Source organism: Myodes glareolus, chromosome 5 (assembly GCF_982192425.1).
Source record: "Myodes glareolus chromosome 5, mMyoGla1.1, whole genome shotgun sequence".
NCBI lineage: Eukaryota > Metazoa > Chordata > Mammalia > Rodentia > Cricetidae > Myodes > Myodes glareolus.
The window spans coordinates 20,670,804-20,814,982 of NC_142030.1; the positions used below are offsets into that span (position 1 = coordinate 20,670,804).

At 37.9% G+C, this 144,179-nt stretch overlaps 6 protein-coding genes across 6 annotated transcripts; 2 read left to right on the forward strand and 4 right to left on the reverse strand.

The window, feature by feature from the left end:
- Nucleotides 1-2,102: 2,102 nt before the first annotated feature.
- Or10z1 (olfactory receptor family 10 subfamily Z member 1) lies at nucleotides 2,103-3,050 on the forward strand. Its single transcript, XM_048436376.3, has one exon. It carries the CDS (start codon nucleotides 2,103-2,105, stop codon nucleotides 3,048-3,050), a length of 948 nt encoding a protein of 315 aa, XP_048292333.1.
- A 2,995-nt stretch (nucleotides 3,051-6,045) lies between these two features.
- On the reverse strand, nucleotides 6,046-79,367 carry Spta1 (spectrin alpha, erythrocytic 1). Its single transcript, XM_087906103.1, has 52 exons — nucleotides 79,180-79,367; nucleotides 77,788-78,024; nucleotides 76,186-76,311; nucleotides 74,317-74,457; nucleotides 73,460-73,606; nucleotides 72,931-73,064; nucleotides 72,094-72,238; nucleotides 69,832-69,986; nucleotides 68,843-68,978; nucleotides 68,629-68,730; nucleotides 67,371-67,508; nucleotides 66,245-66,355; nucleotides 64,793-64,870; nucleotides 64,054-64,209; nucleotides 57,964-58,168; nucleotides 56,420-56,601; nucleotides 55,656-55,899; nucleotides 54,760-54,882; nucleotides 51,827-52,044; nucleotides 50,947-51,039; nucleotides 49,001-49,138; nucleotides 46,908-47,059; nucleotides 45,661-45,847; nucleotides 44,734-44,835; nucleotides 44,089-44,180; nucleotides 42,951-43,095; nucleotides 42,167-42,348; nucleotides 41,715-41,814; nucleotides 41,418-41,615; nucleotides 40,128-40,271; nucleotides 37,458-37,561; nucleotides 37,004-37,166; nucleotides 36,651-36,782; nucleotides 35,675-35,812; nucleotides 35,385-35,489; nucleotides 34,157-34,365; nucleotides 32,458-32,578; nucleotides 31,613-31,734; nucleotides 30,086-30,218; nucleotides 23,160-23,258; nucleotides 21,716-21,878; nucleotides 21,130-21,206; nucleotides 17,669-17,878; nucleotides 15,231-15,527; nucleotides 14,436-14,548; nucleotides 13,351-13,368; nucleotides 12,570-12,621; nucleotides 11,018-11,205; nucleotides 9,213-9,266; nucleotides 8,591-8,737; nucleotides 7,776-7,920; nucleotides 6,046-6,713 (listed from the first exon to the last, which is right to left on the reverse strand). The coding sequence occupies exons 1-52, from the start codon at nucleotides 79,201-79,203 to the stop codon at nucleotides 6,588-6,590; spliced, it is 7,251 nt and encodes a 2,416-aa protein (XP_087762229.1). The 5' UTR covers nucleotides 79,204-79,367; the 3' UTR covers nucleotides 6,046-6,587.
- An 8,352-nt stretch (nucleotides 79,368-87,719) lies between these two features.
- Or6k2 (olfactory receptor family 6 subfamily K member 2) lies at nucleotides 87,720-88,685 on the reverse strand. The gene has a single exon (XM_087906104.1). It carries the CDS (start codon nucleotides 88,683-88,685, stop codon nucleotides 87,720-87,722), a length of 966 nt encoding a protein of 321 aa, XP_087762230.1.
- A 6,264-nt stretch (nucleotides 88,686-94,949) lies between these two features.
- Nucleotides 94,950-98,113, reverse strand: LOC125401927 (olfactory receptor 6K3-like). The gene is made up of 2 exons (XM_048436375.3): nucleotides 97,180-98,113; nucleotides 94,950-95,194 (listed from the first exon to the last, which is right to left on the reverse strand). Exons 1-2 carry the CDS (start codon nucleotides 98,111-98,113, stop codon nucleotides 94,950-94,952), a joined length of 1,179 nt encoding a protein of 392 aa, XP_048292332.3.
- A 24,543-nt stretch (nucleotides 98,114-122,656) lies between these two features.
- Nucleotides 122,657-123,717, reverse strand: LOC125401926 (olfactory receptor 6K3-like). The gene has a single exon (XM_048436374.2). The coding sequence runs from the start codon at nucleotides 123,711-123,713 to the stop codon at nucleotides 122,766-122,768; it is 948 nt and encodes a 315-aa protein (XP_048292331.2). The 5' UTR covers nucleotides 123,714-123,717; the 3' UTR covers nucleotides 122,657-122,765.
- Nucleotides 123,718-142,161: 18,444 nt separating this feature from the next.
- Or6k6 (olfactory receptor family 6 subfamily K member 6) lies at nucleotides 142,162-143,118 on the forward strand. The gene has a single exon (XM_048436373.1). The coding sequence runs from the start codon at nucleotides 142,162-142,164 to the stop codon at nucleotides 143,116-143,118; it is 957 nt and encodes a 318-aa protein (XP_048292330.1).
- Nucleotides 143,119-144,179: the final 1,061 nt, after the last annotated feature.

The window sequence follows — 144,179 nt, forward strand, 5'->3', positions numbered from 1 at the left end:
GGCCACCTGGCTGTGGCTTACCGGCTAAAGTTCCCAGCATCTATCTCTGGCAGCTCCATTGCTTCTCTCTGATTTGCCCTTCTTTCTCCCAGCATTCAGTCCATCATTCCAGTGTTGAACTCATGTTACCAGCTATTATTATGGCTTCCAATGCATCAGAGAGCAGAGCCATATTCCACAGGTGCACATACTGAAGAAATGTGTTTTGAGAATGTCAGTTGTATACACTGATTAACCTATCCTGATTTTGGAGACGTTAGGGGATTCGTGTTATTCAAAGGGTGGGAACTGAATGTAAATCTAGATATAGACCTTTCAGCTTTGTAGAAAAAGAAAGAAGATGAAAATAGGCAATGTTACTTTAAAAAAAAACGAGTAGCTATGAGCAAGGGAAAGATGAGGGTAAAAGAATATATTGACATTCAGAGATCAGGATCATCTTCCCAGTGGCCTTGAGAATGGACACATTATGACATAGTTGAAACAAACTCCTCAGTCCACAATAAGAAAATGTGTGAGTTTCTGCTTTCTTATATTTTATAAATTATACATTTTATCTAGGGATTTGAAAGCACAATTCCCAAATACTAGGATCTTTGATGAGTCATTTCAAATTTACAGGACTCATTTCCCTGTCCAGAAAATGTAACTTAACCTTATCTTTATTATTCTAAATTTTAAAAGAGATTTAGTAAGTAAAAATAATATATTTATTGTTTCCTAGATACACAAATTAGTATGACTTGAATCATGACCTTAGCTTCTCTTTGTTCACATCTCCCTTCACTGCTTTCCCCAAAAGGATCGCCCCAAATGATAATAAGCAGCACAATTAGATGTGTTTCCTGAAACAGCAACCACTGGGAGCTTAGAACCCTCCGAGAGAAGCTCTTTGGAGAGATGCAGATACAATTCACCACCTGGGGTTGAAGTTGAGAAAGGAAGCTTCCTGGTATCACTTGGAGACATCACGATGCTCAGAGTAGGAGCTTCTGAGCTGGACCACAAGTCTTACTCTTACAGAGCAGTCTTCTGAGAGCTGTCTATGGCATGGCTACCAAAAAGCAGGACTCAGTTCCACTGTGAACTTCATGTGAGTGAAGACTCCCCCCCTTCTCCCACAACACTGCCTGCTCTCATTCATGCCTAGGTTCACAGCAAATCTGGGGGTGGGAAAGGAAGTGGTGCCTGATGGCTGATCATCGGGTTGATAGATGACTGATGCACAAACCGTTGCTTTACCCCGTTCTTCCTCCAGTGGTTAGCATGTTGGTAACAGGAAAAAGAAACCTGCTCCACTCAGGGAGGAGGTTTGCACAGGAGCAGAATATCTTGGAGAGAGTAATTGTATAGATACAATCAATTTATATTGAGCAAGGTACTTAATCTACACTTTCAAAACATAATTATCCCACAGTGTCTGAAGAGATCAATCATTGTGTGAGATAGTAATGCTGAAGTTTAAAACAGCAAATCTGTTCTCTAGTTCTGCTTTCCTTTGACTTCAAAAAAGTTACCTCTGTTGACCTTTCTTGCTGAGTATACAAATCATTTACAAATCCTTTCACCTCTATTGTACATTTTAAGTAGGCAAAGTATTGGTGTTTGTCTAAAAGTTTATTCCCAGGTATAAGGTCAGGATGAATGAAGACATGGTGCATGTATTTTCAAACTTGCCTATATGTGAATACATGTGCATTCATTACAAAAAAGTACAACTTACTTGCAGTGTGGTAGTTAGTTGAAGAGGTATAACATAGTTTGAGTGTGAAGTGCATATGTGTGTGTGTGTGTGTGTGTGTGTATTCCTATGTTTGCCTAAATGTACTTAGACATATAGGAGTTTATGTTCATTTGAATGTAACGATTGGCTATCCATAACATACACAGACATGTATAGACTGTACCTATATATGCTTGTGTCTAATGCAGTACATAATTTTCTAAAGTTTAATTACTGTATAAATCAGAGATTCTTTTGTGTGTGTGTGTTCCCAATAGGCACAAAGAGGAAAGAATCCATCTCACCTGCATCTAAAGAGGTCAGACATCTTTTGGCATGGTGGAAGAAATCAGCAGAATTAGCAGGACTGTCAATCAGAATGGTACAGAACAATGCCACCTGCTGGAGGGGCTTTGTCTTCCTGGGCTTCTCTAGCTTTGGGGACCTTCAACTTCTGCTGTTTGTCTTATTTCTCTCTTTGTATCTTGTCACCATCACCAGCAACGTCTTCATCATCATAGTGATCAGGCTGGACAGCCATCTGCACACACCCATGTATCTCTTCCTTTCTTTCCTGTCCTTCTCTGAGACCTGTTACACATTGGGAATCATCCCGAGGATGCTCTCTGGTCTGGTTATGGGGGGACAGGCTATTTCCTTTATGGGATGTGCTACCCAGATGTTTTTCTCTGCTTCATGGGCTTGTACCAACTGCTTCCTCCTGTCTGTTATGGGCTTTGACAGGTATGTGGCCATCTGTGCCCCGCTACATTATGCCAGCCGTATGAACCCCACCCTCTGTGCCCAGTTAGTGGGCACCTCCTTCTTGAGTGGATACCTTTTTGGACTAGGAATGACAGTAGTCATTTTTCGCCTCTCGTTCTGTAGCTCCCATGAGATCCAGCACTTTTTCTGCGATACACCTCCGGTGCTAAGCCTCGCCTGTGGGGATACAAGACTAAGCGAGCTGGGAATCCTCATCCTCAGCCTGCTGGTTCTCCTGGTTTCCTTCTTCTTAATTACCATTTCCTACGCCTACATTCTGGTGGCAATCCTAAGAATCCCTTCCGCGGAGGGGCGGAGGAAAGCTTTCTCTACTTGTGCGTCACATCTCACAGTGGTTGTTATTCACTATGGCTGTGCCTCCTTCATGTACCTGAGGCCCAAAGCCAGCTACTCTCTTGAGAGGGACCAGCTTATTGCTGTCACCTACACTGTGGCAACTCCTCTCCTCAATCCTATTGTTTATAGCCTGAGAAACCGAGCTGTGCAATCAGCTCTGAAAAATGCTTTCCGAGGGAGTTTACTAGGTAAAGGAGGAAAATAAAAGACACTCCCCTTTGTGTTAGCAGGTCCTAGAGCAGGTTCAATCCAAGGAGCCAGCTATTTCAAAATTTTGGCAAAACTGCTGTACCCCAAAGCCTACATCTCTCTTCTGCCTTTCCTCCTAGGATACCTGAAAGAATAAGACAGGATTTCCTGCTCTGGTCACTGTGCTCAACTTGATGAGTTCGAAATCTTAATATTCACCATCTGTCTCATGAATGTCACTCCCAATTATCAAAATTCAACAAGAAGTAGGAATTTTCTTAATTCATTAAGATCATTACAAATTTCCCAGCTGAGCTAAACAGGGTGAGGGAACTTTGGTGTTTAAGATCAAGGCTGGACTGTGAGAATCCAGGTACATTGGAGAGAACTGTAACATGATTACACAATAAGAGTATTTGACCAATAATGTCCTTCTAATGTCAGCATTAGAAGCATTAGAAACTCAGCATGTAACAGTCAAGGAAACTCCAGGCAGAAGGAAGCGCTGCTGCTGCATTTGCTTCTCACACCTCAAACTAGCCATCATCTTTCTGACATTGTGGTTGAGCTGTTTGTTTTGCCTGCTCCACCTTTCACCTGAAGCAGTTTTTAATATATTCTCTGCTGGGGGTTGTTAGAGATAAAAAAAAGTGACTTCCCATGGTGCCCCAGCAGGAGTGTGAACACAAGCTCCTCAACTCACTGTGCTAAACTGGGTAAGTCACTTAACTTTTTCAGGTTCGGCCTCCTCATTTGTAAAATAGTTATCTCATACTTTTGTGTTGGTGGCGAAACTTGTTACACACAGATAAAAAATTTATCAATATACTCAAGTCATAGTCATTTTTTAATAAATGTAACCTGTCATTTTTAGTAAGGGATGTCAGGTTTTAGTCCACAGAAATTTTTCTCTAGGTAAGGACCCGTGAAGTCTCCATGCCTAAGGTAGTATATGACCTTGTGTTGCAAGAGGGCCATTTATTGGTTCCTGGCTGCTCAATCCTGAAATAATTACACAGATATTGTATTAATTAAATCACTGCTTGGCCCATTAGCTCTAGCTTCTCATTGGCTAACTCTTAAATCTTAATTTAACCAATTTCCATTAACTTGTGCATCACCACGAGGTCGTGGCCAACCAGCAAACTTTCAGTGCATCTGTCTCAGGTGGCAGCTCCATGGCTTCTCCTGACTTCACTGCCTCCTTTCTCCCAGCATTCGGTTTAGTTTTTCTCACCGAGTTCTGTTATACCCTATCAGCACAAGTCAGTTTCTTTATTAACCAATGGTATTCACAGCAAACAGAGGGGAATCCCACATCAACCTTGTTCCTAAAGAATGGGTGGAACATTTCCTAAATGGACTAGGTTGTCAGGATCCATTCAGAGAAGATAACAGAAGAGTAACAGAAGCTGATTGATAAGACATTGTGGGTATGTCACAGAGCTGACTGAGCTGTTCACAAAGGATGAAACTTTCCCAGATGGAAAATGTGTTAGCAGGGGGCTTTTTATTGTTGAGAATGGTCTTCAGTTGAACACCTCACTTGAGATATGATCTTTTTGCCAAGTGGGGGACAGGGCACAGGAAATGAAGCAGAGAGGCATCTGTGTACTGAGTTAGAAAGATTAGCCCATGAGCAGGGGGATAGATGTTTCATCAGAGAGAAACAAGAAGCAAGGGAATGAGGGAGGAATCACAGCTGTCACCCTGGAAGGGGAGGCTGGAAGCTGAAGGAAGCTGTGGGCTGTGAGAAGCTAAGCTCCAGGTCCACCAGACTTATCGAAGAGACGGAAGTATGAGTGAACTGAGGAATTAATGGAGGCAGATGTGACAATTTTAAGACAGGAGTTCATACTCATTTTCGACAATTATGTCATATGCCCCAATTGTAAAGATTTTTATTATTTATAATTAATTCAGACATTTGCAAACAAATATTTTCAGCGTTTGTTTTGATTGTGCTATTCCATGTGGCTTAGGGAAAATATTATAAAAATACTTATATGTCATTTTCAAATATCTTTACTTGTAATCAAAATTATTTTTTATTTTTTTAATTAAAAATTTTCATTTATTGTAAACAGCAGCCACAGTTTCTCCTCCCTCCTCTCTTTCTGTTCCCTCCCCCACCTTTCATCTACCTCCACATCTACTCCTCTGTTTAGAAAGGGCAGGCCTCCCATGGGAGTTAACAAAGCTTGGCTTATCAAGTTGAGGCAGGACCAAGCTCCTCCCCCTGTATCAAGGCTGAGCCAGGCATCCCAGCATGGGGAATAGGTTCCAAAAAGACAACTCATGCACGAGGATCAGGTCCTGATCCCAGTGCTAGGCTAAGGGCCCTACAAATAGACCAAGCTACACAACTGTCACCCACATGTGGAGGGCCTAGGTCAGTCCCACGCAGACACCTCAGCTGTCAGTCTGGAGTCCGTGCACTCCCACAAGCTCAGGTCAGCTGCGTCTGTGGGTTCCTCTGCTAGGATCTTGACACCCCCTTGCTCATACATTCTTTCCTCCCTCTTTTCAACTCCCAGAGCTTGGCCTAGTTCCTGTGGTAGGATGTTTTTCTAAAGATTGAGGAGGGGTTAATTTCTACCCAGGTAAAAGAATTGCGACTTACTATGGTAATTAAGGGTCAATATTCACGGGTGAGGGACTCTTTGAGTGAAATGCTAACAGTTTTACATAAAAGTTTCCTAAAAAACTTATCTGTCCTGAAAATATGCTAGATATAGTATCATATGCTCTTGGATTTTCCTTCTCCTTAATTCATAAATTCTGAAAATATCCCTTACTCTTAGGAGAAGATAGAAATGAATAAATACAAGCATTATTTGTATCATGTGAAAATGTAAGGTGTATTTGGGGATTTAGAAAACAAGAGGGTACCCTGATATATCAAAATTCTGTCTTTCTCAGAACAGAAACATCCACTCTAAGGGTAAAATATGAAAACGGGAAGGAAAGTTTTATGTTATCTTTATGTGGTTCTGCTTCACAGAAAAAGATAAAATGACACACATTTTTATTTTCAAACTGTAAGAATTTACACATACTCCAAAGCTCCAAGCTGTAAATAACCTTGAATTTTATTTGCTACTTTATTATTGTTTTTCTTCATAGTATAATTAACTATTTGTATTTAGTAATAATATGGTTCCCCAAATGCAGAAGCACAATTTTAGTTAAATTTTCTTTTAAAAAAGAAATACTTCTGTAATCAGAATGCAGAAAAATCCTAAAGGTCTGCAGAACACACACACACACACACACACACACACACACACACACACTAAAACCTTAGGACCCTAGTTAGAGACTAGGTTCATTCAAATAATCATATAGGTGTCTGTCCTCTCTATGCAACATCCTCTTCAACTTGACAAAATTTTAGATTTTGCAATAAATGTAAAACACACATACACACACATACACACAAAACACACATGCACACAGAGCATCATCTTCTCTCCTTCCACACTCATCTGTGCTTCTTCTCCCTCAACATTTCCTGCCCCACTATGATTAATGATCCATAAGAATCTTTTTATCAGTTGCCAAAGAATGAATTGGTGAAGCCAACATAGTCGTAGCCAGCAGGTTGACTTCGACCCCGTGGGTCCATATATTGCTGCATATGTATGGTGCAGAACGACACTTGCTCTGGGGTGAGAGCCTGAAAAGAGAAAGACAGTTACAGAAATCCAGCACTAGTTCTTTGTGTGGGTTCCCTACCATTCCAAAACACAGGAGAGTCTTCAAAGAAAACAGCCTTGTTCCTATTACTCCCCTCTCTCATAAATTTATTACTTCCAATGAATAAAAATGATTCAGATTTCTACCTGAGTCTTTTCATATCTCCTTATTTAATCATTTTTTATAAAAATGAATATATAATACATTATGTTTCATTATGGCCTTTCAAACACAATTTAATATTGTTGATCTCCCTATCCCCCATTCTTTTCCACCACCTTCTAGTACTCTTCCATTCTCAGAAGTTCTCTGTTTGTTTTATATGTTGCATGTGCTCTTTCAGGCCCCACTTCTGCCTCAAATCCTCTTTTCCCCTCTGTGGTTCTCCTTCTAGTTTCTTGGTCTATCCCTATTCATACCCACCAAAAACATGCTTACAGACAACACCATCTAGGGCTCCAAGGTGAGACAGACTATTACTCAGACTAGCCTTTCTGACTCCTGATTGCCACAATTAACACAATAATTTTTAAATGCTTTAATTTTCTTGCAAGCTTTGGATTTTTTCTTATGACCCATATGACCCAATAAATTTCACAGAAACAGACATACACACACACACACACACACACACACACACACACACCTACTATATCTATATCTGAAAATGAATAATAGATAAAGGTAATTATATAAATACACATATATATTATATTTCCTCACTATCTATTCAATAATTAATGGGCATCAGAAACAAATCTTTCTATTATCTAAGTTAGGCTTATTAGGTAGAAAGGATAATAAATTGTTGAAAAATTGAGTTGTAGGAGTTGAACTGACTATAATAGTCAGTAGAAAACCTTTGAGGTTTTTGATCTGGAGCAAGGTAAAAGAGTTAAGTGAAACAAGTGATACTTTGTTAAAGAGAAGGTCTGAGGCAATGCGGTGGGTACATGGGTTGGAGTTTATAGAGGAAATAGCCAAGGCTAAGGTGACTCAAACAAAGGTTACAGGGTCATCACAGAAGATACAGAAATCTCACCTGTTTCATGTCCTCTTTGGTAATATAGGCCTTGCCCTCTGCAAGGGCTTGGAATCCACTTTCTATGTCATCACTGGTCTTGATGTTCTCTGACTCCTTGTCAATCAGGAATGACGTATAGTCCTCCAGAGAGACATAGCCTTTCCTGTAGGAGAAAGAGAGCAGGAGTTGAGCCTTCCGAAGGCAAGTGATATGTATTCCTTCCATCCTGTGCAGTATCTCAGGGCCAGAAAGAAGTCAGAGCCGCTGTAGTTCTCTTTCAAGCAGGCTCCCTGACACATGGGTTCTTGTCTCCATTCTGATCCCCTATTACTCTCTACAAAATCTCTGAGACCCCAGAAGTGTCTACACAGCTCATCAGACATGGTTTTTGTTTCATTTCCTATCGGTGCCCAGATGATAATCCCCTTTCCTCTCCATCTTTAGAATCAGAAAGAATTAGCTGCTTACTGTGACCTGGATCTGTCACATCTACCATTGGCACTCAATATTCTCTCATAAACTGTGGGCTTTGGATTACTCATTTCTCCTAAAGAGCGCACAGAAAAGAGAGGATACTTATTTTCTAGTCCTTCTCTCAGAAACAGCCGGAATTTACAGAATAAACATAACCACCAGTTGAGAAAACAGTAGAGCTTGGGACATAAGTTGAGGCCAGCGTTTACTTCTGAGCCATCCCAATAAACAAACAAACAAAGCAAGCTTCGAGTTGTCTTATTTGCTTATTTTCAAGTAAGTTAATATAGTGCTCCATAGACCATTTCACTCCTTGTTCTTCTCCAGTCAAGTCCCAACCCTTAACCTCTGCTTCTTACCTCCCTGGATCCACAGCATTCAGGAATTTCTCAAACTTGGGCTCAGGTTCACCTTCTTCTACCATAGGCAGGTAGTAATTGAGTCCTCTCAGGCAGGACCTGAACTCTTTATGAGTCAAACGCCCTGTCAAATTCTCATCAAAGTGCCTAAAGAACAAAAACATTTCTTTCAAGCTCAAGAAAGATCCAAGATAGAACTAAAAGATCAGGTCCTGTTATATTGACTAGATCTTTAATGCATGCCATAAGATTGCTGGAACACAGAGCAGAGAATCTATCTGTTTCTCTGAGTGTTTTGTTAAAACCAGTAAAGGGAGAACTAACAGAAACCATTGAATAGCCATCTCTCAAGTTTTACCCTTAGAAACAGCTCAAATTCACAGAGAAAACGTATTCACTAGTTGAGTAATGTTTTAAAGACATGTTTTACTTTCAAAATCCAGGATATCACAGATTATTAAAATCAGATATTAAAAACTAATACTTATGCTAATTAACATACCTAGACTAGATCTTCACTGAAGATACCATTAAGACACATAGAGGGGGAAGTTATTATTTGCAAACTTACTCTGAACTTTCTAGAATACTAAAGATCAGTCAAGTATGAGTTTATACTCACTTATATGTGGTGCTAAATTCTTTCAGTGTCTCTTCACTCACACCTATGGTGTCCCTAGAAGGAAAAAGATAAGTTAAATCTGGAAATAAAACAGAAAATGTCAAAGGACTGCCATATGAAAGTTGGACCAATTTTAATGAACAATGTATCATTTGAGTGATCTAGTTCAGGGGTTGCCAAGCTATGTTCCAGGAGCCAAGTACAGCCTCCTCTTGTTTATAAACAATCCATGTTTCTAGAACTGCTTTAACCATATATAGTTCCCCCTGGGAAGGAGAAATAGACAATATCTACTGACAAAATTAAGAGCATGAGGGTGGGGGGAGAGGGGAGCACAGAATGGGAGGAGGAGGAGAGAAGGGGAAGTGGAGGAGAATTTGAAGGAATGGGAGGAGAACTTGAGATGGTAAAAGGACAGAAATTGGGAGCAAGGAAAGACATAGTTTGATTGAGGGAGCCATTATGGGGCTAGCAAGAAACCTGACACTAGAGAAATTCCCAGGAATCCACAAAAATGACCCCAGTTAAGACCCTAAGCAATAGTGGAGAAGGTGCCCAAACTGGCCTTGCTCTGTAGTCAGATTGATGACTATCTTAAATGTCACCATAGAACCTTCATCCGGTAACTGATGGAGATAGGGACAGAGACCTGCAGAGGAGCACTGGCCTGAGCTTCCGAAGTACAACTGAAAAATGGGAGGACTAAGAATATGAGCAAAGAGGTCAAGACCATGATGGAGCTAATGGGAGCTCATCAGCTCCTGTCAGACAGGGAAAGAACTAGCATAGGATCAAGTTAGACCTTCTGAATGTCGGTAACAGGTGGATAACTGAGGCAGACACTGTGGGGCCACTGGCAGTGGCATCAGGATTTGTCCCTGCTGCTTGTACTGACATTTTGGAACCCATTCTCTTTGGATGTAAACCTTACTCAGTCTAGATATAGTGGGCAGGGCCTTGGTCCTTCCTTGGAGCAATGTGCACTCTGAGAAGTGAATGGGGTGGGGTTGGGGGAGGAAGTTTGAGGGGATGGGAAGGGGTGAGGGAGTGGGAACTGAGATTAGTATGTAAAATGAAAAAAGATAGTTTTTCTTTTTTAAAAAAAGAAAATAGAAAAGAATGGTTTTAACATTTCTTTATAGTTGAACACAATCAAAACAAAAATATTGCATGAAGCATGAAAAACAGGTGAAATTCAAATTTCAATGTCTATTAATAAAGTTTTATTGGAACACAGCCATGTTCATTCAGTTACAAATTTCCTTTGGTTGTTTTTCAGCAACATTAGCAAAATTGAAAAGCTTCAAAAGAAATTTAATAGTTTGAAAAGACTTAATTAGTTATAATGAGGTAATTTACAGAAAATGACTGTCAATTTCTAATGTACAAAAAAACTTCCAAAGACTATTGAGACACAAACCTGCGGTGATAGGTTTAATTTATCTAGAAAAGACTAATTTCTTCTCTTATGTCCCATTAGTCTACAATTTGAACCATCCATTCCAGATATTATATCTTCAGCATAATTTTATAAAAGGAAATGGTTTTTGAAAGATCATAAGATGTTAATGGAACCCTGAAAACTGGATGGAGAACATGATCGTCTAGAAAGATGATGTGTACACACACAGGGAGGGGTAGACCTTAGTACAAAGACAATTGACCCAGTGTGGAGGAGAAAAGAGAGACTATTGGGATGGTAGGTAAGCCTAGCATCTCGGAAGTGTCCTAAGCCCAGCCTAGTTAAACTGCAGCATCTTACACCACCCACCCCTCGCCTTGCCCTGGGTTCAAACCATCATTACTTGGCCTGGATCTGTTGCTCCAGATTGTGTTGCATTCGCATCCCCAACTGGTGCAGCTGATCCCACTGCTGGGCCAGCCCAATGGTGCTGTATTTGATGTCAAGGATCAAGGCCTCTTCCATGCTGTCCCCGAGGTCTTCAATTGTAGTCAGATGTCGCTTCATTGCCTGGATCTCTTTTTGCTTCCTCTGGGAAAAAGACAAAGAAGGGAGGCAGTCAATCCTGCCAGCAGTTACAACCTAAAAGGTAGGGAAAAGGGACTGAATTTCCCAAATTTGTTCATCCCTTTGTTAAACAGTAGGAAGTCTATAAGAGATGATGTCTGTCATCCTGGAACTCAGACAGCACCAGGTCTAGTCATTGTATTATGAATTATCTCCATCATTCACTGGGGCTGAGCTCTCTGGCTTACCTAATACTCTCAGTGTATCCGCTTCCTAGACTCCCTCATCGTCAGCAATGATGGCTTGATATTACCATCTAAGCACATTATGTAAAAATTTTCCACAATTTTCCAAAGCATTCTAACAAAGGGGAAATGTTTCAGCAAGGAGTCAATGGAAAAAGTGACTCTCAGGGATGGGTGAAAACTTCAATGATATAAAGCAGAACAACTCTACCTGACATCTTATTTTTCTCTCATTAGGAAAAAGTTATATTTAACTATTTTTTGCTCTTGAATTCTTTTTTAAATTATTTATTTATTCATTTATTTATAAAAAATTTCCACTTCCTCCCCTCCTCCCAATACCCTCCCATTCCACCCATTCCATTTCCTCCTCCCTCTCCAGTCCCAAGAGCAATCAGGGCCTCCTGCCCTGCCGGAAGTTCAAGTTCCTCCCCCCTCCCTCCAGGTCCAGGAAGGTGAGCGTTCAATCAGACCAGGATCCCAGAACGCCAGTACATGCAGACAAAACAAGACCCAGCATCACTGTCAATGGCCTCCCAGTCAGCCCCCATGTCAGCCACATTCAGAGAATCCGGCCAGATCACCCGCTCGTTCAGTCCCAGTCCAGCTGTCCCTGGTGAGCTCCCACAAGACCAGTCCCCTTGTATCAGTGGGTGAACGCACCCCTCGTGGTCCCGACCTCCTCTACTATTTTTTTATGCTGGAAAGAGGCAATAAAGCATGTAAGACTGAGAAATACTCTTCAAAATCACTGCTTCCCTCAATTGAAAGGAGAAGATTTACATTTAGTTATATCATCTGGCTACATCAAATAATAGAAATGTATTGATGCTTCAGGTTATGGGCTAGAAACATGTACATTTGCTCTTTTAGTTAAGTACATCAGCAATCTTTAGTGTATATATTAGCTCGGTTTTTATTATTGTAGAAATTGACACTCAAAGATTTAATTAAACTGAGGCCTGTATCAATAATGTGGTGGCCTATAGTTAGAATGCAAATGAACACGAGTAGGACTTCAACCTTGGTTTTAACCTTAGGTAACCTCTACCTAAAATATCACTGGGTTGCTTCTATGTGCTTTTCCCTGTGCTTTTTAAAATTCAAGCCATGTCTTCTGCTAGCAAACAAAACATTACTCACTTTATTTGCTTCAAGTTGGGATTCCAGAGTTCCTGTTTCCTTGAGCAATGATCTAATTAAGAATAAAAAAACATTATTTGTTATAACAGAAATCCATATTTCACAGACCCATTAGCTCAAAACCTCTGCAGTTCATTGCTTCTGTTTCTTTAAAATTACAGACTCCATAAAATAAAGTTTCATGAAGCTAGATAATAAACAAGCCTTCTATCTGTTTATCTTTCTAGATAGTTGAAAAGGAAAGTAAAGCCAGTCCTAGTTTTCTGTGTTTACAAGAAGGTGCCACATGTCTTTCTTAGCTCTACTCTCCAATGTAGTTATCCCTTGATATCCTTGGGGCTCTCGATGATGATCAACATAATGGATGTTGCAATTACAAAATGGAAATGTGGCATGCAGTATGTGCATAAAATCTTTATGGCTTATAATACCTAATGCAATTTAAATAGTTGTTATGTACTTTAAAGAGAAAGATGACAAAAATAATGTTTATGTATTCAGTAGAGAGAGTTTTTCTGAGCATTTTCAGTCCAGAGTTAGTTGAACATATAGACACAGTTCTCCTTGGATAGGAAAGTTTTGCATATAAGATGTGTGAGAGAGGTACCACCTACTATGAGTGCAGGACTAGGAGAAAATAGGACTTTTTATTCTGGCCCCCCACATCTTTAATTAGAAACGCCAGATTATGATGAGATAGGATACTTCAGCTTCAAAGTTTCCCTAACTAATTATTGTAGGACAACATAATAAAACAAACACAATTACAGAAAATACTGACCCATCCAGAAAGTAAGCCCTGGACATGATGAACCGGAGGATGAATCATGAGAGGAAAGAAGGAAAACATACATTAGCACACATAATAGTTCTATTTCTTCATGTTGATGAAACATTTTAGGCCTGTTTTGGTCACATACTAGGAACCCATCCATCTATATGCTACTTCCAAAACCTCTGGTACTTCAGGAAACTCAGAGACTTTGTGAAGTTCTCCCCTTTGGGACAAAGTAATCAGTATGCTACATCTCTAGCACACACGACAGGGTAATGTAGGAACCAAAACCAGGGGCAAAAAGGGGATACATTGATTCATACAGCCTCAGCCAGATGTATATTTTTAGATAAAATGCAGTTTTTCTTCTTCTTTTGTATAAAAGCATTAATTATGGATCATCCATCCAAAACACTATGCCTCAAAATACCACATTACTGACCTACATAATGGGCATAGTCTTCATACTTTGGCCATTTGTTCTAACATAGTATACTTTTTTATGTATCCCCCTTTCCAGGTCATTTACTCAGAAGATGTGATACACATCATCTTTACATACATCTTGCACATAATAAATGAAATTAGGCTATATTATACTACTCCATTTTCATTATGGCTTTAGTTGGCAGGCAACGTAATGGCTTGGTATTAGATGCTCACCGTAGGTTCCGTTTTTGGTCTTGTCAATAAGTACATATGTGACCTTGAGTAAGACAATTTTTCTACTTGAACTTTCCACACTTTTAAACAGAGGAAATAAGATTCATTCTGCACTTTTCAAGGTTGGTCTGACAGTTAAGTACATAATGGCTCTTGAAGTACTTTATAAAGTGCAATGTGGCATACAGTCACAGGACTACTGTGTTGAAGTATAAGCATACACAGTAGGAGGGGAAGTATGAGTATCAAGAAGAAAATAAAAAGGGCAGGTGAGAATAATGGACATAATATGGGATTGTGAAAGCAGATAAACAGAATCAAAATATGGCCATAGGGACAGAGGACATACTACTTTCTTCTGCCACATATGCTATCCCTATTGAAAACAGTATATGTGAGGGTCTTGGTTTGAAGAAAGCACAGCATACCTGGTCTCCTGGATCCACTTAAGGAAATCACTGGCTCTCTGCTCGAATTCCTGGCACATTTCAAAGTTCTTGATCTGCCTAGCCTCTTCTTTCTTTAACTCCTGTTCCCGCTCCTACAAGCAACAAAGAGCAGAGCCAATTCACATGGAAGGAATAATTTTTATTTTAAAAGAATCACTTTGTAGGTATAGGTACACATCTCTATTTCAAAGTGAACCTGTCTTCCAAAGGTATACATCAATGTGCCCTATCTCTCTCTATTTCTCTCTCTCTCTCTCTCTCTCTCTCTCTCTCTCTCTCTCTCTCTTTCACATTTATCTCTCTGTAATTTATCTCCCTATCTCTGTCTCTCTTTCAATCATCTATCTATACACCATCTATCTATCTATCTATCTATCTATCTATCTATCTATCTATCTATCTATCACCTTTCTTTTGCTTACCTCAGTTATTTTTCATTTTTCTACAAACTCCAAGACAACAAACCATAAGATATACCTATTGTGAGACACACACACACACTATATATATATATATATGTATACACACACATATATATATATATACACACACACATATATATGTATGTATATATATATATATATATATATATATATATATATATATATATATATACACATTCCAGTTTTCCTTAGATAGTTTTGGTTCTTGACTTCTGTCACAGTGTAACTAATGATAACATTCCCCTATTTTCCTTAAGACCTTCAATTTCCATATGGGTTCACTGGTCATCTTTCCTATAGCAGAAGATGCCTGGGTTGTCCCCCAAGATACCTTAATGATGTCAGGCAGATGCTTCCAGATCCTGTCCAACACCTCCACTGTTAACCAGGTATAAGGACTGCTTGGTTGATTTAAGGCTTTAATCTGCTGGTCTAGCTCCAATAAATGGTTGAAATCTTCTTGAGCCCCAGCTAGAGAGGCCAAGAAGGCCTCGTGTTCCTTTTTCAGCTGCCGAATCTCATTCAGGGAGACACAGTGCACGGGCTCTGACAAGTCCTCTTCAGCATTCTCACACCAGTTGTTGAAGGCTGAAGCCTTGTGTGCAAATTCCATGAATAGCTCCTCAGCCTGCAGAGAAAAGACACCCTCATTGCTTCTGATAGTGTCCCTCAAGAGAAGAGACTATTGAGGATAAAAATAGTGTCTTCAAATACTTGCAGAGCAGCAATCTGAACTTGTGAGACTAAAATTAGCAGGGATGCTGTGGTAAGGTGAGATGAATATAAGTTAGAAGAACTACCAGGGTTTAGCCTTTTCTCATTGTGAAATTCTCTAATGTTCCTACCATATACAGATGAAGAGAGTGATTGGTTTACAGTGTTCTTTCACCTCTGTGACTCTGAGGGAGGCAATGGTAGTTTCAATCACCTTATTTCTTGTTTGGAAGCCTTTATCACAGTCCTCCCTGGCATGGAATACACTTAGAAACAAGTGATAAATGAGAATCAAAGAGAGTGACGGACACAAACGAAACAACCCTGTTCTATCCTTTACCCACTCCCTCTTCCCCTTCAACTTTTGTAGATGGCTTACCAATACAACTCTCTGACAAAACCAAGTCACTTTCCCACCTTCCTTTCCAAACCTTGTGATCTCATCTGATGCCTTTAAATTTTAAAAGTCATGGATTAAACCCATCTTCTACACATTGACCTACGCCCCATGCATGACCTCCATGCTCTTACACTGTTGTCCAGGGCTACCCACATGCTCAAAGGATGCTAAATTTATATGACTGGGAGACAGAAAAATCATAGACAGCACCAAACAAGAAGTGATAAGGAATAATTCCAGATCAAAAGTACACTATGGATTTTTAACTCAACTGATTGAATTGTCTGCGTGACTTGTCTGAGCAATTATGAAAATAAATTTTCTTCTTCCAATTTAAACTAGTTGGAAGAAAAGTTTTCTAACTAGAGAAGGTGATTATCCTACACTAATTTCAGTAATTCATCTGTTAAACTAAACACAAAGAAAATGAATAAGATTTATAGATCATTTAATCTTTTTAGGAGTATTATAGATTGATTGAATATTTAAAATAAAAATGTAAAACATGTTTTGTTATTCAAAATTAAGGAAAACTGAGTAAGAAAGTCAAGTAACTTTCTTTGTTGAATGTATGTATGCACAGAAAGCTGCCAATGTTATTGTTTTATATTTTCACTTAAGATTTATTTCTGCTGTGTGTATGTCCTTTAATAGAGTAGGGGATTAAATAGGGGTTCAGACTTTGTGAGTTTCTCTAACTTCCTGCATTATATTATTGTCAAGTTCAGTTGCTTCTCTCATGTAGGAACAGTAACATCACTGACTGTTCTGAACCAGTTTTTCTGTGGTGCTGAAGACCAAAACCAGGGCCTTGTGCATACTAGGCTAGTGTCCTACCACTGACTAATGTACTGGGATTCACTACCAGTCTTTAAATTCTTTGACAGAATCGTGCTATACAATCCAGTCTGGCCTAGAACTCTTGATCCTTTTGCTTCTGCCTGAGTCAGAAATCTGGAATTTTTGGCATGCACAACCACATCCAGCTTGGCATTTTTTTAATTGTTGATATGCCTTATGATTGTCATTTAATATGTCATTTAATATGCCTCAGAAGGTACCATTGGAAAGAACACTTTATAGACTCTTAGATCCACCAGACTGCATTTCTAGATCCATTATCTCATGTAATAGGAAGAACTCAGAAAAGCAGAAGGGGATGAAAACATCTTCCTGTCTCTTAAAAGGGCAGAACAAGGTTTAGCAGTAACACACTCAAGGACGCCCTCCTAGTCAAGGAGATATGCTGAGAACATGTTTTACAGCTACCTTTCCAGTGACCCTTTTATCTAGGTTAGAGAAACATACAGAACTTGCTTCTGTGACAGTTTTAGTTTTTTGTATAAAGGCTTTCTACACTCTGGTTCTATCCACCTCTCCCACTGTATGTGGCTGGCTTCCAGCCTAAGTCAACTATAAAATCTCTTAACCCATTGAAAACCAAACAAAAAGACCTATTCATTCTAAGAAATTTAATTCCTTTTTGCTCAATAATAATGTTTTGTTGATTGTTTTCTTTGTCCTGAAATGTCCATAAATTTTACAAATTAGGTTTCTAGTTACTGTGTCTGAATTCTCTGGCTAACAACCAGATAATTGAGACCCTATCATACTTTTGCCCTTACTCTGTTTATGTTCCCTTCCACCTTTCTCACCTTCTGTAAAGGCAGCTGCTTCTCTAGTAGTTTCTGCCTGTGAGCTTTAGAGGCTTCCAGCAGTTGCTCCCAGCGCTTCAGCAAGGCTTCGTGTCGCTCCTCAATGGCTTTGCTTTGGCTGTGCTCAGCAGTCACAAGCTGGTCCTTCAGATCAGTGATTTCGGAAAGTCGTTCTTGCTGGAAGCTCTGAAGACTGGCATCCAGTGTGTCCTTAGAAGATAAAAACAGAAGCAATGCATCAAAGGACCATGCACATCTGTGTCCTAACAGACTTTTATCATGGTTAATGGCAATTGTTAGCTTGATAGGGTATGTTTAAAAAAATGTGGTTAGAAAGTGGTCTGAGGACAAAAATTGTAATTTTGAGAATAAATATCTGATTTTGGAATTATGGTTAAGTACTAGTGTGTGTGTGTGTGTGTGTACATATATATGATTATATAGCAGGAATAAAATTGTTAAGGGGATGGCACATGATGTGATATTTCAAATATTTATAATTAACATGAGATTCTTCTTATAACACACATATGTTCTAAGAATTTCTTACATTGTTATACTCTACTCTTAGAGTAGAGGCAGTACACTGTTAGGGGCCTTGGGTACATAAACTCAAAAAAGCTCTGTATGTATTGGTTACAGAAATTAAATTTTTGCAGAAATGTTAATATCAAAGTCACAAAATTCAGGACTAAGTGAGTTTTACCAGAGTAACTTCCATCAGAACACTTCTATCTTCCTCATCTTTCTCCTCCTCTGATGGAGGAGGGTTATCTGTCTATTGTGTTATTTTCATTGGTCAATAAAGAGACTGCCTTGGCCCCTTGATAGGACAGAAAATTAGGTAGGCGGAGTAAACAGAACAGAATGCTGGGAAGAGGGCAATGAGGCAGAAGCCATGGAGCCAGCCACCACGTCAGACATGCTGAATCTTTCCCGGTAAGCCACACCTCATGGTGTGATACAGATTATTAGAAATGGGTTAATATCAAGATATGAGAGTTAGTCAGTAACTAACTCTCTAGAGATAATGGGCCAGGCAGTGCTTAAATGAATACAATTTATATGTTGTTATTTCTGGGACTAAGCTAGCCCTGCGGGAGCCGGGTGAGACGAAAAACAGGCCTGCCCGCAACTCCTTACTACACTCCTCCTCTTCTCATCTCTCTGTCTTTTTTATACAAGTTCTCACTAGGTAGCACTTACTGGCTGGAGTGTGTCACTGTGAATATCAGGCTGACCTCAAACTAATAGACATGTGCTGCTGTAGTACAATGGTCTTGTACCCTGTCAGTTGTATTGTTTTACTAAAACGGCAATTGACCAGTAGCCAGGCAGGAAGTATAGGCAGGAAAACCAGGCAGGAAGTAGAGGTGGGACAATGAGAACAGGAGAATTCTGAGAAGAGGAAAGAGTCAGTCTGCAGTCGAGACACAGAGGAAGCATGATGAGGATGCCACATTGACAAAAGGTACCAAACCATGTGGCTAACACAGAAAAGAATTATGAGTTAATGTAAGATATAAGAGTTAATAAGAAGCTTGAGCTAATAGGCCAACCAGTTTATAATTAATGTAAGCCTCTATGTGTTTCTGTGGGATTGAATGGCTACAGGACTGGGTGGGACAGAAATCTCTGTCAACAATGTGCCCTCATCTGCCTCCCTCTGCCTGTTTCTGTCTATGTCTCTCAAGTGCTGGGATTAAAGCCTAGCACCTTAGACTAATTCCCCCTTTGAGAATAATTAAAATTTGATTTTATCTATTTTATTATTTATGTGTGTGGTATTTTATCTGCATGGATGCCTGTGGAGACCTGAAGAAGACATTAGGTCTTTTTGAACTGGAATTTCAAATAGTTGTTACTACCACATGGGTGCTGGCAATTAAACCCAGGTCTTCTGGAAAGTAGTCAGTACTTTTAACTGTTGAGCCATCTCTCCAGTCCTTCTGAGAGCAATTTCAAAATTATCGAAACATTTATTGTTTGAGTAGACTCAGAATGCAACTGAAGTAGTTACAAGTGGGGGGCCTATGATACCTGAAAGAAAGAGTACTGAAGTGATGCCAATATTCACCCCGCTTTTCCCTTCCAAGAATAAGCTGAGCAGGATGAGGCATTCACAGGACAGCACCTCTGAGCCTTTGGCAATCACATGCCATTAAAAGGACAGAAATAGCCAATCTGGGGAATTGGGGCATCCAGTTTGACAGATGCTATAGAAAGAGAACTGCAAGACTGTAGAGTCATTATTCCTCTGCACTTTAATTTCAAGGCACTTTAGATTCCAAAACTTAGCAGGTGGTGTCCTAGGAGTCAAGCAGAAATTATATGAACAAGCTCAGATGCTAGGCATGATTTCTTGTGATTTCTGAGAGCTGACTTCAGGATCTACCACACAGATGTTCTACTAAAAGTGCTTAGGAAAAGGAGCAAATGAGGTGTGGAAATCCTTACTCTGAGGACATATTTTCTATCCTTCTAATGCATGACCAAAATAAAAGTAGAGAGTTTGGTGGAGCAGGTGTTAAACCATCAAATGAGATTTGTGAATTAATTCCCTTAAATATGATCAGATTTACCTTTAAAACAAAGCAATAAATCAGGAAGTAGCATGGTATTCAAAAATATAGTATTTATTAAAGGCACCATGTGAAAGGCTTCATGATCTTTGCAATGATGATGCTGTAGGTTCTTTAAGAGATAGTACTGAACTCCGAAGAGGTTCTTAGACCACTTGAACCAATGTGCACTGGGGAAATTTGCGTTGCTCCAGTGTCTTTTACATTTCCTTTATGACTTCATCCTTCCTCTCATGATCTTCCCATTTGCTAAGAAACCTTGTTGTTTCTTATACTGTTTGAACTAACAGCATTATACTATGAACGAAATACCCTTTTTAAAACAAGCTATCTGTGCACTTATTGGAAGGTCAAAGTCTTGTTTTCTGTCTCTGTGGAGTGTTCATATGTGTGTGTCTGTGTTCACGCTGAAGGTATAGATTGGCATTAGGTGTTTTTCTCATTTCTCTACATTGTATTTTTTGAGAGAAGATTCTCTTGTTGAACGCATAAGCATACATTTTCTAGATCTTTCTGTCTGCCTCCCAGGGCTGGTGCCGGGTCTGATCTCAGGTCTTCGTGTTTGTGAAGCAAGTACTTTACCCACTGAGACATCACCTCAGCCCTAATCGAACATTTAATTATGGCAACAAAATGGCCTAATTACAGGAATTAGTAGGATAAAAAAAAATGGAGAAAATCAGAAAAGTCAAAAGTTGACTCTTGACAAAATTCAAGATGACAAACACCTCGAGCAAGGCCTTGAGGGGATGGTGATAGATAGATAGATAGATAGATAGATAGATAGATAGATAGATAGATAGATAGAGCACATTATATGCAAATTGAATTATAAATATTGGCCTCCCTGGCCCCATTGACATGGTATCTTTCTCTCACATGCTTTGCCAGGACTGTGAGGAAGGCAGTGAGGTCTGCACCGTTGGTCTTGGTCTTCAGACTTGCTTCCTTCTCACCTAGAAATCAAAGAGTCAGGAGGGAATATTAGATGATTATTTGTAATAGTCAGTGAGAATGCTTCCCCCTTCTCAGAACAGGTGACTCTGGAATACACATGCAGTGGGAAGAATGGCTTCTGTCCTTAGAATAAAACTGAGACTGCTAAGTGCAGAAGAATCACTGAATCATGGAATGAATAAAAGTTGAAGACTGAACATGAATTACTAACAAATCAACACATACTACCATTTCTTTCCTAGGAGATTTTGTGGAAAATTTTCTTTCCTGAAACATACATGAACTTACCAGTCCCTGACAACTGTATTCTCTGGGTTTATAACACTTAATTCTGTAACATCTCTGTGTATGTGTGCACGTGTGCACATGCACACATGTTTGTAATTGTGTCCAAAAGGAATAAAAATGTGTAGTTTATCTCATTTCTGGAGATAAAGAAAAAAAATCCAGAGACCATTCTTCAAATAGTATTCTTTGAACCAAGGATGGCAGCCCCAGCATCTCCTACCTATCCATGATTCCACCACGTCTGCCTTCCAGTTAAACTGCTGGAAGGCATGGTCATCGTCCAGTTGTGACTTCCAAGCAGCTAATGCCTTGGCCAGAGAAGCTGTGTTCTCATTCAAAATTTGGATCTTGGTGGAAACCTTATCCTTGTTTTGAGTTTCTTCCTGTGATACCAAGGTTGAAAGAAGGAGTTAGGCAGACATGCTGAGGGGTTAGAAACGTGATTCTTTGGCACCAGTAAAAAGCTCTCAATTCCTTTTCCAAAACACCCAACTACCATACTCTAGGTCTATTGTAATTATTCCATCCCTGGTATGTATTCAAGAATGATATTTCCATTCTAGCATTTGGACAATAGTGGCATATTTGTTTACTCAAGTGTGATTTTATTCATAAAACTTCTGGAAGACACAGAGTAATCTCCATTTAAGGGATCAATGAGACTTTGTAAGGATAATACAAGCAAAAAAAGACTCGCAAATTATTAGAAGGTTCTCGTGTGGTCTTCTTCTCAAGAAGTCTAGCAGACAATGAATTTAAGGCTCTTGGGATACTCTATGAATATATGGGCTAGTTTATGTCAACTCAACACAAGCTACAGTCACTTGGGAAGAGGTAAATTGAATTGAATAAATGTCACACCTAGATTGCCTTGTAGGTAAGTATGTGGAAGGCATTTTATTGATTGCTGATTGCTGATAGGTGTGAGAGGGCCAAGGTCATTGTGGGCAGTGTCACCCTTGGGCAGTGTCGTGTGTGTTCTAAGAAAACAGGCTAAGAAAGCCAAGGGGGGCAAGCTAGTAAGCAGCATTCCTTCATGGACTCTATTTCAGTTTCTGCGTCCAAGTTCCTGCCCTGCTTGAGTTACTGCCTAGAATTCCCGCAGAGACGGGCTGTTAACTAGAAGCATACAATGAAATAAACTCTTTACTCCTGAAGCTGCTTTTGGTCCTGGTGTTCATCACTGCGGTGGAAATCCTAACTAATATAATAGTCAGAACTAGTTTTAAGAATTACAGAGATAGGAAAAGATTCAACAATGTATTTTTATGGAAAGCTGAAAGGAGAACACATAAGGACTTAAAAAATTAATTTTCAGAAAATACCAATTGAGTGGGCAACAGGCTGCTGGAGAAAACAACTGAATTCTGCTTTGAAGAGGTTAATAAAAGTCTGTGTTATGGGCTGAGCATGGTTAATCACTTCTTCAAGTCCAGGATTTAGGAAGCAGAGGCCGAGACAGAAACAGAGCCAGGCAGAGCTCTGTGGATTTAAGGCCACCCTGGTCTACACAGCAAGTTCAAAGCCATCCATGAGCTACACAGTTACATGTAATTTCAAAAGAACTCTTTTTTATTATTTTCTATAGGCAATTTCATCACTGTTCTTGTTTCTGTATTTGGACCAAACGCTTTCAGAAAAGTCACAAACCCCTCAGAACTCACCTTACTAATAATATCCTCTCCTTGTGCACACACATTTTGTACTCGGGTCTTATGCACAGCAAAGTCATTCTCCACAGCTTCATGCTTCTTTAGCAAACTCTGCATGAACAAATCAGCAAAGACAATAATGTTTAAAAGCAGTCAACTTCCATCCACATGCAAGTCCACAGTATGTTATTCGGCGGAGCTGGCCCAGTCCAATTAATGAACTAGTTGAGGATGTACTTCCTCTGCAATAGCTCTAAAAGTTCCTTTTAAAAATTCTTCCCTGTCAAACAGTGTAATCTCAATGGAAGGAGTGACTGGTATCCCGGGATACTGTTTCTCATGACCCACATGGTTCTAAGAATTGTTCTCTTTTTATTTTGAAATCAAATGATTGGGGTGAAAAATGAGGATTTCTCTACATTTAGATTCACACAGTTCTCCATCGTTGAGAAATGTTAAATATTAAGAACATCCTAAACTAAGAACTCTTCCTAAAAGCAAGAGTTAAAGAGAACACAGTGCCATCGAATCTCATACCAAACCTTCTTTGTTGAAGACTGCTTTCTGGAAACCAGGCAATTTGTGCAGCTGACAGAATAGAAAGAGAAGTGAGGATGGAGCCTGAATACTGCTTATATCTTCTTATGAAATTTCCTCAAAAGTATTTATGCTGGCCCTCATCACCTCCATTTACTACTGCGACCACTGTCAATCTCTTGTCATATAGGCAACTTATTAATACTTATTTTTCCTATATAGCATAGTAATACAAGCTAATTAAACAAACATAATGTCTGTATTTTTCTAATTCCTCACTTGAAATTAAATTTCAACATATGAAGTGTTTATGCATCAGAATAGATGCTTATTCCTTTTCAAATAATATAGGCTACACTGTGATTTTTATATCATTTTTGAAAAAAATGTAATGGAGATTTGGAAGGTAATTCATATTGTAAAACTTAATGCTTTTGTTAACTTTGAACTGTGTGTGTATACCACGAATATTGCTTGAAACAAAGACTCTTTAACATTTTCACATTCTATTTCCAAATGACATGTAAGAAACTAAAACATAAATAAAATAAAGAAAAAGAAAACTGATGGCACACAAAGAGAAAGGATCTCCAAAAATAACTACCAACAAGTAGATGAAAATAAAACACACACCATTGAATAGATAGATGGATTCCTGAGGATGTAAACCTACCGGGAGTAAGGCAATAAGAAATGCAAAGTGTGGACAGCAGTCAGAAATCAGAAAATGTCAGGATAGAAAATCCTGGGACCAGATGTCTTCACTGACTAATTCAATCAAACACTAAAATAAATAATGCGAACCATTGCTAAACTGTTGAAAATTTAAGAAAAGAGGACATTTCCCACTATCTCTTATGAGGAGGCCTTACAGCTATCAGAGTCAGATGAAGACACCACAATAATAAAAAGTTACAGTCCAAGGTTCTTGAAGAACCGAGAGGCTTTTGCTGTGCTCACATTTTCTGATTTCTGACTACTGACCAGACTTTGTAGTTCTTCATGACTTACTCCTGGTAGGTTTACATCCCCAGGAATCCATCCACCTATTAGATCTTGTGCACACTCTTGATTAACTGAGAGGCAGACTCTTCAAAAGAATGCCTGCAAACTGAATATGCTGGGGAATCATAAGGCTTTTACAGGAGGACAAGTGGAATTCACTCCTTAGATGCCAACGTGTATCAGGATACACAGATAAACAAATGGATACATCACATTAAGAAAAGAAATGAAAAATCACATCAGATCTCAATCAGTGCCAAAGAAACTCACTTGACAAAATTTCGCAATTTTTCCACTATAAAAATTCTTGACAAAATAGAAATAATGTATTACCTCAACACAATAAATTCCACATATTAAAGTGTACACAGCTAATATTATACCAAAGAGTTTGTAAAAATTAAAAAAACCTTTCCCTTTAAGATCAGGAACAAGATAAGAATATTCACTTGTGATACTTTTATCCAACACAATTCTGGAAATAATTGCCAATACACTTAGGAAAAAGAAATAAGATGATCTAAATAAGAAGAGAATAATGAAAATAGTTTGTTTGAAACATCATAAGCTGTAACATGTTAAAACTCTATACTTCATAGAAACTGTGAAACCAACAAATCTAATAGAAAAAAATCAAAATTAGAAAGTAAAACAAACACCTCATTTCTATATATTAATAATGAACTACATGAAAGATGAATTTAGAAATTATTTCTTATATAAATCTTATAGAAAAACAAAGAAATTCCTGATCATAAATTGAACCAAGAGAATCAAAAACATACACATTGAAATTTAGATAACACTGATATAAGAAATTATAAACAATGAAAATAAATTAACTTCCAACTTTTTATGCATTAGAAGAATAAAAATTGTTAAATCCACATATAATATGAAGAGATCTACAGATTCAACATAATCCTTATCAAAATTCTTAGGAATTCAGGTTTTACAAAAATAAGACAATCAATCCTAATACTCAGGTGGAACTATTAAAGACTAGCAAGAGTCAAACCAAGTCTCAGAAGGAGAGTAGTAGGAGATCTCATGCCATGATTTCAAAAGCATGTCACAAAAGTATAGTAATGAAAACAATATGATACTGGCAAGAGGAAATATATAAGTCCACAGAACAGAAATAAAGCATATAGTCAACTGGTCTGTAGTAGTCTCAAAAATACACCATAAGGAAAGTATAGTCTCTTCAACAAATGTTAATTGAAATCCAGTATCTACCCCTGCATAAGAAACAGATTAGCTCTATAAGGTTCTAACTGGAAAATCTAATAAAATTCAACTTTCAAGACAGAATATTAATGGTAATGTACTTCTTACATTTTTAAGACCCAAAAACCATTTTCTCTATAAAAAAGAAATAGATCAGTTCATTATTTTAAATTATATTCATAAAAATCCAGGTCCAATCTATTAAAGACTTAAATACAATGATGTAAAGAATTTCACCCACACCTGAGAGAACACATACAGACACTTGTTTTGGCTGTCACTGCATGCGTTTTATAACAAAAGCACAGACACAGGAGCCACAAGTAGAGAAGTAGGAAGGACTACATCAAACTCCAAAGATCTGTCCAGCCAAGGGACCAATCAACAGAGCTCAAGCACTATCTGCAGAATGATAATAAACCATTTATCTTATGGGGGTTAATTTCCAAAATATCCGATGAATTGCTTTAACTCCTTACTGAAATAAGTAAGTAGAGAAATAAATGACAGGAATATTAAAAAGAAATGCTCAATGGTTTAAAAATAAGATAACAATCTGAATTAAACGTCTTCAAAGAAGACATAAACAGCTCACAGGTGTATAGGATATCTCTTCATGATGACTGATCAGGAAGGAATGAAATTTAAAGCACATGGGGTATCTATTGCCTCATGCTTCGGAGGATTGTGAGTGACAAAAGCAAAAGGCAACATGTGTTACTAAGGATTTGGAGACTTGGAGCCATGATATGATGTTGGCAGAGATGTAAACTAAACTGCTGTGAGAAATGTTATTGATATTGCTCAAGAAAATTTAAGTAAAATGTCCATATCATTCGGAAGTACATTTATTGTATATCACCAGGGCTTTGAAATGACATTGGCATTTTTATGTCCGGTGCAGTTTTCATTTCAACTCACACATTTACGTGTGAAAAGCAATCTGAAAGTCTAGAGTAGTGATTCTCAACCTGTGGGTGGCAACCGCCATGGGGCTGAACAACCCTTCCACAGGGGTTGCATGTCAGATATCCTGCATAATAAATAATTACATTATGATTTGTACCAGTAGCAAAATTATAGTTACAAAGTAGCAATGAAATGAAAATAATTTTATGGTTGGCATCATCACAAAATGAAGACCTGCATTAAAGGGTGGCAACATTAGGAAGATTGAGAACCACAAGTTAGATGTAGAGATAAAAATGTAGTATAGACTTTGATATACATATAAGATGGAACAGTTTATCCTTATGGCAAAAGATCAACACTGTATAATTGTGCCACATAAGATAAGTCAGCCAGTTATTTAAAGGCATTCTGCATGCCTTAAAGTGTAGGGGAAAATGCATAGACTCAGAGTAGGATGGCAGTTACCAGGAACTAGGAAGGGAAAATATCCTGCTGCTAATGATTCATCACAAGTTTCCATCAAACAAAGAGAATAAGAGTTTTGATACACACTGTACCTTTATTCATCAATAATATTTTGTGTATGTATAGTTTTATTAAGATGACATATTTCATATGAAATGCTATTACGAAAACATGGAAGTCATCCATGTAGAAATGGATACAAGGTGGGAAGAGACATTTCACTGTGGAAAATATGTAGTTCTTAAACAAAAAACTACTGTTAAGGAAATGCCCATTAAAACCTCAGCACTATATCATTGTCTACTGCTTAGATTAAAGTAAAAACAATGACAACATACAATGCTGGTGAGCATGTGGAGAATCTGCATCACTTATGCATTGGTGATAAGAGTGTTAAATGATCAGTCATGCTGGAAAATAGCTGAGCTTAATTTGTTATTGTTGCAAAACTAAGCAGGTGTTAATATTTACAGAGTCCAGCCATCCACCTCCTGAGCATTTGTCTCAGAAAACATTCACTTGCATGTGCTCAAAAATTGTACAACAGTTTTTAAAATAGATCTTTTCAAAATAGGCAAAAAGTACAATAACCCAGAAGAGTGGTTAAGCTGTAGTACATTGCTACATTAAAGCTACTCTGGAATAAAAAGGAATGATATTTGTTGTACATAGCAACCTGAACTAATCTCTAAAATATGCTGTTTAAAACTCCGAATATCTTCAAAAGTTATGAATATCTGTCTCCTATGTTTTCACATCCATTCTGTTGTTGTTTTAAAACAGTAACTCTTCAGCCTATGGTTCCATATTCACCCTTTTGTTGCTGTAACAAAACAGCATCTCATCTAGTCTGAGAAGGATTTGAACTCATAACACTTATCTTGCCTTAGCCTTCCAAGAGCTGAGATTGCAGATGTGAACCACCATGCTCTGGCATTCTTGAAATGAAAAAAAAACTATGCAAATGTAATAGAGGGTCAGATATGGTGTCATCAGACTGTACTTCCAGATACTTGGGAGTCTAGGCAGGTCGATTATATGTTGAAGGCCTACTTGGGCTAACAGTGAATTTAATACCAGCGTGGGCAATTTTATAAAAACTTGTCTTGAAATTAAAATAAAATGGTTGGGAATTCAGTTGCTATAGAGCGCATTACAAGTAAGTGTTAGGCTCTAACACACACACACATACATAAAATCTATATCTATTATCTATCCATCTATCATCTACCTACCTACCTACCTACCTACCTACCTACATACATACATACATACATACATACATACCTCCTTTGTCTATAGAGAATATCAAAAGAGTTAAGAATATCAGTTTGAAGGTCAAAGAGATGGATCAGCTACTAAAAGCTAGACTCACAACCAAAACAGCAAGAATAGCAGTTTGAGGTGGAAAGAATTGGTAACAGTTATAGAAGAGAAATGTAGAGGGATCTTTGTGATGGTCATCGTGAAAGTGTGAATATTATGATACTATATTGCAGGTATTTTAAAATGTTATACACAATTAGATGTTGTTCAAAAAATAATACATAGTTTCTCAGAATTATTAATTCTAAAGTATGTAAATCTTTGGTTTTCAAAATTAGACTTTGATAATGCACAGTCAGGCGCTAAGCACTGGGAGGCTGCGTTAAAGACTGACATGAGTTTGGGAAAGCCACTGTTACATGAACAGTCTCCATCTCACAGAACCACAACCCAAAAATAATGAATAAAGCATACGTTTTAAAAAGAGAAGCCTTTGGGAGTATTTGATATGGAACATTAAAATGCTAGAGCTTGCACAAAACATGTTACAAAATATGTTTTGAACTAAAATGCTGATAATTTGAGTCATTGCCCCTCAGAATTTAAATGTTTTCTGGCAATTTTAAGTCTTCCTTTATGCCCTCATGTAGACATGAACCATCTGCACACAGAATTCTTAGCAAAGTCCATGTATTTAAGACTATGAAACATACTCAAAGTCATGAGAACATTATTGTTCTGTGAAGGCTTTCTCTACAGTTGCCAAATATACATTAACTGAAGATCACATACCGAACTCGTTAATTTCTTTATTCAAAAAACTCAATAAAGATAATTTAAAAGGATGTCTCTAAATGTGGAACTATTCTGTTAATAGGCACACTAAAAATCTTCTTCTCCTAAAATTATATATTTTGGAACCTGTAACAAATTCCAGACAAATGAATATTAATTTTTTCAGAGTAATGGAACATTGATACCTGAGAAAATCTTTAGAATCTATCTATCTATCTATCTATCTATCTATCTATCTATCTATCTATCTATCTATCTATCTATTTATCTATCTATCATCTATCTTCTATCATCTATCTATCTATCTATTTATCTATTATTTATCTATCTACCTATCTATCATCTATTTATCTATTATTTATATATCCACCTATATCATCTATCTATCTATCTATCTATCTATCTATCTATCTATCTATCTATCTACCTACCTATGAACTCACTGTAAGAACTCATGCCTATAAGGAAAGATCTTTTACCATATTTTACCATGTCTTCTATGTAGACAGTTCACAGGCTAAATTCTGAATTCTGCTTTCATCCCTATTTGGCTCCATGACTTGAGACAAGTCAGATTTTACTTTATCATATTCAAAATTCAGAGAAGCCTTCACATTTCTCTAACCCAGGAGACAGTCTTTAATTTTAACAGGTGAAAATACCATTTTACTAAGAAAAGATCCAAATGAAAGAGATGATGCAGTTGACACATTCTGCCTTTTCTTTACCTGAGTAGCAGCCAATGTGTCTCCAGAATCCCCCCGGCTGACCATCGCATCCTTCTCACTCAACCATGCTTCCTCTTCCTCTGCGTTTTCCATGAATTGCAGATACTGAAGAGACTCTTCCAACTGGGCCCCTCTGTAACAAGGTGGTCATCCCAACAGGAGTAAGAAGGGACAGGTAGAGCTACAGTGGGGTAGCATAATCCCACTCCAGAAAATCACTGGTTCTAAGGACAGACACAGCTTAATTGGACAAGAACACAGTCTACATCTCTATTGGTCAGTGGTGCTGATCCCCCATGACACAGAAGATACTAGTGCTCTTGAATTTTATTTTGCAATAGCGTTAAAACTTTGACAAAAAGGAAATCCCACCCAAACAAAAGTTTCAGGACCATGGACACTCCACAGTGAGGCAGTGGCTCTCCATATCAAGCACCATCTTTTCTCTTATTTGATGAAGGATAAGATCCAGAAAAGATCCTTGCTTTTAAAAATACTTATTTTTTTAAAAAGTTATGTGCATGTGTATATGTGATGTGGGATTTCCTTTGTATGCCGTGATGATCATTGATAAATAAAGGAACTGCTTTGGGCCTAGAGCAGAGCTATAGGGGAACAGAGCTAGGCAGGAAAGACTAAGCTGAATGCTGGGAGAAAGGAGGCAGAGTGAAAAGAAGCCATGGAGCTGCTGCCAGAGACAGATGTGCTGAAACTTTGCTGGTAGGCCACGAACTCTTGGTCATGCACAGATTAATGGAGATGGGTTAACTTAAGATGTAAGAGTTAGCAAATAAGAAGCTAGAGATAATGGGTCAAGCAGTGATTTAAATAATATGGTTTCTGTGTGACTATTTTGGGGTTGAGCAGCAGGGAACCAACACGTGGCCTCCCTGCAACATATATGCCTGACTACTAATGCTAGGCTGGTGGTCCAAGGTGCTATATAAAAGCATGCTGAGCAAATCACGGGGAGCAAGCTAGTAAGCAGCATCTCCTAGAGCTTCTGCATCAGGTTCCTGCATTGCTTAAGTTCCTGCTTTTACTTCCCTTAGTGGTGGAATGTGACATGGAACTGCAAGCCAAAATAAACTCTTTCTACTCCAAGTTGCTTTGCTTTATGATGGCAGTAGAAATATTAACTAAGATAGGATGAATATCCACCACACACATGCTGGTGACTGTCAGCCAGTAGAATGCACTGGATTCCCTGGAACTGGAATTACAAATGGTTGACAAACATCCAATTATAGGTGCTGAGAACTGAACTTGGGTTGTCTGCAGGAGCATCAAGTGTTCTTAACCGCTGACCCACCTCTCCATTCTGGTAAATTCCTCTTTTCCCCAGAAATAAATGTCTGCCCATAGCCACCAGAGGACAGGTTCATGAGGACTTGGTGTTTGTCCCAGAATTCGTAAAATAGATTTGGGTCTATAGACCATGTTGGGCTGAAATGTAAGTGTCTTCCAAACACCAGTCTAATTCCCCAAACAAGGGAGCCTCATTGGGATTTCTATTGTCCACTTTACCTGGTTTTGGCCAACTCTTTGAGCTTTTCCCAATGTTGAACAAACTGAGCCAGCCGCTCCTGGATCTCCTCCTTCCCTACAGCAGCCTTGTCTCTCAGGTTCTCTGCTGTATCCAATACATTCTGAAGAATACATAATCTACATTATATTATTCCATAATCTCCTCCCCTCATTTGGTCATAATTCATGGCAAAGGATCTAGTCTTTCTTTCCAAATGCCAGATTATCCATGTGCTCCTGGGACTCGGGTAGGTCCTGGGATACCGGCAATATGAAGAAAGCCAGAGCAATATCTTCCATGCTAAGTGTTTCCAAATGTATTGACAAATATCCCAGAAACCCAGTAGACTACTCTACTTGTTCTTCCTTATAGGTTATTCACAGTCACGTGGGACTCTGCTGTCAGTTCAGAATCAGAGTTATCTTTTACAAGCTTCTCAATCCACATCCCAATTGTCAGTGACTGCCCATCAGTGTCAGAATTAAACATTCTATGAAAGATCTTGGCATCCTGTCTAGAATCTTCTATTCAGAGAACATAAAATATGCCCAAGAGAAGAATGTCTATGAATTGAATGAGAAATAGCTATGTCTAAACACTGCTTTTGCATTTTACTGTATTGCTTTATCTAACTATGATATGAAGAACTGCGGTATGTATTCACTCATAAGTGGATTCTAACCATAATTAAAGGTCTTTGAGCCTATTATTCGTGATCCTAGTGAAGCTAAATAAGAAGATGAACCTGATGAAGATTATTTAGCTATCCACCAGGAGGTAGGAAATATACAAGAACTGCTTTTAGATGATTTCTGTCTCTTTAGGTCTGGCATTCAATTCCTACCTGGACAGCAGGTTCATGTGCCACCAGCTCTCCCTCTAGGCGTTTGTGTTTCTTCAATAAGTTCTGAACACTCTGAAGGTCTCTCCCATAGTCTTGGGAGCTCACTCGTAACAACTTCTCCCTGAGACCAAGAAAAAAAATGGAAAAATCAGAGATTATACATATCCAAGATCAACCCCGAGCAATAGCTTTCTCAATATATGTGAGGTGACTAGATGATAGATTCTACCAACTCTGGTGGTTAGTTTTATGACAACTTGACACAAGCTAGAGTCTTGGGAAGGGAAAGTCTCAGTTGAGAAAATACTCCCACAGCTCTGGCCTGTGGGCCAGCCATTGGCACATTTTCTTGATTTCTGATTGATGTAGAAAGGTCCAGTTTTCTGTGAGGAACTATGAGAAACAAGCAGAACATGCCTACGGTCTTTGCTGTAAGCTCCTGCCACCAGGTTTGTGACCTGTTTGAGTTCCTGCCCAGCATTCCTTCAGCGAAAGACAAGTGTGTTTAACTGTAAGTTGAAATAAATTCTTTCCTCCCCAAGTTGCTTTAGGCCAGAGTGGTTTATCCAAGTAATATAAACCCTTACTAATCCATGAACCAATACCACAAAGACAAGCAGTGGAAGAGAATTTCAGAAAACTTGATTTCTATCAACAAAAATCTTAAATAACATACCAGTGTCCACCGTGCATATAGCTGTAACAGCCTTTTTTTTTTTGGTACTCTAGAACATAAATTAATGTTTCCCTTTTGAAAACTATGAAATTATACTACTTCCATTATTTTCATTTATTAGTGTCAATAACAATATCTGGGAATATAACGTAGCGGTGGAGAACTTGCCTAGTTAGCACAAAGTCTGGAATTTGATCTTCACCATTACAAATTATGTGAAATGTTTATAGTATTTTATGACTACTCAAAGGTCTGACTTGACACCTTGGAAACCATGCTCCCATCTCATTTGTTTGTTACTTGTAAGAATCTGATTTCGCCCAAATGAGAAACACAAGGAACAAAGTAACTATGAAGCAGGAAAAAATTCTGATTTGTTAGGAATTTCTCAATCATATTTAAAAGGATGAAATCAGCAATAAAACTATGACAAACAATATGACTGCTTAGTGTCATGTATTATGTAATAAGTACAGAAAGAATAATGGGTGAGGGCTGGAGAGGTGGCTCAGAGGTTAAGGGCCCTTGCTGCTCTGGCAGAGGACTGGTTCCTAATTTGCACAACAGGAGGCTAAACAACCACCTACAACTCTAGCTCTAGGGGTTCTATGCTCTCTTCTGGTCTCCATGAGCACTTGCATGCATGTACACATATACACAGACCTACTCATGTACACATAAATAAAAACAAATAAATCCTAAAGGAAACAACAATGACAATTTTGTGGTCTTCTGTATAAGCTACAAAGTGTCAGCTATCCATGCCCTACAATTCAATGCACTAGTTAAAATAAATGTGTATCGTGTTTGAATTTGATTCACAGAATGTGGGTGAACTGCTTTTCCTATCTCCCTCTGCACTGGATTTCTTGCCTGCACACATTGAAGATGAAAAATGAACCTAATGCTTACTTTCAGTGAGGCAGAGGTTTAAAAGAATTATCGACATAAAAATTAATTACATATTGACTTTAGAATAAATTAAATCTGTTTGGGGTTACCCAGGGAGGTGGTGGTACATACTCTATCCAGGCTTCCTCATCATCCAGGTCCTGGAAGAACTGGAACAAGGCATAGGTTTCTTTCAGCTTTTCATGGTGTGCAGCTGCCAAGCTCTGGACATTTTTGAAGCGCTCGTTGACACCATTAATTTTCTCTTCTATCTGGTCAATGTTGAAAGTCCCACTGGAGATCAGCTCCTTAGCCAGATTATTCAGATCTTTGAGAGGGTCCTAGAAAATCCAGCATGCTTAGTGAATGAAGGAATATGTAATTATATAAACTCTAGACTTCAGTCAACAGTGGTTCTACTTCCTTAACTAGATTCAAAAGATGGTTTTTGAAGACACGAATTTCAATATACATGACTAAGGGTGTCACACAAAGTAATTGGGTAAGAGGTGCATCAGCAATATAGGTATCATGCCTATATTACTCCAGATCACATTTATTTCTAGTTAACCTAGCCCGCCAATATTCTCTTTTGTTCTCACCACCGAGAATAACCTTCCCCACACACAACCGTCTTCACAGTGCTGCACTTGATAGTTACTAAGCAACTGATCAAAGTATTCAACAGTGCACTCTTTTTGTAGTATTCTTCAGCTGACCTCACAATACATCCAATGCCTTTACGCTTGTGTTCATGCTACTGCAGCCCAGTCATTATGTAATGGAAAATATTACAAGGTTCTGACGTAACAAAACCAGAAAACTTTTGGCTTTTGACCTTTTAATGTGTATTGTTACTAAGTAAAACTAATTTTATGTAATTGTCTGGTATGTAATCAATAGTTAATCCTGTCAGAATTTTTTTACTGGCACAGGTCAGACTGTAACTTGAATCCTCCATACATAGAACATACATATGTACTTATTTATGTGTTTCATTCTTATTGCATTATCTCATCTGGATTTATTTCTTTCCTTTCCTTTATAACGCCAACTTCTCTTTTCCTTCAAAGACCAGCTCAAGTGTGTAGCTTCAGAGAGCAGTAAGTTTATTCATTAGCAAAATAATAAATAGGATAACTTTCAGGATCCACTTCCCAGAGTCTGAAGCCCATGTTTCGGTGGCTTCAGTGGTAAGCGATCATGACTGTCACGATGACTCTGCCACCCATGGATTTGACCTAACTAAAATGGCTGCTGGTCAGTGATATCAAGGCTGTAGTCTCAAATTCTCTCTGAGGATAGGAGGTCGTAAATATTTCCACCCTGTCCAGAGGAGTGAGATCCCACCGCTTCTTACCTCTCGTGCCAACATCTCTGCTTCCAATAGCTGATGCTTCTTAAGTAGGTTTCCTGCTGAGGTTAAGTCCCTGGCCTGATCTTTCATGGCTAACAAGCCTTCTGCCTGGGACCAGAGAAATGGGAAGCAAAGATTCTAGGTGAAAACTGTATTTAGGGAAAGCAAGATTTAGCATCTATGTTCTCAGATATTTACCAAAAAAGGTGAAGGAAGTAATTCACTTATAAATTAAATTACTTGATGGGTATTTCTCAAGTTCTAATGTTCACATCATTCTCAGGTACAGTTACCTCTGAAAGCCAGAACTCAAAGTCCCGGATGCTGGTGTTGAACCTTTGCTGGCGACTAGCCTCATTGAGCTTCTGCCCTTTGTCAGTTGTTCTCTCTAGGAGGTAGTCCCATTTTTCTTTTAGCTTGTCCAGTTGGTCCTAGGTCCAAGAAAGTGAGAACTCATTATAGTCCTTGGAATTCTGGGCCCTATAAGAACTTGAAGGGATATGATGTGGGAGGTGATGTATGCTGTGAATACATTTTACTGCCATGGGTTAATAAAGAAGCTGCTTTCAGCCAATGGCTTAATGGAGTAAAGCCAGGCAGAAAGATATCTATCTATCTATCTATCTATCTATCTATCTATCTATCTATCTATCTATCTATCTATCTATCTATCTATCTATAGAGAAAGTAGGCAGAGTCAGGGAGAAGCCATATAGCTGCATCAGGAGATAGACGCCTCTGCCAGAGTCCGCTGAAGCATTACTGAAAGACCACAACCTCATGGCAATGCACAGATTAGTAGAAATGGGTTAGTTTAGGATATACGAGCTAGCTAAAAATATGCTTAAGCTTTTGGCTAAACAGTATTGCAAATAATACAGTTTCTGTGCAATTATTTTGAGTCAGGGCAGTCAGGAAATGAACTATTGGTTTCTGCCAATGGGGATAATGCAGGGGAGGGTCTTGCTCTAAGTGAAATGGTGAGAGTTGAATGTCATCCATTTCAAACTAGTCATGCCGAATCTGGGAAACAGCCGGTGTGAGCTGAAAGGAGAAGTCTGAAAACCAGGATGCTGAGCTTCATTCATTGGCTGGTGTTTGAATGCCAAAAGGTACTTGGCAGAAAAGAGAAAATGTCAAGCCGGAAGCCTTGTTGGAATTCCAGGAAGTGTGCCCATATGTCTACTTCTACCCAGGAAATACTGAAGGCGTGAAGGACTTCCCTTCACGGGCCTCTGGAGAGCAAACCTATCTCAGCACACACTGTACCTTCATGTTCTCTTCATCCCCGTCGCATACGCCCCGCTCAATCAGGGAGTTCCCAAGACTGATGACCCCTTCAACCTGCTCTGCACGACCATTGACTTCATTTTCGAAGGCCTGATGTTTCAGATACTTCCTCTAAAGGCAAAGGGGAAAACCACATCAGCTGCTCATCTAGAGAAGCAGTATTGGAGACTCATCAAGAAAAGCATGATTAGACCAACGGGCCAAAACAACCACTGTACCTCACTTTCCCCAACAACAATAACAAACAATAAAACTAAACCAACCACCTAGTGTGATCATTCAAGCAACAGTGAGAGTGGAGAGAATTTTCAAAATTTCTATTTTGATCTTGCCTGAATGTTAGTTGGGTCTTTATAGGATTCATCACATGCTGTGGGCAGCATCTCATCAATCCATTCCTCTATATCCTCATAGTCACGATAGAACTGTTTCAGGTCAGCATAGTTCCCGAGCTTTCCCAGTTCAGCAAGGAGCTGTTCTTTGAGAGCTTTCCATCTAAAAGATGAGGTCAGATCATTATTTACCCAGCATTTTCTTTTTTGCTCCGATGCTACATACATAACATTTTCCATCTTCCAACCTGACCCTTGACCTTTCATAGACTCTCACTTTTTCAGGCATATAACCCAGTGGTTAAGCAAAGTAACCAACAAGTATCTTTTATGCTTTTCATGCTGCAAGTCTAGAACAGGAGGTTTCCTAAGAAATATATGTCCAAAGGACAAGAATTTAAAGGTCTCTCCTTATCATGATGCTGATGCAGAGAGGGGACTTTGCAGGCCGGACCTGTCTAGCACTCGTTGGAGGCGAGCAGCAATCTCTTCCTTGGCATAATGGTCATCATCTATGAGCCTTGTGGCAACATGCTGTAGGTCAGCAATCTTCCCTTCCTGCAAAAAAGGGAAGTGAAAGAACACAGGTGCCTGGTGAGTATGTCTTTGATATAATTCCAGGATCCACCCTAAAGATAAACATTGTTTATATGTGTGTGTGTGTGTGTGTGTGTGTGTGTGTGTGTGTGTGTGTGTGTGAATAGTACTAATTTCCCTATATACCAAACTTTTCTCATGGTTATTGTAAAGGTGCTATGTAAGATGCTAAAATAGAGAGTAACATGAAGTCACCTTTAGTTCTAAAACTTGTGTTTTATGATAATGGAGACCTTAATATGAGAAAGCCAAACGTCCATACATTATTTTTCAACCTCTCCTTCCTGCTCCATCATTGCCTGTAAGAAGCAAAGGTGAATTGGGAATTACTAGACTTCTGAGAGTAATGCCATCTATCCACACAGGTGACACCCATTCAAACTATTTTATTTTACTTTATTTTTTGATCAGCTTATCAAGTATCAAATTTCCCTGGGACTGTTTTAAACATGTTAAGTTTTGCTTGACCCTTATTCCAATCCCTTTTCTTTCCCATATCCCTGTTCTTTCTCTGTGTCTTTCAGGCTTTCTACCCCCAGTATTTATTCCTGTTCACTTTCACATCACATGTGATCTACGTGTGCCTATGGAATCTTCCTTCCTCTCTGATAGGCATCTTTCTACTTTTCTGGTTCTGCACATGTTCAACACCCATGCAAAAGCACATGTACAAAAGCTAGAAGCTAGGGTCCCCAGTTGAGCGCTGGTGGTACACTCCTTTAATCCCAGCATGTGGGAGGCAGAAACAGGTGGATCTCTGTGAGTTTGAGGCCAGTCTGGTCTACAAGAGCTAGTTCCAGGACAGACTCCAAAGCTACAGAGAAACCCTGTCTCAAAAAAGCAAAGAAGAAGAAGAAGAAGAGGAGGAGGAGGAGGAGGAGGAGGAGGAGGAGGAGGAGAAGAGGAAGAGGAAGAGGAAGAAGAAGAAGAAGAAAGAAGAAGAAGAAGAAGAAGAAGAAGAAGAAGAAGAAGAAGAAGAAGAAGAAGAAGAAGAAGAAGAAGAAGAAGAAGTTGCTAAAGGATGTTTGTCTAAGACAGGACTGATGGAGCCCAACTCCTCCCTAAGGATTTGTGTATAGTTCTGTGGGTGAAGGAGACGTATCTGCTTCTGTGGTGTTGTTACTGGTGAGGGCCTCTTCTTTGTATAAACACACTTACACCATGCTCCAGTCAACAACCTCATGAATGTCACAGGCCATTAAAGAAGAAAAGAAAAAAAGATATGGAAGTAGAATGAATAAGAGTGAGCTGAGAGAGAAAACAGCAAGTGCAGGAGTGGGCGGAGGACAAGGACAAGTAACAGGAGATGACTATGCTCAAAACATGGTGTTTGTACATGGATTGTCATAGCAAACCCACTATGACATACAATTAACATGCCAAAAAACAATGCTTAAAGAGAAACAAATGCAAAGTAAAATGCCTTAAAAATCAGAAAACTAGGTAAGGGCATATAGTATCTGTTATTATTACTAATAGTTTGTTGTGGTCGCACCACAGTCTGGGTTCGTTGATAGTGTGAAAGTGTTGATAGTGTGAAAGTGTGAAAGAAGAACTGTGTCTACCCACCAGATGAATTTCCCACAAATGACTGGATATGAATACCTCAAGTAATGTTTACTTATACTTCAAAAAATGCATGTTTTTCTCACCCTCCAGGGTTAACCTCTGGTAAAAATAAATGTTTTTTTTCTTACTTTTATATCAAAACAATTTTTAAACTAAAAACAATGCTCAATATTTTGTTAGCTTGGCTAAATATTGGGCCAAGCATCTCCTGTCCTTACAAAACTAAAAGGTGATAAACATAGGCTTGCATTTTCAAGAATAACAATATTCAAATCTTAACAAAGCATGTTTACAGACATGGGGGTGATTTGCCATGAACTGCTTGCACACAGATGGGTTGAAATTCTCTAACTGTTCCTTTTTAACATAAAAGGTCCTGAATGATTAAGCCTTTCTATAAGAAACCTGAGAACAATCAGTTACCAAAGAATTTTAGGGAAAATGTTTGAGGGAAAAGTGGGGTTTCTGGGACTGTTTCCATCTGTGTCCCATGAGCGACTGACAAAGTGAAACTAAAATCTGCCAAGAGCATCATCAACATTATGAGACAGAAGAGTGGCTGCAGGCTGCGTGGTCTTAGCAGTATTCTGTGCTGTTTTGAGGTCCACTGGTCTTTGCTAAATGAGAGACCATCTCGACAGACTTTGCCTCTTGGAGACCCGTTCTACAAGCATTTATATGCTGATCTGAAACTAGACCACATGGCTCCCAACAATAGTTGGAAGTGGAATTTTTAAAAATGATTTATTTATTTTTATTTTATGCGTGTTGATATTTTGCCTACAGGCATGTCTGTGTGAGGGCGTCAGATCCCCTGGAGGCAGAGTTACAGGCAGTTGTAAGCTGCCATGTGGGTGCTGGGAACCGAACCCAGGTCCTCTGAAAGAACAGCCAGCGCTCTTCATCACTGAGCCTTCTCTCCAGCCCCTGGTACTGGAATTTTAATATTGATTATTACCTGGGCAGCGATTGCTTTGTCCAAATCATCCCGTTTCTTCATCAGAGCTTGGAGACTGCTTAAATGATCCCTGTCGTCTGACCTTAGGGAATTCTCACGAGCCACCATCCAGCTCTCAAGCTGTTCACAGTTCCCTCGGAACAACTACAGGGGGTGAACCGGTAAATCATAGGCAAACATATGGTTAGTTACTCTACAGGGGCCAAGGAAGTGACTTTATCCCTTCTCAGTGGCGATGACACAGAGCATCTTGCCAGACCTGGTATATCCTCTGATGAAGCATTCTTTTAATGAATCTTCAATATACTGTCACTTTACTGTTTGCTTACATATTTTATAAGTCATAGTAAATGTAGTACATGTGAGGATACTGTCGCTATATGGTACATCTAGTAACTACTGACTGGCTCTCTCCTTTATCTCCCCCCACCTCTTAAAATTAGAGACAGACTCTTAGCCTCAGATGACATCAAACTCAGTATGTAGAAGATAACCTTAAAGGAACAATTTAAGTTCTGAGATTTTCCATGTGTCTAACTTTCAGCTGGTTACTTCTTTAAAACTTTGTCAAATATTACCCATAGATGTGTCTGATATTTGTAAACACTCCCTCAAACATTATGATCACCCCTTCCTCTTTATCCTCAAAATATTCATACATTATTTTATTAGTAAAAATCCCCTATATTAGAATTATCTGTACTTCTTACGTAAAGAAACACAGTCTAAGGATATTTGTAGTTCTAGGACCTGAACACAGAAGTTCTTATTGAAAACTAATCCTTCAGCTAATTACTTAACTGTATTTAAAGACAATACCTCATTTATGTACAAGACTGATTGCTATCGTTTGCACACTCTTTTTAAAAAGCTTTTAATTTTTAAAACTTCAATTATGTATTATTATTAGTAGTAACGCATCTGCTCATGTACGAGAGAGAGGCTTGTGGGCGGGGGGGCTCCATGGTGTGCACGGGAAAGTCAGTGGACAACTTTGTGGAGTAGCTCCCCCTCTACATGTCTTCTAGAATGTCACTCAGCTCATCAGGTTGTTCAGCAAATAGCCGTACCCACTGAGCCATTGCATAGACACTTGTTTGTCTCTTTTAACAGAAACAAGAGACTAGAACATAAGGATGCTCAGTCTACAGTACAGTGTACATTGTGCAACTACCAAGAGTCACTGGCGTCTCCAGCTCACAGAGTCTAATACAGTGAGTGCCCGCAATCAACATCTGAAACCAGTCAAGGAACTGAAGCTAACCCCCAACTATATGGAGAATTCTATACCTGAAGTTCTAAGCACTGATCTAGCATCTTCTTGCGGTTTCCCCAACCCTTCTCCAACTCGTCTCTCTTTAATTTAATATCATGAAGAGTATTTTCAATTTCAGGGCTGTTTCGGTGGCCTCCGTCTATTAGTTCTGTGCCGAAGTCCTCTAAGGCCTGGAAAGTGGGGTCCTCTCCCTTCATGTCATCATGATGTTCCTGTGGGGAAAGGAGGAGAGGTGAGGGAAGGTGCTGGTGAAGACTGGAGGAAATTCTGAAGCGGGAAGAGAGTTTTACACCGGTGGTGAGTAGTGATACCTGGTGTCGTTCCAGTAAGATCTCTGTGCCAGTTAAGTCCTCAGCCAGCTCAGGTGATGATATTACGCCACCAATGCCTTTGATCCAATTCTCCAGATCACTGAAGAAAGAAATATATTAGGATCAATCGTGGTTGTCCTTATTTTTCTCTACCTCAGCGGAAAAATTCCCTAATCCCCAAACTCATCTCCTGGCAACACCTAGTATATATTATGTACTTTACAGATGCTTACTCAGCCTGTTTACTCACATTCCTTAAAGAAATGGTATTTTAGAGCTTGAAACCTTAAGCCTGGTTTTTTCTGTGCTTCACTGGAGATGACACTTAGAGACATTCTTCGTAACCAACAGTGAATAACACGTGTATCCAGGTTATTCCTAGGGTTTCTACACAGGGCAATGTGTAGAAACTGCCCATCTTGCCTGGTGAATGTCAGCCTTTTGAGCTTTACCTGGCCTTGCTAAGGAAGAGGAAGAACTTATGGGCCTCATTCAGACTCTGCTTTCGATCATCTGTTAGACCTTGTAGGGTATCCCAGGCCTCATTCAGCTCCCTTCTCTGCTTCTGCAGGTCCTCAGTAGCATCTGGGTGAGACTCACAGAGACGCTCAGCTGTCTCCCCCAGTGTGGTCACCTGGGCAAACAGAAGAATTTTGATAGCAGCATGGTGGTTCTCTGAACCAGACAGAATTGGTTTTGCTGTTCTGTCATTGTTGTTGCCTTTTAAATCAATTCTGCAAACCCCTGGGTCTTAATTCTTCCTATGGAAACATTCTTTGTGCTCTGTATGATGATGCCAAGTTAGAGGTTGCCTCCAATGTATATGGAAAGTTTCAATCTTCCCTCTTCAGCTCTGAGATAGCAATAATCTTATTTAATTAATGACCAAAGAAAAACTTTCTAATACCTAGACATAGTCTGGTTCTACTAGGTACGAATATTCATTTTCTCCTAGGCATTTGGTTCCACAGTTGGTGGCAAGTCTATGCACTCAATATTCTCTAAAGTATTCATTTAGACAATAAAATTTCAATAGTTTTTCCTGTATTAATGCACATAGGGCATGATATTTTAATGGCTTTTCCCCTGAGAGAGAGTGTACAAAAATTAATATAATGCAAGATATAAAAAAGTGTCTAAGAATAATGGATTTGTCAAGAGAACCAAAGAAAGGCACATTGCTACAGGCATCAACTTGAAGAAAGTATTGAGAAAGATTAAAAACACACATCTCACCTTTTCTCCCAGGGGAATGATGTCTCTCTCAAAGACCTCATGCTGCCTTTGGAGGGCCTGGACACTGAGCAGGTCAGAACCAGGGTCAGCAGCCCTAAGAGCCTGACACTTCTTATCAATCTGTTCCTTGATATCATCTGCTTCTCTGGAACACAAAAGAGTGAAGAACATAGGAGAATGATGTGTCCTAGAGGGCTGGCTCACAAGAAAGCCAGTACCACCATCACCTTCAACATCATTCTCTTCCTTTGTGACATACTGGCACTTAGGCTGCTTAGATCTAGAGACATAGATGCTGTTATTATTTCTATTCTATGTATCAGAACACAGGAGTTTAAAGATTTCTCAAGATGCTATCACTACCAGATGGTGGAGCACAAGTTTGAACCTAGCATACTAACTGCAGAACCACATGGTTAAACAATACACTTCATATTTTCGCACTGTAAGCCATCTTAAACAGCTACAACCATCCTTGTCTCTGTTTTTTTTTTTTGCACCATCAAAACCACATTCATATGCATGAAAGCATTTGGTTTCTTTTTAGTTTGCTTTATCATTTACTCGTAAGTGTGTGTTTCTTAGTACAGATGTGGATGTGAGGATGAAGCATTACAAAGGTTGCAGGAGTGGCTTGAGTGGTTGACGAGACCTGCTGTTTTTTGAAGGGAAAATGGTGGAGCTGTAGATCAGAGGAGGAAGGGAGGTGAAAGTAGCTGGGAGGAGTGGAGGGAAGGGAAGCTGAATTCATAACGTATTGAATGAGAGAGGAGTAAATAAAATGAAAAATATAGCAAAAAGTGGTGTTATATCTTCTGTCATTCTCTTTCCATTTCTCGTTCAAGAACATAATGACTTAAACCCAATTTATCCTTCAAACTTGATTCTCTATTATGGAATGATAGCTAAATCTCAAATTATATGTGATGCTCAATTGAATATTGAACTTGATTATCTTGGGGTGTCTAGTGTGTCCAGTGAGGAAAATTTGCTGAAGACAAATCTGGTCTGTTAGCAGACTGTCTCTTTATGAAGAAGAGGCTTATCTACTACCACCTCTTCTTCATAGGGCCCAGACTTAAAGACCTGCTGCGGGGGCAGCAGCAGAGCAGTACCGTCCGAGTGTGAAGGTTCTTACCTGTGGAACATCTCAACAGCATGGGCGCTGCTTAGCAGCTGATGCTGCTCATCTGCCAGCCTCTTCAAGGAATCCCAACGGGTGTTCAACTCCTTAAAGAAGTAGACATGTGGCTTTAGTGAGAGAGCTTCTTCAGACAGCTTAGCGCTGACAAGTCACTTCCAGCTTTCCTTTTAGCCCTTTAGAATGCACACAGCTCTGTTTCTTGTATGGTTTTAAGCTAGAAAACCATGTTCTTTGGTGCTTGCTTGTTAAATGTGTTCTGGGGATCCAAAATTAGGTCTTCATGATTTGTTCAATAACCCATTACCAACAGAACACATATGTAGCCCCTAAGCATCCTGATACTGCCTTTTGAAGATACTACGAATTTATTATTTCAGACTTTTTGTCCTTCACACTTCAACAACTATGTGTGAAAACACAGAAGTAAACAGTAAGTAGATCTGTGTTATTAAAGTTCTCTGAAACAAATAAAAATAGCTGAACCATTTATGGTCTGCTCTCATTGGCCTTTTCTACAACCAGTTTCACACTGCCTTTCCACTCTGGTCTTTGGAATATGAAGTTAAATCAACCAATGTAAAACGAGGACTCCAGAACCCTGTCTGGCATTGAGGAGAAATGGAGGGAGCCTGTGATTACCTGCCGTATGTGAGCACCTTCTGGTGTTAGGAGCTGTTCAATCAACAGTTCATCAGCTACCTTGTTGATATCCTTCAGCCGAGGCTCATTGCTCTTTAGATCCTGGATAAGAAAATGCATCCAAAGTACTATAACTCTTTTTCTTAGACTTTCCATTCATGCCTGACACCTGGGCTCACATTTAGTTAAATGTTACTAAAGCAAATGGTTAACATCTTTTGTGATACAACTACTACTCTGTCATTTGGCACCGCACTGTGCCCTTAAACACTCTGATACCAGGCAGCTTCCTAATACTTGCCAGAACCTTCAAATTTTGGAGTATGAAGTGTATATATTTATCTTAACTTCCTTAAGTTATTTTCCATGTATTAATTTATATTATCAAACATTTTAAACCCCAGGTATATGTCTACATGCCAATATATATGCATATCTCCGCATGAAGAGTAACAAAAGAAAGAGACAGGAAGAAGCAGCTTTATACTTATGCTATTTGAGATAATAGAATAAATATGAGTGAAGAAAAATTGATGAAAGTGTTCTCAGGAGGTAAATAGTAATTTTCTGGCTGTGAAATTAGGTCACATCTCTTTTTACCTCAACTAAGTCTTCATATTTTGAGTCCACATGAGTCCTGTGACATCCCATCTCAGTCTGGGATTCATTACTATAGTATGTCACAGGGCAAATTTTGAAGAATCATGGGGGGTCTCTGCACTTCCTAGCAAATTTTGGAGAGCCAGGAACTGAGGCTGACAAGCTAACTTGACTAGTTCAGAAGCCCTTGCTTTTTAGTTATTAACAATCAGTGAGAGTATTAACTGTGGAGGTCTCAAACACCATGGAGGGTATTTAACAAATATGAAACAAACACCTCCCAAAAAATAAATAAATAAACCATTTAAACAAAATCCTCTTGCTTACTCTCTGAAACTCATCAAATTTCTTCTGCAGCTCCCAGACATCATCCATTTCCACCCCAGTGTTCTCCGCCTTTTTCTCTTGGATCCACTCCAGCATGTCTCCCGCCTCGTAGGCCAGCAGAAACTCATTGTAGCGTTGCAGCAGGCGTCGTCTTCGCTCTTCTGCCCGGTCCAGGAGGGAGTGGTATCTGAGTGGAGGAATTAAGAAGGGAAAATAATGGGTTGAAAAATATAGAAACATAACAAATGAGGGTCAGGGTGAGAAAACTAGAAGAGGAAATGGATAGAAAGGAAAAGAAGAGCAAATCAAAATGAGGTCAGTAAAAGAGGAGAGAAATAGAATGGGAGTAAAACAGACATTAAGAGCAGACAGATGAAGAACATTATACTTAAAAATAGAAGTGTTTCCTGCACCCAAGGCTCAGGGAACATCCTGGAAGATATGACAGAAACACTGTAAGAGCCAGAGGTCCTGGAAGCCTTCTCTGAGACTGTATCTTCTAGAAATTGCTTCTTAAACAAGACCTGAACAATGACACTATCAACAGACGAACTAATACAGAAAGGAAAAAAAACCCTATGGAGTCACGCACCCTTAGACAAAGAACTACATCATCTCATGACAACTTAGAGAGGAAGAATTAGACTCTTCCAGGGAAAAGCCTCCTCATCGGCTATTCAAAATCAATCATTCAAAATGATTGGCCATGAAATCATACACACACAGCAAAAATATATGCAGCAGGTTTTACTTACGTGTTTTCACATCTATCTATCATCTATATATTAATAATCAAAGAAAAAGAGGTCATCAACTTGAGGGGAGAACAGTAGGACATGGGGAAGTTAGAGGGAGGAGATGTGGGAGAGGTAGAGGGGGAAGGGAAAGAAACTGTGTAATTATATTTTAATTAAGTATCTTTTAAATATCAATGGATGAGGAAAATGTCTTTTGCCATCACTTTCTTGTTATGGAAGAGAGAAGTTTCCATTCCAGCTAGATAGATATGGGAGTATACAACATTCTTATGGATGTCTGGAGACTTAGAAGGAAGCTGGCAGAGGAGTCGGAAGACATGGCTTCATTAAGGGTCCAACTCTGGGACAATTAATGCTCCTGGGGTTTCCTTTCTTCATATACAAACTAAAATGTGAGTTTACATCTCTAAACTGAAAGCGGCAGGACCGTGAGAGAAAAGCAGGGAATAATTGTCAGCCCCTATGAAAGCCTCCATCTCACAAACTTACTGGTCCTCTATCTGCTGCTGGAGCTGGGGGATGTTGATTGGCTCTTCTCGTCGCTGAGGCGGGAAACCTGGTAGTTCATCGGGGGCCAGTTTCCTGACGTAGACCGCAGGCACAAAGCCCTGGTGATCATCAGCTTCGACCTTCCACCAGTCCTAAAGGGAGGAAAAATTCACACTCCTTTCTTAATCCTTCCAAAGTCACAAACCATAGAAGCTTCGACTCTCACCAAATCCCCAGGAACAGGATCAGCTGGCTGTTAAGGGCTAAATATCACTCATAGACGGCACATAATTTCCATGCATTATAGAAAGGGTCGAGGAGGAGTTGCAGGAATTTTAAGGTCTGCTCCTGAACTTAACAAATCTAATATCTGATGGGCCACTCTGCTCCTCAGGAATCGGGCCTTCCTGAGGTAATGGTCTCTGTGTTTGGTAGCAGTACATAGGAGCTGATTCCTCACATCCCACTTACAAGGCACTAAAATATAGCAATTTCACTGAAATTCATTAATACAAGTTCTTCAAGTGCTTGCACACTAACCATTCTGAAGTCTCATTTTTTAGAGAAAATGCTCTGAACTGTGAACCAGGCAAAGAGGAAGTGTAATTTGCTTAGAGTTTCTGATATGAAAATATCTTGCCTCTCTAAAACATTTATTTATTTTCAATAATAGTAACAAAAATAAAAATTCTTCTTTTCTTACAAAAATCTTTAGAAGAATAGTTACATGTTGAATATTTTTAAAAGAAACACATACTGTAAAATTCCATTCATTGTTTTAACACTGTCTTTATATGCATATAAGAATTCAAGTCAATTAAAGATAAATTTCTTTCTTTCTCTTTCCTTCCTTCCATCTTTCTCTCTCCTTCCTTTATCTTTCTTTCTCCTTCCTTCCTTTCTTCCTTCCTTTGTTTCTTTATTTCTTCCTCCTCTTTAAACATGATGTATCTCTATGTTGCTCAGGCTGACCTCAAATGTTTGTGTTTGAGTGAGTCTTCTGTCTCATTCCTCCAGGTGCCTGGGACTAAGGGGCACATCACCTTTTATCGGGGATTCTCCTAACCCCAAAGTTGTTGTTTTATGCAATAGAAATTCTGTCACAGAAGAGGAATGAGCAAGGATATGGAAAGAAAAGATTAACTTAGTTCTGCAACTACAATAATAACATAAGGTTGGTGTGGGATTCCCCTCTGTATTTTGTGAATACCATTGGTTAATAAAGAAACTGGCTTGGCCTGATAGGGTAGAACAGAGCTAAGTGGGGAAAACTAAACTGAATGCTGGGAGAAAGAAGGGCAGAGTCAGAGAGAAGCCATGTAGCCCTGTCAAAGAACTTTATTCAGTAAGACACAGCCTCATGGCGATACACAGATTAATAGATATGGGTTAAATTAAGATGTAAGAGTTAGCCAATAAGAAGCTAGAGCTAAGGAGCCAAGCAGTGATTTAATTAATACAGTTTCTGTGTGATTATTTTGGGGCTGAGCATCTGGGAACAAATAAGTGGGCTCCTACAACATAAGGTTGCTTAACCCTTATATATATTTAGGTTATATATCTTCCTAAGTTTTTTTGATTCATTGTTTCATTAATGCTAAAATTAAGACTGGAATTTTAAAAATTCCAAAGGTATATCTTCTATCTATCTATCTATCTATCTATCTATCTATCTAATCATCTCTCTGTTCTTGTACAGTACTTTAAGAAAAATAGTACTTAATAAATTATTTAAGAGAAAAAGGATTAAATGTTGGGCATTAAAACACCTATCTGAGCCAGGCGGTAGTGGCACATGCCTTTAATACCAGCCCTTAGGAGGGGGAGGCAGATGAATCTTTGTGCCTAAAAGGACAGCCTGGTCTACAGAACAAGTTCTAGAACAACCAAGGTTGTAAGAGAAACCTTGTCTTTAAAAACCGAAAGGCAAAAGGCAAAACAAACAAACAAACAAACAAAAAAAAAAAACACAAAACCCTCCAAACAAAAAAAAACAAACAAACAAAATCCCACCTATCTGGTGGAATTAGGAGAGAACTATGGAAGAGCCATAGCCATGTTGCAGATGGTAAAAAGTTAAAACCAAAAATCACCTTGTTGATGGAACTGAGCAGAGTTAAGACATCATTCTTCTTCATGCTGACCTCTCTACGGCTTCGGGCTTCGAAATCATATAGAGCTATGACTCTAGCTTCTCGACCAGCCTCATCCACTGGTGCTGCCTGCAGTTCCTGGAGTAAACAAACAAACCAGATGTCAGTTACACACTTGAAGTCTTTCCCTGTACAGCTCACCAGTAGTTGGCAGTTCCCAGCCCCTCCAGCCCCTCCCACGAGAAGGTAGCTGGCGTTCTGATGTAGCTGCTCAGTCTGACAGTGGTGATCCTCAGGGATGCCGCGCCACTGAAGCACCTATCAGAAAACTGGAAGATTGGAAAACGTGAACACAATCACCAGTACATAGGCATTCTGTCAGAAGCACTGTTCCTTAGTGGGAGGGGCAATAAATGACTGCTCTTTAATGGGAGGGGAATATACTACTGTTCTTATTGGGAGGAGCAATATACTGTTCTTTAGAGGGAACAGCAATGTACAACTGTTCTTTAGTGGAAAGAGTCATATACTTACTGTTTCTTAGTGGGAGGGGCAATATACTACTGTTCTTATTGGGAGAGGCAATGTACTACTGTTCCTTGGGTGGAATGGCAACATACCACTATTCTTTAGTGGGAGAAACAATGTACTTCTCTGTGCAGATTCAAAAGGACCGCACATGACCACATTTCAGAAACTTGAGAACATGATAAACTCTCCTCACTTCCTACTTTCCCTTAATCTTCACTAACAGGTTTCCCCACCTGCTTGGTCTTGCCTTCATTTTGTTAAGGAATCATGAAATTTTTACTTTAGAGATTTACAACATACAGCATAGAGAAATTGACAGAATTTTAAAAACTGTGAATATAAACATAGCATATTATTAAAATGTCTCTCTCTTTACAGAGATCGCTCTGTTCCAGGATACATATTCTGTTTAAATTCTGTTCAGTGTTGTCTCCTGAGCATGTTCCCTGTGGGTTGGTGTTAAAGGCGAATCTCCTATTATGGATTCGTTGACTTATTGCTCCTTACCTGTTGCATTTCCTCATGATATATGACACATCTATCTGTCTATATCCGGGCACCCACTGGGTACAGCCAGGTACAGGGGCAAGCAGGAATGCTGTCAACCTATGCTGACTTGCCATGCTCAGTGTGTGTCTAGTCTGAGCGTGCGAACTCTCAATCTCTCCTTAGAATAATTCCATATCCATGCATATGTGGAATATATATTTCTCTTTTCCTCGTACACAGCAAGCTGTTTTTATCATTTAGTTAATTCCAAGTTCATCACTCTTGATCACCTCTTTCATCCCATTTCTCACATATACTTGAATGGCCTGTGCCTTTGAGCATCAATTCTCATGGATTATAGGCTATAAAATAGCCTTTCCACATCTTGATTATAAAAGTATTCTTTTCCTGGCACTCATGTTTCATGTGAACAGAGGTTCTTTTCTACTGTGGTCCCATTTTCTTTTTCTGTTTATGCATGTATTACATAGGCTTTTAAAAAATCCCTTAACAAACTAATTTTCTAATATGACTATTTAAATCAAAACCTGCATCTTTATATTTAATAAATCTTGTCATTCAAATAAGTGCTAAGTCACAAAGCAAGGAGATTAAGAGGGTACAAGTGAAAGGCATGGATAAAGGAGATCAAAAGGAGCGAAAGAAAAAGTCAAGATGTATATTTACCAAACTTCATAGTTACTGAAAATTTCTTTTGGCATATATCTTTATAGATGCTACATAGAGTTTAGAATTCTTACCTAAAATAATTACAGAGCTAGTATTTTCTTTGTAAGTCTTTCCTTACTTGTTGAAAGGGAAAAAATAAAAGAGGAGTAAGCAAAAGAATTCCTTTTCATCTGTAGTAAGAAGAGAATTGCTTTACATCTACAGTGAGTGATGTGGCTACCATCAGAACTTCTTACCTGGCAGGCTTCTGCCTGATCCCTCAGAGCCGTTATGCTGTTCCCAAATGCGTTGAGATCCACCAGGAAGGCCTCATGCTTCTTGAGAAGGGCCTGCATTTGTTGATGGAAAAATAATTAGAGCAAATATCAGAGAAACAGCAAGATTGCCAGGGAGGCGCTTCGGCTACTATTATCTTTTAATGGATTATGCGATTGGGTTTAATCGCTTACTTCTATACTAGAAAACTCCTTTTCATATCGCATTTGCAAGACTCGAGGAAATTTCAGTAAACAAATGAATAACAATTTCAAAGTATTTGATAAAATCAAAATTAATTAAGACTTACACACTTTTTAACCAAGACATATCACAACGGTGACAGGGTGCAACTGTGGACAATAATATATGGGTAATGTTACTTTGCAGGACTCATATCAGAAAAACCTAAAACACACACTATTTCTAAGGCTAATGAAGTCTATAAAGGCTTTCTATATGACACTGACCAAATCATAGCGGCAAATGTCTGATCCTTTAGGTTCCTCCTATCCCAACTTGTCTGTCTGATTTCATTTCAATTAAAAAAATCATATGCCCATTTTAAAGGAATAGTTAATTTATAGAAGTTCAGGGTGACTCTGAAAAGTTTAGAATAGGACCAAGACAGATGTAGATCTTTGATGACAGACTTTGATTTAGGTATTCTTTATAGGATCTACAGATTTCTATGACATTAGAAAAAAATGTGATGTTCTTTTGGTACCTTTGCTAACTTAGGGTATATCACGGCAGATCAAGGCAAAAAGAAAATAATCACTGCTGAAGCATCAGATAATCTAGAATTTGATGGAATTTGGTAAGTGTTCACTGGACCATGGCCATTCCTTCCCACCTTACCCCAGCTGCTTCCTCATCAGCTCCATAGTTTTTGTTGTCGACGATTGGTTCTTTCTCCTTAACCCATGCTTCTGCTTCATGCAGATCCGCCAGGTACTGTTGGAGCTGGACATTGGCCTTGAGATCATTCTCCCGTCTAACAGCTCGTGCATGGAGAGACTCCATATTTTTGTTCAAGCTCTCAACCCTAGATGCTATGTCTTCTGCAGCAAAGTGTCCTATGGAGTAGGTACAGATATAGTGAGTATGACCCTCGTTCATAGCTGTCATGTTCTAATCCTCATCAAACCTTGGAGAAAAGAAAATAGGCAAGATGATGCTGAATTTAGTCAGGATTACAATAGAATTTCTGGTATGTCTTATAGGTGGAGTATCGATGTATATATGTGATGGGGAATGAGTAGGGATGAGCTGACAAACAGACACAAAAACAAAACACCCGCCAGTGCTGTAAGACTCGGGGTGAAAATCATTTCTTCTCTAGATTCAGCAGAAGGACTAGCAAGATCTCCACTTTCCGTTAAAAGTAGAAAACAGGTCAATATGGGAAGTATAATGATTTTTAGAGCATTAATAAAAGAAAAGGAAAAAGCGAGACATGTCCTAAGGATATAGCTTATACCTTGAATCATTTGGAGATTCTATGCTAGGACACTAATCCAAGCTATACCTTAGTTGTTGAGATAGAGAATGGAAAATTCAAGAATATGTGAGAAAGAGAATACAAGAGATAAGGTCTTCACAGAGTCGTGGCTTCAAAGACATTCATGTCCCTTTGGATGTCAGATTGATGCCTCATTTGTACACATGCAAAGAGACAATGAAAAATCATGTGAAGGCAGCCATAACACCATCCTTAGGACTCATCTAAATCTGCAAATAGTTAAAACTAGAACTCGATAAACAGAAATGATAAACACAAAGTAGAGTCATTAGAATAGTATTGTAGTACTAGATTATCTTTAAATAGTTCAATAATACAATCTGTCTGATAAATCACAATGAAGACCCAAGAGGTCCTATGACTGTCAAACTGAAGAAACAAATATGAGTGATAAAAAGGAAAGTTTAAGGTGCCTGGAAAAGAAGATTGATGATAGACAGTGGACAGAATCAGATTTCAAATCAGAAATTGTGATTCTGAGGGTAACATACTTACATCTTTAAGGAAGCTACTTTGACATGTAATGAAAATACACTTGAAAAAATGAATGTAAAATAAATTAAGACAGTCAAATGAACAGATGCAAAGGGATTCATGGTTAGCTGTAAGGACCGACAGAGGAAGTTCATCAAGTAGAAAGAAAGCAGTACAGATAGTAATCCCAACCAGCACAAAGGAACAAAGAACAGCAGAAGCGGTAAATATATGGAGAGAACTTTCTTATTTCTCAATGTTATTCAAAGATAATTGAAATCTAAAGTAAAAATAATGCTAAAACATTGAAAGATTTTATGATGTAACAAAATTAAAATGTATAATAGCAGGAAAAAGAGAGAAATGGAAGAATGCACTAAAGGATGTTTCATTACAAATAAAATGCTGTACTATCTGAGGTTAAAATGTCATAAATTCAAATATGTATTTTAAACCCTAGAATAAACTCCCAGTGCTTTGCTTTCAGAATATCTATAAAAACTTAAACAATGTATAGTACCCCTAATAAGCTGCCATACATATGATTATATTTATAATAGTTCCCGTATAAGAAGGTAAACATGAAATTTTGAGGTAAAAACTAATTAAAAGACAAGCCAAATGATTACATTAAAAACATAAATAGGGGGCTGGAGAGATGGCTCAGGGGTTAAGAGCATTGCTTGCTCTTCCAAAGGTCCTGAGTTCAATTCCCAGTAACCACATGGTGGCTCACAACCATCTGGAATGAGATCTGGTGCCCTCTTCTGACCTGCAAGCATACATGCAGAATAATACTGTATACATAATAAATAAGTAAATCTTAAAAAAAATAAAAACATGAATAGATTTCAGAAAAAAGAATATTTCTGGGAACAAAGATGGATATTTCATTTTGTAGAAATAACAATTGATCAGAAGGACAAATAACTCAGCTATATTTGCATATACTAGTAAGCTTTCAAAACATTATAAAACAAAATTGATGACCTTATAATAAGAAATAGAAAAGTATCAACACCCGCAGTAAGGGAATTAAAGAAGCAAAAATTTACCGTCTATGGAAAGATATAATTAAAAACAAACAAATGATTAAACAACAAAAAAGGAAAATAAATTTCATTGGTTTGCATAACTTACTTCACAACTGAAAATTTTCAGGAACCTTTAATTCAATCTAAACTTTTAAAAACTAGATACTAATAATTGATTAGTTAACAGAGGGAAAATATTTTAGTGTAACCTGGATTGCTTGTCCATACCTGGCATATGATGCTCAAAACTAACATATTATTTGGAGAGTAGAGATCTCTATGTATGGACAATAAGCACGCAAATTAGTCAGTAAAGTTTCATCAAAGGAGAAATTTAAAGGAATGACCTTTCTACTATAGTCATATAATGTATCCTTGAGAAGCAAGGCTTTTAGACATTTGGAAAGTCCCTTACATAGAGAAGAGTCTTGTGTTTTATAAGACTTTGGAACTTAGATTTGAATTCTGTATCTTCTCCAAAGAAGCACATTGATAATTAGACTAAACTTGATTTATTTTAATGATTTTGAATTTGCAGTCATGAGGATTTAATAATGTGTTCGAACATCTTCTGCTACAGCAGGATTATAAAAAACACAGTGTATACTGCTTTGTCAAAAACACTCAAAGGGAATTTCTTCATTAAATTAGAAAGTGATGTCATCTAGTTTTAAATTCACTTTAGGTACTAAGATTGCCAAAACTTCTTTTCAAAGTCTGTCATAGTGGAGTTTGGACAAATCAGTCTGCGTCAAACGTACCTTCCTCTACCATTTTGTTCCCCCTCTCTGTTATCACTTGAATGCGTGGCTCATGGCTAGAAATGTCTGCCAAGATGACTTCATGTCTGTTCAGAAGATTCTTGGCTGCAACCAAGTCCTTGCCTACAGAGAAAAATAATTCAAGGTTTAGTATTGTCCTTAATAATACATGTTTTATCTGTTGCGCAATAGTAATATCACACAAATATGACCACTGAGAATTTAATCCATCTCTACCATCCCTGCATACTCAACATGCTTAAACCCTAAAATTTCCAGACTCTCTTCTCTGTAGTTAGCACTAAACACCTCTTCAGACACTCTCCATGCTATTTCTAAAGGTTTTGTAGACAAATTTCTCTATGGCCTTTCATTGAAGCTCCCAGTACATCTGATAAAGTTGTGTAGTATTTGTGTGTGCTTTTCTTGTACATCAAGGCAACTCTCCTGGAAGTTACACTTATTAATTAATAAGTTCTAAAGTATAAAACAATTGTACAGCTATATTTCACTTCTGAATCTTTGTGGTCGGTCACATAGTTCTTAAAGGATCACCAATAACACAGACACATACATTCACTACTTCAAGCATTAATCATTACTTCTCAGAGAAGAAGTATCAACAAATAAATTTTAGCTCAATCTTTAGAAGGCTAAGCACTCCAGATCTTCCTTGAGGATTGAATTCATGCCATGGTTCATGGCTATCTTATAAGGTGAATTTGTTGACACAATTTTTAAGCATTAAAGGATGATGGAGGTCAGAACAAAATTTCGTGAGTCTGGTGTGGAAGAACCAAGAGTAAACTTTTGTCCCCTCACTGTTGCATCTTGTTCTCTCAACCTGGAGACCTTGGTCCTTTCCTGCCTGCTCAGTCTGATGATGCAGCACTGACCGAGTTGGGTGGAAGCTGCTGAGGGCTCAGTCTCCTGGATCCAGGCTTCCTCATCTTCTGAGTCCCTGCAAATCTGCTGTAACTTGAGTAGGTCAATGAGTTTCTTCTTCCTGGTGGCCAGCGGCTCTTTCAGAGCTTCAAAGCGGGTCACCAAGGACTCCTGCCTTGCACGTATGTCCCCAGAGTCGGGATGACCTATTTCTTCAAAATGTGCTGCCATGTCTGTGAGGGTATCCACTTGATTCTGATGGAGAAAACAATATGTGTTAGGAAATTATATAATTTGTTAAGAATTAGATGAGATTTCCTTGTGCTGAAAAGCGGGAGCCCCATTACTTTAATTTTCCCTGTGATATTTTTTAAAAGAACTAGTGAGATTGCATGGATGCAGAATACCAGAATAGGAAGCTCTTATGTTATATGCAATAGTATTGGTACAGACTAATGTGAGATTAGCTACAAGTGAGAAAAGGCAAAGTAAATGTCAAGGCTGTCTAAAATATCCTAGGATTCTCAACTGAGAGAGTGGTGTGATATTTAGAAGAGTTAATAATTGCTTACGCTAGTCATCAGTTTCCAGTACGACTTGCTCAGGAGAAAGAGGACTCGGGAGGTACTGGGGAGAGGCAGTTTGCCAACTAAATTTTTGAAAAATTTCCTTTGGTTTCCTGATCACTTAATAGGAATAATAATAATTACAGATTATGAACATTCGCTGAGTATATGTTCGCTTTTCTACAATTAGCAAAAAGCTAAAAACGAACCTGACGAGAGGTCACAGCTGACTCAAGAAGGCCGTGTTTCCTCAGGAGATTCTGCACATCTGCCAGGCCTTTCCCATAATCCTCAGAGGTAACCTGCCACTCCATGTCTTCCAGCCAGTTCTTCAAGTCTTCTGCGTTGTTATCAAACTGCAGCAGCTGGTTAGCTTCATACAGCTCGGTCCCTAGGGGAGGGCATCGGGTGGAAGACACAGAGAACTAAGGCTTTTACTCTGCACAATGTAATACCCCATCCCTCAGCTTAAGGAGAAATGTATTTGGATATTCCAAAGAGAAAAATAAGAGAACCATCTCCCATTGCACTACAGAAGGAGCCATCATAAGTTGGAATTTTGCTGGTATTTAGTTTTAAATACAGACTTGCTAACAAAGCACAAACTATAAGTTACATCCTCTGGTGAACTACTTGCTAGTTGTCCACTCTTTTGAGTATTTTCAGGAGTCATTTGATAAACAGTGTACAGACCCTTCTTTGGATGAGATTCAAATCCAGACATCACATTTGCTCAGTTATGGAGCTGGTATGTGTGAAATTCTGAGGATGTTTGTAGTACGGCTGGCCTTGTATTTAGTGAATGTCTTTCATTGCACACCATGATTCATCATTCTATTTTCTAGAATACCTTGGTGATTCCCATTATGTTTGGCCAATTCTTTATTCTATTACCTTGAAGCTGTCTGCATTATTATTCTTCAAAGCAATTATTATGTCTTCCATTGTGAGAAGTAGCCATGATATCTTATTATTAAGGAAGATTATATTTTTCCCTTAATCAGGATGACATCCCAGAAAACCAACATGACCTCTTCTATACCCTTTTCTGTACCCAGGTCAAAATCTTGTCTTCAGATGAGAGTCATAAAAAGTAGATACCAATAACATACCAACAGAGAAAATATCACACTTTTAAAAATTACTAACAGACAAAAGCTTAATTTCCAAATGTAAGTGGCAAGATAAAAATAGGTAAGAGATATGTATTTGAAAACTTATAATAGGGTCTAATCAGTTTGCATTGAAAAAAAAAGAAACATTTTATCAAACTCTGTAAGAATAAAATACATAGAACCATTGGGTGTGATACCAATAGTCTTTTCATTTCTAAACTCTTAATGTCCATTTTAACATTTTATATTATGACCCATTTATAGTCTAGTTTATATAATCAAAATATGTTAAAAATAACTCTAGTATACTAGGGTTAGATATAAAGCCAATACTGAATTCGTGGCTTTCAATATTTCAACATTTATGTAAGAAAAAAATCTAGGAGAAAACTGAAGGAAAAAAAGAAGTTTCAATGCCAACAAAACTCCAATTTAAATAAAAGAAGCATTTCAAAAATTAAATATATAATGTGATATATTTAGACTGGATTTTAAATGTTGATGATCACATGACACAGGGAAGCAAATGGCTAGGGTTCCATTGCAAACTGTTCACCAAATAACAAGGTAAGGACAGAATTAGTAGATTTTATAATTTAAGAATTTAATTATCTTTTATCCAAACCTTTGTTTCTAACCTTTTTGTGCTGTTGCCTCCAACAACTCCTTCCAGAGGTTGGCAACCTCGTTCATGCGAGCAGCCACAGCATCAGAGGCGTAGTGACCATTCTCAATCATCTCCTGGCCAGTTTTCTCCAGGTTGTTGAGCATAATCCTATTAGCTGCCAGTTCCTCTTCAAAGTCCAATTGCTTCTGAACCCGGCTCTTCAAGTTCTGCACATCCTGAGAAAAGATAAGGAAATCATTGCTTGAGGAAGGAGGGACAGACAGTTTGAGGAAAACCAGAACTAGATGATGAGATGCTATAAAAATCAAGGTGTAACTAAACTGGAAGATTATCTCCATGTTCACCATCAGTTTATAACCTTATGGAGTCCTGTGTGTGATTTTCTTTCTGATATGCCGGCTGTGGGGTACCCAGTGGGACAGAAACCCCAACAAGCCGGCCTTCATGTTACATACCTTGACTTCAAAATTTGAATCTAAGGATATGATACTTTGGAAAGGAGGTTACTCTTTTGTTTTCACAGAGGATGAGACCCTGTGGATTGCTTCTATCCCAATATGTTATGATAGACCCCGTCCTCCTGAAAGGTTGCTATGAACACCCTTAAGAAATTACTTTGCTCAACTGCCGACTGAGATGAATCTATCACACAGTTTATACCATGAAAGACCTGATTAACAGCGCCCCTATACAGCAGGAAGAAGTTTGGAGAGAAGTAACTACGTCCATATTCCCAGATATTGTTTATAAATGTTCTTTTACATTTAAAGGGGGATAGAATATAGATATTAATAATTTGCATTGGTATGGATTTTAAGGTCAATTTTATTATATGTATATGTATTTCTGATCTTGATTAAGGTATGATTGTGTAGTTCACTTAAAAATGTAATCTATAATTAGGAAATATAGGTTGTTAATGAATAATCATCAATAATAGTCAAACTTGTAGTAATGTTAGGTTGATTTTCTAGATGTGCATAGATATATTTAAGATAGGCATTTTTCATATCTTTCAAAGACTATAGAACATGACATTTAATGTTTTAATAACTTAGGACTTTTCATGACAATGAGACACGTCTGCTCCTGGCAGCACCAATCTACTTCAAGAGGAAGATGGGCATCGTAGAAGCTCCTTATGGAGTTTGATAGCCATTTAGGCAAGAAACTGCTCTTGCCTGGACTGTTTTATAAACTGGACACAGAGAACCTGCAGAGAGAGGAATGCTGAACTTGCCTAAAGGTGAGATGATCTTTCGGGGTTCCTGATTTATGAAAGAGTCTGCGAGACACTCTGCAGGACACAGCAGATAGTGACTGAACTGCCTTTGAAATTTCTTGTTTCATGGAAATGTCTCTGGGTACTATGGGCCTGTAGGGTAAAGATGGATGCCCCAACAGTACAGAGGAATTTTGGGTGACTGTCCAGGCAGCAAGATGTCTCTGTCATTTCTAGAGTTTTGGAAGTTGCTTACTTCTTGTTTACTTAGGTAATATCATATCCTTCTGGAGTCTTTGATGGAGTTGAAGAATGGTTAGTTATAGTTTTCCATTATTATGTTAAATATAAAATAAATATAAATACTGTAACTGTAGTTTCTACTCAATAACTGTTTTGTTATATGTAATTTTACTATGTTAAAGTGAAAGTCTTTCTTTTTTGTTTAAATAGAAAAAAGGGAAATGATGTAGATGGGCCTTCTGTCTATGTGTTATTTTCAATGGTTAATAAAGAGACTGCCTTGGCCCTTTGATAGGACAGAAAATTAGGTAGGTGGAGTAAACAGAACAGAATGCTGGGAAGAGGGAAGTGAGGCAGATGCCATGGAGCCAGCCACCAGGTCAGACATGCTGTATCTTTTCCAGTAAGCCACCACCTCGTGGTGCTGCACAGATTATTAGAAATGGGTTAATCAATATGTGAGAGTTAGTCAGTAACTAACTCTCTAGAGATAATGGGCCAGGCAGTGTTTAAATGAATACAGTTTCCGTGTTATTATTTCTGGGACTAAGCTAGCTGTGCAGGAGCCAGGTGGGATGAAAAGCAGGCCTGCCCACAGCTCCTCACTACAGATGGTGCCCACATGGATAACTGAATCCACAGAAAGCCTGAGAAAGCTTGGGAAAGAATAGAGTAAAGCATGTTTTCTTGGTAGCAGCGATTTCTCAGGTCTGCTCTGCTTGCTAGAGGTAAGCAAATGCTCTCATCTAAGAGAGGCTTCCTGACTCAGCTTTAGCTGCAAAAACCCTGCAGCTCTTTAAGAGGTCCTGCTACAAAACACTTAAACGGTGTTGATGAAAAGCTGAACGCATGTTTTTCGGTTTTCAGCTGTAGCAGGAAAAACCTGTGCTGTTTTAAAATGCCAGTTTTCTGGGCCGTCCTGCCAGGGCAATCTCTGACTCTTTCAGGCAGGCAGTTCAACTGAGTTTGGTCTGTGAGCAGAATGATACAGCTTGCTTGCTGGCAAGGACCTTGAAACGCCATAGACCTGTGGCAATAAAAATGGCTCTAGCGGTACCTCTACAATGAGGCTGGAAAGCTAAGGAATGGGATGGATCTAGCCATCAAAGCCATGGCTTTAGTCCTCTCCTTAAAGGCTCATGTGGTCAGAAAAAGAGAGATATACAGTAAAGATAGATTCAAAGATGAAGAAAACCTCTAAATGGTTTACAGTGTATTAAAAATATATGCAGGATAAAGGTTAAAGTTCTTAGGGTAAAAAAGGAAGAAAGAAAGTAGTTGGGTGTGGTAGCACACACCTTTAATCCCAATGCCTGGCAGAGGTAGGTTGACCTCTGTGACTTCAAGGGGCAGAGGTAGATTGACCTCTGTGACTTCAAGGTGTGGTAGTACACACCTTTAATCCCAATGCCTGGGAGGCAGAGACAGACAGATCTCTGTGAGTTCAAGGACAGCCTGGTCTACAGAGCTTTTCCAGGACAAAGATATACAGAGAACCTGACTCAAAAAGTAAAGGTAAAAATAAAAGAAATAGAGGGTAAAATAAAGCTGCACAAAGATGGAAAATACACAGAGAATTTTGATACTGTATTCTATTATGCTTTCTTTGAATTGTTTGAATGCTGAAGAAGGAGCAACAGCTGCTATAAGACTTTTGTTTATAAATGCTGCTGAACTAACCCAAGATAGGTATTTTGAAAATACCTTAGCTTCAAAACTGAAGTCAAAATGTATGTTACTTTGGAGAAGAGATTTTGCTTTTGTTTCCACAGAAAATGAGAGGCTGTGGATTCATTCTGAATTAAGAAAAATCAGCTTCGATAAAGGAAGACCTCCTAAGAAATTCCTGATAGGAACAGATGGCCCAGATGACAGACCTCTACATCCAGAATAGATTCAAGGCTGCTGCCTGAGATGATCAAGACTCCCAGTATACTCCAGTCAGGACTTGATTATAACTCTAAATTGTCTTTATTTCCCCATAAGATTATCAGCGCCCCCAACCAGCAGTAAGTAGTCTGGAATACTACATCCATATTCCCAACAAATGGACTATGGGTATTTTCCTTTGTTTAAAAAAAACAGAGGGAAATGGTGTGGGAGAATTGTCTGTATTCTGTCAATCATATTTTAATAAAATGCTGATTGGCCAGGCTGGCAGTATAGGCGGGAAAGCCAGACAGGAAGTAGAGGTGGAGCAAAGAGACTGGTAGTATTCTAGGAAGCAGGAAGCTCCCTCCCCCATTCCTGCCCAGATCACTGAAGAAGCAACATGTAAGCTGCCCCCACTGGAAAAGGTACTGAGCCATTATAGCTAATGTAGATAAGGATAATGGGGTAACATAAGTTATAAGAGCTAATAAGTAGCCTGACCTAATGGGCCAATCAGTTTATAACCTAATGTACACTGTGTGTGATTTTCTTTGTTGCTTGCTGGCTGTGGGGTACCGGGCAGGACAGAAACCCCAACAAGCGGCCCCTTCATGTTACAAGGCTACTAGAGAGAAGGCATCGACAGTCTTACTTAGCTATGACTCCCACTACAAATAACACTAACCTGCAAGATAAATGTTCCTAATAGTGAACTAGAGGGAGGACTGCTGTAGGGGTAAACAACTACTCTCTCTTTAGACCTGAAGATTGTTCTCCCAAAGGAACTCACATTTGGTGCTATAAATCTAATCAAAAACTCGTGGCAGAGGGAGTCTCAGTCCCTAGGTGTATATTTAGTATTCTTGTAAATTGCCGTGGTGTCAAACTGTCATGACATAAATATACATTAAACATACACATATGTATATGTACTTATGTTTATACCTATAGACAAATGTTACTCCAAGCCTTAATCAGAGAAGCATATCTGTGCAATAAATGATGATGAATGCAGATACAGATAGTTGCTGCGGGTGCGGATAGCAAAGAAATTTTGAGAGCTTAGCCCTAAACTGCCTATAAGGTTCAGGGACCATCTCAGAAGAGAAAGTAGTAAGAATATATGAACTGAAGGATAGGGAGAAGAGACGGGAAATGCTGGGCATGACACAACCAATGCAGCCATGATCTGACAGCAAGTGTGACTGATTGTAATGGGGCTGCATTAAACAGAGCCAATCAACAATCAGTCACAGATCAGCAGGAACATATGGGGCCTTACCTTTCACTGCTTAACTATTGGCTACTGATGGGTTCTAGGGGAAGATTATTTATTGTCTTCAGTAGTTCATCTAGTGAGAAGTTCACTAGTCTCCAATGAATACATAGTTCCAAATCCATGTTCACACAGATGATCCAGCTTAATAAACTTAGTGGCACATGTCTGCATGTGTATGCACATACATGTACACACACACACGGACACACACACACACATCTAAGGAACATAAACCTCAAACCAAACTTACAAACACAAAACAACAACAAAAAATTTCACGAATGTAGAAAAGGAGTTTGTAGGGGAAAGAGGTGGACTAATAGTGGTGGGAGAAAGATTAGGGAGGTTGGAGGTTATAATAATAAAATAAGGAAAATGCATTGTATCCATCTATGAATTGTCAAAGAACAAATTCGATAAAAGTTATTTAATAGCTTATATTATTACATATGTGAGTGAAAGCATGCATGGCACAACTCTAAGGAAGAGAAATCAGCAGCCCAAAGATTCCCCAGCAACTTTCTCAGTCACAGAAACTAAGACTACAGGTCAAAATTTCAAGCCCAGGTTGCACTTGAGAGTCCAAATGCTTTCAATCTTTGTGGTGACATGCTCTAAATAACTAGCTATCTTTGGACATATTCCAGTTCAGAAGCTGTCTTCTTCATTCATGCAATAAAGGATTCGTTCCTTCTAGTCACAGAGCTGAGGCCATAAGTCTACATTACCCAAATGCTCAAGTTACTTCTAAGCTCACTTTATCTTAAATTATCACAAATGAGAGAGGTGTGGAGAGAAGCAGAAGGTATGCTAGAGGAACTATGAGCATCTCAATAAGGAGCAGCCCTGTCCCTCATCCTGTTAAGGACACTAGAAGGAGATCCAGTTGAGAAAAGAGGAAGAAATAGGGTATGAGAAAAACCAGAATCTTGACCTTTGGATTTTATCTAAGTGTGTTGAAGGAGGCCACTTGGTCACTTGTTCATGTCCTGGCCACCCAGACCCCCGAAATAATCACACAGAAACTGTATTAATTAAATCACTGCTTAGCCCATTAGCTCCAGCTTCTTATTGGCTAACTATTACATATTAATTCAACTCATTTCTATTAATCTGTGTATAGCCATTTGGCTGTGGTTTATCAGCTAAAGTTCCAGCATCTGTCTCTGGTGGAGTTACATCGTGTCTCTCTGACTCCACCCTTCTTTTCCCCAGAATCTGTTTAGTTGTCCCCCACCTAGCTCTGTTCCCCTATAGCTCTGCTATAGGCCCAAAGCAGGTTCTTTATTCATTAACCAACTAAAAACAACACATAGACATAAGGACCTCCCACACTGTAAGTGTACATTTCCAGGGAGCCATCACTTTTTTTCAAGCTCTGTTTTGTCATTTGTAAATGAAAAGTCAGTTGCCTTTGGCTCTAAACTACAATCCATGAAACCAACTGCCAATATGTATAAACAAGGTTGAACAAATTTCCCTACCTTGTAATCTTCATCATCAGCCAACTTTTTCTTCTTATTGATCCAGGTCTTTAGGTCATCCGAGTCTTGGTACAGTTGCTGGAGAAGCAGTGAATCTACCAGCAATTTTCGTCGAGTGGCAGCCCTTTCACGCAGAGCATCTCGCCTGGCCAGCAGCTGTAAAGCACACACACACACACACACACACACACACACACACACTTTAATCTATGAACAAGCTCACAGTCAACAGAAGCATACATAGACACGTGAGATTATTGCCTACTCTGACTATCTTTGCCCCAAAGCCTTTCCTGATCCCAGTGCCCAAGCAAAGTATTGCTAGTTTTGGTTAATTTGTACGAACAAGAGTCATTAGAGTCATCTGGGAAGTTCAAACTTTAAGAATTGCCTCCATAAGACTGACCTTGTGGGCATATTTTTAATGGACATTTTCTTGATTAATAATTCATGTGAGAAGGCCCAGTCCATTATGGGCAGTGCCACCCTTGGTCAGGTGATCTTCAGTTTTGTAAATAAGCAGGCTGAGTAAGCCATAAAGAGTAAGTGAGTAAGCAGTATTCCTCAATGGTCTCTGCGCCTGTTCCTGCCTCCAGGTTCCTACATTGGCTTCCCTTTCCAGTGTATTATAACTTGAAAGCCTAATAAACCCTTTCCTCCCCCAAGTTGCGTTTGGTCAATATTTCATCACAGCATCAGAGAAGGACAGACAGACAAAGGCTCTGCGCCTTGGGCATACCCCATCACGAATAGTAGCAATGTTCTCGGAGTCATAGTGGTCATTGTCGATAAGCTTGGTTGCAGTCTCATCCAAGGTCTGGAAAAAAAATGCAAAGACTTTTCCTCAGCAACACCTAAGTGAGTGGCCCCAGTTTGAATATCCCTTTAAGACAAAGAATAACTAGGAGTAAGTCCAACAATCTTACAGTCAGAAGGTCTGGATCTTAGTGGTAAATTGTGAAACACCTGTACTTCCAAATGTATACTTGGGCTTGATGATGATTTTTTTAGCACTATAATTTTATAGTACATGAATTCAGACATCACTGTAAGTAAACACAGAAGAAATACTTCCAAGGATAGAACCAATATCATTTTCTTACCAGTGCTTCTGTCTATTCCATCCTGTAATCTATTATATTTTTCTGTAGCTACATCTCTGTTTATAGTTATACTGGGATAAGGAGACAAGAAGTGCTGAAATGAAATTTTATCCATATTCATTCATCAGTTCCTCAAACTACTAAATCTCAGAATGGCTTTATTAATTGGGATAGGAAACTATATAACTTGTGATAAAACAATAAAATAAATTACTCTATAGGAAACTTTTTACCAGTGAGTACTACAACAAGTACATGAATTAATAAAGTGTCACCTTATGTGTGATATTAATAGGGGAAACTTAGAAGACTTATAATTCAACTATTGTTTTTTTGTGCCATTGCTGGTGATGGGATATATACAATATATATATAGTGTGTGTGTGTGCATCTATATGTATACTACCCTAAGAGACAATTTAAAATAGACAGTGTATTTCATCATGCTCTTGAATTCCTTCTTCTATATTAATAAATTTTATATAATATTATAACATAAGTTCCACAGAAAATTTATGATAACATTAAGATAAAAATAAAAAATTAAAATTAAAATATATTATAACAAATTATTCCTTTGGGGAAAAATGAATATGATTGAACACATAAACTTTCCAAGAGGAAAGTACATTAAAATATTATTGAAAAGAAAAAACACATTTTAAACATTTAAATGTAGATTCTATTTTAAAAAATAGACCTACTGTTTTTATCTATATGTAAAAATACATAATATAAAGTATGTACTCCATTAGAAGAAATGATATTCTATCACCTTGAAACCCCTTTCTAAATATACTTTGTAGATCAAGAAATTTAATGATAAAAGGTTATTATTATTATTTCGGATATTCTCCCCCTATTTTTTCAAAAGATAAATCTTGATTTGGTTTTCACTTTTACATCATAAGCATAATGTTTGAAGACATGTAAGCAGATATTATCAATAACAAAAAAAGGGGTGGCAATTTACAAGGAGTAGCCCTGATATTAGGTCCTGTAGTCACAACAGTGATTCTGTTTAGAGGCATGTACAGAAACAGTATGTGTAAATATGAAACAAATGTCCAACCAGAACCATTACTTACTATAATCTTTTCTTCCTGGGCAACAAATGCTTCTTCAAAGTCATCATGCTTCTCAAGAAGGGCATCTACACTGCCCACTGAGTTCCCCAGGTCCTCATTTTCCAGGAAGGCCTGTAGAAGACAGAAAGACACTTCTCAGATTTCCTCATTGGCAAGAACCTTTCTTGAAACTTCTCAAAGACAAGGTCAAAGGAAGGAGTCTAGGGAACTGGAGAACAAGGTGAGAATTAGCACAGAGAAGAATATTATTCAGAAATTAACTTCAAATACTCTGAACTTAGACTCGTCATTTTTAATACTTACACGCAACTTTCTCACCTTTATCTCTGAGTCTATTTACATGAAATTCTCTCAACTAACTAAAAATTATTCAGAGTTCTCAAAAGTACCTCAATAGGACTAATTTCTTTCTTTAAGAAGTTGTTCATTTACACTGTCTTACTTACGAATTTTTCTTCTTGAGCCCTAATCAATTTGATAATTATTTTATTTTTCTTTAACTATAGTCAAAATCTCTGTGCCACATACTTAAATGTAGCTTTTGAGATAGTGTCACTATGTAGAACAGACTGTTTTTAAACTTCTGATTCTCCTGCATACTCAGCATCCTGAGGGTTGGGATTGCATGTGTGCTGCAGGAGCTCCTTCCGCTTCTTGAGCCAATAGCCTTTACCAGCCCACTTGGGCATGGTCTCATTTGCTTTAAAAAGCAGTGGTAGCCTCTTTCTCTTTCTCTTGCTTCTGGCTCCACTTCCGGCTACTAGACTCCTTTCCTGATTGCTTAGAGGGCTGTTGACTGGGACAGTGATCTGTAAGTTTTTTACATAAATAACCATTTTATTAATCATAATTCCAAACTGGTGTGGGATTGTTTGTGACTTACGCCTTCACATGTATGCCCATTATACCCATCTTGTATTTAAATATTTTCTATACCTTTGCACATGAAATAGGATTGCAGCAGCAATCTTAGATAGCCTGTTCACTTTTTGTCATGGATCATCCTCCAGTTCCTGAGAAAACTTTGTACTAAAGAAATGACTTTGAGGGTACTAATAGTAGTCAAAGCGGTAGATAAAGAATGGAAGAAGTGATATCTGAAGACAGATTTAGTGTCTCCTGTTACCTCCTGTCTGCTCATCCAACTATCCACTTGTTCACTGTCTCGGTAGAAGAGGTGGAAATCCAGGCACTGACGGTACTGATGCTGACACTTGTCCCACAGTTCCAGCAGGGCAGCCCAATCATTGGCTAGTCTTGTCATCTTAAGAAAGGAAGGGACATTGTATCAGAAAAAATTAACTAATACATTTTATCCTTCATTTACTGAGCAGTTAATAAAAGCAATGCCATTAGAAAATTGCAAGGTGAGTAAGAAGTAAACTACTTTTCTAGGGTCCCAAGATTCAAGCAAATAAGTGCAGTATAGGAAAAATAGGATAATAGCCATTAAAGAGATATATTGTGCTTTATATGGTTAAAACAAAAAGAAGGTATTGATTCAGATAAGGGAGCTAGGGAATGAAAGTACATGAAGTACAAGGACTGCTGTACTAAGAAATTTGCAGAGTTAATGAGCAGCATCAGAAATAAAGAATAGTATTCCCTATGGAGGGATACATTGCTCAGCCTAGATATGGGGGGAGGATGGTTGGTCTTGCCTCAAGAGATGTGACAGACTTTGTTGACTTTCCATGGGAGACCTCACCCTCTCTGAGGAGTAGATGTGGTATGGGGTGGAGAAAAGATGGGGGAAGCGGGAAGGACAGGAGGGAGAGGTAATTGGATTTGGATGTAAAATATGATTGTTTTAAAAATGCAAAAAGAATCATAAAATAAAAAAATTACATTAGACCATAAGAAAATGATAGTGTCAGAACATGAATACTTAGGTTATACTTTGTGCTTTGGAGACAAATGGAGTGGCTAAAATAGTGGCTAAAATGATGATCCTCATCAGTGTTGAAAAATCAGCTTAATTTGAGGTTGTATAGAGGAGAGCAAAAATGGTATCACTGGTCTAGGCACTGTAGGAGACCCAACGATTATCAAAGAACATGCGTCTCTGAATTTACCATCTAGAATTGAGTGTGAAGATGTGATAAAATAAAGCAATGACGTAAGATGGTATAAAGGTTTCAAATTAGGTGTAAGTCAGAGAATTGATGAAGTCATGCCCAAAGCAGAGCAATCGCTCAGGGATTTCAAGTGACTCAGCATAGTCAATGCATATGTGATCAAGGACTAGGCGGACTCCAGACACACCATTAACAGGCTTAGGTGTCTCCTTTCCTTTTTCCAAAAATAGATTACCATATAAGCATAAGGTAGATGAAGGCGGAATATATTATTGAAACTTCACACACCGTGTGAAAGCAGTTTACCTTCTCACGAATTTCCTCAGAGGCTTCGTGATTGCCATCCAGCAGATCTTGACCAGTTACATCAGCGGATTGAAATCGGTCATCATAGGAGTCAATCTCATGCTGTGGTCACAAAACAGAATGGCCCAAATGCAGCAAGAAACTGCCAGGATTTCTCAATGTTGAACAAAATCCCACTATCCTTTCTCCTACTAGGGAAGCCTTAGATCCTTACTTTATGCTGTTGGTGTCTGGCTAGCAGGGCTTCACCACTGGCTACATCTGTGGGCAGCTCATCAGCGTTGATCAGAGCAGTCTTTTCCTTCATCCAGCCTGAGAGCTCATCATAGTCAGATAGGAACCGATGGTATCTGTGAGAAAAATAGAATAAAAGACAGGAAGTAGATGACTGATTTGAAAGGACTATGATCAAAGGTTATGGGTAGCATAATCAATGGCATAAAAGGTTCACCTTGTTCTAATATTGTATGTTTCCTTTCCCTTCTATGGAGTAGGTTATGAAGCATTTCTACACAGGATGGTAGATCCTAAAGTAGGTGTATCCTTGTGTGGGTTACAATTCTGTCACCTTAAGGTCACACCTACCTCAAGTAAGATCTCATGATGCAGTCAGAAAATAAATACATATTATGCAAATATCAGTGGAAATAGAGTTGGTTTTTCTCAAGAGTATCTTAGCTAATATTTAACTCTACTAATCAAGAAAACTTGTAAAATAGAAAACTTTCATTATCTATTCAAAAAGTTAAATATTCATCATTTGGTTGTAAATCATAATGATAACTTGAATACTATATTTTATCTCCTGATGGTTGGATTACTATCTCTGATAACTAAATGCTAAATTTAAGCCTTCTTATCACAGATTTTTAAAACTTTTAGCTGGTAATCAGGATACAATTCTGGGGTCATTTTGACTCTTTAGCTTGAAAGTTTATTTAGAACTTTTGCTGGAGTCAAGATCTTTCCAGTTTTATAGGCTACATTATAAAATCTTACAACTACCCAGACAGGAAAGATAAAGCACGTAATTGAGGGGATGTTTGATACTGAGTATTATACCAGTTTGCAAAAGGGCTTCCATTTGGCAAATTAAAATTTCCTTTGCCTCTACAGAACAGGCAGGTTAATTGAGAGTCTTTTCAACCCTTTTCTGCTTTGGGACTCCCTGGAAGAAGTAGTAGAAGATGTGTAATTTCTGACCCATAAGAAGCCTTCAGCTTTGCATATCTATTAGTGGCCAAGGCACGGATGCGTTCCCAGTTGGAGACCAGCTCCTCTTTCATCTGCTGGATCTGAGCTGCATCTGCAGGATGGGAAATCATCAGCTTGTCTGCTTTGGCACACAGTTCCTTCACCTGTGGGATAAGAAAGAAACTCTTAAAAATTCAAGCACTGTTACTCCTGGCAGAACTTTATTGGACAGAATGAAATAAAAATAATCACATGAATAGTAATAATTAATATGTATGTTCATATTAACATATGTGACTAACACAAAATATCTTATGTTAATGACAATTTTAAAATCCTTATTATCCATAATATGTTTCGCACTCTAGAAGCATTTTTTCATATTATATTGTTCTTTTAATAATATCATAGGAAACCTTTTCTTTTTTGGAAGAAATTATTCTTATTCCTATATTATATGAGTGACAACAGAGAAGTACTGTTTTACTCATTCAGTCCTTCTGCTCATGTCTGAAGCAAGGTTTGGAACAATGGTTATCTCTCACCATCTCTCTATGATAACTCTGTAGATGTTATACAGTCAGAAAGGATCCTTTTGCCCCAAACCTTAAGAAAACCACAGAATTCCTTTGGAGTTTTAGGCCAGGGAAACTATAGTAAAATGCAGACAAGGGTAACTTTTCACATGTCATCATTATTTCTTTAATTATTTTCAAACATAACCAGATATTGTTGAGAGTTTGAGATCTGGTTGCCATAACACATTAAATCCTATAGGGGAAAATAGACCAACAACAAAACAAGAAATGAAGAACAATGGAAGTGGGACAGTGGAAATGGTCCCAGGGAGAGGCTTTATTCAAAGCAAGCAGGTTTGATCTTTTTGTACTCTGCTTCTTTGTGGAAAACCTATGGGTGTCTGCCTTAGTTGAAACTAAAGTTGCAAAATTGAGTATTATGGTAAGTTTTGATTACCAACATGATCAGGCTAACAAATGCCTAACCTAATAAAGCACTTCTCTGGTGTCTGTGAGAACCAAGTGTTTCTATTCACTCATAAGTGGATACCAGATGTAAAGCAAAGGATACACTCCAAAGAACCTAGATAACAAGGAGGACCCTAAATAGAGACACATGGATCGCTCTGGGAAGAAGGAAAGAGATGAGATATCCTGGGTAAACTGGAAGCAGGGAGTACAGAATAGGAGATGGGGGATGAGAACATGAAAGAATGAGATGGGAGAGTGGGGGAGGGACAGAGAAGGAGAATAATAAAAGAGATATCTTGTTAGAGGGAGCTATTATGGGGTTAGGGAGAAACCTGGTGCTAGGGAAATGCCTCCAAAACCACAAGATTAACTCCAGCTAAGACTCCTAGCAATAGTGGAGAGGGTGCCTTAAGTGACCTTCTATATTCAGGTTGATAATCACCCTAAATGTCATTATAGAACCTTCATTCAGTAACTGATAGAAGCAGATGCAGAGATCCACAACCAAGCACTGGGCCAAGCTCTGAGAGTCCAGTTGAAGAGAGTGGGACCAGGATCTCTCCATTGTGCATGATCTGGTTTTTTGGAGCCCATTCCCTATGGTGGGTTGCCTTTATCAGCCTTGATGAAGCAGGGAGGGGTTTAGTCATGCCTCATCTTGATATGTCAGACTTTCTTGACTACCCATAGGAGATCTTATCCTTTATGAGGAGTGCATGAGGGGTGGAATGGGGACAGTAGGAGGATGGGAGGAGGGGAGAGAGGGAAACTGTGGTTGGTATGTAAAATTATTAAAAACTTTTCTTTAAAAAAAGAAGGGAGTAAGAAGATAGATTTAGATTTTAAAATCTCTCAGTTTATTGTGAAAGAAGAAAATTCTTCCCTGATTTACAGTATGAAGGGCAAATCCAGGATCCAACTGCCACAGAAGAAAATGTGTTAAGAGGGATAACTCTAGTCCTATGGTATTTTACTGAGGGGAGATTAATTAATCATTCTTGGAGGTATTTTATTTAGTTGTAAAACATATCATAAAATATGAAAGCATATGAAACAGATGTGTATGTTTAAATAAAACTAGTGTGAATAAAAGATAAGAACTTGCGGGATCACTGAACAAATATGAATTAGAATGAGCAGACTTACTGTAATGCCTTAGAAGAACCCATTCTTTATTGAAAATGTGATGTAATTGTGCCTTCCTGAGTATCGTGCTAGGCAGGAGGATCACCACATACCTTTTATAAGCCTAGGGCCAGCCATTTCTTCATCAAAGGCTTACCTTGTCATCCATGACAGCGAGATTCCTCTCAAGCCCCTTGTGACTGTGAAATAGTGCCTCGGAACTAACAAGATCTTTGCCATAGTCCACAGAGGTGAGTAGAGGCTCTTTCTCTTCCATCCACTGGATGGCTTCGGTGACATCCCTACCAGACAGTGTCATGAATGAGCACCAAGAATCCAAGATGGCCGGAATGATAGGGCAAACAGACCCACAGGACCAACATAGTTTTCTAAAGCAGCTACTAGTCTACTTTTCAACAGGTGAGCACGAATTAATTTAAAAAGTACTTGCTTGTCAGATATTTTTTTCCAATGACATGTTCTAGTCTCGGGGTTCATGGCTATTGAGCTGCCAGAGACACTTCCTGTGTCTGACATGTGAGAAACTATTCACAAATGCCACTCGTTCTTCCCATCCAACTCATCTAATTATTACGTACCCTTTCAGCTTCTGCAGTAACAATACAGCAGTGCTATATTTTTTTATTGTTTAAATACCAAAGTCTGTATATTGGATATCAAGTTGATTTTTGTGTTCTTAAGTCATTTACTCCCTCAAAGGCAAAGAAAAGAAGGTCTTTGGCCTTTGAGATGTTCATAAGTAATTGCTGACAGGAGTAGACAGAAGCTAATACAAATAAATCTGATGCATGGCCATCAACAGGGCCCAAGCTCTTACTTTTTGAAGTACTTATTCCCCAGTTTCCACTTGAGGAATGACTAGGATTATAGTCTGTTTGCCTCTCCTACCTTACTTTAGACGGTGATGGGGACCCTAGCCAGGGCCTCTGGTGCACGAGGCCTTTCCTACTGTGCTGTACCTCCAGCATCCTACCTTTTGAATCTTTGGAGGTCTGCAGCATTTGACAGATTTTCTCGTCTCTTGAGAGCCAGGTTCCACAGACGATCCCAGGCAGCATTGACCTCATCCTGTTTTGCCTTGATCTCAGGTAACTTAGGGTGCTTCTCCTAAGAAAAGAAACCAACAGAGATGACATCATACCAAAAATTACTTTAACACTGAAGTTAGACATCACGCCCTGTCACACTGTCATATAAAGAAGCACAGCTTCATAAGCAATAGCAGACCATTGCCATGGTATTCACCTCTCTCTCTCTCTCTCTCTCTCTCTCTCTCTCTCTCTCTCTCTCTCCCCCCCCCCCCCCTCTCTCATTTTCATGGATCTGAAAGGGGAGAATGTAACCAGAGAAGGGAAAAGCGGCTCATGGCATGTTAGTCCATGAAGGTGTATTCCTCTATTTTCTTACAATGTCACATTCCTCTCATATCCCACAATGAGTGAGCATGCGTCCTTTCAGACCAGAATCTTTTTCTTGGAATGCCTCTTTTGTTTCCACCTCACCTGGGCACACTCGTTAGCATACTGGTTCACTCTGTCCACTTTTCCCTTCCGAGCCGTCAGTTCTTCCTGGAACTCTTCAAACTTCTTATGCAAGACTTCAGTCCGTTCCCAGTCATCGCCCAGCTCCACTAATGTCACTATAGCTTCCTGTAAGTATGAAAAAAATCCACAGATTCACCAGTAAGAATAATCTAGAGTTATTTTTGCAGATTCAAAGCCCCAATACCCTGTTGATTTTTCAAGATAACTCATATGGAGTTCCTTTCTGAGAAAAGCCAGAAGCAGGAGTAAATTTTGAGATGACAACTTTATCTGTGGATTAGTGTCTTCTGGTGAGATTAGGGGGATTATTGGGAGAGACTCTGAAAGTTCCTTCTGTTTTAGAAGACAAGTGAACAATTTTTCCTACTCTGCCTCCATTTGAATCAAGCATCTGCCAAAAGTCCAGCACTGAGTACTTGTGTGTAAGTCTTTAGCCCCAAATGGGGACTATGCTTGAAATAGTTGTAGGTATTGAGAAGCAAGAGTGGAAAATTAATTCAGCCAAGAACCAGAGTGTCAGGCGAACCTTTGAAGTGGGCAGTTAAGCAGTGTGGGGAGAGAATGGTAATGAGTCTAGAGCATACTAAAAGCACAGTGTTAGGCCTCGTCTTCACCACAATCACACCCATAGATTTAGGTTACCTAAATTAATCAGAATTCCTCCCAAATCTTTGCCAAAATTTACTTTCCCCCCAAAGAATGAAATCCAGAAACAGATTCTTCAACTACTCAAGACTACCTATGACACTGTAAAGAGTTACTATGAAGTGCTTGGACAGAGTCATCAGAATACCCAAGAGTATGCAGGCCATTACCTTTTCTTTGATCCACTCCAAAATATCTTCACAGTCTTGTGAGTACTGATAGAATTTCAATGCCTGAAGCAGCACATCACTCTTCTCTTGAGTCAACTCCCAGAGCAGATCCCACAGGTGGTGAAGTTCCTTCAGGTGGGTCTTTAAGGGAGAGAGGCAGAGTGGCTGAGCTGGAAAATAGCTCAGTGGGGAAAAGCATTTGCCTTGCAAACCTGGTAACCAGAATTCTGAAAACCGTGGTGGAAAGGAGAGAACCCTCTGATCTCTCTGCAAGCACGCCATGCTACACACCATAAACACACACACACACACACACACACACACACGTATGCCCACAAATAATGATAAATAAAATATAATTTAAAAATAATCAATGAAGTACAGAAATATGGATAGGTGAAGAATAGGACACATGTGCAGAAAAATGGCTGGATTAATAATCCACCCTCCTATTCATTCATATACTAATTTTTCAACAAATATCTAATCTCTAATCTAACAAAAGAATATATATACAGTGCTAGTGCACATCTTTAATTCCAGCATTTGGGAAACAGAGATAGGTGGATGAATCTCTTTGAGTTCAAGGCCAGCCTGGACTACAAGAGCTAGTTCCAGGACAGGCTCCAAATTTCACAGAGAAACCCTGCCTCAAAAAAACAACCACCACCACCACCACCACAACAACAACAACAACAAAAACAAAACAAAACAAAAAAAAACCCAAAACCAAAAAACCAAACAACAAAACAAAAACAAAAACAAAATAATCTTGCTATGAAACACATTTGTCTGAATCCTACTGTAGTGTCCAGTATCACCTCAGCAGTGATAATGGATAGTTGTTTTAAACACCTCAGGCATTTTGATTTTGTTTTGCATTATAGGTTTTAGAAAACAGAATCTCACTACGTAGTCAGACTAGACTTGAACTTACCACCCTTCTGCCTTTACCTTTCCACTCTGAAGTTATAGGTCTATACCATCATATCCAGTTTTAAAGATTTTAAATAATGTAAGAGTTTACAAAGAGCATAGTAATAATAAAGTTCTATTTTAAACAAAAGGACAAGACTTGAGGTTTTCTTGTTAATACTTTCTAATCAGATTATTTTTCTAGTTAAAATCATTTTTCTATTTTGATAACACTAACATGGGCTAGAATATTTATAATGCATATAGAAAGACTAGCCTCAATTGAAAGTTATATAATGTAATTGGTGATTTTTAGCTTAAAATACATAAACTAAAAATTTTACTCATACAAAACAAAGAATATATGAAATAATCAGAAAGTAGCTACGGCATTAAGAAACGACACCCAGTGGTAAATGATTATTTAAGTGACTATGATGTTCAGGTCTTGACATCCAAGAAATTTTCTGAAGTTGTTAGATTTCAGGGATTTTTGTTTTGTTTTGCAACTAGAAAGCAAAGTATAAAAAAGTGTTCTGTCAGAAATGGGGCATGCTGTGTGAAAAAAAAATCAAACCTTCTCTGGTAAATGGGAAGAATTCAAAGATTCAAATAGGAAAACATCACTTTAAAGTCAGAATTAATAATTATGAAAGAGTCTTTTTAAAAGTCTTTTCATCTGAGAAATGTGGGATAGGCTGAAGTGGGCTTCATCTTGACCCAAAGACAAATATAATAACTGCCAAATTATATTTCTATACCATAGTTCTTTCTCCACCTATGATACCCAAGAATGATCTGTCATTTCTCCTGCCTCCATTTCAATAAAAACAAGCGTTCTGAGCCCTTGTTCCAAAGCAACTACATTGAGGTTTGCCTAGCATAATCCTCTGAAACCCTGATGATGCATGTGGCAACTGGCGGTTTAACTTTGAGACCCTACAGTTTCTTTACCTTGGTAGCTTCATGGGCAAAATGATCTTCTGCAAATCGGGTTTCCCTGATTTCTTCCAGTTCAGGAAGCACCCTTGATTTGGCTTGCACCTCCGCTACAAAGGATTCGTGCTTCTGATATTTCCCCTGCGTTTAGAAATCAGAGCTTTTGAGTAACGAAATGCAGTGTCATGGGAACACCAAGTACTCTTTTTGTTCCTCCTCTCTATTCTAAGTGGACTTCTCACTCCCCGACCTGTACTCAGCAATTTCCCTCGGCCATTGTAGAAACAACCACATCCTAAAATAAACAAGTGTCCACTGAAGGTAGAACAGCTGAACACAACCCCTCAACCAGAGACCGCACAGGTGGTTTTTTCGTTTGGAAAATTATCAATAAAACAATATTCTACTGAAGGCTCCACAGACTCCTATGTGAATAAAACCACGTAATACATGGCATCACTGAATTCGCTTTTAAAAAGTGCCACGCGATAATGAAATTATCCATTAAAAGTTCACAGTGAGCTTTGCTCTTGTCTTATATGAATCAATGCTGTACACATACATCACCCAGATCTTGCTGCATTATTGCCTTTTTAACACCAACCACCAATTATGATCTTGCTTTGCAGTATGTCAACAGACTGATGTAGAGCTTTCCACCAAACTTCTTGTCCTTAAACCTTTGGTTTGAACATAACAACAGCCATAAAGGACTATTTTGAGTTGGAAAAGTCCCCCACTGCTGATGAGAATGGACTGCAGCTGCTTTAGAAGCACTAGTGAATTTTTACTCTCTTAAAAAAAGGTCAGTTGTTTCACCATTAATGTCACAATACTGAAAACACATGGTATGTCACGTTTCTGGAGCTTTCAGCCACTATTTTGTGGAGCAAGCTCTTGAAAAATGCTGGTGTGCATGAGTACTACTTGGATTCTGCAGCAGTCATGTAGAAGCAGAACTTTTGTCTCTAGTAAATGGTCTAAGCTTCCTATGACATCTACATGCTTAATTAAAAGAATGAGAGTTCTGAGTTCTGAGACTTCAATGTGATGCAGTATGATTCTGTATTTTCAACAGCTGATATGCTGTCATTTCCTTGATGTCTGTTTTCTTTCTTCTGTCTCAATTTCCAACATTTTAAAGAAGGAACGACTTTAACCTTTTTCCTAACTGAATTTGTAAACTTCCCATTCCACCACTTTGGCTATGTTCTGTACATATGTTGTGCGTATATCCACTGTTACAATCTGCCCTCCTGACCTGCCACCTAGGTACCCTGTCTCTTTAAGAGACAAGCCCCGCCCACTCCCAATTCTCAGCCCCACGAGGCAAGAGTAGCTCCTGCTCCTCTCTAGTCCCTCTCCACCCACTCTCCACTCCATTATCCCCTTACCCATTAAATAAATTATATCCACGCTCTCGCTGCATGGCATATCTGTCTGCTTCCTAAGCAGGCAGACTCAAGCATCCTGACGCTGCCCCTCCTGGGACCAGCCTTGGGACCCTGAATTATGAATTCTAACACCCACCCCTCAACATTAACATAAAGAAAAGCTCCTTTCATTTTCTAGAGAACTAAGGGTCAGTTTTGGGGAACATCCGTGGTACTAAGTCACCTGTATGTTCGTGGGTTCATAGCTCTTATCCTTTGCAACCTCAAGCTTCTCCATGATCCATTTCTCCAGGTCATCGGCATCTCTCCTGAAAACTTGATAGTGATAGGACTCTTCAAGCTTCTGACCCCTCTCAGCAACACGCTGCTTGAACCTGTGGTACTGGTCTAACACCTCCTGTCTTCTGTGCTGGATTTCTTCCGCGGTTTCCAAAACCTTTGGTCCACTGCTTTCCACAGCCTGTAAGTTAGAAAGTTTCTTCATGTTTTGAAATATTGTTGTGTATTCCAAGATACATATGTGTGATAATTATGTCAATTAAAGATTTTAAGAAGAAAAATAATAATGCTTCTGTTGCTACTTCTCATATTTATAACCCTATCCTTCTTATATATTCCAAGACATTGACCCACATTGAATCTGTTTACACCTTGTTAAGCCTGTTAATTTATACTGTTGGAGGGGCTGTAATATAACCTGTAATTTTTAACTAAAAATAACTATCTTAAATTAATAGTTCTTAATCATTCAAAATATTTTATAGAAAGAACAAATTTGGACTGATGAAGCAACATCACAGAATTTCATATAGAAAAAAAGAAATATTTTATTCTCTTGTAAGGCTAAACAACATAAATAATTAATAAGTACTAACCATACTGTAAATTTAAGGAATAGTCAGGGATAGTTTGTAATTAATTTAATGAATCACACACACAACCATGAATATTTTTCTTCATATTCAAAAGTATAGATTATGTATTATATACTTTTCTTATTTGATTTACTAAAGAAATTCTAAAAACAAAAGAAAATCTAAATTCCACCAGTTGTCTCCTCACTTGTCACAACTGTAAATAATAAGTGTTTCAGTAATTGGTTTTTTTAATATAAAATGTTATATTATTTTCAAGACAAAATTATGTTTTAATTTAAAGAAATAAAGGTTATGTGTAAACAATATCCAGGAAAATTTTCATAGGGCCATTTCTAAAAGGCACTTCTTCCCTTGTTTCTTAGATCTAAAACATGCAGCACAGAGTTTATATTTTAATGTTTCTTTATTTTTCATAAATAGTTTTCCATGGCCAGTAATTATAGTCATTCCACAGACACAAACTATTAAAGGTATTATTTGGTTTCAAATTACCTAGTTGTTTTGTGTATGATATATCTGACTTTAGCAAGTAATTGTTGAGTTTTTATTATTATTAAGTGTAAAGTTCTAGGTCATTTTTAAAAGTGAAACATTCACAAAATAATTAAAATCAAACTTTTCTACTCCTGTAGAGTCAAAAAGTGCTATTTTTAATGACCCTGGTAAAGATGGAATAGAAAGTTCAGAAGAAATGGCTTTCCTAATTGTATCAGGGATGAGAATTCATTTGTACTCACGGCTTCCTTTGGAGGGTGCTCCATCTCTCCCCAAAATCTAAAATTCTGCTAAATGAAATGTAGTGAAGAGAGGAAAATTGTTCTTTTTATGTCTAGTCCACCGCAGATACAAATGTTGGAAACATAAATGTGGCAAAGACCAAGAGAAAAACAGTTTTAGAATCCCGCCAAGCATAGACAATCAGCATTATCTCCAGGAGACAGTTTCTGTTGAGGCAGTGGCTGACTTCCACAGACAAGGTGACTCAGCAGTTTTGGGGAGCTGTGGCTCTCATGACCTCAACAGGAATTTACAAAAGAAAAGAAAACAAAGTTTTCAGATGCAAAAGTACTAAGAGTAACAGATGAAAGGCAGGGGCTGTGTTGGATTGTGTTTTATTCAGTGATCTTTTAAGGTAGGAGAATTTGTAAACCAGGAAGGAGTTCCAGGAGTCCTTCTTGGACTCCACAGAGAAGAGAGCTTAGGGAATTCAAAGACATTGCTTTCTTGTTCTGATCTTTCTAGGAAGTACACACAACAACTTTGTCAAGACCCAGCTTCAGGTATTTAACTACCTTTTACTCAATAATATATTTCAAATTTTGATCTACGATCTTTCTAAAAATTGAGAAATTTTATTTATGATCTCACTGATTAGATTCTTTAAAAAAATAAGATATAAATGTACCTTTAATCATTCAAATAGAAAGTACAGGATAGTAAGGTCTATGAGTGTGTTTATTTTAAAGCTAATTAAACAATATTTTAAAGTTAATTAAATAAAATTATTGCTGGGAAATATATATAAACTATTTATAGCACATTTAAACATGCCCATGAGTCAGAAACCAAATTATTTTACATATATTTAAGTTGGTAGAATTTCCTTCCTATGTATAGTTCCTTTAGGTTACTTTACTAATGAAAAATAAGGAAACAAAATATGATCATACAATGTTTATTACTCCATCACAAAGCTGCTACCCAGCTCCACCTTTATCCTATTTGCTCTTGTTGTTCATGCTTTTGCTTCTTTATCTTCGAAATCATTGTCAAAACCTGTGTCAAAAGCTTTCTCCAGGTTTTCTTCTAACAGCTTTATATTACACTTAAGTCTTTCATATAATGAACTGAATTTTAATGTAATTTAGGATGTATCCAATTTTTTAAGGTTTTTGTGTTGATACTCAATTTTCATAACCCTCTCTATTGAAGACCCATTTTTAAATGACACCTAGTCCAGTCAACCGAACCACGATACATGGTGTAGGTGTGTGCCACTATAAGTTATTAAACATTTTATAGTTATGGCAAGATGGACACAGAATGTAGAGACCAGAACAATAAATGTTGATGAACTGTGAGAAGACTGTCTAAAATCAAGGAGGAGAAGAATGCCATGATATTCATATTGGTGTGGTCTTGATTTATTAAGTGACCTCAACCATAGCTACAAGATGTAACTTTATATTTCAGTCTACTATTATGCTTCCACATATCCATTCCAGAATCCTATAAAGTTAATATGAATTAATCTTATCAATATATATGGTAGATGCTCAACAAACCTCTTGAATAAAAATAAAATATTTTCTTTCTCATTTCAACTCTAGGCAGTGGTTCCTGAGCCATGTGATACAACATATTTTCCAAATTGCTGCCTTTGTATTTCCTATCAACTTTTATTTGAATATATAAAAACTAAATAAAACCCAAGAAGAAAATATGAAGGGGCTTCGTAAAACTTCTAAGTAATGACTTCTTGAGTCTGAAAAAAAACCTGCAGGAACCACAAAAGACAAGTGGTAATCAAGTTGAAAAGCCTCTGCACAGTCAAGAAAACAATAAACAAAATCCAAAGGAAACATATACAAGAGAAAGAAATGAATTAAAATATATTTTTTTATTTTTTATGTCAAAAAATATATTTGACAAAGCCATAAAGTCATACCAATATGACTGCCTATACACAAGATAGACAAGAATGATACTGGTAGTCACACCAAAGTGGATGGGGAACTCACAAAGCCTCAGCCTAACAAAGAATTACACACAACTAAGGAATGTTGAGAGTGGGAAAAACAGTCCTCCCAGAAAATGCACACAGGTAATGTTATACAAAATGAGCAAGGTTATATTTAGGTATGAATATGTATATACATATATGCATGTAACAACAGTTAATGATAAAAGAAGTCATTAATTTAAAAATAAGCAATCAGGGGTATATGGGAGCATTTGAAGTGAGAAAAGGGAGGAGAAGAAAAGTTGTAACTATAGTCTCAAAATTTAAAAAAGTTTTTTAAAAAAGATAATGCTTGGCAGATCCCACAGAAAGAATATATGGTCAAAAACTGTGTTCAGTAAGTAAGATAATAAGGGAAAATTAATTTTTAACTAAAAACTGAGAGTGGATCATGTACATCTGGGTTAAAGAGAAGGCCCAGGAAGGGAATTATCTAATTAAAAAGTAGTAATTAGAGTAATGCACATGTGTTCAGATATAGTTACAAGAAAACAGACTTCGAAGATCTGCAATGATCAAGAGTCAAAGTTAAACCTGAACTTCAAAAGGAGCTTTTAATTTAAAAAGTAAATTTTAAATTTTAAAGTTAAATTTTTAAAAATTATTTACTGTTTGACTAATTTTTAATCAAACCTTAGGGAAATTATAAAATGAATGACTTTTACAAGAGAAGTCTTTTGTGCATGGGTGGGGTGATTTGGAGGACTGTCCTTCTGGGTCTTGGTTATCAGCCTTGGGCATATCTATATTCATACAGCATTAATCAGCCCTGAACAGCTTGCTTCAGCTAGGCTTAGGCGTCGGGACAAAGTGAGGTGTTTGATGTTCTCCTCTTGGCCTCACAGGATCCAAAAGCTTCATAGCCAAAAATTTAGACTTTCTATTCTGTAAACTTATTTTCAAGTCAAATTTTCTCTACTCATTCATCAACAAAGTCAAATAGACTAATTTAATATGAAACTAATATTTTCCCATAGAATGGAATAAAATTATTAAGCTATTCTCTTGAGATTTTATCTTTTATTTTGCTGGGGCTACTTCATATTTAAAATTGTCTTTGATTTTGACTGTTAAATGGGCTAAGACGATAGAATATATTGTTCAGAAAGTAGAATGCTTTGGTGTGATCTATTTAATTGGTAGAGCATGCTAAGCTGGTAACACAAAGAGGAGGCAGTGATGTCAGCAATCACAACAGTTGAGCATCAGCAAATGAGGCAATGAGGCACTGGAAGAAAGAGCTCCAGGATGCAACTGGAAACAGAAATGTCAGGGAGCAGAGACCGTGGACACAGAAAATGGCAGAAGTTAAGGGTGGGCAGAAAGCAAAGAGGATGGGAGGTAGAAATCTCTGAAGTGCTGAGGACAAGAGAAAGCAAGTGCTGGTCCCTGGGAGAATTCCAGAATGCCCAGAGATATGGCAACCCTCAAGAACAGAAGGTCTTAATACCATAGACCTGAAAACCATAAAACTAACCTGTCTTAGTTAGGGTTTCTACTGCTGCGATAAACACCATGACCAAAAAGCAAGGTGGGGAGGAAAGGGTTTATTTGGCTTACACTTCAGCATTGCCCTTCATCACTGAAGGAAGTCAGGACAGGAACTCAAACAGGGACAGATCCCAGAGGCAGGAGCTGATGCAGAGACTGTGGAGAGGAACTGTTTACTGGCTTGTTTCCCCTGACCCTCCCAGCCTGCTTTCTTATGGAAGAAGGACTACCAGTCCAGGAATGGCACCATCTCCCATGGGCCTAACTCATTGATCACCAACTGAGAAAATGTCTTATAACTGGATCTCATGGAAGCATTTTCTCAACTGAGGCTCCTTCTTCTCTGATGACTCTAGCTTGTGTTAAATTGAGACACAAAACCAGTCAGTGCAACTGAACTTTGTCTAACTGACACATAAGCCCTTCACTATTTTTAGTTTACTTTTTAAAACAACCTTTTCTCATTTTACATACCAGTCCCAGTTCCATCTCCCTTCTGTCTTCCCACTTCCCCCACGCACTCCTCAGAGAGGGCAAGGCTTCCCATGGGGAGCCAACAAAGTCTGGCATATCACCATGAGGCAGTACCAAGGCCCTCCTCTTTACATCTAGGCTGAGCAAGGTATTCCTCCAAAGAGAATGGGCTCCTAAAAGCCAGTTCAAGCCCTAGGGATAAATCCTGGTCCCACAACCAGTGGCCCCGCAGCCTGCTTCAGTCACACAGCTGTCACCCACATTCAGAGAGCCCAGTTTGTGCCTATGCAGGTTCCCCACTATCAGTTTAGAATCAGTGAGCTCCCACTAGCTCACTGTTTCTGTAGGTTTCCCCATCACGGTCTTGATCACCTTGCTTTTCCCTCTCTTTGACTGTCCTCTGGAAACTCAGTTCAATGCTAGCTGTGAATCTCTGCATCTGCTTCCATCAGTTGCTGGATGGAGGTTCTATGGTGACATTTAAGATACTACAGTGCGAGGCCAGTTTGGGTACCCTGTCCTCTATTGCTTAGGGTCTTAGCTGGAGTCATCCTTGTGGAGTCCTGGGAAATTCTCTAGTGCCATATTTCTTGCTAGCCCCATAATGGTTCCCTCAATCAAGATATCTCTTTCCTTTCTCTCCCTCTCTGTCCTTCCCCCATCTTGGTCATCCTGCCCCCTTATTCTCTTTCTCCTTCCCTTCTCCCTTCCTCCTCCTCTTCCACTCTCTCTGACACCCTTTCAATGCTGCTGCTGTTCTTGGTAGTGGTCCCTTGGTACCAGCATATCTGAAACTCTGATGTCTTCTCCTGCAGCTGGGCTGCACTTTCAACAGCCTTTCATAGGCTTTCTTCATGTGCCAAGCTTCAGCTCCTTCACATGATCCCTTTAGTACCTGGCCTTCTACTGTCACTGAGAGTATACTTTACCAATGACCTCTCCTGGCTTCCCACAGTGCCAAGCCTCAGCTGCTCTCCATGGCCCTTTCATGACTTCAAAACTAGGACTACCTGGTGACTCTTAAACATTATCAAGTCCGACAACCTTGGCCACCGCTGGAACACAGCTTCTCTCTACTCTCAAAACACTTCCCAGATTTCTCCTAAGTGACGCTGGTCTCTTCTTAACCACTGCTAATATGGGAGATTATTGGAATGGTTTCCAGAATACAGTCCAATGATGACTAGCCCTGAAGCGAAAGTCCAGAAATCCAATAGATGCTCAGTCCCTCGAAGCTGGATGTCTCAGCCGGTCTTCTTTAGATGCTGGAATCCAGAAAAATAGGCTCCAGTGTCAGTGAAGGAATGGATTACTGGCAAGGTGAAGTCAAACAGGCAGAGACTGAAAAAAATTCTTCCTTCTTCCATCGCCCTCATATAGGCTTCCAGTGAAAGGTGTGACCCAGGTTAAAGGTGTACCTTCTAGCCTCAAGATCCAGATTAAAGGTCTCAAGTTCTGGACCACAAGTGTGCCCCTATTTCTGGATTGTAGTTCATTCCAGATAAAGTCAAGCTGATGCCTAAGCATAGCCATCACATAACCCAAGAGTTGAGGGTTGTCATGTAGAATTTGAAATCTCTTTCACTGGCCATTACCAGCTGCTAATGAACTATGGGTCACTGTTCAGTGAGTGCAGGCCACTTCTAGTCAAGAACCATTATAGGAAGTCTCTGACTTGAATAGCAGGTATTGTAAATTTCTGAACTCTAGCTATTGGGGCCGCAAGCTTCAAGTTCTTAAGATTGCAAGCTATAAGCCTGTGGAGCTCATAGTCAAGATCATGGGTCTCTGGATAATCCTCTGAAAACCATGCCTTGGCTATTTGTGATTTGCATCATGATAGAGCAAATAGAACCCCAGTCAACTAATCTCCCAGGTAATATAGTACCTCTCTATTTTCACAAAGCAACAGTATTAGAAAATACTCCCTGGGTGGTTAAAGCAAAGCTTTTGGAGAAGGTTACCTCTGGATTTGAATTATAGCTTAGCCTTTTGTAAAAAGTCACTTTACTGCTACAAACCAATTTTCTCTTTTATAATAGGAATGAGAAAAATGAATATTATAAATTACTCTTTAAAACACTGTATTGGACACAATTAATAGAGTGCTTAAAATCTAAATGTGCAATAAGTAGAAAATTGCATTTTTAGTTTCAAAAAAGTACAAATACAAGTACTTGAATACAAATACAAGAAATCATATTTTTATTTAATTTTTGCAATAATATTGGGTTAATAAATGTAGTGAAATTTTTGTTAAACAAATATGTCAATAACTTGAAGTCAACAGAGAATGTATTATTAGCTCCCTTATATCCATTCAGAAAGCATGTTTCTTGAATTCTGTATACTCATGAAGATTATATTTACAATGTAATGTATCATTAATGTCACCACACAACAAGTTTTAACTCCTACATTGTCTCTATTTTTTTCCATGAGCTTGGAATAGTTTGTGCTAAACACATGTACACACACACACACACACACACACACAAATGCGTGTGCGCACAAACACAAACATACACAAGCAAGTTAATGAAAGGGCTATAATAATTTGCAGTGGTTGTGTTTGACTGTGGAAGATTTCTAGGCAGAGCAGCAAACTAAGATCTACATTTCAAGATAAAAAACATTCTGCAGAAAGTGGGAGTCTTGGCTTCAATTTTGGAAAGTGTGGAGGTAAGAATTAATTAGCTATACTAATTTCTAAAGGCATTGACTATGTCTAGAAAACAATTATGTAATACAAAAGTTAAAGGTGTCATGGTCAGAAAAAAATGGGATAATTTTTTCATACAGCAGTTAAACATAAGCAGCATTTTTATAATGATACTACCAAAAACAAGGGAATGGTGTTCGTTAAGTACTAAAGGAACATCAAAATACAACATTTTCCTTTAAATTTGGTGAAATTGCTAATATCAAGAAAATTTACAGACTTAGAGTGTATAATATTAAGGGACGTCACACATTCACAGATAGAAAAATAATCACAAGTTCCAACAGCATTGCCTGAATCCCCTTGTTGTTTTTCTCTCATTTCAAAAATAAACTATCCTGTGTAGTCTTATTTTAACGTCTTCTACCCACAACAGAAAGCTTTCCTCATTTTCCTCCTTTTCCCTAGTCAAGCTCAGCATTAAATGGCACTGGATATTGAAATGTCAGACTTTCCTTGTTACCTCTGTCTTTCTATAGATTTTAGGAATGAAGATGAAAGATTATGATACAGAAGCAAGGAAAGTAGGCTGGCAGCTACAGGGTTTGTGCTAGTGGAAGAAAGATGGATAAAGTTTTGGCAATATATAGAGTAATGAGTCTTATCCTATCCAAACTGAAGCATGGCTACTGGAGAAAATGACTCCTAATGAAACACACATGACAAAATGTTAGCAAAGGGAGCCCTTAACACTGTACTACAGAGAGTGTGGGATCCTGAAAGCCAAGAGAATAAATGGGCTTCTATTCAGTATGTTGACCTGTTAGCTGTAACATCAAACTTAGAGTGGTGATGCTGGTTTAGTAGTTAGACATTATTATATACATTGCTTAATATTCATGCACACAAGAGTATACTGAAAACATAAATTTTAATTCATTATGAGAGACTGATAATTTGGTGTGTAACTTAATTTAAATTCAAATACTCAATTTATAGGTTAGTGTTTTTCCTCGATTCTATACAGAGTGACACTTCATTTTATGAAGACTCTACACTTGATGTCCAACAAACAATTTTTTTGACAGGGTCTCTCTATGTAGTCCCAACTGTTCTGGAACTCTTTAAGTAGACAAGCTTGCCTCAAACACACAGGGATGTGTCTGCCTCTGCCACTGAAATTTTGGGGTTAACGTTGTGCACCACCCCATCAGCTTTGTTGTCTTCTTTGTTGTTTATTTGTATTAAGGATAGACCTCAGGGCCTCATGCATGTTAGATCAGCACTTCACCAACTGAGTTTCATTTCAAATCATAAAATAACTGTTCAGGTTATGTTCAAATTAAAGTGTTTATCAAGATAACTTCAGCAACAAAAAGTTACTGTATATAACTTGAGTGGCATAATGTTCAATTGATGATGTTTGAAATGGAAGACCTTCCTTGGTACCTATGTTTATACCCAAAAATATGCAGGGTTGGAGAAGACTAAAAAGAAGCTATCAAATTTAGGAACTATGGAGATGGGTCAGGTGATCAAGTCCTTGCCTTTAAACCAAATCAGGGCCCATCAACAATGAATCATTAGGCTTCCTGGCTAGACAATTCAGCCAATGGGCAAGCTCTTGATTCAGTTAGAGATCCTGTCTGGAAAATGGTGGTGGAGAAGCAATTGAATAAGACATTTAACATCTACCTCTGGCCTCATCACACGTGAACACATGCATTCCCATACATGCACACATATCTATGAGCACATAAGAAAATCAATGATAATTTTAATTTAGTTGTTTGTAAGTATCATGCATCAGGGACATTTGGGAAACACGTTTCAGTAAAAGGCTGATAAAAAGATTTCTGAGAGATGAGAATGAAAGAGAATCAATATGGCCTCTCAAAGACTCCGTGTTATGTAAGGTTCCTGCTCTTGTGAATTAAGATGCTCACTTGACCTATGTGCTTTTTTATGGCTTCTTTTATCTCCTTGTTCCTCAGGCTATAGATGATGGGATTGAAGAAGGGGGATAGAACAGCAAAGGCCAGAGCAATGGCAGTGTCCCAGAACAACGAGTAGGTAGCAGAGAAGCGAAGATACATGAGAGCCACACTGCCAAAGAAGAGCAAAAAGACCGTCAGGTGGGAGACACATGTGGAAAATGCTTTGCGGCGGCCTTCAGCTGATTGGATGCGCAGAATCACAGCCACGATACCAACATAGGACATGACAATGAGCATCACTGCTGTAATGATCTCAACAGCATGGATAATATCTACCACCTGGATCATGACAATGGTGTGGGTGTCTGTGCAGGCCAGGCGCAACACTGGGAGGAAGTCACAGAAGATGTGCTCAAGGTGATTCGAGCCGCAGAAAGGTAGTGTAGCAATCCAAGCAATCTCAGGGAGGGGTGTGAGAAAGCCACAGACACAGCAACCTAGGGTCAGTTGGGCACACAGTCTAGGAGTCATGATAGTAGGATAATGAAGAGGGCTGCAGATGGCCAGGTAGCGATCAAAGGCCATAGCTGTCAAGAGACAAACCTCACTGATGCCTGTAGAGTGGAAGAAATACATCTGCAGGACACAACCATTCAGAGTAATACTCCTTTGCTCACTAAGCAGGCTAGAGAGCATCTTTGGGATGGTAGCTGTAGTGTACCAAATCTCCAGGAAGGAAAGGGCACTGATAAAGAAGTACATGGGTGTGTGGAGGTGCGTATTTCTCTGGACCACTGTGATGATAACCAGGTTTCCAACAATAATGAAAGCATAGATGAAGAGCAGTGGGATGAAGCAGAAGACAGAATCAGCCCAGGAGCAAGGGAAAGCAGAAAAAATGAACTCCTGAGCAGTGGTCCAATTAGAGAACTCCATCTCCAAGTAAGACGTGCAAGTGTCAACAATTCCTAGTGCCCTCAAACTCTTTAGAAGGTGTATATTGTATTCCGAGGGAACACACACTTACCAAGCGCCAGCTTTTCAGAAGTCACCTGCACTGTGGCTGTAGATGAAGAGAAATGAAGAGTGAAATCATATGCATTTCACATTGGCTTTCAACTAACCTTGTCATAAAGGAAAAATAGAAAACAAAAGCTATATTTATACCTAGTAATTCCAAAGTCCTAGCACTGCTCAGAATCAGTGAGTGCACTGTCAAAGCTTAGATTCCCAGTACCCTCAATGAAAGTTTTATTTAGGAGGTCTGAGATAGAGCCTGAAGATTTGCAGGTAATGTTTATCCACTGGTCAGTAAACCTTATTTTAAAACCATCATGAAGAGGACTTGAAGAAACCTGAATAAAAATGACGCTCATTCCTGAATTCCAACCTTACTGATTCCCTAAATTTTTTTTTTTTTCTGAGACAAGGTTTCTCTGGGTAACAGTGCTAGCTGTCCTGGAAATAGTTCTTACAGACCAGGCTGGCCTCGAACTCACATAGACCTACCTGCCTCTGGCTCTTGAGTGCTGGGATTAAAGGCGTGTACCATAACTGCCTAACCTTCATCAAATTTTTACCTCTCATCTCAGTTCATCTGATTCTCAACACATGGTTTGAAATGATTTTTCTTTTATTGAAAATAGATTTTTTTCCACAATATATTCTGACTATAGTTTTCCTTCCCCCTACTCTTCTCAGTTCCTCCCCACTTCCCCTGCCACCCGGATTCACACTCTTTTTGTTTCTTGTTAGAAAACATACAGGTGTCTAAGGGATAATAATAAAGCAATCACAAGGGATTTCTACCCATCTTCTGCCCTTTCTTCTAATTAGCTTACCTCCTATTCATATTATATACTTAAAATGACTCAAAGGATGAGCTATAACGGCGTTTTTGTGCTGTTGTCTGTTCTTGAAAGAATATACCGCTCTTCCTCCTCCATCACTTTTCGTCTCCTTTTAAAGAGAGACTTAAAGGTGTTTTATTCAAGAAATGTTTGTCAAAATGACTTGGTTTGTGAATTAAATATGAATATATAAGCTGTAAGTGTAGGCTTGCCCTTATAATTTTGTGGGGCACAGTGGGAAAGGAGAGCTGTAGAGTGCTATGGATTCTAGAACACAGCACAGTGCAGGGCATTGTCTCTAGGTAATTATTTACTCTTCTCTCACAATGATTTGTTTCACCGTCTCTACTGATTTATTTTTTGTTTAGTATGAAATATGTTCACCTGGAGGACAATACTTCTCTATTTAAACTATTTTTCCTTTCTATAAAGTTTGCTACCCAATGCCTTGGGTAATTTTCTCTGGTTGTCCTAATCTCTTCAAATAAATTACCTACCTTCATCTTTCCATATTTGCTTCTGCTCGCCCCCGAAGGCCAGGTATGCAATGTTCAGTAGCTGTCTGCCTGTCAAGACCATCCTACTAATGTTTCCCTTCCTAGACATTCCATTTTTATTTTCCAAGTATATGGATAACTCAATATTTTATTCTTCTCATCTCTATACCATTCCACACAGAAGAGTCATTTTATCTCAACATTTTATTTATTCGAGATTCCCAATTTCCACAGACCTTGGTTCTTTTTAACTAACAATGCTTTATAAATTCCCATTATGAATCTCTCTCTCTCGGCCCCACATTGACTCCCCTAGAAGCTTTGCCTTCGCCCAGCTTTTAGTGCCAAGTCCTGAGATCATCCCTCTTGAAAACGACATATTGAGTTTCTAACCCCCAGGAGCTGAGCATGGTTGCATTTTCACACACAGCATCCAAAAAAGTAATTGAGTTAAAATAAGACGACTAGGTTTGATTCTATTGACTGGTGTTTCTATGAGAAAAAAATTGGAACGCTTTCAGTGCAAAGACTGAGGAAGACTCTGGTAATGATGGACATTTTTTTTTTAACCAAGCATACAGGCCTCTGAAGAAAGCAATCATGTCAAAATCTCGAGTTGAGCCTTCACTCTTAGACTAGTGGGAAGTTAAATTTCTTTTTAAAGGATACTCCAAACTGGTACATGACTTCAGTAACAGCATTCAATAAGGTTCCTCGCTAACTTTCTTATTTTCATTCCTATACATGCCAAACCACATCAATTGTCAAGTTATGCTTAATTTTTCTTATTGTATTAAAAATCTCTTTTAATTTCACTGTGAATGAACTCTCGATTATGTGATTAAGTCCCATCAAACTTCTCTTGTTTGCACATAAAAACTATCATTTTCCTTTATGTATACTGAAAGTAGTTATTTTCTGCAGAAATAAAAGTTGCTTTATCTCCTGTTGCTATAGGAACTTGCTACTTAACACATTTAACTTAGAGAAGGGAATATTATTTTACTCATATAACTTATATTTTCTAGTTTCTAAATATCTGGAAAGAGTCACATTTTCCAGAAAAATCCTGTTCTTATTTCCTTTCAATCTCTGCTTCTTTTTTCTAACCAAGTTCATTTATTTCTTGTAGCTCTTACATTGCTGCTCATGCCATTCCTTGTGATATACGTGTATGTATATGGTAGGGGAAAGTGGCTTGTTATATGTGTTTATACACACACGCGCACACACACACGTGTGTGTGTGTGTATATATATATATATATATATATATATATACTCATTATTTAAAGTATTTCCAAGTTTTCTTAATTTTTCCAAAATTTAAGTCTTGATGTTCTCAACTGTAGCCAGCACGTCTTGTAACTATGACCCGCAGAACATGGTTCTAAAATGTGAATTACACACTTGCTCAAGAAAATAACTTTGGAGTCGACCCAGACTTTTCTGTAATCCCTAAATTCACGCTATTAAGCCACAGAAAGCATGAGGAAATCCTGAACCAAAGCATCAATATTTATGTTTGCCCACTGAAGTCTGTCCCTTCTCTAAATTTCAGTAGTGGTGAGTCTAGAGCAATTGCCAGTGTCATTAACTTCCAACACCTGACTGGAAAACACATATAATTATGAGGACATTCCTGAAACATTTCAGAAGTCCATCTTTTTGCCTATCTATGTTAAATTTAAAGGGGTCCTTTGTGTAGAGAAATCTACTAATCCAAATCTTTATATGTTATATTGGCACTTTTATATCTCTTAAAAGCCATCCCACCAAAGGCCACTCACAGTATCTACAGACCCGGAGACATTGTCCATTACTATTGTGGGTGTGTTGTTTTTTTCTCTGTACTTCTCTCATCACCCTTCAAATAGTTAATCCACTAACCTTGTCGCTGCTGGTGTCTAAGGTCAGAATAATCATGAAGGAAGACTCTATCTTTGCTCAATTGATGTGTGTGTGTGCCACAGAACTAACTTCCTTCACTAGACTTCCACCCTGAGACCTCATTTTAAACTCAGTTTTTCTCATCAGTCAGCAATATAAAAGATCTAATTCTCTTCATGGGTCTTCTCCCTTTTTCTCCCCCTGTTTTCTTTCTTAAAGATGAGTAAAATGATTGCCTCTCTTGGGAATTGTCAATAAATGACTCAACATTAGTAGAAAAACAATCATCCTCATAATGGCTTCAATTGGGAAAAGGTACTCAGCCTAGTAATTAGGAGAATCCCAGGTCCAAGGATCTCCAGCTCATTTCAAACGGGCTTGGGAGTTCCTGACATGGGAATCAATGCACTCGTTTCCTTTTATTTATTTTTGCCCTCCTTTCTGTGCCTCCCTAATGGTGTCAATGCTTTAGTGAATCAAAATGAGGAAGATCTAAGACTCAGATCTGAGTGTTGTTGGTATAGTAAAGGAGGGGAGAGCCGTGGAACAATGAAGCAAAGGAGGAGACGAGGCTGACTTCTGTCTTTTCCTAGGCTAGTCATCTTAGTTTAGAAAAATCATTTGGACATTTGAATATTCTACCTACTTACTGTTTATTGGAATTTATGACAATAATGCTGATTTTTTTCTTTACAACCTTTGTGCAGCAAAGTCAGGACCTCTCAATGGAGATAAAAGACAAGCAAGGAAGGTTCTCAAAGGCTAAAGGAAATTAATAATGTCATATGATGACTTTTCAAGACTGCTTAAATAATAGTCTACACTGTACAAAATCAACTGAATTTGTTCTCCTCTTAAATATCTTCTACCCTATGATGCTATAAGGCCTTATTTATTATTAATTTATAAAAATTTCCACTTCCTTCCCTCCTCCCAATACCCTCCCACTCCCCCCACTCCCTCTCCTCCTCCCTCTCCAGTCCTAAGAGCAGTCAGGGTTTCCTGCCCTGTGGGAAGTTCAAGTTCCTCCCACCTCCCTCCAGGTCTAGGAAGGTGAGCATCCAAACAGACTAGGATCCCAAAAAGCCAGTACATGCAGACAAAACAAGTCCCAGGCTGACAAGGCCTTCTTTTAAAAAACCCTCATTCTTGTATGGAGAACCAAAATTGAAACATATGTATGAATTTTAGGAAAACAAATTACATTTTTTTTCTTTGAGTAGTATGTCAAAAGAGAAGTGAGGGTGAGAAATTTTTTTTTCTGAAATTCATGTATTCAGACTGATAACTTTAAATTAATGTTAATATTCTGTTGGAAATGCATATTAATCATAAGTGCACACTTTAATCTGTTTTTTATTTGAGTTTACTTGACTCCTAAATGATAAATGATTTTTATTTTTTATTTTAAGAAAATATACCTCTAAATCATTTCAAAGAAAATGTGACTAGGAGACAAATAGTTACCCCCAAAGCTCCATATATTCCTCATTACATCTCACTGATAAGACCTGATGTGGATTCCCCTCTGCATGATGTGAATATGATTTATTGCCATTGGTTAATAAAGAAGCTGCTTTTGGTCAATGGCTTAACAGAACATAGCTAGTCTGGAAAAGATATATAGAAAGAATAGGCAGAATTAGTGAGTAGCCATGTAGCCACCAGAGAAGAAAGACCCAAGCTGCCAGATGGAACCTTCCTAGTAGACCATGAGCATGGTAAAATATAAAATAATAGGAATGGGTTAATTTAAGACTTAAGAGCAATCTAAAAAGATGCTTAAGCTATTGGCCAAGAAGTATTGAAAATAGTATAGTTTCTCTGTGATTCTTTTAGAGTTCAGGTGGTCAGGAAACAAACTAGTAGCCTCCTCAACCAACAAAGACCTCTTAAGAAAAAGGGCAAAAAATACCACAGCTAAAAACATCCAGTTCCATTACCACTGTTTGATTAAGCAGGTATACAATAGTATCTGCTACAACCTTTCCCATCCTTAACTGTTATTCTCAAAGTAAAATTTAAATTTAAGACTAGAATATTTTTTCATATTGCATATGATTTCTGAGATTTTGAAAGCAAATAGTCTATTTACTTCAAGAAAATGCTCTTAAAAACACATAACATTACATTATATGTTGACTAATTATGTATTTAAATATTGGTGGTCGCCCATTTATACATAATGACACATCTGGGAAATTCATTAGGTGTATTTTAAATTTACTGAAAAATAAATTACAATATTTAACATACATAAATTTTAATGTACAATGCATACAGTATTCTTTTAGATTTTCAAACATTGTGAGATTAATGAAATATATAGACTACTTTTCCCCTCCAGATTACTGCTTTAATAAGGGATCTTTTTTATTTTGAGAAAAAAAGACTCAAAGAATCAAGGTTCCTCAGAAAGCTATCAATAGTATCCTCTATAGTAAAAATATATAAAGACTATTACACACACCAGTTTTAAAGGACACCTTTCACAGACCAAGTCCCACTCACACAATTACATTGCTACATTTTTGCAGTAAAGTACCGGGTACTCATGGGGAATATACACACTGCTTTAATTAAAAGTTGCTCTCAGCTGCTACAACTAAGTAAGATTTCCTTTGCATGCCAGAAAGCAGCTACGGTTGATTAAAAAACTAGTATGCTACATTATTGCCATAAAGATGCTACAAAATAAAAACCAAGAAGGTGTCAAAACTAAAAACAAAACTTTCAGAATAAAAATGAACAAAAAACAGAATTAGTATTAATATATTAATTACAAATATAATTACAAATATTAAATAAATGATAGAATAAAAATTCACATCAAGGAATATGAAAGAGGAACCAGGGTTGGGACCCTATGAATGAATAAACACAGGAAAGACAAGGGGAGAAACATTGAGAATGTGCAGAAGTTATCAAGGAAGATCTAGGATTGATCTCATTTAGATCAAGTGTCTAGGTAAAGAAATAATAGCTGGGACTTCTAAAGCCCACTATGTCCTTAAGTGTCTCCTCATCACTGGTCTTGTCTCTGTCATTCTCTTCTTCTTCAGCCACATTTTCATCTTCCGTCATAAGCTCCAAGTGGTCATCTCCCCAGTCTTCATTATCACCCTCTACCAGACCCCTCCTCTGATCTGCCTCAGATTCCATCTTCAGTGTGGTCTCATCTATCCACACGAGCTGTTGTTCTGTACCACCTATGATTTCTCATATTCCAGCTTGTGATTGTTCCATTCTTTCTCAATGATCCTCCTCCCCATGCTTTTCAGTAGAGAATCCACTTTGTTTTATCTGGGTCAGCTTCTTCTCAATGTACCAAAGGCCATTGACTTCCAACTTTAAAGGCTTCAGAGAAGATCCAGCTGTGTATTCTTAGAACCGAAGTTCCTTTTGCTTGTTTCCTTATGCATGATAATGTTTAGAGGTTACCACAATAGAAACAATAGGAGGTGGAAGAAAAAGAGGAGAGGAAACTAAAGAAAGAGGAAGAATAACACAGGCTAGATATAAGGTTGAGAGTAAAGCAGCTACCTTGGGTAAACCCAGCTAGGAAACAATATATATAAGCCTAGGATTGTACAATAACTCCTCAATAGCCAAATAGGAGAAATATCCATCTAAAATTATGAGAGAGGAAGATGAATACAACCTGTTGAGAGCCTTTTCATTTCAAGTGTATGAATTTATAATTCTTATACAAATCTGAAGAACTGAACCCTATATTTTAACATATCGGGATTTTCTTTTAGTTACCCTACAGCTTTGCCTTGCCAATGATCAAATCAATAGGTTCAACAAAATGCAGAGATCAGATTTAAACTGTATATCAGATGTCACACTGTAAATCATACTGACAATCTTACATTCATGTGTCAATTATAAAACTATTAAGTAGTCAATGTTTAATCAAGAATGGTAAAAATTTTTATAATTTTTTCTGTAATATATTGACTTCTTGAAATTTATCTTGAAGCATTGTTCAAGAATATAATTATTACTGGATTTATAAGATTTCAATATGGAGAAAACCTGTAAAATTTCAAGTTATAGTAAATTTATAGCATATCAGTATAATATGTCACAATTAAGCTATAAATAACAGACACTGTATAGATACACATATCTTAGTATTAAATTTCAGGTTTTGTAAATATGTGCTATGAAGTAAAACATGTACAATATTAAATATACTACAAAATTATATATTTTGCCACTTCAAAGGGAAAAGATGCAAAATATTTTAGAGTGATGAATGAAATACCTGCATTTATTCAGTCTCAGTTTACTCATATTGACTTCCTTTAAATTCAATTTCTTTTTATAGTGATCGACACAATGCCAAACATAATCGATAATGTCCTGCTGATGAAACACATCACAGAAATACATGTGTCTTAAACAATCAGAACACTAATGGAAAGGAGAACAAGTTGAAAGGAAAATGTCTATAGTTTGGGTACAAGGAAGGTTTCTTTCTCCAAAACCTGTTCAAAGGCTTTGGACTAACCACTCAACAACAGGCAGAGTTAATATGCACTGTGATGTGGCATGAGTCTATAAAGACTTCAAGGTTATTGTGAAGATAATAGCGTAGATAAAAGTAGCCAAGAGACTGAGTCAAATAAATAATGCCTGTGAATGTTCTTCATAGTTGTATACCTAACCATTCTGGAGTATGTATATATGCTTGTATATATATATATATATATATATATATATATATATATATATATATATGTATATATATATATATGTGTGTGTGTGTGTGTGTGTGTATGTGTATGTATGGGATATTTATACCTTTCAATGGTTGGAAAACGTTTTTAAAAATCACTAATTTTACAATCTCTGTAAATTCTCAGAAAATACAATTTATGTGTCCATCCATCAGCTCATTTAAAAAAAATGTTTGATCACTTGGCAATGGTGGCACATTCCTTAAATCACAGCACTTGGGAGGCGGAGGCAGACAGATCTCTGTGAGTTCGAGGCCAGCCTGGTCTACAAGAGCTAGTTCCAGAACAGGCTCCAAAGCTACAAAGAAACCCTGTCTTGGAAAAAAAAACAGAAAAAAAATCAATTGCATAATCTTTTAAATTACAGTCATTCTTCGGGATCATTTTTTTTTGGGGGGGGGAATCATCTTCTTTAGCTTAAAAAGGTATAAGCTAAAATTGCATACCTGTTTCATTGTTCACCTTTTGAGGGCAAAAGAGTTTTTTAATTGCATCTTTCATGTCTTTATTTCTCAGGCTATATATAATAGGATTGAAAAAGGGAGCAAATACAGAAAATGTAATAGCAATAGTGTTATCCCAGAATGGTGTATAAGTGGCAGAGAATCGAAGATACATAAGGGCCACACTGCCAAAAAACAACAGGAAGACAGCAATGTGGGCAGCACAGGTGGAAAAGGCCTTCTTACGTCCCTCTGTTGAAGGGATGCTCAGGATAACAACAATAATTCTTACATAAGAAAGGGAAATAATCAGACTTGTTATCAGAATAGCGAGAGCATGAATCACATCTTGAACCAAAATCACAGAGGCATCTGTACAGGCTAACTTCAACAAAGGGGTGAAATCACAGAATATCTGATGGATTTGATTGGGACCACAAAAGGGTAGAGTAGAAATCCACACAATCTCAGGTAGAAGGATGAGGAAGCCAAATATACAAGAACCAGCAGTAAGCTGAGCACACAGCCTCGGTGTCATGATGTTAGGATAGCGGAGTGGGTTGCAGATAGCAACGTACCTGTCAATAGCCATGACGGTGAGAAGTGTCCCTTCAGTGTTTCCAAGTGAATGGAAGAAGTACATTTGTAAGAGGCAGCCAACGAAGGAGATGGTCTTGTCCTCACTGATGAGATTGGAGAGCATCTTAGGGATGGTAGCTGTTGAGTACCACATCTCAAGAAATGAGAAGATGCTTATGAAATTATACATGGGATTGTGAAGACGGGTGTCTAGCCTTACAGCAAAGAAGATCATCAGGTTTCCAGCCATAATAAAGATGTAGATGAAAAGCAAAGGGAAAGAGTACAGGAGGCCACCAGTCTGGAGCTGGGGGAAACCAGAAAAGACAAATACAGTCACTGCTGATAGATTTCCCATTCTCCATATCTCCATTTGAGTGACCTGTGGATGAGGGAAAGACCATGTTCAACTAACGTGGAAGAAGTTAAAGCAGTACAAATATAAATATTGAGGCTGGGGGGACAGATGGGTAAGTTGGTAAAATGTTTGTCTAACATGCATGAGGACTTGAATTCAGGTCCAAAGCATCATGTGAAAATACTCGCTGATGATACCCATGTTTATAATCCCAGTGCTGGGAGGTTGGCACAGCAGGATCTCAGAAGCTTACTCGCCAACCAGCTAGTCAGATCACTAAATCAGGTTCAATGGGAGTACCTGTCCCAGAAAAGAAGGTGGAGAATATTGAAAGAGAATACCTAACATTGACCTCTTGCCTCCACCTGCATATGTACACACTCATGTGCCCAATTTATGCACACACATGCAAACATTTACACATTTATATATACCAACACAAATTTAAATGCTTTTTTCCTTTGGATTATATTTCTTATTTGATAGTCTAAGATTTAAAAAAAAGTAATAACCTGCCCATACCTCTAATTTTGCTTTTAGGTAAGCATACTATAATGTTTAATGGAGTGGATTTATGTCAAACTTACAGAGCCTGAATTTTCATTATATTCACTATTAACTAGATACTAGGTAGCTTACATAATTTCTCTGAGCCTTACATTTTCCACTGTACATGAAAACTAATTTTGTTGAAGTGTTTTTGTCAAATGAGTTAATTTATAAAAGAACCCATTATTGATATCAATGTTATTTATTTCCTTTATAGACCAGCTGCCTAAGAGTATTATGTTAACAATATCTTCTGTAGATAGTGCTCCTTGCTTGATCATTTTCTAGGTAGTTTTTTTTTGCATCCAGAAACCATTCTGCTTTTTATATCCCTGTTAAAATAATAGCAAAAACAATAGAAATTATAGTCCTTATATTATGATTATACTTTTGAACCAGGTATAGCAGCCTACTACTCTTGAAAGGGTTTTGTTATTGATTTCCACTAAACCATCATTCCCATGGTTCCTAGATAGAATTCACTGTTTAAATCACTGTTTTGTACTTCTGTGTGTTGAAGTCATGTTCATTGCTCATTCTATATGTCTGCAGGAACACTGGAGTCTTGATCCTTCAAATCTGGTAAATACATATTTTCTGATGAAAAAAGTATTCTCCCATAGTTTTCCATTATCCCAAATCTCTATCTTTTGACAGATCTATATACTATTCTCTATCTTTACTTTCTAATATTTCACTGTGGCAATTTCAAATTTCACCATGATATGCTCTAGAACTTTGGTGACATTTTAGCTATTTTCTAGGATACCTCTTTGCTTGTGCTTATTTACCTGGCTAACTCTGATCTATCCTCAAGTTTCATTTCAGCTCTTATCTCTCATGAGAAGGCTTCTGATTGTTGCTACTGTCATCTCCTCATCATATTTAAACACACACACACACTTACACATACACTTACATAACACAATCACAGACACTCACATGCACACACACACACACACACTTCTTAGTTTATCTTTACACTTAGTTTATCTTTACTCCAGATAGTCTCTATCATCATTCTGACACTATCAATGAATGCACTTTGTGTTATTATTATTTTTTTTAATGTCACTAGATTCTATTAGGGCACAGTTTACCATTGATAGATACTGGGCACTTGGAAACAGCTTCTTTTGTAATGAAAACATTTTAATTGGACATAAAAATGCAATTAGAACAAAAGAAATCTGTAAAGCAGGCAGGCAGGAGGGGGAAATGCCCTCATTTACACTCATGAAGCTTAGCACAGGACGAATAACTAACTGCTATTTCTTGCTATTTCCCATTCAATTCTACAGAGCCTACAGCTCCAAAGATAAAATTCTCATAAGCTCAAACCAAGTTTCAAATTCCACACCTCTAAAAGTTCTCAATATTTGAACCCTCAGCATTCTGTTACTGAGTGCCTCATTTCAAGTAAGAAATGAACACACTCCTCTGACTTCAGGGGCCCCAAACTCACCTCTGTCAAGTAAAGTCGGGCTTTTTTCACCCTATCTCTGGGCCTCTCTGTATCTCTTCCTTCAACATTTCTACAAAGTTCTTATAAGCATCCTTGTAACATCCTGAAGGGAATGGGAACTCCACTGAGGTTCTATTCCCTCAATAATAGAAAGAAAACACTTCCCCCCTGGGGTCACTTGACAGAAGATGGCACTCTGTGCTCTCTGTTTATTAGATCCTCAGGTAATGGAGAGCCAGTGCTAGGGGGATGGATTTGTACAGATTCTGCTGGAAGTTGTCACCCCCTTTTTTACCAGTGTTAGGATTGAAAAAGCCATTCTATATTTAGATATGGTACTAGCAAGTGCCGCGCCAAAAAAACAAAACAAAACAAAACAAAAAACAAACAAACAAAAAAGGCCAAGAAGGATGCTCTTAATGTTACTTTTTTTTTTGAAAGAAAGAGTAAGTGGGGCGGTATTGAAGATGATTTTTTGAGAAATGTCATCAGTAAATTAATGAATAGAATACAGAAAAAATTCTATTAAAAATTTACCAGTCAGAATGCTAAGAAGAAACTTAAAAATAACACATGTTTTCTTCTCAAAGGTTGTACTAGGTCTGTCTAAATTTGTCCAGTTGATCTGTTGAACTCTTAATATTTCTTATTTTTCACCGCAAAATGCATCAATGGCTGGTCTCCTTTTACCCTGTTGTATAGTGTCTTTCTATTTGTTTTCTTCTTTTACTTCTTTATTTCCCCCATTGCTAAAGAGGAAACAGCACCAAAAAAAGATGGGTGCATTGAATTGCCATCAAAATTGAATTGATCTTGTTCATTAAAGAATGATCATCATAAAACATGTTTTGTTCTAATATAGTGACTTTTTTGCCATTCAGAAGCAAATTCAATGAAGTTTAATTGTGTGTGGTGGGATGGGTAACATATAAAAATAATTGAAAGGCAGAGAAGAATTAGAGGATAAGGTAAAGGTTCTGAGATAAAAAGGATAAAGTGAATGTATTTTGTAAAGAAATAGCAATTTATCATAGGAGGAAGGTTCATTTCAAATATAATACCGTCATAAGTAGGTAGTGATAGATACAAAACAATGGAGCATATTTGTCTTCCAGTACTACTTTCAAAATGAAAGAACAGAGAGGAAACAAAATTATAATTCATGAAAATTTAGGAGTAAACATGAACATGATTCAGCAAAGATTTTCTGCTTGTCTATATGTATTTCTGTAAACCATGTGGGTGTGCCTGTATGTCTGTCTGTATACCATGTGGATGTGTCTGTATGTCTTTCTGTATACCATGTGGGTATGCCTGTATGTCTGTCTGTATACCATGTGGGTGTGCCTTGTGACCATGGAGGTCAAAGATGGGTGTTTGATTCATTGGGACTGGCATTACAGACAGTTGTGAGCTTCCATGTAGGTGCTCAGGAATAAACCTAGGTCCTCTGGAAGATCAGACTACCCTTCCTCTATAATCTATCAAGAGCCAAATGCAGAGTAGGGATGTTTAGAGATATATGAGGCCCTCTCCAATTCATGATTGATTCTTGATATGTCCAGTCATGTGTAGGTCTATTGAAGACAGCCACAGGTCCTGTGATATCATGACAGCATTAGCTCTGCCATAACCTGAAGAAAGACCTTCAAAGTTCTCCTGGTCTTTTAGATACTACATTCTTTGTGTCCCTCTTCTCTGATGATCCCTGAGCCTTATAGAGGGCACTTTAAATGTGACATTTAGGGCTGAGTTATCATTTGTCACTTGTTCTCAGCACCACGAGAAGCCAGGTATCACTGTATTCACCAGGATTCTATGCAGATATACACATCTCCCATTAAGTGTTGGAAAAGCATTTGTCTATAGGTGTAATTATAAATATTTGCAAAGTAGTTTGACACCAAGTCAATTTAGATAAAGTGTAGCGAGTTTGCCCCAAGAGACTAATATGTCCTCAGGCATGGATTTTTCATTATGTTTCCATTACTAAGCATAAATTCTGTCTCATAGAGGAGGCCTCAAATCAAATCAAACTTGTTGGTTACCCCATAGCATTCGTGGCACTATTGTGTCAGTGGATATTTCCGGCCTTGCAGGTTGCTATTGTAGTTTCTATGGATGGCAGCTGGTTAAGTTGTTGATATTTGTTTTGCCCCAGTAGCATCTATAGTACCTTATGTTGCTGTGAAACATAAATAGCACGAAGGAAGCTTACATATGCTATGAAGATTTTAATTACATCAATTATTCTAACACATGAACATAAGATTTCCCCCTATTTTTATATATATCTTCTTCAATCTCTATCATTAATATTTTGCATTTTTATCTGAAAAAAGTTTACACTTGCTTGGTTAAATTGTTTCTTTGTATTTCAACCTCTTTGGTCGTTGGGAACCAGATTGCTCTTTAAAAATTTTTGTTTATATTTTGGCTTTGGGAATTGAACCCATGGTCATTAATATACTAATAAAGAACCTTCCTACTGATTATACCTGATTATACCCCAGTCCTTTTATAATTTCATGTTAATGACCTAAATTTAAGAATTTCAGTTATTAAAGGATTAGATGTCATAGACAGGGAAATAGTAGGGTATAGTATGCTCTGATCAAGGAAATGGCAAAAAAAATTGGGTCTTAATTAGGGATGTGAGAGGAAGGTAAATACATGAGGAGGAAGGGGACAAAATAAAAGAAAGGATATCTGAAAATCATAATATTAACTATCTTTTAAAAAAGCACCTAGAATACATATAAGTTTGTGTATTGATACACATATATAGTTTAAATGAAATTTTCTCCTCTGTGCTGACAATACCCCCTCCAAGAGCCAAGGATCACCTAAAAAAAACCCCAACACCAGGGATAAAAAGCCCTCATATAAGTTGTTGGTCAGGGTTGTCTAAGAGATTCAAATGGAGTGTCTTTGGTGCTCAACATTCTCTCAGGAATAGATTGGTGCTGCCAGGAGCAATCATGTCTCATGTCAACAGAACCCTAAGCTATTTAAATGTCATATGCTACAGCTCTTTGAAGTGTTTGAAGATTATCTATCTATGCGGAATACAATCTCTATGTATCTAAAGAACCTGATTAGTATAACTATAAATATGACAAACGTAGATGACTATTGATCTGTAATTCTTAATACCTATCTAACTTAAAGACTAAGACTTCATATGAGAATATTATAAATAATCAACTGTGCAACAAATGAGGGCAATGACCTCAAAATATAAACAATGTATAAGTATCTTGATCAAATGTAGAAAAGTATATTGAAATATGAAAATATATCCTAAAATTGTATTAATATACAAAAATGTTTTAAGCAGAGGTAGTTGCATGAATGTATACAATATGACAAAGTTTTATGCATAGATACACAAATATTGTAGACAAAATATAAACATATGCAATATAATTTAAGTTTGTATCAATATACAAGAATCTATACCAATGTAAATTGCCGATAAATAATAGCTCACAAGTGTTCACTCTACACTAATCTATTATTCCATCCAATCCCCCCCCCTTTTTTCCAAAGAGAACCCTGAGCACCAATTATAATCAACCCTTATATGATGTCCCTAACCCTGAGAACAAACTTTGTAGGGAGACAGGACATCATCTTCTAAAATTACTTCCAGCTATCATAGGAACTATGTCTTTCTGTGGGATCCTGTGAAAGTAAAAATGATGGTTAAATTCCAAGATTAATGGCTGGTATAATTGCAAATAGTCTATGAGTATCTGGTAAGGTTTTTCTGAGCTTCCTATTTGGAGGTCTGGCCAGAATGTTGTAAAAAAAAAATGCACCATTTCAACTAACCAAGTTGGAACCATCTTGAGCAGCTGGTACTCAAAACAGGTCTTGTAGTAATGCTATCAGCATTATGAGGTCATATCTGCCAGGTGGAGTTGTTGTTGTGGGCCCCATCTTCTTCCTGGAAACTTCAAAGATTACTGTAGGAAAATTCATTGTTCATTGTGGAAAACTTAACATTATTTATGTAGACATATATAGACATATATATTCAATGAAAAGTATGATAGAGATAAAAATAGATATGAAAAAGTAATTTTTTTCTAAATTATTTTTTCTTTCTGTCCCATATCATATGGCTCTTGACATGAGACAGAAACTCTGAATATTTATTTTAACAACATGCTTAGATTTAGAGAAGGACAGAGCTATTATCCAATTCTAAACCCAGCTCTCTATCTATCTATCTATCTATCTATCTATCTATCTATCTATCTATCTATCTATCTAAATGTATATGTCCTTACAAGTCATATTCTCTTTTCTGGATGATTCATATTGGATAGTTATTTTTCCTTCTGTCAACATTCAAACATCCAAGGTCTCTTGAATTTTTGAAGATGAGTATTTTCCTACAAAGACAAGAACAGAACCCTGTCCTTACACTATATGTTTTCCTTACCATCTATATGGTTGTCACCCCTGTGGATGAGCTGTTATTTCTCTTTCTCAACAGGCTTCTCTCTTTCAAACTGAATCTTTATTAATTTTGATGGTATCCATAACTTTTCGTCTCTTGTGGAAACAAGAGCAAAACCCCTTCCCCAACATAGCATATCTCCTGGCTTCCTTTGTGAGTTTAACACATCCTTAAAATACACTGGCTGATATAATTCTGAAGACTTTTCTATTATCCAGTGTCTCTTTGCTACTGTTGTCCTTTTCTCATTAGTGTTAAGAAAATTCAAGGTTAATGAAGCATTATGTAATCTATTTCTGGGTGTATTTTCCACCCCTTTGTTTAACATATCCTTTATAGTTCGATTTGATCTTTCTACAACTGCCTGACCTGTAGAATTGTGTGGTATATCTGTAAAATGCTTAATATTATAAAAAGCAAAAATTTGTTAAATGAGACATATGCTGAACCATTATCAGCTTTTATCTGTGCAAGTATGCCATGATGGCCATAACTTCTAATAAATATATGATTACCGAATCAGCCTTTTCTGAGCTGAAAGCAGTTGCTCACTGAAAACCTGAATAAGAGTCAATGGTGTGGTATACATATTTTAATTTTCCAAATTCTGTAATGTGGAATACATTCATCTGCCAGATTTCATTCCTTTGAGTACCCTTTGTGTTAGTCCCGGCAGGCAGTGATGTTTGGTTATAGAAAGAGCAAGTAGGGCATTTCTTTATAATACCCTTAGCTTGTTGCCATGCAATAGATAACTTTCTTTAACTCTGTTATTGACATAATGTTTTTTATGAAATTCTGAGTCTTGCAACATGCTTCCAATCAATAATTGATCAATTTCTGGATTACCTTGTGCTAGAGGACCTGGCAGACCTAGGATCAGATGTGTGTTATGTATATAGGACAAAGTCTATTTGTGATTATGTCTTGCACCTGGATAAATAATAAAGTCAATTCTGTATCAGCTGGTATAAATTTAGCAGTTTTAATATGCAAGACAACTCTTTCTGCATATTGTGAATCAGTAAATATATTAACAGGTTCTTTAAAATCCTTTAGCACTATGAGAATAGCATATAATTCTGCTTTCTAGACAGAATTATAAGAACTTTATTCCACCTTACTTAATTCTTCTGATTTGTAACCTTCCTTCCCTATTTATTTGCATCAATATAATATGTATAGGCTCCAGTTATTAGTACATCACATACAATTCAGTGAAGAATCCAAGAAGTTCTCTTTATAAGGTTAAGTCTATCGCTTTGGGGATAATTGCTATTAATTTCTCACAAAAATTTTAGCACAAGCTTTTGTCATGGTTCATTATCTTTCCATAACTTTTGCATTTCATCAGTAGGAAAAGATACTATAATCTCTGCTGGATCTATACCTGCTAACTGACAAAGTCTCAATGTGGGATTCATCCGAGGTCTGCATCACCACCCTCCCGGTATGGACCGCGGCTCCATATCACCACGAGTTTGAACAAGGGTCTAGGGGTTAAACACAAGACACACACACACAGAGAGTCCGGGTCATTCGCCAAGAGGTGAATGCCCATTTATTTTGCTTTATCCAGAGTTAATATACTTTGGCCCCAGAAGAGAAAACTCCTCCCAGCTAGAGGGGGTTGGGGGAACTGGCGCCATGTGGGAACTCCTCCACAGGCAGGTGGGTGAGGGGCGGAGGGCTGTGACATACAGGTGAGAGGGACCTTGGTGCCGTGAGCTCTCCCGGGCAAGTTGGAAATTACCACACCAAAGATAGAACAAGCCCTGCAGCTAATTCACCAGGCTAGCAGAGCAGAGCACAGAACTTAGCAGGAAACTTAGCTGGTTAGCCAAAACAGTCCTTGATTTGCATCCCAAGGAGCAAGGGAAGGCTCGGGCCCTACAGGTCCCCCTATTTTATATAAAATAAAATGACTAGGGATGTCTTAGGTGGCAATGGACGTCAGGCAAAAACTTCTTACCCGTCATTGGAAAGTATCCAGGTATAAACACATTCCTGTCTTAGGTTGGGGCTGCCTCCCATAAAACCGAACCCGTCTCTGGCTCACTCGTCATTTATCAGGAAGTTTAGCCAGATCTATGCTGAAAGATACTTCGAGGCGAATGTTAAAAGGACTTACCATGTGGCAACATTGACCTGAGTTAGCCACTGGCTCTGGCACCATGAGATCATGAAGATGATGTTCCAGTGCGTATATAAGCATTTTTTAAAGGAAACTGTGCCTGTACAATCCTTAAAGAGTCTGCTTAAAAAGGAGCCTTTTAAGTAAGGACTCATTTAGCACTGGTGGAAAGAGCCCCTGGAATAGCTAACTAGAATAATAATTGACAGCCAATTGGTAAATCTTGTATTCCAGGGTCCAAGAAGAACAGCAAAAGTTATCCTGACCAAGCAGAGGTCAAAAACCATAACCAATCTGTAAAGATTAACTGTAGTATCCAATTGTAAATTTAGCTCAATTCAAACGACCATGGCCTTTGCAACCTGCCCTTGGAAGGTACCCACAGCGCTAACAGAAGTAGTCAACTGATTGGGGAAAAAAATCCAGCAGCATAGTCACCCCTAGCAGCCATAGCAATGACTGACAGATCATGGGGAGGGAGGTGGGCAAGGGAGAGTCCAGGCACTGGACCACTTCAGCCAGCTTCTCAGGAACCCCGCAACTCTAGTTGGCATGTCAGTGTCTGCTGGACCTTATGGTTCTGCCCCGTCTTCAGGCCTCTGGGCAGGAACCTCCATAGCATGCACAGTACAGCATAGCGCAGCACGGAGCAGTACCCAAATGGATGTCAGCATTCCTAGGGAAGACACAGACAAAGCTCCTCTCCCAAATTAATGCATGAACTGGACCATACTACATTTTCTCAGCTAGGTGAGGCATCCCAGAGGAATAATCTCCTTTTTTTGTATATGTAAATAAGTCTTGAGTGTACGATGTATTTGTTTTACTATAGTCTGTTTTTGGAGACTGTAGGGTATACCTGATTTAAGAATAATAAAAAACTCAGAGCAAAATTTAGTAAAGCCAGCATTGGTGTAGGCTGGTCTTGAACGTTGGGATCTGTAGGTTTTTGTTTTAGAGAGTAAATTTTACTGGCCTGCGCCACCACAGTCAGCCTTTTGTTTTGGCTGAATAACCATTTCTTTAATGGCAGGGCAGTTCCTTTTGAAGTGTCCTGACTTTTTATAATGAAAACAATTTTTAGACCTAGTTTTGCCTGGAACTTTTCTAGGGGCAGAAGCAATTATCTGACCCAGTATGTGAGTGTCATTACATAACTGGATAAAACCACTAAAATTGTTATTTTTATATGGGGGCACAAAACCTCCCAAATAAAAATCTGTTAGCCTTTTTACAGGCTAACCGTTTTTCTGCTCCTTTGTCTGGAGTACTCTAAAAAAAATGTGTGAACATCTTTTTTTTAAAAAGAAAGAGTATCAGGTTGCTGGGAATTGAACTCAGGACCTCTGGAAGAGCACGCAGTGCTCTGAACCTCTGAGCCATCTCTTCAGCTCATTCTTAGGCAGAAATTTTTTGAGCTTAGCAGCTGCGGTGCCATGAGACCTGCTCCCGCCACTGCTGTAGGCTACTGTGTCCGCCTCTGCCATCCAGGGTGTGGGCCCTGACCCCGCCGCTGCCGCTATGGGCGGTGGACAAGGGGAAGTGCGGGGCGCGGGGTCTGCCGAAGGACGCGGGAGCCACTGCAAGACGTGCTGGCAGGAGCAAGGGTGCGCGCAGCCCGTAGCCCACAGCTTTGCTTGCTGTGCTCCAGGAACCGCAGCCGTGCCAGCCTATAAAAGTTAAAGCCCCCTGCAAGTAAAAGCCAGGGACTAAATTCTCTCAAAACAAAAAAAATTAGGCAATTAGCTACCTTATACAAAAGGAAACTGTCTTAAGGAACTCTCGTGGTGTCTACATTTAAACACTGGTGCTCATTCTCTCCAAAAGACCTAACCATACCTGTTTATCTGGCCTTTACCCTGGAGCAGAAGTTCCCGCACCCAAATGAGCCAATCCTGGCCAATCCACCCTCCGTAATTTACTTACCACTGGTCAGCCTCTCGAGGGTGACCCCCATGGAGATCCTTACCCCTCAAAACTCGTAGATGGGTTTCACAGACGAGTGTTCTTCGGGTGCAGTTGCTTTCGATTGCTCATCCAGGGACGCCATTTGTGGGATTCATCCGAGGTCTGCATCACCACTCTCCCGGTATGGACCGCGGCTCCATACCACCACGAGCTTGGGCAAGAGCCTAGGGGTTAAACACAAGACACACACACAGAGCCCGGGTCATTTGCCAAGAGGTGAATGCCCATTTATTTAGCTTTATCCAGAGTTAATATACTTTGGCCCCAGAAGAGAAAACCCTCTCCTCAATTTACCTTTTATAATTAATTTGGAGACTTTTTCCACATAGGTTTTTAATTTTTTACATGATTTATGTGGTAAAAAATCCATTCTAAGATAATTTCATTCCTCTGCCTTAAAATTTCTGTAGGAGAAATTCTGGAAGGCAATATGACTAGAATACAATTAAGATTTGGATTCACCCTATTCACATGTGCCTCCTATAATTTTTCCTCAACAATTGTCAATTCCTTTCTGTTTCAGCTGTTAAATCTCTGGGACTATTCAAGTCTTTATCACTATCTAAGTTTTTGTTTAAATGAATTATTAGATCAGGTGTTATCCCAACAGCTGGTCATAAACTGGTAATGTCTCCTAATAATCCTTGAAAGTCATTAAGAGTCCACAACCAGTCTCTCCTAATTTGTGCCTTTTGTGTTCTAATTTTCTGTAAACCTATTTTATAACCTAGGTAATTGACAGAATCTCCTTTCTGTATTTTTTTCAGGAGCAATTTGTAATCCCCATTTTGGCAAAACTTTCTTTACTTCTTCAAACATTTGTTCTAAAGTATCTATCTTTAAAACAGATAGCAAAATGAAATCCATGTAACGGTAAGTTATAGACTTAGGAAATTGCTTAAGTATTATTTTCAATGGCTGACTTACAAAGTATTGGCACAGAGTAGGTCTATTGAGTATTCCATGTGAGATGATAGTCCATTGATAAATGAGAATTGTTAAAAGTAGGCAATGTGAAGGCAAATTTTTCTCTATCCTTTTCTTGTATAGGTATAGTGAAGAAATAATCTTTTAAATCAATAACTATAAGAGGTCATCCTTTTGGTAATAGAGAAGGCAGAGGACTTCCAGATTGTAGAGGGCCCATAGATTGAATTACTTTATTGACAGCTCTTAGATCTTTCATCATTCTCCATTTAACAGATTTCTTTTTAACAAGAAATATAGAAGAATTCAAAGGGCTGCTTGATTCTTCAATATGGTGAGCATCTAGTTGCTCTTGTACCAGCTGTTCTAAAGCCTTCAGGTTTTCTTCAGTAAGAGGCCATTGTTTAACCCATATTGGCTTCTCAGTTAACCATTTTAAAGGTAGGACTGTTGGTACCTCTAAAGGTTTGCTATTTGCTTTATGTTCTTGTACAGCCTGAATGGCTGGTGACCTTTGTGTTTAGTACCTTATAATATCCTTCCCAGAATTATGAGTTCCTGGGACTGCAGGAATGTTAATTTGGATATTCCATTGCTGTAGCAGGACATGACCCCATAAATTTACAACAATATTAGCCACATATGGCCTCAGTTTTCTTCTTTGACCTCTGGTCCTATGCACTCAATCCATCTTATGCTTTGTTTAATTTGAGATATGGTTCCAATTCCTAGTAATTGAACATCTGCCTCTTGAAGAGTCCAATTTGGGTGCCAAGATTCTGAAGAAATGATACTCACATCTGCACCTGTGTCTATCAAACTCACAATTATAATGCCATTTATATCCACATTTAGTTTTTGTCTTTGATCATTTATAGAAGTCTGTCAGAATATGCATTTCCTATTTCTTATCATAATGTTTGATTTATGTAACATGAGTGGGACCTGTTTGTTTGTGTTTTTCTGTCCTGCCCGGCCCCCCAGCTGTTTAGTCCCAGAGAAAAATCACACTGAGATCTCTATAAGTTATAAAGCTGATTGGCCCATTAGGTCTAGTCTCTTACTGGCTAACTCTCACATCTTGATTAACCCTTTTTTCTGATCTATGTTAGCCATGTAGCTCAGTACCTTTTTCAGTGGGGCAGCTCACATCCTGCTGCTTCGGTGATCTGGGCAAGAGTGGGAGAAATCAACTTCCTCCTCCCCAGAATTCTCCTGCTCTCCTTGCATCATTTCCACTTCCTGTCTGGTTTTCCCACCTACACCTACTGCCTGGCCAATCAGCGTTTATTTAAAACATGATTGACAGAATACAGACAATTCTCCTGCACCACTTTTCCCTCTTTTTTTTTTTTAAAAAAAAACAAACAAACAAACAAAAAACAAAGAAAAATATCCATAGTCCATTTTTTGGGGGGAATATGGGCGTAGTATTCCAGGCTACTTCCAGCTAGTTGGGGGCACTGATAATCTTATGGGGACCTAAAGAAAATTTATAGTTATAATCACGTCCTGACTAAAGTATCCTGTGAGTCTTGATCATCTCAGGCAGCAGTCTTGAATCTGTTCTGGACGAAGAACTCAGACAGCTGAGCCATCTATTCCTACCAGAGATTGCTCAGGTGGTCTCCCTTGGTCAAAGATGATTTTTCTTAACTCTGAATAAATCCAGAGCCTCTCATTTTCCGTGGAAACAAAAAAAAAAAATCTCTTCTCCAAAGTAACATACCTTTTGACTTCAATTTTGAAGCCAAGGTATTTTCAAAATATCTATCTTTGGATTAATTCTACAGCATTTATAAGCAAATATCTTTTAGCAGCTGTTGCTCCTTCCTCAGCATTTAAACAATTCAAAGAGAGCATATAGTATCAAGATTCTCTGTGTATTTTTCATCTTTACGTGGCTTTATTTTAACCTCTATTTCTTTTATTTTTTCTTTTAACTTTTGGCTCTTTGAGACAGGTTCTCTGTATATTTTGTCCTGGAATTCCCTCTGTAGACCAGGCTATCCTTGAACTCCCAGAGATCCATCTGTCTCTGCCTCCCCAGTGCTGGGATTAAGGGTGTATACCACCACACCCAACTACTCTCTTTCCTTTTTTGTTTTTATTTGTAAGGACTTTAAACCATTTAGAGGTTTTTTTTTTATTTGAATCTCTCTTTACTGTATATCTCTCTCTTTCTGACCATGTGGGTCTTTAATTTGCTAAGGAATATGGAAGTCCTTGCCAGGAAGCAAGCTGCAACATTGTTTCCATTGTCCGGACTGCCTGCTTGAAAGAGTCAGAGTTTTCCCTGGCAGGATGGCCCAGAAAGCCAACATTTTCAAACAGCGCAGCTTTTTTCCTGCTAAGACTGAAAACCAAAATGCTTTACTCTAATCTTTCCCAAGCTTTCTCAGGCTTTCTGTGGATGCAGTTATCCACGTGGGCACCATTCTGCAACATGAGTGGGGCCTGTTTGTTTGTGTTTTTCTGTTCTGCCCGCCTCCCAGCTGTTTAGTCCCAGAGAAAAATCACACTGAGATCTCTATAAGTTATAAAGCTGATTGGCCCATTAGGTCTAGCCTCTTACTGGCTAACTCTCACATCTTGATTAATCCTTTTTTCTGATCTATGTTAGCCATGTGGCTCAGTACCTTTTTCAATGGGGCAGCTCACATTCAGCTGCTTCGGTGGTCTGGGAAGGAGTGGGAGGAATCAAATTCCTCCTCCCCAGAATTCTCCTGCTCTCCTTGCATCATTTCCACTTCCTGTCTGGTTTTCCCACCTACACCTCCTGCCTGGCCAATCAGCATTTATTTAAAGCATGATTGACAGAATACAGACAATTCTCCCACACCAGATTTATCCTCCATGTTTATGTCATCATTCAGAACAGTATGGTCTTTGACAGTGGGCTCTGGGTCTTTTAATTTTCTTGGTGAGATATGTCCTCCACAGTGACTAGGAATGACCGAACCACTTTTGGCTTGGGGGCCTGTAAGAGGCCCTTCTGGGAGTTTCCCAATGGTATCAGGTTGCCTTATCTGTCTTTATTTGATCTGTATTTATTGGTCCAATATCAGCCTTTGCCATACCTTCTATATATACCTGAAAGTTGAGTCCTCCTATTCTTGCCATTCTCAGAGGAGATATTATTCTTAGGAATTCCTTATCTACTATCACTTATCAGATGTCCAATTCTACCACAATGAAGACATTTGGCAATTTGAGGTCTCTTCATTCATTGGAAATTGCTTCTTCTACCCAAGATTCAATATTATAGTCAAATGTCTCAATGTTCATTGTATGCAGGATCCTTTCATCCATAGGTGCTGATCTATCCTTTAAAGGGCAAAGTATCTTTTTGCATTCTAAGTTGACATTTTCAAAAGCCAGAGATTCAATAAGTACTCATCTAGCATCTGGGTCTGTTACTCCTATTTTACAGCCTTAGTTAATTTTTGTAAAAAGTCACTAAAGGGTTCTCTCAGGCCCTGTTTAACCCTGGTATACGATTCAATTCATTTTCCTTGTTCTTGAATCCTATCCAACCATTTAAGGCTGCTTTGTGGCATAGAAACCAGATTTGTTCATTGTAAAGAACTTGAACCTGTGGGTCAGCATAAGTGCCCTCCCCAAGACTTTGATCTTGGGAAGTCTCAAGTCCTTTTGATTGTCTCTGTTGTTCTAAAATTTTAGGCTCTTCCCTGAAACAACATCTAAACATCAACTGGAGCCCATCATCCAGAACTGCTGAAACTAACTGAAGCCAGTAATGATGTGCTGCCTTAATGCTAGAAGTCCATGTCTTTATAATCTCCCGAACAAATGTGGAATGCAAGCCATAAGTTACGACAGCTTGCTTAATTTCTTTTAGATCATTCATTACTATAAGTAGCCTTCTACCTTCTTTGGATCCTTTTGGGCCTTTAGAACGTGATGCTTTGTCAGAGTAGATTTCAGGCTAGGAAGTTAAAACCCTGGGTAAGTCATTGCTGACATCTACTCGTGATGTTTAATCCTGTCCTTGTGCCTTCTTTCCCTGTTCATCAGCTCCAATAATTTTCTCAATCACTTCAAATCTTTTTACTATTGTCTTTTGTAAAGCATGAATCTCCTGACCTGCATATATTTCTAGTGACTTCATTGAGGCACCTAGCCTCTGGTACTCATTCTGCACATGTGATTCCAAGGTGTGAAGTTTCTTTTTTAAAGATACTACCTCATTCTTGGATATTATTTGGATAGCATGCAGATTGTCATCCTGGAGAAATACTCTATCTTCTAACCTTTCATAACTTTTTAACAAATTTTGATTGTCAAATTCAATAGTATGAATTCTTTCAGTTAATTTCTCAGTACCCTTAGACATAGATTTAATTTTGTCTGTCAGATTAATGTTACCCTTTTCAATAGTATTAATTTTTCAAGTAACCTTTGATTTTCAATGGTATTAATCCTGTCAACTAAGTGTTCATTATTAAACAGTAAAGACTGTATCATTTCTAAAAGTGCCTCTCATTTTTTCTTAAGGATATAATATAAAGAAAAAAACTGAGTCCCAATTAATGGATGTATCACCATTACCACATAAGCCTTGCAGAATACAATCCATAGCATCAGCAAAAAAGTTACTAAAATTTTCAATGTTAATGTAGTCTGCCATATCGATTTATTAATTACCTGTTTTGAGACCTGGTAAATTGTTTTAAGTGTTTTAAGTCTTTATTGTCCAGCAGGTGTCGTGGTTGCAGAGTCACAACTAGCAGCGACACAGCCAGTGGCAATGTGTTTGGTCCTGAGCAGCTTTAGTTTCCTGGCTTGTTACTTAAATACTAACTAAATACTTAAATACTAAGAAATATGCTTTGCTGGACAAATTAAAAGCAATTCAATTAATTCCATACACGGAGCAAGAAACCCAGAACTCATGGGCACAAACCGGAAGCTGCACGAGAGACATCAGGTGGCAAGGAATGCAGCAGTGGGGGAGGGGATGTTCACGAACTTGAGAAATTTCCAAGTTGCTGCACACAGTTACCTCTGCTGTTGTGGTTTTCTTTTTCTTTCTTTTTTTTTTTTTCAGAAAATGACTTAGATAATGCAAACCAAGTGAACATTTTGAGAGACTTTCTGGACTGTGGACCAGTTAGGCCTTATGTTGTTTCCTCAGTAGGTGTGGAGTCCAATCCACATGGGGTGCCAGATGAAGAAGGATGCTTAAAAGAAATCCCACACTAGCTCAGAATTGAGACTAATAGAGGGTTATTTATTTAAGGGTAGACTCACAAATCACAATTCTCTGCTGGAATGGAGAACATCAAACAAATTCCACAGCCAGAAAAGAGACCGGACACATGCTTTACATTGGCATAAATAGTATAAGTCGCCACACCCAAGTGGGCAGGCAACTTGAAGGCTACTGGCTGTAGGAATTCCTACAGTAAGAGAATGGGAAAAGTTGCTTGCTAAATATCTGCCAATGGTTTAATGTGTATATTCTGTGAATAATTTGAAAAATAACAAAAATCAGACAATTTAATGAACAATAACACAATAAATGATTATACAACTACCAAAATAATAAAATTAGCTTAAAAGTACATGTAAAATGCTCTTTATTATGAGCAGGAGGTGCAAATAAAAACTTCAGTGAGCTACCATTTTATCCTCTTTATAATGGCTATTATAAAAATTAAAGAACAAGTAACTAAAGCAGATCCTAAAATTCCTAGTGGAGTTGTGGAGAAACAGCGACACCACTGCATTGGTGATGAGAATACAAGTTAATACATCTGCTTTGGAGATAGTATGGAAGTCTCTCTAAAAAAATAAATCTATCTGTCTACTATCTATCTATCTATCTGTCTGTCTGTCTGTCTGTCTGTCTGTCTGTCTGTCTATCTATCTATCTATCTATCTGTCCATCCATCTATCTACCTAATATCTGTTATCTATCTATCTCTCTATCTACCTAATATCTGTTATCTATCTATCTATCTATCTATCTATCTATCTATCTATCTATCTATCTATCCATCCATCTATCTACCTACTACCTGTTATCTATCTATCTACTATCTATCATGTATTTATCTATCTATCCATCTACCTATAATTTGAAATTGCTAAAGAGTTATCTGAGGATCATATTCATACACCCTAAAAGACTATTATTTTGAACATACCTGGGAAAACTCTGAGTAATCTGATCACTAATTTGTCTTTATGTTCAGATTGTTAACTTACGTTTCAAAATGTGAAATTGTTTCATTCCCAATTCCTCCTTTTATTCTACCAAAATTTGCCCATATAAACTCTTAGCCTGTGCTCAAGGTTTATGAATTTATAATTATGTTTTCTTACTAAAGTGGCACCTGTATCACTATTAAAAAGTCATTTTTGTTCTAAGTAACATTTACATTAAGTTTAGTTTGTTCTGAAGCTGGCAGGTTGGTATTGTGCATTGAATATTCTTAGGTGAGACTATTCATAAAGAAATTTGTAAGTGCATTTTATAAAGAGAACTACACCAATTGTGTATAAATATGATAAATATCTAAATTCAGATATGAGAGCAGTTGAAGAAAAGTAAGGAAAGTGATTGGAGTTATGTTGTTAAACTGGTTTTTCCTTCTTTTGAAAACTAACTCTTACAGAGGCAGAGAAGAGTTTTTGAATAAAAATTGGTAAAGAAAGTGAAAATGTAAAGACCTAGAAGATTAAACAATTACTAAATAGAAAAAGACAAGATCTCCTGAGTAAAATGGGAGCATAGGGATCATGGAAGAGGATAGAAGGGAAGGGGGAGAAATGAAGGGGAGTGGAGAAAATATATAGCTCAATAAAAACAATAAAAAATTAAGAAAACTATTTTCTATGTTTCCAAAATGTACTATGGGAAATAGCATTCTACAGTGCAGTATTGCCTAACCAGGGAATCTGTGATTCATAAAAAAAAAAATTTCCAAAACTTAAGATATATTGCCAGATCTGAGGCAACATTCCTCAGAATTCACCGCATCTCTGCAGTTCATCCATGGAATTCTAACCTCAGAAACAATGAACAAATTTTCTTTAGATACATACTGCCGGCAGAATTAATTACTGAGCCACATAAGAATCCTGATCATATACAGAACAAATTTTGCAATGATAATACAGAGTACTACTCTGATTTTATTATTAGCAGAAAAAATTCAGGATGATGGGTTTCAACATAACAGAAGGCTAAGTATAGAGGAATACCATGTTCTAATACATTAAATACACATTTTAAACAATAAGAAGGAACCTGTGACTGAAATTTGGCCTTCAGATGTATTAAAAACTTGTTGAAGTAAAAGTCTTTTTAATTTTTTTCATTCAACTACTTATTTTACATCTGCCCTCAGTCTCCTCTCCATCCTCCCCTCCCAACGCTCCTTCAACTGGTACCAATCCCACCCCCAATTCCCTTCTCTTCTGTCTTTACCTAGGAAAGAGCAGATTTCCCATCTTTAAAGCATGACATATCAAGTTGTACTAAGACTGAGTACCTCCCCTTGTATTAAGACTGGGCAAGGTGATCCAGTATGAGCAGGGTCCCAAAAGCCAGTAAAAGAGTTGGAAACAGTCGCTGTTCCCACTTTTAAGAGTCCCACAAGAGGACCAAGCTACGCAACTGTAACACATGCAGAGTGCCTAGGAGAACCTCAAGCAGACTCTCTGGTTGTTGGTTCAGACTTTATGAGGCCCTATGATCCTAGGTTAGTTGATGGTGTGAGCCTTCCCATGGTGTCCTTGATCCTCTGGTTCCTACACTTTTTTCTCCTCCTCCATGGGATTCCTGAGCTCTGCCTAATGTTTTGCTTTGGGTCTCTGCATCTGCCTCCATCAGTTGCCATCTGTCATCTCTGGTGACAACTGGGCCAGGCGCCAATGTAGTCTTTCTGGGTCTGTGGATTGTAGCATAGTTATCCTTTACTTTACAGCTAATACACACTTATGAGTGAGTACATGTTTGTTTTTCTTAGTCTGAGTTACCGCATTCAGGATGAATGGGAAACTCTAAATCTAGAAAAGATGAAATAGGTAAACTGATGGAGTATGATAAGTGATATAGATTCAGAGTTCCCCCTTCACAGCAGTGCATGTCTTTGTCTGTCACAGCCACTACAGTTGAAATGTGATGAACGGTCCATATTCCCTTAGCTCGGAACTGGGCCATCAGGCAAAATTGCAATATTGCTGGCTCTTACAATTTTATTTTTCTCACCAATTGAATGATATTCATTGTGTAAATTTGTCACATTTTCATTACCTGTTTATCTTTTGATTGACATCTAGTCAACATGCAGAAAATAAGAGACCATGAAGTGTGCAAGACTAAAGGACTTACATATCATACCTTTTTCTCCAAGGCTCAGAGACCTTCAAGAAAGAGGAGCAGAAAGACTGCAAGAGTCCGAGATGTCCAAAGCACAAGGACACAGCAAGGAAGATTGCACATAGGAACTCATACAATTATTACAACATACACAAGACCAGTACAAGCTCAGGAGCCCAACAAAATCTGAGCATGGGTGGCAGGAGGTGTGCAGAAGCTGCCACCACTGACTGAAGAACTGTTGGCAGCTTCTGGAAGAGGGAAGAGGGAGACTTGCTTTCTTTAATGACGTGACCATTGATAAATTAGTACACTCTAGGGCATTCTCCATCCCGGAGAGTAGCTGAGCTGAACAAATTGAACCTGATGAGTTTAAAACAAAACAAAATAACAAAGAAGACAAAAACAAACCTTGATGTTGGGAGGGTAGGGAGGTGAAAGGTGAAAGGGAGGGGAAAGTGAAGAGGGTGGATCTGTGAATAGTTCGTGAGTGAGAAGACCATAAAATTATGCTACATGAAATTCCCAAAGTATTAATAAAAATATCTGAAAAATAAAATCATATGATATAAAAACAAAATAATAAAAAATTTGAAATGTCATTGAATTTTAAATAATAATTGTAGTTTAGCTTGATTAGTATGTCTTAATTAGCATGTTAACAGTGAATTTCAGTGTGGTATTTCAAAACATAATTATAGTGTGCATTGATCAATTCTAAACTTCATATTTCAGTTCCTCTAGCCTGATCTGTCTCAATAGTCACCACTATTGTATTCTTAGATCAATATTTTCTCTCCCTCTTTTATTCCCCCCTTTTTTCTTTCTTCCTTTCTTTATTGTTTTTTTGTGAGCTGTATATCTCTCTCTGTTCCCATCCCTTCCTTTCCTTATTTCTTTCCCCACATCTTCACCCTTTTTTTCCTCCTCCTGTATTTCCTCCTCTTCTTTTCTTTTTAGGTCTGGCTGGTATATGTCAAAAGGCCTTCCTAAAATCCAGGAAATCTTTAGGTTTAGTCTGGTATGTCATTGAAAGCTTCGATTATGGTTTTTACTTTGCTTATTGAGCTTTTTATTCATATGTACTTTGTTAAATGAGGCAGTGATAGAATACATATTTAATTCTAGCACTTGGGAGGTAAAGGATGGCAGATCTCTGAGTCTGAGTCCAGCCTGGTCTACAAGGTGGGTTCCAGAACAACCAGAGCTACTCAGAGAAACCCTGTCTCCAAAAAACAAGTAACAAAATAAGCAAACAAAACAAAAACAACAACAATAACAACCACAAATTCTCTGTTAAATTTCAGAATCATAAAATCAGAATCATAAAATTCATTCCTTTTCTAATTTCATCTATCTCTACTAATTGTACTATTTTAGTTATTGTTGATAGTTATTCTTTATTCTATTTTCAAATTCATCTGTCCTATATTGTGTCCTGCCTGAAGTTTCCCCTCTCTCCATTCCTCCCAGTTCTTCCCCTCACCTCCCCCCTCACCAAGTCCACTCTTTTTCCTTTTCCCTTCAGAAAGAGCAAGCCTCTCAGCCCGATATCAACTAAACATGGCATAACAGGTAAAAATAAGACAAGGCACATGTTGTTATGTGAAAGCTGGATGACACAATCCAGTAGGAGAAAAGGGTTCCCAAGAACAGGCAAAAGAATCAGAGAGCACCCCTACTTCCACTGTTGGGAGTCCCACAAGAACACCAATCTAGATTTAACACAAATTCAGAGGACCTAGAGCAGACCTATGCAGGCTCCATGGCTGTTACTTCAGCCTCTATGAGTTCCTATGAGTCCTGTTTAATTGATTCTGTGGGCTGTTTTCCTAGGGTGACCTTGGCCCCTCTGGCTCCTATAATCCTTTAGGAACTTGTCTGGATCATATTCTTTGGGATCTGCTGCTGAAGAGTTAATATGTTCTTGCGGGGGAGGGGGCTCTTTGATACCTTACTGTCTTAGTTACTGTTCAATTGCTGTGAAAAGACAAAATAACCAAAACAACTCTTATAAAAATAAAGCACTTAATTGGTAACTTGGTTATAGTTTTCAAGGGTTAGTTCATGATCATCACAGAGGGGAGCAGATAGGCATTGCACTGGAGCCATAGCAGATAGCTTTACATTTTGATCCATAGGCAGCAGAAAAAGGAGAGAGAAAGACTGGGATTGGCATAGACGTCTGAAGTCCCAAAACTCACCCCCAGTGACACACCCCCTCCAACAAAACCACACCCCTCCAACAAGGTCACACCTCCTCCAACATGGGCATGCCTCCAAATCTTTTCTCAAGTGGTCCACTAACTGGGGTCCAAGCATGCAAGCATATGAGCCTATGGGGAGCAGTCTCATTCAAACCATCATAATTGCTGGTTTGAATATTTCTAGTGTTCATATATTGTTCTTTAAGAATATAGCTTATAAACTATCTCTACCCCTTCATGAGGTACATTTCTTAGTAAGCAGATTTGTCCTGAAAATATACATTGGGAAGTCAGCTCAGTATGTGTATTATTGGGTTTGTTAACAACTGAGCTCTGCAGTATAGCTTTCCAATGGCTACTTGGCAGTAATTAAAGACTTTAGGTAAATTATACAATGTGGAGGAATTGGAGCAAACCGCAACCTTTGGGTAGATATACTCATGTGACTCGGGCAGGTATTTTGCAGTTAGCAGTGAGTAAGAAGCACATGGGGTGTCTACATTTTAATTGAGAAACAATTTAAATGTTTTTTAGAATAGAAATAGTCTGTTTCATGAGAAACAATTTAATTTCAGTTCCTAAATATCCTTCTTTCCAGCAATCTAACTAATGACCAGACACTATACTTGGATTGTCAAAATTAATGTTATTAAATCATGAGGTGGTATGGTAGAAGATTGAAGATCTGTGTGTGTGTGCATTGAAAACAAAAGGGAGAAAATGTGAGAGAAACAGAAGATGGGGGAGGGAATATACATTTCTGATTGCAAAATATAAAGATGAAATTCAGTGACCTAAATGCCAATAGTAAAATGAAAGCTGGTCTCAGAGTCTAGGAAGAAGATGCCCGCTGTGATAACTTGCAAGTTTCAAATGTGTTAGCATCCTGGGAGCTAATGAATACCTCAGCACTTCTCTAACGTGTGTTTCAACTTCTTCTCAGACTTTTAATCTCCATAAATCCAAGTGGACACGTCAACTGTGAAATGGGAAACCCCACTTGAACTTTGATTTCATTTTAACCACCCAGAGTTCCACAACAGACCATTACGTCTCAATCTCTGATTATCCCTTTCAAATGTAGTTTTCCATCTGGGATCTCTTCTCTTTTCTCTTGAAACATCTAGCAGATGCTCCTTCCTCACTTAGGTCTCGCTTGCATTCCCACCTGAGGAAATGATGGCAATCACTTGAGCGAACTCACTTTCCCCCAAGGAATGAGAATATTTTGTTTTTGTTTGACTTTATTTATTGTAACATTGTTGATGTTTTTCAAGTGAATGTCTTTGATTATTAGTGTACTACATAATAGAGTGAATTAAATAATGGTTTTGGTGTTTTTTTCAAAATAACTAGTATTACTTTTCCATTTCTTGAAAAAATAGGATATTTGACATTTCAGGCTATTAAAACTCCATCCCTTCCATGATAGGATTTTTTTCTTTAGTTACTATTGTTACATATATATGAATAATTATACATGCAAAACCTGATGAATTTGTTTAGTGTGGCTTGTCTGCAAAAAATAAAATATGTGAATTTTATATGTTAAGCCCCTAAATCATCCACAATGTTAAAATACTCCACCTCAAATATACTAATGCAATTTTAAATACTTAACTCTTTATTATCTTTGAAAAATTTCAATACTTAGTAATCCTAACTTCATGTTAATTGCATTTGGGGGTGAAATAAAATTTTAATACATGAGTATTAATGCTTTATTAATACAGGAATCTATATTTGAATTGTAGAAAGCAATCTAACCCATATATTATAAAAATAATGCATCTCACAGGTGGTTCATACTATCTATCTATCTATCTATCTACCTTTAATTTTTTTGTAAATACGTCAAGATCATTTTGAACAGAAAAGTCTAATTAATCTGGATGAATTTAACCAAAATTTTCAAAGGGAATAAAGATAGAATTATTCCTGGCCACTGAGAACTAATAGAAACAAAAATGATAGAAATAATAGCCACATATAAGATTCCTAAATATATGCTTTTAATATATTTATATTATAGCAATACTTAAAACATAAGAAACCATTGAACCATTGTCAATGACAAATAGTAGCAGCTAACACTTGCTTTTAGCATTTTTCCAAAATAGCTTTGAATAGCTCACTTAATTTTAAATTAATATATGAGATCACAATCTAAGAAATCCTACTTAAAAGTTACAAACATTGAAAATAAGAATAAAAAAGACTAATCATTTTTTAAATATGCAGTGCCATTTAAGTATAAACTTTGACATCTATAGATATTATTCTAAGTGCTTTATTTTACAATCTGTGTTTGTTATTAACACATATATAATATACATAATAGTTTTTTATAAAGTTCATGTTTACAAAACAATGTTTCTTTTGTATATTTCACCCCTCATTATAATCTAGACAAGTATTTGCTATCTAAACTAAATATGTTCAAACAGAATAAATATAGGAAGATCTTCAACAAAGATATAAAGAATATCAATGTACCAATGAATGAATTAGGTGTTAATTTATTTTATGGTTTAATATATTGGAGTTAAATCTGGAGAGAGAGGCATTTATGAGAAGATTAACTTGCAGATGTAGACAGCATCCTTTGGGAACAGAGAAGCTTCTTAATTGCAATCTTCATGTCCTTATTTCTCAGACTATAGATGATAGGGTTGAAAAAGGGAGCAAGAACTGCAAACATCAGTGCAATGGCTGTGTCCAAAATTGGTGGAAAAGTAGCCGAGAACCGCAGGTACATGAGGGAGACACTGCCATAAAACATCAGGAAGACACCAAGATGGGCAGCACAAGTAGAGAAGGCTTTCTGGCGCCCTTCGCCAGAGGGAATCCTCAGGATCACAGTGATGATTCTGATGTAAGAGATGGCAATCACCAAGACAGAGAAGATGATGGCCACAGCATGAACCACATCCTCAACCAGAATCATGGAGGTGTCTGTACAGGCCAAACGCAACACAGGTTCAAAGTCACAGAAGATCTGATGAATTTGGTTGGGACCACAGAAGGGCAGTGTGGATATCCATGCAATCTCTGGGAGCAATACAAGAAAACCAAAGATGCAGGAGCCAGCAGAGAGCTGAGCACAGAGCCTGGGGGTCATGATAGTTGGGTACCGGAGAGGATTACAGATAGCAACATACCTGTCTATAGCCATTGTGGTCAACAAAATACCCTCTGAATTTCCCAGTGAATGGAAAAAGTACATCTGCAAGAGACAGCCAATCATGGAGATTGTCCTCTGCTTGCTGATGAGGTTAGAGAGCATTTTGGGAATGGTTGCAGTCGTATACCAGATCTCCAGAAATGAGAAAATGCTGATGAAATTATACATGGGGTTGTGAAGACGAACATCCATCCTGACTGCAAAAAACACAATGAGATTCCCAATAACAATGAATATGTAAATGAAGAACAAAGGGATGAAGAAGAGGACACCTCCATCTTCAAACTTGGGAAAGCCAGAAAAGAGGAATTCTGTCACTGAAGTGGTTCTGTTACTTCTCATTATAGTTTCAGCAAAGTTTATCTTCATGAGTAAAATTACACAGGTCAATTCCTAGATGAAAGGTCAAAAGTCAGACTTATTGGTTCATTCAAAAACTAAATGGAAAGCAAAATTTAGAAAAATAATTTATCTCTCTCTCTTCTTGGATTAAGATATAGATATCTACTTGGTACCAATGCTGTCCCTCAGATATCTATGCATTTGTTGTTTCCAGTAGTGAAGAAGAAACTATCTTCATAAAATGTATGTCCTATTGAAGATACAAACAGAAAGTAGAGTATGGACACAGCTCTTGGTAGAACATTTTACTATCATGCCCAAGGCCCTGTATTCAAATCTCAGTACCACAAAACAAAAAAAATATGAAAATAACACATCAAAATTCTAAGTTTGCTGAAAGTGATGGTGCATCCCAGCAGTCGGAAGGCAGAAGCAGGTGTATCTCTGTGAATTCAAGGCCAGCCTGGTCTAGAGAGTGAATTCTAGGACATTATGAGCTACACAGAGGAACCTTGTCTCAAAAAACTAAAATAGGCAAAATTTGTAAGGTACATTAGCTAAAATAAAGTATGATAATGTGAGTGTGCTAAAATTCCTTTTATATTAATTTCAATTTTTTTGAGTCACATATCATAGAGCATTCTCAGAAGCATCATCAAAGTGGATTAGATAATTTGAGTCTCATTTGATTATCTTACTGCCCCTATAACCAATGTGGAGACACTTTCTTCTTTGTGCTGAATGTTTCATGTTCTCAGAGTTTTCCTTTTACCATCCCATAAAAGCAGCTTTGTGTGTGACTTGAGAAATGGGTTGGATTTTCAGGCACAGCATGATTGTGAAGTGTATACAGGAAACTGTTTCTAGAAGCAGACAAATCTAGTTAACAGAAACCAAGGAGCCTAGAAAGAGTTTTCAGAGAAATGTGGCAGATTTCAATATGGACCCTAAAGTATCAGTCTATGAGAGACTACCCAAGTCTCCCTATTCAGACTCTGAATCCTGAATAAAGAACATGTGTGGGTTAGATGATCAAAGCCAAATGCGGGATTCTAAACTAGTTCTTACTGCCAGGTGTCTTGGTGTCTTGGAAGCGGCTAGAGGATTGAGCTGTCCTCTCTAGAAACAATGCCAAGAAATTCATGAGCTGCACAGGGAATACTGTCCACATAGTTCAGGTGCTGCCCTGAAAGACAAATTAGCCATCAGAGAGATGCATTTATAACTCAGAGGAAATATGAAAATGAACCAGGTGGGTGATTCTTACACATTTGATTTGTGGGTATCTTGGTCATCAGACCAGTCAGTCCTTCCATAGTTCAGGAGGCCACCCCACCCCTCTCCATCTGCGCATGGAAACCTATATTCTCTGAGAACCTGTGGTTGTTCTCTGGGCTCCATTTAGTGATCATTAATTTCTTTGTTAACTTGACTGGATTTAGAATCACCATGGAAACAAACCTCTGTTGTGTCTATTAGGGTATTTGTAAAAATGTTTAACTGAAGAGGGAATGCTTACCCTGAATGTGAGTGATACTCTTTCATGGTCTGGGATCCTGAACTCAACACAAGGAGAAGGTGAATTGAGAATTCATCTCTCTTTGCTTCCTGATTGTAGACACAATGCAGCTGATCACCCCACACTTCTGCAATCATGACTTTCTACCATGATGGACTGTGCTCTCAAACTTGAGGAAAAATAAACAATTCTTGCTCTAAAATATAAACTCATATGTCTAACTAGGAACATTTCTTTATGCTGTATGCATGTTTTCTCCCACCAAGGGAGAAAATAGGTTTCCCCCAATCAACAGTTCTAAAATCATTCCAGAAAATAATCTGAAGCTTCTGATAGCATTGGACACAAAGTTTGAACATCCAAATGAGGAAAAAACATGTGACACATAAATGGACCAATGAAAAACATATAGCATAACTCTATATTTTCTAGAGATCTCACTGCTGAAATTGTATGCATGTGAAAAATATTTTCAAGAACTGGTTTTTACTGTCTAGAGTTGACAAATACCACTTTAGCAGCTTTTAGAAAATGAAGGACGTGTAGAAAATTAAAGAATGATGGTTAATTAGTCCTATAGACACTAATCCTCCAGATTTTTAGAAACAAGATTTTGGAAACCAAGTCTTGCAGCTCTGAAGATTTCAATTTTAATTGACACTTCACACAGGTATGAATGTACAAATGTACACATATAATTTTATATTATATAATTACTAATCTATCTCATCCTTGCTATCTTAATTTACATTTGTAGATAATCCCTCCAGGGTGGGCTTCAGTTCTTTTCTTGTATTACAAGACTACTAAAACCTTTGCTAAGTCTCTATGATTATATAGCATATAAAACATGTTACTAAAGAGTATGTAAGAAAATTCATCAACATCCCAGACAATTCATCAGTTTTGAATATCATTATTTTAAATAATATATTTTAAATTGAAGCTTGATACCATAAATTGAATTAGAGAAGTTTACTTAATGCAAGCCAACATCCGCGAAAGAAAAAACACAAATTAGTCTTAAAACCCAATATTTTGTTATATTATAAGGTGATTTTGCAATAACTAACAGTTTGTCAATATCCACTAAGGAATAACATAAGCATTATAATTCTAAATGGATATAGTTAAAAACTTTATTTGATTAATATTTTAAAAGAAAGTGATAGCTAAATATTGGGCAAAAATATATCAACAACAGTGTTAGGAGTCATCAGTTAAAATGTCAATATTATGCAATAACAAAACGACTACTGAAAAAATTTTGTGAAAACAGCTGATAATACTAAGTCTGGGAGGAGGAATGAATGACCAAATCTAATGCTCTGCTGGTGGAACTGTAAAATATTCCAGCTGCTATAGAATCAACTTGTTATAACATTACAGATATGTTTAATTATTAATCCAGAAACCCATTTCAACCCAATAGAAATGAAAATTTGTGTTTACCCCCAAACTTGCAAAAAAAATAGTTACAACAACTTTGCTTATAAAACTGGAAGCAACTATCTAAATGACCGCCGATTGACAACTGCAAAAACTGGTACATTATTGTTAGGAGATGTCATTCAACAATAAAAATGAGTGAACTGTTGCTACACACAACAGCATGGATTAAGGTCAGATGTAAAGAAAGAAGTCAAAGGCTTCATGACGCTTTTTTTTTTATATGACTTTTTGGAGAAGGGAAAACACAATAGTAGAAACATAAGCTTTCAAGGGTATAACAAGATGGGGTTGGGGTTTCAATTTTAAAGAACACACTTTGAGAATTTGGGGAAAGTTTGTCAGTAGTAACCTTCTCCTCTATCTATCTTGATTCTCCACATTACATTTACCTTATCAATATCATTGGATGAACACCACATCTGCAATGATCCCTCTGACCCTCAACTTCCATTTAACACAAATGAAAGGTGACAATTGGCTTTCTCTAATTACAGCCTTTTGTTCATATAATTTCATTGACTGACTAAGGGCTTTGTTGTCAATATTATCAGCTACAGTAGACAGCTTCCACCACCCAACTGAGGTCCTGGCAGTTTGGGGCAGTTATCAGGGTAATAACGAGGCATGATGTCAGGTGACGATGGTAGAAATGATACAGCTTTTCCAGTGTACCATTAGGAGATACAACGTGGTATATAATACATTGTGGCCACTTTATTATTTTCAAGACTCTTAGAGTCGATCTGGAACTTTGCCAGTGGGTCTTGGCATAAGCAGATCCTGCAGAACATGTCTCAAACCGTACTAGTGTATGTGAGTAAGTTGTAACAGAAGCAAAGCATATTCATAAGGGAAGAAAGCAAATTGTTCATACAAATATTTTGTTCTGGGTTATAAATATCTTTGCTGACTTTACCTGATAGATTAAGCTAAAGAAAGAAGGTGCTAAAAATTTGGAAGTTGAGAGAATCTAGATGTCCTGGATGAAGCAATCTCAGCTCTCTCCTTCATCCACACACTTCACCTGGCTCACCAGTCCCTGTGCTTACCCAAGGAAAATCTCTGAGCAAATTATGGACTCTTGCTACTGAAAACCATGAGGGTTCTGTTCTACTTGTCACTCTTAATGGGTTTGAAGATGATTACAAGATCCTACCAGCATCTATCCAGATATCTGTATGTTCAAAGTCATGTAAAAATGTGTGTTAAGTTAGCATTATTCTGTCCCCAAGGCTGACCGGATATCCAAAGTAAAATTAAAATATCTAATAGAAATTTAAAAAAAGGAAACTTTTTTTTTTTAAAACAAGGTCTTGCTCTCCAGTCCAGTATGTCCTGGAATTCATTTTGTAGCTTAGGCTGGCCTACAACTCCTTCCTCAGCCACATGAAGTCCACATCAAAAGGGCTGAAATTGTAGTTCAATTTTTAAAAATTATTCTTATCACCACTGGCATAAAAAGAAAGAGAAAACAAGCAATATTCTTAGTTCTCTTGCCAACCTCAGGCCGTGCTCTGGCCTGACCATAGTGGGTCCCTATAATCCTGTGCCCTATAATCTTCTACTGGTATTAAGTTCATTATTGGTATCAATGTATATCATCAGTGCATTGTCTATGTATACCATTCTACCCCAGGCTTGGTAATTGCTGCAATCTCCACCATCTTAATGCAGCGCATGGAAAAGGTGCTGATCTCAGCTCTCCTCGTGATCACTGCTGAGAGTGCTGACAGACCTAGGACTGGCATATTTCAATCCCCCCTTTGTGGATAAGACAATTAGATAGAAAATCAGCTCTGTTCCTGTTAAACATTCTGTTCCTCATACAGATGCTCAGAGAAGAGTGGGGCCTCTGTGCTGACAGGGGAAACACAACCAAGGGAAAGTATAGAGACTTAGATAGCCTGAGCCGCAGAGCAAGCTGGTGTGTGACTGATCACACACTGATTTAAACATATGGGCTGCCACCATCCGAAGTTGCCAAAGCAGCAGGCAATGCTATGACCTTTTCTTTTGTCCTGATTTTAACCAGAAAACTCTGATGGTGTCATAACAGAAGGAAACAGCATAGCAGTAGAAAAGTAGTAAGTATTATGGTATACCACATAAACAAAGTAATATTAACAGTGATTTCTGTTCCATGTATGTTTTTCTTCCCCAGGACAAATCCTAATCCCCAATATTACTCAGTTAGTGGAAGGAATACTAGCTAAGTGACTTTCTTCCTTTACCTGCTTAGAAGTTTTCTCTTCATGACAGATGCCCCACCTATATCTCAGAAACAGGTGAATTACTCTCTTACCTCCACCTGAGACAATGAGGTCTCTTTCCTTCCTTGAATTTATTTGGTTGAAATCTATGTATCAAATAAGACTGTTTCACCTATTACTAAAGCCTTTTTAGTGAGATTTATTTACTGCAGTATTTCCCTTTAGTAATTAGGGAATTAAACCTGAATTCCCCATGGTTTTAATTAATGGAAAGTTCCTTTGATACTTTCTCATGAGTTTTTCTTAATGTTAGGCATTACAAAGAGTTTCAATGAAGTATAGCCATTCATTGATATATAACAAACATTGGAAATTATAATTTATATATTATTATTAAAATAAGTATTACTTGACTATTATAGTGAAATTATTTCTGTATTATAATTGTAGAACTATATTAACAAGAATAGCTATCAATAAAATTGGGGACTAAAACTTTTAGTAGTTAAATGTTTCAAAAGTATTTACATGTTTCAAATCCTACAGAGTTTTTTTAATATATTATAATTTTTACTGAAATAAAGTTACTGACTCTAAAAAAATACTTGATAAATGTTTGCTTTGCTAAAATTTTTTCTTAACCTCTGATTCTAAATAGATACCACTGCCTCCCATTGTAGTCCACACCTACATAAGTACCTTAAAAGTTCTAGTGTAGAGTTCAGCAAAGCCTGAGAATGCCAGAGATCTACACATTTCAAAAGCAGCAGAATATAACCTCTTCCTACGTACAACATTCATGGATGGTGAATTGATACCCTTTCCCATCAAAGAATGAAATATCCCCTTTTCCCTAAGTCCCCTTGACTTAAATTGGCCAGTGCAATGTAACAGGGTGTCTGTGTGCCAGTTCTCAGACAAGTCCTCCAGAGACCTTGCACACTTATATACTGCTACTCTACCTAGTCACTGCATAAACAAACTTAACTAGCCTTTCATAAGTGAAAAACCACAGGTAGGACACTACCTTAGCAAGCTACAAGTAAACAATTGATTGATGCAGAAAGCAGAAATACAATGACCAAGGACTAGAAAATCATCTGTTTGGTCTAGTCGACGTTGCCAGAATATGAAATTAAGAGACTTCTTTTTTGTTGTTTTAAGTCATTAATCTTTGAAGGGATTTTGTTCCATAGCAAAAGATACTCAATTAGATCTCTTAAACTATGCTTTGCACTTGAAGTTTTAAAATAACACATGCTGTATGTTACTTTAAGTATATGCATGTATTAAGCATATATCTATAACATATAAGGATATATCTATATGCTAGCATTCTCATCACATCAGGGATACTATTTTTTACTCTTATCTATTATTTCCTTATTTTTAGAATTTTATACATGTATAATATTATTGTATTTACCTTATATCCCCAAGCATCCATATCCACTCTTAGCTTCATGCAGCTATTACCCTCTTCTTCCTCTTCCTCTTCCTTTTTTTCCTTTCATTCTAAGTATTCTTTTCCTTTCTCCTTCTTCTTTGAAAACCCACTAGGTCAAATTACTGCTGACCCTAATAAAAGAGTATGTTGCTACGCACTGAAGCATGTAAAGCCTACCAGTGAACAAATTGTCCGAGAAAATGATCCTCCTCTCAGGAGCTGCCAATGTCCAATAGTTACTTAGTAAAAAATGGGGCCTAAAAGGACCTCCCTCATCTACTCAGAAGTTTGGGATAGCTTGTTCTTGTTCTGGTCTTATACAGGCAAGCACAGCTTCTGGGAGTTCATGAGTGCAGAAGTCAGAAGAGAATACTTTATATAGTCCTCTTCCCTATTCTTTGACCTTTTTATTCTTTCTTCTTCCTATTACATAAAGTCAGAAATCCTAGCCTAAGTATATAATTTCTTGCTAACTCTCTTCATTACCACCATAGGTATATCAGATTAGACCCTGTATCTGACATTACTCATTATATTTACCCACTTTAATGCCATGACTCTTCCTGTCCCTCATCTACACACGTCAACACTTGCTTTATATGGTTGATGCAGCTATTTCAAAACTAAGAGCATTGGTAAAAATGTTTCATCTTATCACATTTTTCTGGATTATTCCTCATCAAGTATTTAATTTTGAAACCATTTTAAAACAACACTTCTTTGTCTACCACTTCTATTAACTTTCTAAAAATTTATCACTAATTATTATAGTAATGATTATACCATTTGAATATCACACTAGCATGGCCAAACAGTTTGTATCTACCTTCTTCAATATATTTAAGTTATTATATTAAATAAAAAGCATGTCATTTATGGTTAATAAGTTTAGATTTTTCAAAAGTTTAAAATGGATGTTGTATTTCAGACCACAGATCATCATTAGAGATCCCAAGTTAAGTTTATTTGCAAATTAGTATGAAACTCCATTACTGTATGGCGACATCAGTTTAAAAAATGATTTTAGGAGTCAGGGATACTGCTCAATGACAGAGCATTGTCTTATATGTGAAAGGCCCAAGGTTTGAAACAAGATTGTAAAAAAGAAAAAAAAAAGATATTTCTAATGAAATGAAATGGGAACAGATGAAATCATAGGAAACATGAAAATATTTTTTATAATTTTTAGTAGATAGAAACAATAAATAGGCACATGCACTTGTGTCTAAATTGTGATTTAAACTTCTTTTTATTGGAAGCAGTAATCAATAAAGCCCCATCATTTATTTTTCCTTTTATTGAGAATAGATTTTTTCTCATATTGTTAATTGTTCTTTATTTTTGAGAATTAATACATGTAAACAATGAAATAATACCATACCTAGCTTCTTTCTCCCCTCAATTCTCTGTATTCCCACTTGTTTTCTGATCACTTGGCATAAAAACTTCATGCAAAAGTTGTTCATTCGTGAAATTTATACTCCATGTACAAGCATCAAACTCAATCATCAGGCTTCAAACCAATAGCATCTCTCCTCTGCTCCAAACACTTTAACGACTCCCCAGTTGTCAGCATAAATTAGAAAAGTCTAAATTTTACAAAAGCACGCAAAGCCCAATGATCAATCTCCCTATCATTTCTTTGAACATTTATACAACCCATAACTAGGCACACTCCATTTCAGACATGATAGTCTGGTTTCTTCAGCAGGCCCCCTCATGTCCTTCTGTTGGCTGTTACTAGTACCTGGATTGTAGCATGAGGGCCGGCTTGTTGGGGTTTCCGTCCCGCCCGGTACCCCAACAGCCGGCAAATCCCAAAGAGAAATTACACACAGGACTCCATAAGGTTATAAACTGATTGGCCCATTAGGTCAGGCTTCTTGTTAACTCTTATAACTTATATTAACCCATTATTCTCATCTATGTTAGCCATAATGGCTCCGTACCTTTCTCAGCTGGGCAAGTTACATGCTGCCTCTTCAGTGGTCTGTGCAGGAGTGGCTAAGGAACCTTTCTCCTCCCTAGCCTTATCATATTCTCATTACTCCGCCTCTACTTCCTTTCTGGTTGACCCGCCTATACTTCCTGCCTGGCCAATCAGCGTTTTATTAAAATACATGATTGACAGAATACAGATAATTCTCCCGCACCATTTCCCTCTTTTTTTTTTTAAACAAAGGAAAATACCCATAGTCCATTTGTTGGGAATGTGGGCGTAGTATTTCAGGCTACTTCCTGCTGGTTGGGGGCGCTGATAATCTTATGGGGACCTAAAGAAAATTTAGAGTTATAATCAAGTCATGACTGGAGTATCCTGTGAGTCTCGATCATCTCAGGCAGCAGTCTTGAATCTGTTATGGATGTAGAACTCAGACATCTGGGCCATCTGTTCCTGTTGGAGATTTCTCAGGTGGCCTCCCTTGATGGAACCTGATTTTTCTTAACTCAGAATGAATCCACAGCTTCTCATTTTCTGTGGAAACTAAAGCAAAATTTCTTCTCCAAAGTAACATACCTTTTGACTTCAATTTTGAAGCCAAGGTATTTTCAAAATACCTATCTTGGGTTAGTTCAGCAGCATTTATAAACAAAAGTCTTTTAGCAGCTGTTGCTCCTTCCTCAACAATCAAACAATTCAAAGAGAGCATAATGGCATACAGTATCAAGATTCTCTTTGTATTTTCCATCTTTGTGTTGCTTTACTTTAACCTCTATTTCTTTTATTTTTACTTTTACTTTTTGAGACAGGCTCTCTGTATATCTTTGTCCTGGAATAACACTGTAGACCAGGTTGTCCTTGAACTCACAGAGATCCTCTGTCTCTGCCTCCCCAGTGCTGGGATTAAAGGTGTTTGCTACCGTACCTTGAACTCAGAGATCTGTCTGTCTCTGCCTCCCAGGCATTGGGGTTAAAGGTGTGTGCTACCACACCTTGAAGTCACAGAGGTCAACTACCTCTGCCCCTTAATGTCTCAGAGGTCAATGTACCTCTGCCTCCCAGGCATTGGGATTAAAGGTGTGTAACACCACACCCAACTCCTCTCTTTTTACTTTAAGAACTTTAACTTTTATCCTGCATTTATTTTTAACACACTATAAACCATTTAGAGGTATTCTTCGTCTTTGAATCTATCTTTACTGTATATCTCTCTTTTTCTGACCACATGAGCCTTTAATTTACAAAACAATACAGAAAGCCGTGGCTTTGACGGCTAGATCCTTAGCTTTCCAGCCTCTGCGGAGGTACTGGCTGTAGCCATTTTTGTTGCCACAACTCTATGGCGTTTCAAGGTCCATGCTAGCAAGTAAGCTGGAGGGAGCATTCTGCTCACAGACCACACTCAGTCGGACCGCCTGCCTGAAAGAGTCAGAGTTTGCCCTGGCAGGATGGCCCAGAAAGACGGCATTTTAAAACAGCACAGCTTTTTTCCTGCTACGACTGAAAACCGAAAAGCATGCGTTCAGCTTTTCACCAACAGCATTTAAGTGTTTCGTGGCAGGACCTCTTAATGAGCTGTAAGGTTTTGCAGCTAAGGCTGAGTCAAGAAGCCTCTCTTAGATGAGAGCATTTGCTTGCCTCTAGCAAGCAAAGCAGAACCGAAAAATTGCTGCTACCAAGAAAACATGCTTTACTCTATTCTTTCCCAAACTTTCTCAGGCTTTCTGTGGATTCATTTATCCACGTCTGGGCGCCATATGTAGTATGAGGGCTGGCTTGTTGGGGTTTCTGTCCTTCCCAGTACCCCAACAGCCGGCAAGCAACAAAGAAAAATTACACACAGGACTCCATAAGGTTATAAACTGATTGGCCCATTAGGTCAGGCTTCTTGTTAACTCTTATAACTTATATTAACCCATTATTCTCATCTATGTTAGCCATAATGGCTCCGTACCTTTCTCAGCTGGGCAAGTTACATGCTGCCTCTTCAGTGGTCTGTGCAGGAGTGGCTAAGGAACCTTTCTCCTCCCTAGCCTTATCATATTCTCATTACTCCGCCTCTACTTCCTTTCTGGTTGACCCGCCTATACTTCCTGCCTGGCCAATCAGCGTTTTATTAAAATACATGATTGACAGAATACAGATAATTCTCCCGCACCATTTCCCTCTTTTTTTTTTTTTTTTTTTTTTTGGATTCCTGCGCTTATAAAATTCCTCCCCCAACCCTCAACCCTATACTTGTTAACTCTTATAACTTATATTAACCCATTACCTGGATACTCTCTCCACTAACCCATGTGCATATCCCCCATTTTCTTCAAGGTCTTGTGGCATCCTAAATGAGTTTCAGATTGACCCATCTATTTAATCTACAGTCTCCCAGTTTACTCTTAATCAACTCATTTTTCTTTATTTGCTTTTCTGTTTTCCAAAAAGTTTGTAATTTCATGTTCTTGATAGTTTTCTAAAATTTTGCTTGTTTCTTTTTTTCCATGCCTTAAAATATACTTTACCCTTTGTAAACTGGTAGTTTTACAGGACAGGGATGTATAATATATGTAATTATTAATTATTATAAAACATAATTATATATATATGTATATATATATATTTGTCAATTGAGTCACCAGTGTCTAGAATATTACCTGGTACAGCAGTCTCAGTAACTATTTACTACATAGCATGTTAGCATCATTTTAATTCCTTATACTTTTAAAGCTAGATACAAAATAGTTTGAGAAAAATCACAAACTATGATTGATGTTTTACATTGAAAATTCAAAAATTCAAGTATACTTATTATTTTAATTATATTATTTAAGAGTAGTTAACATGTATAGTTTTGGAAGTCCTTAGGATACCATGTCAGAACAAATGATGTTCATTAGGTTGGAAAATTGAAAAAAAAACTGGGTGGTGGTGGCACATGCCTTTTATCCCAACACTTGGGAGGCAGAAACGGGGAGATCTCGGAGTTTAAATCCAGCATGGTCTAGAAAGTGTGTTCTAGAACAGGTAGCACTACACAGAAGAATTATATATCAAAAGCAAAACAACAAAAAAGTAGAAAAAACTAGGAAAAATCAAACTAACAACATAATAAAAGAATGCATAATAATTACACAAATGAATTATCTTTAAAAACATGCACAGAAAGAGACATTTTAGAACATTCCCAAAAACTAATGTTATTTCCCAGAGACACTGAACATCTTTTGAGGACAGAGCATTTTCTTAATGACATCCTTAATCTTTGTTTCTCAGGCTAGAGTTCGTAGGACTGCAAACTGGGGAAGACAGCAAACATCAGTGCAATGATCCTCACCAGTGGACGTTAGAAAGTGGCAGAGAAGCGCAGACACATGAGAGCCACATTGTCAACAAAAGAAGGAAGTAGTGGTATAGGCTGTACAGGAGGAGAAGCATCTTTCAAATTATTTATCATGAAGATTCCATACACATGGAAAGCTAGAATTTTTAAGTCAGGCTAGATAGAAAATGAGAGTTGATAATTGCTTTTTTTTTGTATATAACGTGCAAAAAATTATTTCTGTTACACAAGGCCAGATAAAAATGAGTCAGGGTAAAAAGTGGGATCAAAAGGAATAAAGCTCACAACCCATGTTTCAAAATCCAATTTCTCTTCTGCGCTAGTCATTGCAACAGCAGTGAGCACAGAACAATTCTGAAGCACTTGAGATTGATTCAACTGCAGTAGAACTTCTTCAGAGCAATCCGAAAGACCACAGAGCTGTTAGAAGTGGGGGAACGCATGGGTTCCTCTCTGAAATCTGTCACTTTATGGTGACACCAGAGGTCTCCCTGTAAGGCTTGGAAAATAAAAACTTTCAAGAACAACTATTCCTTCTCCATAAAATGTGTGTTGATAAGCACATATAAGTGAGCCCACGGAGAGTTCGGGAAAGTTCCTCGTATGTTTCAGAGGTACAAGTTAGGAAATATGTTTTCCTTCTTTTATGCTTCTACCTTTTATTATTTTCCTCTTTTTTTAAAACGGGAATTAGATCTAATATATATTTCCAAGAAGGTAATTGTAGAAGAACACCAAATGAACACCTCATTATATTTTCTTTTCCTATGAAGAAAAATATGAACACCAGGAAAGATTTATTAAGCCTTAAAAAAGGCATTGTGATTATAGACAAAGGAAAAAGTTTGAAATACATTTAAAATTTAGAAAAATGTAATCCCTCTTAAATAGTCTCAGTGCAGGTAATTAGAGTTATTGTGAGTTAATAACTGCAAAGATTATATTAAGTCTTTGTAATGAGTCTACTAGACTCCAGTGAACAGCTCCAAATCTATGGTTCCACAGACAGAGCTGTTTAATTTCAGTACGTCACAAAACAAACCAAACATTGAACAGAAGAAAGATATGAGGGAATAAGAGAAATAGAGTTAGTAGGGAGGTTTGGATTGAGGGTGGTTTGTATGTATTTTATACATGTGTAAAATTGTCTGATGCCAAATTTAATCAATCAATATATTAATGCATAGTTGGATATTAACCCTAAATGACCATAATATCTTTAAAATGTCAACCTTAAGTAAGAATTTGATGAACAAATAAACTAACTTTAAAGATTGGGTAGTGATTAAAGACAACCATATTCTTTTCTTTACTTCAGTGTCTTATCATCTGCTGTATTCTGAGACTTTATATATCCTCTCTTGCAGAGACAGTGCTTCTGCTGGTATTCTACTTCACTATAAATCAATAAGTTTCTCTTCTAACCTAGTGAGTCTGCTCAGTTATGAGCATGTTCTGTGATGTATGTTCATGTTGGGTATGGACAGTCCTCTACTGATTGTTGCTTTAGGTGCTCAAATCTTCTTCCTTTCCTCAGTGGAGTAATTTACTTCATCTCTATGTCATCCCTAACTCTGTCTCTACTTTCTGTCTCTTGCTCACAAGAACATACACCCCCCACTTCAACTAGGGATGAGGCCCTGAGAGATATTCCTGTCTATCTTGGAATGCCAACTGTTGTTTGAGTTGTCTAAGTTTATTCAGCCTTGTTGTTGAGATTTTATAGGTGCAGCCTTCATATCATAGCTTGGAGGCACAGTGTCACATCTTCATGACCTGCTGGATGGATTTTGTCATATTTCTGCTAGTCAAACTGTGTAAAAGATTTTTTTCTTTTAAACCATACAGGTTTTCTTTTAAGTCATGAAGAGTTTCCTCTGTATTTACTGATGTAGCTACAGCATTATAACTTTAATCAATTAATGTTCACTCAATTGATATGAATTGAGCTTTAAGAATAATCAAATTTATTTGCATTTATATCTGCAGGAAGAGGGAAAATCAGTTTTCTCCTGTGGAGCAATACTGAGTATATCCACCATAAAGCAGATCTCATGTTCAGGAGTATATTACCAGCAAATAATGCTCTCCACAGTTTGGGTGTGTGTTTTGTGGTTCTGTTTTTGGGTGATATTTTGTGTTTTCTAGGTTTTGGGTGTATTTTTGCATGTGGTAGTTTAAATATAATTGGCCCCCATAATCTCAGAGAATGTGCCCTTGTTGGAGGAAGTATGTCACTGTGCAGGCAGGCTTTGAGGTCTCTTTTGCTCAAACTTCACTTAATGTAGAGTCAGTCTACTTCCTGTTACCTGCGGATCAAGATGTAGGACTCTCAGTTCCTTCTTCAACATCATGCATGCCTGCATGCCACCATGTCCAACTGAGATGATAATGGACTGAACATCTGAACTGTAACCCACCACAAGGAAATGTTTTCCTTTAAAAGAGTTGCTGTGGTCATGGTGCCTCTTCACAGTACTAGAACCCCTAACTAAGACATTATTGTATTAGCATTGTATTAGATGTTTGGTTGTTTTTTTTTTTTTTTTTTGAACTTAAAGTTGGATAGGTAGAGAGGAGGAAAGAATCTGGACAAACTTGAAGGAGGATAAGATACTGATCAAAATATATTTTAATTTAAAAATTGTCTAAAACTCAAAAACTGTGTAGCTCTCATACATGTAGAGGGCTTAACTCTGTCCTATGCATGATTCCTGGTTGTTGATTCAGACTCTGTGAGTTTCTATGAGTTAAATTAGTTGTTTCTGTGGGTTTTCTTATGATATTCTTTGCCTCTCTTGCTCTTACAATCTTTCCTCACTTTAAGGGGATTCCATGAGCTCAGCCTAATGTTTGGCTATGGTTCTCTGCATCTGTTCTATCACTTGCTTGATGAAAGTTGTCTGATGATAATTGGGGTAGTCACCAATATGATCACAGGAGATGACCAGTTTAGACTATGTATTCACTATTGCTAGGAGTTTTATCTGGGGTCATCCTTGTAGATTCACGTGCGTGTCCTTTGCATCAGGTTTCTGCTTGACCCAGAAATACACTCCTTTACCATTGGTCTACTTGTGAGACCTCCAACAATGGTAGCAGGGTCTGTCATTATCATTTGGACAGGAACCAGTCCCTCATACTAGGTCTCCTTATCCAGTCTTAATATAATGGGAGGTGCTTGGTCCTACTTCAGTTTGGTATGTCATGCTTTGTTGATACCCATTGGAGGCTTGCCACTTTCTGAACAGAAACAGAGGATTGGATGGGGGTGGTGGCAGAAGAGAGGGGAGGGGAGGGAATGGAAGGAGAGGAGAGTGGAAAATTGTGGTTGGGAAATAAAATAAATAAATAAAAATAAAAAACAGTCACACACACAAAAGGTAATAACTAAGTTTCTAAATTAGTATGAATTTATCTAGCATGTACTTTTCGAAAAGTTTTATATATAAATATACATATACATACATATATATATGCGCATAGGTGGTAAAGGAAACAGAAATGGATGTGTCACTGAGAGGAAAGATATGTTTTCTGAATGGGTCTTCTTTAAAGTTCATTGTGAATTTTTTATCTACTGCATTTACTGGTGCTTGATCTGAATGATAGGTCACAGGAGAATCCGTGGGAATTGTCCTAGGGGATCATTCATTACTGTGTGACACTTTCTTCCTAATTTGTCCCTTAGAGGAGAAGCTTAGGATGATTCTTTTAGATACTGCATCGTTTAAAGTGAAACTCCCAAGAAAGGCTATCTTTTCATTCTATGTAGTCCCCCAAGAAATACTCAGATACGTCTATATACTCGCCAGCTTATATATAAGTTACCCAGACTACAGAGGATCTGAGGAGTGCTTTGTGGCCTCAAACAGGGTAAGTTGTGCAGACAGTTATTGAAATTCAACATCTATTGAGACTTTTCTTCTTTACCTGCTCCTTCCTGCAAACCCTCTACTCTTGAGAAACTAGCTGTTTCTTCACAGGGAAAAGACCTGTGTTTTTGGAGTGTCTTTGTGTTAGTAAAGAATTTTGGTTATGAGACATAAAATGCAAAACAAAAAACTAGAAGGAATAAAGGTTAGGGATATAATGAAGACATTGATAGCTAATGTCTTTTGAGAACTAAAATTCTATTGGTTCAAATAATTGTAGTCTTTTAGGAAGTCAAAGACCAAGTTAATGTTTTTGTTTAATCACTAAACACTAAATCAGATCTCTTTATTGTACAAATAATATTTGTAGAGTGACCTCTGTATAGTCTCTTACTTATCTGTCATTCCACAAATTATTTTCCACCCTTTACTGTCTCATAAGTAAGAATGATTTTTGTTGACTGTTCTATAGTTCTTGAAACTTTGGGAGTATTTGGCACATATCAAAGAATCTTGAATGTCAGATCAACAAATGTGTAAATCACAAATAATGAGACCTCTTACTTGTGAGAGGAACCTCAGGCTGAGAGCAACAAAGTAATCATATTGTTGGACTTCTTTGAGATACTTTTCACTGAATTTTCTTGTCCTTTATCATAGCTCTGCCATCTCCTGCTCTGCATATTCAGTGCCTCGTTCTGCAGAAAAGAAATTCCATACAAAGGCAGGATGGAGAAATGAATACTATAGTCGGAGGATACCTCCAGTTGCTGACATCTTCTCCCTTGCAGGTTCTGCTTTTCAACTCAGCACCACTGCTTATTTCATTTCAAAGCCTGTTTCTCTTTTTTCCTCTCTCAAAATTCGGCAAATAAAACAAAAAGCATCTCCTATGAACTAGTTTTCCTAATCTCCAGTACATTTATTTTAATTTCCTTCTGATACCCTGAAGAAATCACATCTGCTCTATTACACTAAATTCAGGATAGCAGTAAAGATAAATATAGGGATTCTTAAATAGAAGGCCATAGACTTCTGGGACAAGCAAACTTGTGTTAAGTTACTGCTCTAAGTCCTTGCTACATTAATTTGAAACCTTTTTTCCCTTAATTTGTTCTCAGTTTCTCTATAGTGTCACAATAACTTAATCCATCAGAGGTAGGACCACATTATAGAATGCATACAAAGGAAATATATATGACTAATATTATCAATGAAGAAGAATTAATTAATGGAATCATTTCATTTCTTGTGGAATTCCTATTAAGGAGGTTTTAGTTTTGGGGGGGAGATAATTCTTAAATGTGAATATTTAAAATACAACAAAAGAGGCATTCGATATAAAAAAGACAAAAAATTGAAGTAAGGTTAGATGAGAATGGTGGCTCTACCTGGAGAATCTTGAAGATTTACTTGAAAATGAGACATTGCCACTCAAAATTTTGGTAAAAGTAGATCCAGAAGATAAAAAAAAATGAACTTTTCAAAAATAAAACTATAAGATAGTGGTATTTGTGGAAATAATGATTTTCATGATAGTTGTTTCCAAAATTTGTTTGAAACTACATTAGAGAGACAGCGATTATGAAACTGATAGTTCTGAATTTTTACCTTGAACCTTTTTTAAGGTTTTAAAAGGTTTTTAAGGTTTTAAATTGAACCTTTTGAAAAGGAAAAGAGAGACAGAAGTCATGTTTAGGGAAATTCATCTGGAGAATGATGCCTTAGAGTTATGGATAGCAGGAAATGAGATATTGAGACAGCAAAGTTGAGAGGGAGTGCATATTGCCTTCACTAAGTCTAACTAGCACTGCAAGAAATTTGATTGTCTATTACCTAACAAGTATATGCTAATTTAGTTTTGCTGCACTTAATTTTTTGGGGCTTCCCTCCCCAAAGATAGCCATTGTCATGGTAGGTATGATTTTAAAAATTGAGAATGATGTTTTTCCTTTCTTTCTTAGACATAACCTCTGTAGGAGAGGGATGGGTGGTTGTGTGGGGAGCAGCTATAAGTTTGTCCAGAGCTGGCTACTAATTAGGTACAAAGCAATTCTAGAGAGCCTCTTAATTTGAACAATTATCATATTAATTATGGAGAGGGGAGAAAGAAAAGCTACAGAGAAGGTGGAGAGTGGACAAATCTACACCCAGACCTTCCAGTTTAAGTCATAGAATTCAGAAATATAGAAATCCAGAAATTGATAGTCAAGTCAGGCTCAGGTACTGTGTAGTGGAGAAAAAAGTTAAAGAGAAACAAATAAAATTATTGTCTTAAGTGTTCCTGATACTTTCTTTGTTTTACCTAATTTCCCTCCTAAAGAATAGAAAAGCAAAATATTTGAAGATCAAAGTGCAAGTTTTGAAGCTAGTCACGCAGAGGTTGAGGGTAAGGCTGGGGAGCAACCCTGAAAATGGATGAATCCCCAGGAAATATTTTTTCTGAGACGAAACTTCTGAGTCAATTATTTTTCTTCATATAAAACTATGACTGTGAGAAAAGTCACTGAGATTAGGTAGTCTTACAAATGTTTCAACTGCTTCTGTTGTGGAATTATGTAGCTTAGAAATCGTTCTATCTTCAACATAAGTAACTAGATACAGAAAGGAACCTATTTGTAAGCAACATTGCAGTTCTTAGAAGTTCCTTATGTCTTTTCTTACCTTCACAGATGAGCCAGTTCGTGGCCAACTGGAATCAAACTATGGTAACTGAGTTCCTCTTCTCTGTATTCCCACCTCTGTATGAAGGTGGCCTTTTGTTTTTCATTCTCTTGCTTCTTGTCTATACATTCATCATATCAGGGAACCTAGTGATCTTTGTTGCTGTCCAGCTGGACATGGCCCTGCACACACCCATGTACTTCTTCATCAGTGTGCTGTCCTTCCTGGAGATCTGGTATACCACAACTACCATTCCCAAGATGCTCTCCAGCCTAGTAAGTGAGAAGAAGACTATCTCCCTAGCTGGCTGCCTCATGCAGATGTACTTTTTCCACTCGTTGGGTATCACAGAAGGCTGTGTTCTAACAGCAATGTCCATTGATAGGTACATAGCTATTTGCTATCCTCTCCGTTATCCAACTATCATGACTTCCAGACTTTGTATCCAACTAACAGCTGGATCCTGTTTTTGTGGCTTCCTTCTGGTACTGCCTGAGATTGCATGGATTGCTACTCTGCCTTTCTGTGGCTCCAACAAGATCCATCAGATCTTCTGTGATTTCACCCCTGTGCTCAGTTTGGCTTGTACAGATACATCTCTGGTGGTCATCGTGGATGCCATCCATGCAGTAGAGATCCTGGCCTCCTTCCTTGTAATTGCACTGTCCTATATCCGGATTATTGTGGTGATTTTGGGGATGCCCTCAGCACAAGGGAGACACAAGGCTTTCTCTACTTGTGCAGCCCACCTTGCTGTTTTTCTCCTGTTTTTTGGCAGTGTGGCTGTCATGTATTTGAGATTCTCTGCTACATACTCAGTCTTCTGGGACACAGTAATTGCTGTCACTTTCGTTATCCTTGCTCCATTTCTCAACCCCATCATTTATAGTCTAAGAAACAAGGAAATGAAAGATGCCATTGGGAGGCTTTTTCATCAGAAGAGAGATGGCCGGGCTCAGAAATAGACCTTCATTCCTGATAATAAAACCCATCTGGAAGTTCAGAATCTCACTGTTGCTTTTTGAGACTCTGATGATGCTCCTTTTCTATTGCCACAGATGCTTGTTCTTCTGCTGTTAACAGGCATGATGAACTGCACCTCTAGTTCATAAGTGGCCACTTATTTACAGAATGTCTACCAGACTCATAACGGCTAAAGCAGTATGTGCTGATACTCCTGTTTTAAGCACAAGTTGACATAGCACCCCATACTATATTAGTGTTGTTCCTTCACTCGTCTTCTGTGATTCCATGTGTTAATGAGGCAAAGAGCAGGGTCCAAGACACACAGCACATGAAATAGTTCTGGAAATCGCGGATGTTAATATTCTCTCTTGCTTTTCCAGCACTAGATTTCCCTGTCATCCTTCATTGCTCAAGTACTGCTTCCTGATACAGAAGATAAATATTCTCCACTTTCTGCTTATGTAATTCAATTAGCTACATACTCAGTTCAGCAAAAATGGACTGGTGATTGCATGATACATTATAGGATTTCAGGTTCAAAGTGGTTTCTAAAGAGCAGCCTGGGTAGCCTACTATATTTCATGTTACTACTTAAAACATTTTCTTACATACACATTGCCTTGTAATTTAAACATACTTAAGTAAACTTGTCACAATCACCATTATCTAAATATTGATAAATAAAATTTGGAAATAAAGTTCAAACTTGTTTCATGACATTCTGAATGTTAGGTAAGTAGCTTGCAACAATCGTTTTAAATTATTTATTTTTATCTCCCTCTCACGTGTGCGCGTGTGCGTGTGCGTGTGTGTGTGTGTGTGTGTGTGTGTGTGTGCACAGGTACTTGTGCAGATACAGGCCTATATGTTGTATATGAAGAGGTCAGAGGACATCTCTGGGAACTCGGTTCTCTTTTGCCACCTCCGGGATTCAGGAATCTGGCTCATGTATGTGAAGCCTCCGCATAAGAACATCTGCATGCTGACTTACCTCATCAAATCCCAGATGACCTCACACACTTATACACTGCAGGCTACCTAGTCCCTAGATGAACAAACT

Coding starts and splice junctions, on each gene's coding strand:
- LOC125401926 (XM_048436374.2), bottom strand. CDS start 123,713: ATGAGAAGTAACAGAACCACTTCAGTGACAGAATTCCTCTTTTCTGGC.
- Or6k2 (XM_087906104.1), bottom strand. CDS start 88,685: ATGGAGTTCTCTAATTGGACCACTGCTCAGGAGTTCATTTTTTCTGCT.
- Or10z1 (XM_048436376.3), top strand. CDS start 2,103: ATGGTACAGAACAATGCCACCTGCTGGAGGGGCTTTGTCTTCCTGGGC.
- LOC125401927 (XM_048436375.3), bottom strand. CDS start 98,113: ATGGGAAATCTATCAGCAGTGACTGTATTTGTCTTTTCTGGTTTCCCC. Junction 95,195..97,179: donor AAAGGTGAACAATGAAACAG/GTATGCAATTTT, acceptor GAGAAATCATAG/GTGGTACAGAACAACAGCTC.
- Or6k6 (XM_048436373.1), top strand. CDS start 142,162: ATGAGCCAGTTCGTGGCCAACTGGAATCAAACTATGGTAACTGAGTTC.
- Spta1 (XM_087906103.1), bottom strand. CDS start 79,203: ATGGAGCACCCTCCAAAGGAAGCC. Junction 54,883..55,655: donor AGCAGCTTCCACCCAACTCG/GTCAGTGCTGCA, acceptor TTTTCTCTGTAG/GCAAGGACTTGGTTGCAGCC. Junction 44,181..44,733: donor AAGGTGCTCACATACGGCAG/GTAATCACAGGC, acceptor TACTTCTTTAAG/GAGTTGAACACCCGTTGGGA.